Source organism: Achroia grisella, unplaced genomic scaffold (genome assembly GCF_030625045.1).
Source record: "Achroia grisella isolate CSIRO2021 unplaced genomic scaffold, CSIRO_AGI_Agris_v1 utg1455, whole genome shotgun sequence".
Taxonomy (NCBI): domain Eukaryota; kingdom Metazoa; phylum Arthropoda; class Insecta; order Lepidoptera; family Pyralidae; genus Achroia; species Achroia grisella.
Window position 1 is genome coordinate 111276 of NW_026712634.1, and position 144179 is coordinate 255454.

At 37.0% G+C, this 144179-nt stretch overlaps 4 protein-coding genes and 2 long non-coding RNA genes across 6 annotated transcripts; 3 read left to right on the top strand and 3 right to left on the bottom strand.

The window, feature by feature from the left end:
* The first annotated feature begins 41735 nt into the window (after positions 1 to 41735).
* On the top strand, positions 41736 to 43313 carry LOC131855504 (uncharacterized). Its single transcript, XR_009358114.1, has 3 exons — positions 41736 to 41816; positions 41911 to 42131; positions 43192 to 43313. It is a non-coding gene; the product is annotated as an uncharacterized LOC131855504 (long non-coding RNA).
* Positions 42835 to 44488, bottom strand: LOC131855503 (uncharacterized). The gene is made up of 4 exons (XR_009358113.1): positions 44088 to 44488; positions 43503 to 43629; positions 43040 to 43174; positions 42835 to 42856 (listed from the first exon to the last, which is right to left on the bottom strand). It is a non-coding gene; the product is annotated as an uncharacterized LOC131855503 (long non-coding RNA).
* A 4240-nt stretch (positions 44489 to 48728) lies between these two features.
* Positions 48729 to 50866, bottom strand: LOC131855509 (uncharacterized). The gene is made up of 3 exons (XM_059206785.1): positions 50827 to 50866; positions 49995 to 50578; positions 48729 to 48764 (listed from the first exon to the last, which is right to left on the bottom strand). The coding sequence occupies exons 2-3, from the start codon at positions 50550 to 50552 to the stop codon at positions 48729 to 48731; spliced, it is 594 nt and encodes a 197-aa protein (XP_059062768.1). The 5' UTR covers positions 50553 to 50578; positions 50827 to 50866.
* Positions 50867 to 51085: 219 nt separating this feature from the next.
* On the top strand, positions 51086 to 57612 carry LOC131855510 (uncharacterized). The gene is made up of 3 exons (XM_059206786.1): positions 51086 to 51090; positions 51172 to 51425; positions 54983 to 57612. The coding sequence occupies exons 1-3, from the start codon at positions 51086 to 51088 to the stop codon at positions 57610 to 57612; spliced, it is 2889 nt and encodes a 962-aa protein (XP_059062769.1).
* Positions 57613 to 64079: 6467 nt separating this feature from the next.
* On the top strand, positions 64080 to 69275 carry LOC131855511 (uncharacterized). Its single transcript, XM_059206788.1, has 3 exons — positions 64080 to 67488; positions 67564 to 67695; positions 68488 to 69275. The coding sequence occupies exons 1-3, from the start codon at positions 64080 to 64082 to the stop codon at positions 69273 to 69275; spliced, it is 4329 nt and encodes a 1442-aa protein (XP_059062771.1).
* Positions 69276 to 112523: 43248 nt separating this feature from the next.
* LOC131855512 (uncharacterized) lies at positions 112524 to 119411 on the bottom strand. Its single transcript, XM_059206789.1, has 3 exons — positions 114491 to 119411; positions 113927 to 114039; positions 112524 to 112994 (listed from the first exon to the last, which is right to left on the bottom strand). Exons 1-3 carry the CDS (start codon positions 119409 to 119411, stop codon positions 112524 to 112526), a joined length of 5505 nt encoding a protein of 1834 aa, XP_059062772.1.
* Between the last annotated feature and the right edge of the window lie 24768 nt (positions 119412 to 144179).

Below are 144179 nucleotides of genomic sequence, written 5' to 3' on the forward strand. Positions count from 1 at the left end.
GACTATAAATGATCATGGCATTAGGGTTATTTTTAATGACTTGTATAATTTAGTTAACGCTTTGCAAGAAAATTCTGACAATTCATATGGCTACAATTGTGTTATCAATAGTATTGACGATAGTAATAAACTTATTTCTGAGACAAATTTTTTTCGATAATAATTATATATACATACTACATCAGAATATAGCAGGATTAATCAATAAATCTGATAATTTAACTGTTTGCTTAGATGAATTATTGCAGAAAAATATTAATATTGACATTGTATGTATCACTGAACATTTTATTATGGCTGGTTATGAGAAGTTCCTTTATATACCTAATTTCAAAATGGCTGCAAGTTATTGCAGAAAGGACATTAAAAGAGGCGGAACATGTATTTTGATAAAAAATGGACTTCAATGGAAGTCACTGTCTGAAATAACTGAACTTTCCATACCAGAAATATTTGAATGTTGTGCAGTTGACCTGATAAAACACAATACTGTTATTGTGTGCATCTATAGAGTTCCAAAACAAAAGTATTTATCAGTATTTTTTCAGAAATTTGAACATATACTGGAATTAATTAGTAAAAAATTACGCAAAAATATAATTATAGCGGGAGATTTCAATATTGACATATTAAAGGGGAGTGATATCGTTTTACAATTTGAATGTTTGCTTTCAACTTATAATTTCAAATTAGCAATACGGCAGCCCACGAGATTTATTATTGACAAAATTACACCTAATCCGAACTCAGGGAATCAAGTAACGAATACCATAAAAACAAGTAAAAATTCAATGTTTATGGCCCCCAGTCTACCCCAGGATATATTAAAAATTATAGCATCCTTAAAAAATACTAATAATGTAGGCATTGACGATGTATCTACAAAGGTTGTAAAAACTGTTGCAGAATATATATGGATATATACATGGATAAGAATATACCGGTATGCTCCATTTACTGTGATATGACACAAGCTTTTGATTATGTCGATCATACAATTTTATTAAAAAAAAACTAGAGGGTGCGTGTGTGCGCGGGCCTCAAGAGGCCCGCGAGGCGTTGTCGTTGATTTTTTTTGTGAAGACGGTTTTCTTTTCGTATAGACTTGGTTGGCAAGTAGAGTTGTCTGTTTTGATATGATTAGGTGACTTCCTATTGTAACAGTGAATTTTTGTTTCACGTGTACCATCCTGTGGCGAAACTTTGTATTGTAATGGTCACAATACAAAACCTAACCTAACCTACCTTTCTGTATACTATATTAGTCTGGGGTCAAAGTTTTTAATGTAGAGATCATAATACGAAACCTAACCTAACCTACCTTTTTGTTTACTATATTATTCTGAGGCCATAATTTCTACTGTAAGAGTCGCAATACAAAACCTAACCTAACCTACCTTTCTGTATACCATTTCGACCTGTGGCTTTAATTTTTATTGCATTGGTCACATTACAAAACCTCACATTACCTACCTTTCTGTATTAGTATACAGAAATGTATGCTTGGTGTTGCCATCTAATTTTACAAAAAAATCGCATGAAACTATTAAGATGAGATTTATTATAGATCCCCGTCACTATTATGTTATAATGTCGAAAAAAAAATTCCCACATTTTGGGTTTGCAAAGTTACCCAAAAATCGGGGAAAATTTGTAGCCTAGATAATATTTCGAACCGAAATCTACCATGGTTCAATAAAGGTCGACTCGCTGCAGGGAAGCCAGGTACCCCAAAATATATTCCTAAATTTATCATCCGAGATAAAATAGTTAAACTCGGCCACCATCTTGGATTTTTCATTTTTGAATATTTTTAACTTATCCACTTTGGTGACAGAAACATTTTGTCCATACATTGTACCTTCTAGTAGTTCCTTAGTACTGTTTACTATGAAAATTAGTTAATACTTCGCACCAAGAGTTTCCATTCCTCAATACAAGTCAATTCGTTGCAGGGATGATAGGTGCCAAAAACTGAATTTTAAAAAGTTCTTAAAATTGTCATCATAGATAAAGTATCCTAATTCGGCCGCCATCTTGGATTTTTCCTTTTTAAATACTTTTGACATATACACTGGTGATAGAAACATTTCATCCATAAACTGTACAGAGCCCAGGTTACATACACCTAGGAGTTCCTTAGTACGGTTTACTATGAAAATCGATGTATGGTGTTGCCAGGAGATTTTGACAAAAACCACCTAGGACCCTTTGAGGGATAATTTTGAACCAATGCTCATCAATGTTTTGTTCAAATTGACGAAAAAAAATTCCACGTTTTTTTACTTTTCTTCGAAATTACCCCAAAATCGGGAAAATTTTTTAGACCAGGTAATATTTCCCACCGAGAGTTTCCATTGCTCTATAGAAGTCAACTCGCTACAAGGTTTAGTGGTACCTCAAAATTGAATTTTTAAAAGTCCCTAAAAATGTCAACATAAATTAAGTACCCCAACTCGGCCGCCATCTTAGATTTTTACTTTTTAATACTTTTGACATATTCACCCTAGTGACAGAAACATTTCGTTCATACATTGTATAGAGCCTCGGTGACTCCTTCTAGTACTATTCTCTAAGAAAACTGATGTAAGGTGTTGCCAGATAATTCTGACAAAAACCACCTAAAATCAATAGGGGGATTGTTTTTGACAGATTTTCATCATTCTTTTGTTTGAAATATCCAAAAATTATTGTCCCACTTTTTAGGACTTATCTCAAAAATTACCCTAAAATTGGGGAAAATTTTTATACCAGGTAATACTTTGTGTTGAGACACATCATCTCTCCATAGAAGTCGACTGGCTGTGGGGTTGCCAAGTGTCCTAAAACTACATTTAAAAATATCTCAAATTTTCTCCGAAAAGCAAAACTCCCCTATCTCTGCCGCCATTTTGGATTTTTACTTCTTAATACTTTTGACGTATTCACCCTAGTAGCAGAAACATTTCGTCTATACATTATGTAGAGCTTCGGTGACTTCTTCTTGTACTATTCCCTAAGAAAACTGATCTGAGGTGTTGCCAGATAATTCTGACAAAAACCACCAAAAACCCTTAAGGGGATGACTTTTGACAGATTTTCATCATTCTTTTGTTTGAAATGTCGAAAAAAATTTTTCCCACTTTTTAGGACCTATCTCAAAAATTACCCTAAAATCGGGGAAAATTTTTATACCAGGTAATACTTTGTGTGGAGACACATCATCTCTCCATAGAAGTCGACTCGCTGCGGGGTTGCCAAGTGTCCTAAAACTACATTTAAAAATATCCCAAATTTTCTCCGAAAAGCAAAACTCCCCTAATCTGCCGCCATCTTGGATTTTTAAAATTTTATAATTTTCCCTAGAGGCCAGGTCCTTCGGCTATTCGACGCCGCACAGTGCGTTGAGCTAGCACACTCGTAGGTACCCTATCAATTTCAGTTTTTGAAGCTAGACCTCAATTTCAAAATTTGTCCCATGATGTATGGGTGTTGCCAGCAAATTCAGACAAAAAACACCTAAAACCCTTCAGGGGACGATTTGTGGTAGACCAAAAAGAGTTCTTATTTAAAATGTCAAAAAAAAAAATTTCCCACTTTATGGGACTTTTCTCCAAAATTAACCCAAACACGGGGAAAATTTTTAGCCCTGGCAAATCTTCCTACTGAGACTTACCCATGTCAGTAGGTGGCGTTTAGCTACGGTGTTGCCATGTGCAGCAAAAACGCGATTGAAAATATCCCAAATTTTTTCCAAAAACTAAATCTCCCATAGCTTGGTCGCCATCTTGGATTTCTGAAATTTCATAATTTTCCCTAGAGGCCGGGTCTTTCAGCCTCCCAATGCCCTACAATAGGGATCGGTAGCATCCCCGCAAGTACCCTAGGAATTTCAGTTTTTGGAGAGACACCCCAATTTCTATTTTGGTCAAACCATGTATGGGTGTTGCCAGCAAATTCCAACAAAACCCACCTAAAACCCTTTAGGGGATGTTTCTCGATAGGCCTTGGTGCCTCTTTTGTCAAAAATGTCGAAAAAAAATTTTCCCACTTTTTGGACCATTTCTCCCAAATTACCCCAAATTCGGGAATTCTTTTTAGCGCTGGCAATACTTCTTACCGAGACCCATCATCGCCCCATAGAAGCCGACTCGCTGCGGGGTTGCCCTGTACCTAAACAATGACTTTGAAAATAATCCGGATTTTTAGGACCAAATTCACACGCCCCCAACTCGGCGGCCATCTTGGATTTTCGAAATTTCATAATTTTCCCTAGAGGCCGGGTCCTTCGACTTTCCTATGCCCCACAACCGGAGTCGCCAGCACCCCCGCAACTACCCTGGGAATTTCGGTTTTTGAAAGCCTCGAAAAATTACAATTTTCATTTCCATTTTTCACGCCGCCATCTTGGATTTTATTTTTTTATTTTAACCTGACATGCAACCGTTTGCGGCCCGCTACGAACTACCGCTTGAACGAAATCGATCCGACGGAAATTGACAAAGTTCAGCCGCCATCTTGGTCCGCCATCTTGGATTTTCCCAACTTTCGGAATTTTCTCGTGGTCACCCTAGCGAGAGGTACACTTCCCCCATACATCGTCACGACCCCCCGGCACTCCTTCTGGGAGAACAACTATGTCAATCAGTGAGTCACCGTAATGCAGCTTTATATATTATAGACTAGAGGGTGCGTGTGTGCGCGGGCCTCAAGAGGCCCGCGAGGCGTTGTCCTTGATTTTTTTTGTGAAGACAGTTTTCTTTTCGAGTAGACTTGGTTGGCAAGTAGAGTTGTCTGTTTTGATACAATTATGTAGGTGACTTCCTATTGTAACAGTGAATTTTTTTTCACATGTACCAACCTGTGGTGAAACTTTGTATTTGGTCACAATACAAAACCTAACCTAACCTAGCTTTCTGTATACTATATTGGTCTGGGGTCAAAGTTTTTAATGTAGAGATCATAATACAAAACCTTTTTTTTTTTTTTTTTTTTTTTAACTTGGAGAAAATCCCTCATGGAGACCCGCCGGCCCCGGGGGAGGCCCGCGGGTACTGTGAGACTCCTACTCACTAAAAACTCCAAGATGTCCCTCACCCAACGCCATATGCCGGAGTCGCGGGATCAAATTATACTCTACCGCAACTCCGACGGCGGTGGCCCACTCTACAGCGGGCCCCATCTCTGCGGGTTCCCTTTGGAACCCACCACTTCCCCCGTCTTCCCTGGGGAAGGCGCGCGGGGACATGCGCGCGACTTCTTCGGGCCTAGTGTGATGGGGTGGGACCGCCCCCGCGGTCGTCACCCCGGCCCGGTAGCGATCTAGGGGCGGCTTGGGCCGCCCCTGCCTGCTTGATCGCTGGGAGGGGAGGTGTCCATCCCCTCCTCTGCCCCACTCCTACGGCCTGGGACCTGTGAGGCGGGCCGTTTCCCTCCCTTCCTTTTGGGCGGGGTGCACTTGTTGCTCCCCACCCAGTGGTCTGCCGGCCGGCCCTGTGATGCGCAGACAACACATCTAGGGGCGGCGGTGCACACTGCGGCTTTGTGCCCGTTTTCACCGCACCGGTAACAAAGACCGCTGCGGTCCTCCTTTTGGGTGCACTGACCTCTCACATGCCCGCTCTGCAGGCACCGGAAACACCGCAACGGCCTTTGCCGCAGCAGCTCCGCCTTCGCTGTCACCCACCCGAGGCGGATGTGCCCTTTGGTGGTGACTTTCTTGACCCCCATCACTGGGCCGCGGACCCAACATGACCCTAGGCTAGAGGGACTGCTTCGGCGGATTTCCCCTACACGTACATCCTCCGCGTTGCATTCCCCGTCGCGCGCTATAGCAGCGGCGATTTCCTCCGGCGTCACAGAGTCATCCAGACCCATAATCCGCATTTCTGCAGTTTTTGAGGGCCTGGAGACCTTGGCCACGTCCTCCGGGATTAGTGCCCGGAGTTTCGACGCCAGAGCGTCAGCCTTCTCTGCACAAGCGGTGCCGGAAATTTCGAGGATCCGCCCCCAGTGATTGCGGGCCTAAGCCGCATGTCCTCTATTCCGAGGGGGCGGAGGTCGATCTTTCCTTTTGCCTCGCGGAGGATGTTGGCGTAACTGACGCCCTCCTTTTCCGCCGCCTCTCCGATGGTAATTACCACCGCCGCAGAGCGGGGCGGCTTTAGCCTCGAAGGAAGCGGCGGGCCAGTCTTCTTTGGGGGCGTCGAGTTCACCTTCTTCTTCGCCGGTTGGGGATCGGCGACCGCCTCTTGGCCGGGTACTGTGGCCATCTTTCCCCGGCTACCCCTCACCACCGTTGCCCACGAGGAACATCCGGCAGCTGGCTGTGTCGCTGGGATAGTCGGGGGCTCCACCGCGGGGGCTGCCCCTGCGGCGCAGATTTTCGCGCCTTCTTTCCCTTTGCGGCCTTTTGGCTTTGGGGAGCAGGACCCCGGTCTTCTTCGCTTGGAGCGACAGGCTGTGACACCGCTGCTCCTTGCTCCGCCTGCGCAAGTTGGTCGGCGCTTGATGGGGAGGGCTTAGGAAGCCTGGTGTTCACTTCCTCCATGAACTGCCCCATCAAGTTCCCCATCATGGAGCGTACTGTGCCCCCGACGTCCCTCATAATTTGGGCCCTGAAAGACTTTAAGTCGTCCAACGAGGGCCCGCCTCCTGGAGTGGCCTTAGCCGGTGCCGCTTTTGCAGCTCGGAGTTCAGCCACTTCTTTGCGGAGTTCCTCCACCTCCCTTTCCAGCCGGAGATTTCGGGCCAGGATGGGCGCGACAGAGCGCGGGACCACATCAGCCGATAGGGCGCCTATTATCCGGTTTATTCCGGCAAGTCCCTCTTTCATGTCCCTGATCGACGTACCCTTTAGGTTACCGGATTTCCGGATTAACTCTGCGATGGCCTCTGTGTGCTCATACACTGCGAGACGAACTCTATCTATCGCCTCATTCGCCGCAGTGTTGCCATCTTCTTGAGGTGTTTTAGGTGGTACATCCTCTACCGTCACGTCCGGGTTCATCGCCGATTTTCCTCCTTCGAAGAATTCATACCGGAACGAGTCCAGTTCTTTCCTCTTTGCAGCCGATATTCTGCTTTTGGCACCAGCGCTTCTTTTCTTCCCCTCCTTCTTTGAAGAGCGACTGGTGTTTGCCGCCGACGAGTCTGAGTCATATTCAGACAGACGCCTTTTGCGCCCGGATGGCGCGGCATCCTCAAACTCCATCTCATCCATAGTTGTTGCCCGCGAGCTCGACCGCGAAGAACCGCAGTCGATCCCGCGCGCAACCTTAGACCTAGTCCTTCGCGCCACTCTTTGGTCCGTCACCTCCGCTCCCGACATTGACCACAACTCCACGTCCGTGTTTCCAAGGCCTCTAGGGCCAGTCTCCTCTGACACCTTCCTATCCAGCACCACGATGCACTCCCTTGCCATCACTTCCTTCACCACCTTTTCCGCCATTTCCACGTCCTTCTCGGACACTCTCTTCACTACGTCCTTCTCAGACACCTCATCATTTTTTTGTTTTTTGTCCATTTCCATTTTAGTCCCACGAGTAGTGGAGAAAGTTGCACAGTAGGCAGAGCTCCTATACCTATCTGCGGCCTCATACGACTGAGTGCGGCTAGTTCTCAGAAGTTGGTGCCCTCGCGGCCGAAGTTACTCCTCCGACCCGGACGCCCTGGGAAACACGCTAGCTGAAATAAAATTCCAGCAGCGTGCTCCGCAGGACGACCTGTCCCTCGCCGGGCACCGAGCTTAAACAAGAGGTTTTTTATAGAGGTTGACTCCTCGCGGCCCCGGGCAATTAAGCCAAGAGCCCCCGCTCCCACACTGGGCCGATAGACGTGATCACCGACACCCAGTGCAAGTTTACGGTTTGAAGTCAGTTGCACCGAAGTGCTGTCCGGCTGCGCAGTTAAGCACCCACCGGACCTGACTTGCCAGTAGGCAAAGAAGAAAAAGAGGAAACGAAAACAGAACGACAGAAAAGATTGTAAGAGAAAGAAAAGAAAAAGACGAAAACAGAAAAAGACAAAAGGAAGTGCCTACTCCTACTCGCCGGACTATCGGCCGACATAGTAGCAGTATCCCGAAGGAACGTCTACTATCCCGCCCAGGGCGTACCAGAACCAAACCATTGCTCGGCCACCGTTCCCCGCGGACGTATCCACGAGGATGGGGAAGCCTCCCAATGGATGGCCCATACTTGGAGGTTGCCCGACACACGCCCCCATAATACAAAACCTAACCTAACCTATCTTTCTGTATGCCATTTCGACCTGTGGCTTTAATTTTTATTGCACTGGACACAATACAAAACCTCACATTACCTACCTTTCTGTATCCTATATTAATTTGGGTTCACAGTTTCTAATGTAGAGATTTATTTATTTATTTATTTATTTTAGGTAATCAACAGCTTATACAATTTACAGATAATATATAGTATTACTTAGTTAGTAAAGCCAATAACAGATACCTCATGAATTTATCTTTAATATTAAAGTTATATTTAAATTGGTTATATAAAACAATACAGTTACACACTTAAACATTTAAACAGATCATAATATTTAGTACGATATATCATAATACGAAACCTAACCTAACCCCCGTTTCTGTGTACCTTATTGATCTGTGACCACAATTTCCATATTCTCCTGTCTATAGACCTAACTTCATCTTTCTTTTCAGTATACTAATAGTCTGAAGCAATAATTACTACTGAGTAGCAATACAAAATATAACCTCTGTATACCTATATATCTTTGACCATAATTTCTATTGTAAAGGAAATAAAGAAAAACAAAACCGTCGAGGTCGCGTGTTGGTCGTTTTAGCTGATTTTTTTATGGTGAAGGTTTTCTTTTCGATCTTGGTTGGCAGAAACATGTTTTGATATGAAACTATACCACAAAGGTTAATTCCTATTGTAAGAGTGAAAAAACGAAACCTAACTCACTGTTTGTATACCGTATTGACTTATGGCGCCACTTTTTATTGTAACAACAATATATAAGTCTGTGATCATAGTTTATAATGTAGAGAACAGAATATGAAATCTAACCTAATTCACTTCTGCATACCGTATTGATCTGTGGCTATAATTTCTATTATAATTGGTCATTATATTACTGCCTAACCGAATACTAAATACAAAATCCTACCGAACCCTACTTTCTATATACTATAGTAGTATGGGGTCGCTATTTCTAATGTAGAGGTCATAAAACTGAACCTAACCTAACCAACCTTTATACCTTATAGAATAGATCTGTGACCAAAATTTCTAGTGTAAAGGACATATAAAACATAACTGTATTTTTTACACGAACGATTAACATTTAGAATAGTCACCAAAGCAGGAATGAATTCCAAGATAGTCTCCTTAGCTGGTAATAAACCGTGGATATCATACAATGAAAGAAATGTATGATATCCACGGTGGAGTTTTCCAAATAATTTTGATAAAAGCCTTAGGGTTATTATTTATCGTAGGTAAAGGACCTATGATAAATAATAACCACTCATCACTCTTTTAATTAAAATATCATAAATATTAAAATCGGGGAAAGTTTTTAGCGCTGGCAATACTGAGATTCAATACCATCCCATAAAAGCGGACTCGCTGCATGGTTACCATGTACCAAAATAAAAAAATCTTCCAAATTTTGTTCAAAGTCAACCTCGGCGGCCATCTTGGATTTTTCCATTTTGATACTTCTGACATATATATTACATGACGACAGATATATTTATCCTTAGTAAATATTACTTTCTACGAAAACCTATGCATGGTATTGCCACCTAATTTTACAAAAAAATGCATAAAACTATTTAGATAAGATTTATTATAGATACCCGTCACTTTTATGTTTAAAAGTCGAAAAAAAAATTCCCACATTGGGTTTGCAAAATTACCCAAAAATCGGGGAAAATTTGTAGCCTATATAATACTTCACGTCTTTGCTCCATAGAAGTCAACTTGCTGTAAGGAATAAAATAATACCCCAAAAATGAGTTTTAAAACGTCCCTAAACTTGTCATCGGGAATAAAGTACCCTAACTCGGCCGCCATCTTGAATGATTCCTTTTTAAATAGTTTTAACATATACATCTTCAGGTGAGAAACATTTCGTCCATACATTGTACAGAGCCAAGGTAACTCCTTCTAGTAGTTCCTAAGTACTGTTTACAATGGAAATCGATGTATGGTGTTGCCAGCTCATTTTGACAAAAGCCACCTAAGACCCCTTGGGGATTATTTTTGACAGATCGGCATCATTGTTTGGTCTAAAATGATGAAACAAAAAATCCCACGGTTTTTTACTTCTCTCCGATATTACCCTAAAATCGGGGAAATTTTTTAGACCAGGTAGTGCTTCGTACCGAGTTACCACTACTCCATAAAAGTCAACTCGCTGCAGTGACAATGGGTACCTGAAAACTGAATTTAAAAAAGTACCCTAACTCGGCCGTCATCTTGGATTTTTACTTCTTAATACTTTTGACGTATTCACCCTAGTAACAGAAACATTTCGTCCATACATTATGTAGAGCCTCGGTGACTTCTTGTACTATTCCCTAAGAACTAATTCTTTTGCCAACTAATTCTGACAAAAACCACGAAAAACCCATAAGGGGATGATTTTTGACAGATATCCATCATTATTTTGTTTGATATATAGAAAAACAAAATTCCCACTTTTTGGACTTGTCTTCTAAATTACCCCAGAATCGGGGTAAATCTACGAACGGGGTACTCTTTACGAAAATCGATGCATGGTGTTGCCAACTAATTTTACAAAAAATCGCATAAAACTATTAAGGTGAGATTTATTATAGATCCCCGTCACTCTTATGTTAGAATGTCGAAAAAAAAATTCCCACATTTTGGGTTTGCAAAATTACCCAAAAATCGGGGAAAATTTGTAGCCTAGATAATATTTCGAACCGAAATCTACCATGGCTCAATAAAGGTCGACTCGCTGCAGGAAAGCCAGGTACCCCAAAATATATTCCTAAATTTATCATCACAGATAAAATACTTAAACTCGGCCGCCATCTTGGATTTTTCGTTTTTGAATATTTTTAACTTATCCACTTTGGTGACAGAAACATTTTGTCCATACATTGTACAGAGCTAAGGTGACTCCTTCTAGTAGTTCCTTAGTACTGTTTACTATAAAAATTAGTTAATACTTCGCACCGAGAGTTTCCATTCCTCAATACAAGTCAGTTCGTTGCAGGGATGATAGGTGCCACAAAACTGAATTTTAAAAAGTTCTTAAAATTGTCATCATAGATAAAGTATCCTAATTCGGCCGCCATCTTGGATTTTTCCTATTTAAATACTTTTGACATATACACAGAGACCAGGTTACATACACCTAGGAGTTCCTTAGTACGGTTTAGTATGAAAATCGATGTATGGTGTTGCCAGGAGATTTTGACAAAAACCACCTAGGACCCTTTGGGGGATGATTTTGGACCAACGCTCATAACTGTTTTGTTCAACTTAACGAATAAATAAATTCCCACGTATTTTAATTTTTCTCCGAAACTACCCCAAAATCGGGGATTTTTTTAGACCAGGTAGTATAATAATATCGAGAGTTCCCACTGCTCCATAAAAGTCAACTCGTTGCAAGGTTTAGTGGTACCCCAAAATTGAATTTTTAAAAGTCCCTAAAAATGTCAACATAAATTAAGTACCCTAACTCGGCCGCCATCTTAGATTTTTACTTTTTAATACTTTTGACATATTCACCCTAGTGACAGAAACATTTCGTTCATACATTGTATAGAGCCTCGGTGACTCCTTCTTCTCTAAGAAAACTGATGTAAGGTGTTGCCAGATAATTCTGACAAAAACCACCTAAAATCAATAGAGGGATTGTTTTTGACAGATTTTCATCGTTCTTTTGTTTGAAATGTCCAAAAAATATTTTCCCACTTTTTAGGACATATCTCAAAAATTACCCTAAAATCGAGGAAAATTTTTATACCAGGTAATACTTTGTGTTGAGACACATCATATCTCCATAGAAGTCGACTGGCTGTGGGGTTGCCAAGTGTCCTAAAACTACATTTAAAAATATACCAAATTTTCTCCGAAAAGCAAAACTCCCCTATCTCTGCCGCCATTTTGGATTTTTACTTCTTAATACTTTTGACGTATTCACCCTAGTAACAGAAATATTTCGTCCATACATTATGTAGAGCCTCGGTGACTTCTTCCTGTACTATTCCCTAAGAAAACTGATCTGAGGTGTTGCCAGATAATTTTGATAAAAACCACCAAAAATCCTTAAGGGGATGACTTTTGACAAATTTTCATCATTCTCTTGTTTGAAAAGTCGAAAAAAAATTTTTACACTTTTTAGGACCTGTCTCAAAAAATACCCCAAAATCAGGGAAAATTTTCATACCAGGTAATACTTTGTGTCAAGAGACATCATCTCTCCATACAAGTCGACTCGCTGCGGGGTTGCCATGTGTCCTAAAACAACATTTAAAAATGTCCCAAATTTTATCCGAAAAGCAAAATTCCCCTAACTGTGCCGCCATCTTGGATTTCTAAAATTTCATAATTTTCCCTAGAGGCCGGGTCCTTCGGCTATCCGACGCCGCACAGTGCGTTGAGCTAGCACACTCGTAGGTACCCTATCAATTTCAGTTTTTAAAGCTAGACCTCAATTTCAAAATTTGTCCCATGATGTATGGGTGTTGCCAGCAAATTCTGACAAAATCCACCTAAACCCCTTCAGGGGACGATTTTTGGTAGACCAACAAGACTTTTTCATTTAAAATGTCGAAAAAATTTTTTCCCACTTTATGGGACTTTTCTCCAAATTTAACCCAAAATCGGCGAAAATTTTTAGCCCTGGCAAATCTTCTTACTGAGACTTACCCATGTCAGTAGGTGGCGTATAGCTACGGGGTTGCCATGTGCAGCAAAAACGCGATTGAAAATATCCCAAAATTTTTCCAAAACTAAATCTCCCACAGCTTGGCCGCCATCTTGGATTTCTGAAATTTCATAATTTTCCCTAGAGGCCGGGTCTTTCAGCCTCCCAATGCCCTACAATAGGGATCGGTAGCATCCCCGCAAGTACCCTAGGAATTTCAGTTTTTGGTGAGACACCCCAATTTCTATTTTGGTCAAATCATGTATGGGTGTTGCCAGCAAATTCCAACAAAACCCACCTAAAACCCTTTAGGGGATGTTTCTCGATAGGCCTTGATGCTTCTTTTGTCAAAAATGCCGAAAAAATTTTTTCCCACTTTTTGGGACATTTCTCCCAAATTACCCCAAATTCGGAAATTCTTTTTAGCTCTGGCAATACATCTTACCGAGACCCATCATCGCTCCATAGAAGCCGACTCGCTGCGGGGTTGCCTTGTATCTAAAAAATGACTTTGAAAATAATCCGGATTTTTAGGACCAAATTCACACGCCCCCAACTCGGCGGCCATCTTGGATTTTCCAAATTTCATAATTTTCCCTAGAGGCCGGGTCCTTCGAGTTTCCTAAGCCATACAATCGGAGTCGCCAGCACCCCCGCAACTACCCTGGGAATTTCGGTTTTTGAAACCCAAGAAAATTTTCAACCAGTTTTTGGCAATTTTCTCGCCGCCATCTTGGATTTTTATTTTTTATTTTTACGCCATATTCTGGGTCCCGCCGAGACGTGCCAAATCACTATTTGAACGGAACCGATCCGAGCAAAACTGTAAAAGTTAGCCGCCATCTTTGTCCGCCATCTTGGATTTTCCCAAATTTCGGAATTTTCTCGTGGTCACCCTAGCCAAAGGAACATTTCCCCCATACATCGTCTCGACCCCCGGACGCTCCTTCTGGGAGAACAACTATGTCAATCAGTCAGTGAGTCACCGTAATGCAGCTTTATATATTATAGACTAGAGGGTGCGTGTGTGCGCGGGCCTCAAGAGGCCCGCGAGGCGTTGTCGTTGATTTTTTTTGTGAAGACGGTTTTCTTTTCGTATAGACTTGGTTGGCAAGTAGAGTTGTCTGTTTTGATATGATTAGGTGACTTCCTATTGTAACAGTGAATTTTTGTTTCACGTGTACCATCCTGTGGCGAAACTTTGTATTGTAATAGTCACAATACAAAACCTTTTTTTTTTTTTTTTTTTTTTTTTAACGAGGGGAAAGGTTTCAATACCGAAACGTCCGCCTTTATGAAGGGGAGCGGACGAATACTGTGGGACTGGACGAATCCGACCCACCAAAACCCCTCGGTGTTCCTCCAAAAACCACGAAAGACGCCTTCGTGCGGGTTCGCATTTGCATTCAACCGCACTCCGGCCGCGGGTCTCCAGTGAAGGAGCCGCCGAAGTTGGGCGCGGGGACCACTCCACGCCCACACTCCACGGATCACTCGCCTCCTGGGAACTTCGGATGCCCCTACATCCTCCGCTCCGAGTGTCCAAGTTGAGGCTTCGGGTGAAAATACACCTTCCGCCCCCCACGCAAAGGCCGCGATCGCCGCTGCGTTGCGCTAGAAGCGCACCGCAGCCGCGACCGCGTATAGCCTTCCCGCCGGACGGAAGCGGTCCTGAAGGCACCGCTCCGCCCGGTGCCCCGACGGGTCGGGGCGACACACGCATACTTACCTTCGGCGACGTACTCCCTGCGCCGTCAGCAGTCTGCCCACCAAGCCGCACCAAGGCGCAGCCCGGGGATGTCCTCCGCAGATAGGACTCCCGATCTTAACATGTTAAAATCGGGAGCTGCCTACTCGTGAATACTTACCCAGATTCGCGATGCGCCTCCGGGACCGTATCCTCCATAAGCACTACCGCGCCACACGATTAAACCGTAGGCGCCGGTAGTGTTGCCTCCTCGAGTGTTGCCCAGCGTCCGAAGACGCCTAGCAACGATCCTCCCGCTGTCTTCTCACGCCGCGTCGACTCCGTCGTCTGCGGGCGCTCCTCGCCCGGACGACGTCCTCCTCGTCGACAGCCGCGCCGACCGCCAGAGGTTTTTTATAGAGGTTGTCTCCTCGCAGCCCCGAGCGAACCCAGGGCCCCCGTTCTCACACTGGGCGGACGACCACTGTCATCACACCCAGTGCAAGTTTACGGTATGAAGATACACTCGCAGTCTTCGCCAGAGACAACTCCGTCGTCTACGGGCACTCCTGCCCGCAACTCCGTCCCCCTCATGACTCTGACTCCGACCGCGAGAGGTTTTTTATAGAGGTTGTCTCCTCGCAGCCCCGAGCGAACCCAGGGCCCCCGCTCCCACACTGGGCGGACGACCTCCTGTCATCACACCCAGTGCAAGTTTACGGTATGAAGCTACACTCGCAGTCTTCGCCAGAGATAACTCCGTCGTCTACGGGCACTCCTGCCCGCAACTCCGTCCTCCTCATCAACTCTGACGCCGACCGCGAGCGGTTTTTTATAGAGGTTGGCTCCTCGCAGCCCCGGGCGAACCCAGGGCCCCCGCTCTCACACTAGGTGGACGACCTCCTGTCATCAACACCCAGTGCAAGTTTGCGGTGTGAGTCAGTCCGGCTATGCGCAAAGCACCACCGGACCCGACCCGAATGCTTCGCTCACGGCCTGGACGGGTCCCGGTTGGGGTCAGGACCCATTGTCCTAGCCGCTCGCGTCGCCCTCTCGCCGAAATCGGCCTAGGTGGCACGCCACCATAATTGGACGGGCGCCGTTAAACAGCGCCCACCCCCTACTCGCCGGGATACTGGCCGACATAGTAGCAGTATCCCGAAGGAACGTCTACTATCCCGCCCGGGGCGTACCAGAACCAAACCATTGCTCGGCCACCGTTCCCCGCGGACGTATCCACGAGGATGGGGAAGCTTCCCAATGGCAGGCCCATACTAGGAGGTTGCCCGACCACACGCCCCTCACAATACAAAACCTAACCTAACCTACCTTTCTATATACCATTTCGACCTGTGGCTTTAATTTTTATTGCAATGGGCACAATACAAAACCTCACATTACCTACCTTTCTGTATACTATATTAATTTGGGTTCACAGTTTCTAATGTAGAGATCATAATACAAAACCTAACCTAACCTACCTTTCTATATACCATTTCTACTTTTTATTTTTTTTTTTTTATTTTGGCTTAGCTACCCGGGTGACAAAAACATTTCGTCCATACATTGTCAACTCCTTCTAATAGTTTACTATGAAAACCGTTGTAACAACTTACATCGGTTTTCATAGTAAAGTTTTCCAAATAATTTTGGTAAAAGCCTTAGGGTTATTATTGGCAATTGGCTGGCAATACTGAGATTCAATGCCATCCCATAAAAGCGGACTCGCTGCATGGTTACCATGTACCAAAATAAAAAAATCTTCCAAATTTTGTTCAAAGTTAACCTTGGCGGCCATCTTGGTTTTTCCATTTTGATACTTCTGACATATATATTACATGACGACAGATATATTTCGTCCATATATTGTACAGAGACACGGTCCTTTTAGTGGGTCCTTAGTAAATATTACTTTCTACGAAAATCTATGCATGGTGTTGCCACCTAATTTAACAAAAAATTGCATAAAACCATTTAGATGAGATTTATTATAGATAGATATAGTCACTTTTATGTTTAAAAATGTCGAATAAAAATTTCCCACATTTTGGGTTTGCAAAATTACCCAAAAATCGGGGAAAATTTGTAGCCTAGATAATATTTCGAACCGAAATCTACCATGGCTCAATAAAGGTCGACTCGCTGCAGGGAAGCCAGGTACCCCAAAATGTATTCCTAAATTTATCATCAGAGATAAAATACTAGAACTCGGCCGCCATCTTGGATTTTTCCTTTTTGAATACTTTTAACTTATCCACTTTGGCGATTGAAACATTTTGTCCATACATTGTACAGAGCTAAGGTGACTCCTAGTAGTTCCTTAGTACTGTTTACTATGAAAATTAGTTAATACTTCGCACCGAGAGTTTCCATTCCTCAATACAAGTCAATTCGTTGCAGGGATGATGCCACAAAAATGAATTTTAAAAAGTTCTTAAAATTGTCATCATAGATAAAGTATCCTAATTCGGCCGCCATCTTGGATTTTTTCTTTTTAAATACTTTTAACATATACACTGGTGATAGAAACATTTCATCCATATATTGTACAGAGCCCAGGTTACATACACCTAGGAGTTCCTTAGTACGATTTACTATGAAAATCGATATATGGTGTTGCCAGGAGATTTTGACAAAAATCACCTAGGGCCCTTTGAGGGATAATTTGGGACCAATGCTCATCACTCATCACTGTTTTGTTCAAATTGCCGAAAAAAAAATTCCACGTTTTTTACTTTTCTTCGAAATTACCCCAAAATCGGGAAAATTTTTTGGACCAGGTAATATTTCCCACCGAGAATATCCATTGCTCTATAGAAGTCAACTCGCTGCAAGGTTTAGTGGTACCCCAAAATTGAATTTTTAAAAGTCCCTAAAAATGTCAACATGAATTAAGTACCCTAACTCGGCCGCCATCTTAGAATTTTACTTTTTAATACTTTTAACATATTCACCCTAGTGACAGAAACATTTCGTTCATACATTGTACAGAGCCTCGGTGACTCCAAGTACTATTCTCTAAGAAAACTGATGTAAGGTGTTGCCAGATAATTCTGACAAAAACCACCTAAAATCAATAGGGGGATTGTTTTTGACAGATTTTCATCATTCTTTTGTTTGAAATGTCCGAAAATTATTGTCCCACTTTTTAGGACTTATCTCAAAAATTACCCTAAAATCGGGGAAAATTTTTATACCAGGTAATACTTTGTGTTGAGACACATCATCTCTCCATAGAAGTCGACTGGCTGTGGGGTTGGCAAGTATCCTAAAACTACATTTAAAAATATCCCAAATTTTCTCCGAAAAGCAAAACTCCCCTATCTCTGCCGCCATTTTGGATTTTTACTTCTTAATACTTTTGACGTATTCACCCTAGTAACAGAAACATTTCGTCCATACATTATGTAGAGCCTCGGTGACTTCTTCTTGTACTATTCCCTAAGAAAACTGATCTGAGGTGTTGCCAGATAATTTTGACAAAAACCACCAAAAATCCTTAAGGGGATGACTTTTGACAGATTTTCATTATTCTTTTGTATGAAATGTCGAAAAAAAAATTTCCCACTTTTTAGGACCTGTCTCAAAAAATACCCCAAAATCGGGGAAAATTTTCATACCAGGTAATACTTTGTGTCAAGAGACATCATCTCTCCATAGAAGTCAACTCGCTGCGGGGTTGCCATGTGTCCTAAAACAACATTTAAAAATATCCCAAATTTTCTCCGAAAAGCAAAACTACCCTATCTGTGCCGCCATCTTGGATTTCTAAAATTTCATAATTTTCCCTAGAGGCCGGGTCCTTCGGCTATCCGACGCCGTACAGTGCGTTGAGCTAGCATACTCGTAGGTACCCTATCAATTTCAGTTTTTGAAGCTAGACCTCAATTTCAAAATTTGTATCATGATGTATGGGTGTTGCTAGCAAATTCTGACAAAATTCCCCTAAAACCCTTCAGGGGACAAATTTTGGTAGACCAACAAGACTTTTTTCATTTAAAATGTCGAAAAAAATATTTCCCACTTTATGGGACTTTTCTCCAAATTTAACCCAAAATCGGGGAAAATTTTTAGCCCTGGCAAATCTTCTTACTGAGACTTACCCATGTCAGTAGGTGGCGTTTAGCTACGGGGTTGCCATGTGCAGCAAAAACGCGATTGAAAATATCCCAAAATTTTTCCAAAAACTAAATCTCCCATAGCTTGGCCGCCATCTTGGATTTCTGAAATTTCATAATTTTCCCTAGAGGCCGGGTCTTTCAGCCTCCCAATGCCCTACAATAGGGATCGGTAGTATCCCCGCAAGTACCCTAGGAATTTCAGTTTTTGGAGAGACACCCCAATTTCTATTTTGGTCAAACCATGTATGGGTGTTGCCAGCAAATTCCAACAAAACCCACCTAAAACCCTTTAGGGGATGTTTCTCGATAGGCCTTGATGCCTCTTTTGTCAAAAATGTCGAAAAAAATTTGTCCCACTTTTTGGACCATTTCTCCCAAATTACCCCAAATTCGGGAATTCTTTTTAGCGCTGGCAATACTTTATACCGAGACCCATCATCGCCCCATAGAAGCCGACTCGCTGCGGGGTTGCCCTGTACTTAAAAAATTACTTTAAAAATAATCCGGATTTTTAGGACCAATTTCACACGCCCCCAACTCGGCGGCCATCTTGGATTTTCGAAATTTCATAATTTTCCCTAGAGGCCGGGTCCTTCGACTTTCCTATGCCCGACAATCGGTGTCGCCAGCACCCCCGCAACTACCCTGGGAATTTCGGTTTTTGAAACCCTCGAAAAATTACAATTTTCATTTCCATTTTTCACGCCGCCATCTTGGATTTTATTTTTTTCTTTTAACCTGAAATGCAACCGTTTGCGGCCCGCTACGAACTACCGCTTGAACGAAATCGATCCGACGGAAATTGACAAAGTTCAGTTGCCATCTTGGTCCGCCATCTTGGATTTTCCCAACTTTCGGAATTTTCTCGTGGTCACCCTAGCGTGAGGTACACTTCCCCCATACATCGTCACGACCCCCCGGCACTCCTTCTGGGAGAACAACTATGTCAATCAGTCAGTGACCGTAATGCAGCTTTATATATTATAGATTATATACGTATGGAATTCGGGGCAATGTTTTAAACTTATTAAAATCGTATCTTACAAATAGAAAACAATGTACTCAAATAACTAAAATAAACAACAAATTTAAACTAGAAGAAAACTATATTTCAGATCAACGAACTATCTTATATGGTGTTCCACAGGGTAGTGTCATGGGTCCATTGTTGTTTATTATATATATAAATGACCTTCCCAAAATAACTAATAGACATATGTCACTATTTGCAGATGATAGTACAGTAACAATAGAGTGTCAAAATAAAGATGAATATGAAAATGACGTTAACCAAGCTTTGAAGAATATTGTAAAATGGTTAGATAACAATATTCTAAAAATAAATTTAAATAAAACTAGTACTATGCATTTCAGCCAGAGATCACCATTAAATAATAATATTAATGTTTGTTACCTTGACAATAAAATTAAAACGGTGGAGGATACAAGATTTTTAGGAGTCATAATTGACAAAAGACTGAACTGGAAAGCGCATATAGATGATGTGTGCAAAAGACTGAGTTCTTCTGCTTACGCTTTGCATAAGTTAGTTCCAACCGTAAACAAATCGAGTATACTTACTGCATATCATGGTATTGCTGGTTCGATTTTACGGTATGGTATTATATTTTGGGGAAATTCGACAAAGAAAGAATTTGCATTTAAAGCTCAAAAAAGGTGCATAAGATCCATGTTTAGACTTAAAACTACTGACAGCTGTATGCCTTATTTTAAGCAACATAACATATTAACAGTACCATCATTATATATTTATGAAATATGCGTATTTGTTAAAATAAACAAACACTTATTTCCACGACTTTCTGAAATTGTAAATCGCAATCGACGTGACATTGATAAATTATGTATTAAAAAATCTACGACAAAGCTTATGCATGACAGTATATTATGTATGGGACCTAAAATATATTATAAGTTACCTAAATACTTGAAGAGCCTTCCCAATAATGTATTTAAAAATAAATTAAAGAGGTTGAGAGATCAAACTTTTTAGATGATAAATTTGACGAAATGTTTTATTAATTTTATATTATTGTGCATATACTTAAGTTGTAGTTTTTGTATTATTATGACATCATTCTTTTTTATTATTGTTTAACATTTAAATTTAATATTTGTTGTAGCATTTAAATATATTGTATGCCATCTAGGCTAAACATGTCGGACAAATTCCTTGTATGTATATCATCTACTTATGTAATCACGCATGTTTTACAAATAAAGAATCTTGAATCTTGAATCTTGAATTATTCACTCATGAACACTTTAAATCAGTAATCGTCATCTTGTATATATTTATGTATTGTATAATTGTAAATTTATTGTAATTCGATAATATTTTCCTTCCTTATTTTTTTTTAATTATTTTTGCACACCTAATTGCAGAAGACAGTGAAACATGTTATTTCTTCAAAGATTTTTGTTACCTGTACTTCACAAGTAAATAATTGAATTTGAACATTTTGTTAAAATAAGGTAGATGTAATAATAGTGTTATACTTTTTGTATTAAGATCGAATGTTGTTGGCTAATAAATTCTAATTTAATAAGTACTGTCGACAAAATATAAAACAACAACCTTTACCTGTAATAAACTACTGGCAATTTTCTTTTTATTACATTATATTACAATGTTAAAAATTGGATTGATTACTGTTTAATAACTGACAGCTGTTTTAAATGCATTTAAAGAGTTAACTGTAGGAAATCAGACGTTCAGAATTTATAAACGTGTTTAGTGAAATTTGTAGTGGTGAAATGCAAAAAGAAGCTTTGAACTAGTTTAAGCGTTTTAATGGCGTTCAGTTCGAACTAAACGTGATCAGTTTCTTTGGTGAAATCCGACCTTAATTACTACACAATTATAACGAGGTAAATAGTGCGTTACTGCATCTCTTGCACTAGTTTACGACTAACAAACATGGATCAAACTTTGAGAAAACAAAACGTGTTCTCCTTGGTTCTCATTTATATATAATATAATACCAAAACAAATTTACCAACGAATCTCTAGACTTTATAGAGTCTACTGTTATTCCAGAAACGATATGGGACAAAGTTACCTAGATACATCAAAATAATAATTGGATTAAATAATGTCTAGTAAGACAAATTCAATATTGTCTACTAAGCACTGCTGTGTCTAAACTGTGTCACCCCACCTTACATTTTCCTATTGTCATTTAGTATATAAAATCAATATTTCCATGTACATATTGTCAGTCTATTATCATCTGTAATATACATCGTCTCAATAGACAATATCGTATTATTACCCCGCAACACAAGTCATTAGCTTATACAGTACACAAGGTTAGATAATATATCAATTCTAAGATATAGTCTATATTCGTTACTACCACAATCTATTGTCTTACGGAATATTATTATTGGAGAAAAGCAGCCGATTTCACTGTTACTTCTCAATATAATATATACCCACACATTCTGTGTATACGTAAAAGTATTAACTTATTTTGAAAAACTTTCATAAAGCGACTCAATAATTCTCTACATAATCTTATATATGTATTACGATCGAAAAGGTCTGCAGTCAATGGATCTGTCAACATTAGACTACTGCCTCACTTCAACAATGGATCTGTCAACATTAGACTACTGCCTCACTTTTCTTCAGTATTACACTGATTAAGGTTAATTTTTCATAATAATATAAATCGATGGGGTTAAAACTGCTTTTCCTTTTAAACATATCTTCCACTTTTTTTTTTTTACTGATTGATAGAAGGTACTAAATTTATGTAACTTTTGTGTATTTTGAGAATACGTTTGTGATGTAAAACCACATTCGAAGGACTTCTAATAACTACCGTTTTAATCTTATTGTGTATATAATATTTTGACTAACAATTTAGTGCTGGCCGGTAATTTGCATTCACACATTTAAACTTAAAAATGCAAAGTCACAACGATTATTTAAAAGAGCAAGCCTCTTGCTCGCTCTATCCGCGATAAGGCAACCGAAAGAGCGGTAAAAAAATAGCCATAACTATTCAAAAGTACATACCAAACCAAGCCCATTTAAACAAAGGGTTTTCTATTCTATTCTACACAATTTCTAATAGTATTTATATAGATAAAGAAAGACTACGTGACCTTAAGTATGCTCCCGCGTTGTCCCGTCGCTCAGCATGTAGTTCTGACACCGATTTGCACCACTTCTGCATCTACAGCTTCAATTACGGCATCTTCGGTGACACGTGATCTGGACGTGCGATGACTCATTCGATGTTTCGAAATTATAAGTTTTAGGTTCTTCACACTTCTGATATGTTAGATATATCAACTCTATGTACTAGTAAAAGTATGTATTATAATAAAATAACAACTATATAACATTAATTTAACTATGTCTCTAACACAATTCACTTTAGCAATTAAAATACAACCAGCACATCCTGTACTCAAAGACCGAATGCCGCGGCCTACAAAACCTTTTATACAGACCTTTTATACAGAGAAGATATCAGTGGGGGTTATCTGCAACTAGTTTAACGATACCGAGTAATAGTTTTAATATAAAATATCAGATTTTTCGACAATATCGATGTGAACCCTAACATTATGTTATGTGCATATTGCGATTTCTGTAAATTGCATCCATCATTTATTCCATTACACACCTTTCTACAAAGCGCTGTATTTTTATTTCGTATTGACATCAACTTTAACACTGCAAAGTTTCATCAAAATCCGTCTAATAGTTTTGCGTGAAAGAGTCAACAAACTTCTATCCATACTTACAAAAAATTCGCGTTTATAATAAGATATCCCCTGCAGTTCTTGGAAGCTCCCTGAAGCTGAGGGTTCCACGGTGGAACCACTGCAGAAGTACCGCAGTAGACTACCAGATCAGATATCAGGGGATGAAGCACCACCCCTCCAGCCACCTCTACCAAGACGCGCCTCTAAGGATAAGGACAATCAGGTATAAGTTTTAAGTATAATAATATTGTGAATGAGATGGATGCGTGGTGTAACCACGAATAAAAGAATAACAAAATACGAGGAAGTTTGAAAATTGCGCCAGTTATAGGCAAGTTGCGAGGTAACAGATTGAGTTGGTACGGGCATGTTATGCGGAGGAGCGGGGATCATGTCTTAAATAAAGTACTTAACGTGAACGTGGATGGATGGAAAGGGAGAGGACGACCAAAAAGATGGATGGATTGTGTGAAAAGAGATAGGTAAAATAGGGATCAGTGGATGAAGAGGATATACCAACCACAAATAATGAGATAAATACAAAGCAATGTTGAATAATATTGTACGTTCGTACAAGCGATAATCTGTTTTACTGTAATGCTTCTGTCGCGGATACGAAATCTCGCATGGTGAAAATACCATCTAGTCCTAAACTAAGCAGAACTTTTTCTATGGCTATTAGATACCTGACAGAAATGGTTGTATATATTTCCACGTCAGACCCACGTATTAGGTGTTTCATATCAATATTTATATTTTGTACCCTACCCTTGTATCCTGTAATGTAAAAATTAAAAACATCTCAACGTTATATAGCGAAATAATTCCCTGAATTTCGTTTTCCTGAAAAAACTTCTCCCTTGATTCCCAGCAGAGGCCGTACTTTCATTGCTAACTTCTGATAAAAAGTTTTCCATTGATATTTTCCTTCGCAACTTGGTTACGGGATAGGAAAAATGTGTTTTTATTGAATTTTTCTTGACGATAAGTGGTAGCTGATATCCGCCGTCATATTGTTTGTTGTTGTTTTTCAACCGACTTAAAACAGGAAGTTCCGTTGTATTTTTTTCTGTTGTATTCGGATGTATTTATGTGTGTTATCTTAAAACATTTTTCAAGAAGAACCGACTTAAATGATTCTCATCCATAAAAAAACCTATACATATGTTGAGACTAAATGAAGATATGTGAATTATCCCGTAGTTATTATTCTATACGATGTAACGCATTAATTGCCTTAATTTTTATTTATAAGTATACCCTTCTTTAGTCTTATTTTTTCGTTCAACTTTTAAAATTCATTAGTAGCTGGTATCTGAGGTACAGGCTTGGTCTAGTTTAGACACTACTGCCCTGGACTTGGTGTTAAATAGTTTTTAAGAACTATTCCTTTATATATGGAAATACATATAAAAACTTACTATTATTATTATTCTACGCTTATAGAAATAAACATTTTCATTATCCAGGTAAACAAATACACAGACTACCTACCTCCCAAACGCCATCAAGATTTGGAGCAACAAACATATTTAGATTCCACCAACATGAAATTAAATCAAATAAAATTAAACGACACATATACGGGAATTATAAACCCTATATACGACATAAAGATGCCCAGAGACAAATTCAGTGTGAAGAGGTCGAAATCCTTAGGCAGAAGTTTTAGTTCTAGACATCTAGGGTTGGAGGTGACTAGGTATAATATAACGTTGGGTCGCAAAAGTGGTAAGAAGACCAATGATGTGGTAACAGCCATAACTGGAGTGACAGTTTCTATCAGAGGAATAATGGACAAGCGGAGGTCGTCGGCGATTCTTACAAGATCAGTAGTTACAATTGAATAAAAAATAACTAAATTTCATGTTAAAACATAATAAAATGTTTTGTAATAAATTGACAAGGTATTTAATTCATTTCCTATAATATAAGAAAGTATATTGAGAAAGAAAAGACTTTACTCCTTCTTAAAAGGCTGGTAATGCACTTACAATTCCCCTGGTGTTACTGGTACTCATTGGCGGCGGTAATCATTCACCATCAGGTAAGTTCACTATGAAGTAGGTGATAACGACTGTCCATAAGCAGAGCCAAATACGGTATAAGATACAATAAAGACAATTTTCACTAATGGATTCAATTTTTGTAATAAAGGGCTCGTCCAAATTGAATGCATCATATTTGTCCATTAAATTTAGCATAGATTCGATGCTAAAAGCTGGTCAGAGAAAAGTTCAGTATTTATAAATACAATACTTGTAGTAGATATTTTAGTACCAGACATTCAAATTCATTAGGCAGAAGTTTTAGAAAGAAAGAAAAATATTTATTGTCAACCATTATCACATATATACATTTGACAATTGTACACTTTACACATATATATATATAAATATCCCCTTGGGCACTTTGTGGCTCAGACGTGCCGTATAGGTAGTTTTTTGTTGATCCATTTTCACTTGTTGATCCGGAGGCCTTTTGTTGGTCTAATGCCAGCTGACCATATGTAAATGTTGCTCCGTTTGGAGCCACAACTGTCACGACGAGTAATAATAATAATTAAGCGATTTATACACGATTTTATACAAATCCACCTTTTTGGCATACGACCAGTTCTTGATCCAATTCAAACAGGCCAATCAGGGCGCAGCATTTGCCAAGGGCTTCCTCATTGGCACGTTTGGGCTACTACATTATGGCTACAGTAATTTAATAATGTCTAGCTAGTATTTCAAGAATAATAGTCTATCTAATCTAAATATTTATAGAAATCAGTCTGGAGTAACGTGACTCCAGATCAAAACCTCAATACTTGTTATTTTTTGGATGGGAATTTTTCCTTTTGTAACAACGTTACTGAGCGAATGAAGAGAAGACGCAACGGCGGATCCAGGGGGAGCGTCATGGAGGTCTTGGGAGTCATGGGGGGTCATGACTCCCCCCCCCCCCCTTAGCCCAGGACTTAGGTAGACCACTAATTGAACTAAAAAATAAATAAAAAGCAAAATTTTTTGCACGATCGGAGTGTTGGTGCAGTAGTATTAATTATAATTAAACATTGTTACTTAAAATATAACACTTAAAGTACTATAACACTAAAAGCAAAATAAGTATTTTCAAAATACTTTTACAAAATAAATTACCTTTTGAGTTTTTGTCCAAACCTCAGATATTTTATTTATTTTAGGTATATCAATCATTACATAGTATAGTATAGTATAAAATAAAGTCGCTGTCGCATCTAACAAGTACATAAATAAAGAAAGAAGACTTTTTGGCTCTGAATATATTTCAAAAATCAATTACTTGTGTTGATCAATTTATATACTCGTTCTTATTTCATAGTACTTGTTTTGATCCGAATATATACAGATACCGTAACGGTCTATTAATTATGAATTTATTATACCTAACCTAGATATTTTATTTTGACGAAACTCCGTGTAGTAGTAGTATCCGATAAGGGTATGCGAACCTTGAGCGTCCGTTTGGTAAGTTGATTTGAAATTCAAAGGCTTATTTCTTCGAAATTACTGGTCATTTTGAAATAATACTTAGGGTTCGATTCCCGCCACCGATTTTTTTTTGTTATTTTTTTTTTTGTCTTTATTCTAATTTTAAATTAACTATTTTAATAATTAAATGAATTTAATCGATAAAAATAAGTTGTTAAGTATTAAATTAATTTTAATTTACATTAACTATTATACTTTCTAAATTGTAAAGCAGCTAACAATTATAGTAAGATCTTATAAATAATTAACACAACAAGTAAAACATTTTAAATGTATTTTCTTTATTATTACAAAATATTTTTTATGCATAATATAATAGTTATTAAAATTAGTCACTTAAAATTAATTTAATACTTAACAACGTTTTTATCGATTAAATTCATTTAATTATTAAAATAGTTAATTTTAAATATTACTTTAAATAAAACAAAAAAAAAGCCAATGGTAGGAATCGAACCCGGGATGGCTGTGTGGTAAGTTGGTACACAAGTACATTCCTAACTAGTAAAATTAATTTAATACTTAACTACGTTTTTATTATAAATTAATAATCCTATAAATTAAATTAATTATTAAAATATTAAATTAAAAAAAAAAAATAAATAAATAATAAAAGTAAACGGACGGAAAGAAATTCGAACTCGGAGTGCCTGTGTGGTAAATTGGTACACAGGTACACTACTAACTAGGCCATATTGGTGTTGCTTGTTATTGTGAAAAAACTAGTATATATATAAGTTACACGTACAATTGCAAAGACTTATTTCTTCAAAACTATTGGCCATTCTGAAATAAAACTTTAGAGTTTGCATATGTAATGTTTGCATATAAAATATGATTAAAGGTTACCAGTGTATTTACACTTTTACTGAACAAACAGAGTTGTTTAATACTGAAAATATTGTATGGAAGGCATCAATTACTTTCAGTGCATTTATAGCTTCGCTCTTTTCCTAATTATTATTATTAAGTTTTAAAGTGGTTGAATTTTACGTAAGGGGTATTTATACATTATTTCTAATTTACCATTTATTTTAAGTTTTTTAAACTCTATTCATCGAGACCTATCTAATGAGTCCAAACACGATATTTCTGCTGTAAGTTTTCGAAGAGTATCTTCATCATCTAATAATACTGGTGCCAGCATGAAGTCAAGGTTAACAGATAACTAATTACTTTTATTTCGTCAAAATCTTTAGATTACGTATAATAAATTCATAATATCGCTACCTATTCAAATCAAAACAAGTATTAGGTACTTCATGTACTAGTATATAAATTCATCAACACACAAGTAAATGATTTTTAAATATATTCAGAGCCAAAAAATCTTTGTGCATTTAAAAAATTTTGCCGATACGGATTCACTATTGCAGGAAATTGTTGAAAAAATATATATCGAGTATAGGTATCTACTACTATCGACGAATACATTTGGCAACAACGCATGGTCTCGGCCGGAACGGCAACATCGCATATTAGAATACAAAGATAGTGGTAGAAAGAGAGAGACAGTGGAATCAGCAATATCTACGGATTGTGGCTGGATCAACTAAGTGTGCAAGTGTATATATATATATATATATATATATACATTTGTCTTTAATTCAAAGGAAATATAAATAATGAACGCATAACATTTAAAACAGTAATAAGTACGTACGTAATATTATCACATGGTAACAGCACGTATTATGGCAAAAATAAACATCGGCTGATTTGAAAAGATTTATTATAGTAATAATAGTAATCTCAGGACAATTCACACAGCTTCATCTAGACCCAAGTTAAGCTAGCTGAACATTGTGCTATGGGTACTAGACAACTGATATAAATACAAAGATTTTTTTTCGTAAATACATATATATTATCTATACATAGAAAACACCCAGACCGTTACAAACAATCATACTCATGAATACAAATGTTTGTGCCGTGCGAGGAATCGAACCCGCGACCATCGGAAGTAAAGCGGTGTGCTAGCTAAATCGCTAGACTACCGACAACTAGCTGTACACGCGACTTCGTCCGCGTGGAATTTAACTTCTTATATTTTAGAAAAATAAAGTGAAATTCCACACGGACGAAATCCCGTGTACAGCTAGTCATCAATAAAAAAACACGTAGGTATCTCTAATATATTATACACTAGCTGTTCCCGCGACTTCGTCCACGTGGTTTTTAACTTTATTTTTCTAAAATAAAAGTAGCCTAAGTTACTCCTTATTACATCAGCTACCTGCCAAAAAAAGTCCCGTCAAAATCGGTCCAGCCATTTCAGAGATTAGCCGGAACAAACAGACAGACAAACAAAAATTGTAAAAAATATTATTTTGGTGTATGTACCGTATTTATATTCATATGCAAGTAGTAAAAAACGGTTATTTCAATATTACAAACAACAGGCTTCAACATTCTCAAGTGCCACAAAAAAGATGTTTTTTCTATCAAATAAACCGTTTTTATTAAAAACAAGCTGTTCCTGCGACTTCGTCCGCGTGGAATTTAACTTTACTATTTAACTACTAACCTAAGTTACTCCTTATAAATCAGCTACCTGCCAAAAAAAGTACCGTCAAAATCGGTCCAGCCATTTCAGAGATTAGCCGGAACAAACAGACCGACAGACAGACACAAAAATTATAAAAATTGTTATTTTGGTATATGTACCTTATATATATTCATATGCATGTAGTAAAAAACGGTTATTTCAATATTACAAACAGACACTCCAATTTTATTTATATGTATAGATGTATAGATTATTATTTATTTATTTATTTATTCATCCAAAATAATACAAATTGTGTAGGATAACGTAATAGTAACATTACAGTAAAATTTTGTCAACAACATAATAGCAACTTAAATATTAAATCTCGGTATATGTATAGACTAGCTGGCCACAGCGACTTCGTCCGCGTGAAATTTTATTTTATTTTTCTAAAATAACAGTAGCGTAAGTTACTCCTTATTACATCAGCTACTTGCCAAAAAAAGTCCCGTCAAAGTCGGTCCAGCTATTTCAGAGATTAGCCGGAACAAACAGACAGACAGACAGACAAAACTTGTAAAATATGTTATATTGGTGTATGTACCGTATTTATATTCATATGCAAGTAGTAAAAAACGGTTATTTCAATATTACAAACAGACACTCCAATTTTATTTACATGTATAGATTAAAAAAAAAGTAACAGAAATAAGGATAGTAATATGCAAAAAAAAAATAATATTGAAATAAATTCATTTAAACAGAAATTGCGGCAACATTATTTAAATTTGTAACTTTTTTACTGTCCTTCTCCATATTTCACATCTTTCTGTTATATCCCTATAGTTCTCTCTATATTTTCTGTTTTTCTTACTTTCAATTTGAGACTGTACTTATAATTTGATTATCGGATCATTATGTATTTATTTATATAGAATATTTATACATTTATGGGTTATATTTACATATATATTTATGTATGTATATTGTTATTTTTTTATAAAAATTTATATTTTGCTTTGTATTTATATATCTTTTTTTGACATTTCTTATTTATATTAGCGCACCGCCAATAATCTTTCTCTGCACCACATAGTTGCCTGGTAATTAACGAGGCAAGATATTAAGTCCGCCACATCTACAAATTTTTTTGTGTATTAAAGTTAAATAAATAAATAAAAATACACTACTGTTTAAGAGGCCTTTCACATTTTTTGGCCTAAAAGCAGGGTTTTTGGGGTTCTGGTTCTAAGAAATTAAGAGTCGGATATACATTTTGATTCCTGAATTATATAGATAGATATCTAATCTTAAAAACAACATCTTTGAAATGTTAATTTTCTCTTTGTTAGTCTTCCTAATTTCTAAAATAGTTTATTCAAAAACGCTAAGAGACAGAAGTTTGGGGTCGTCGTTCATTAATAAACAAACATAAATTGATATGATATCTTTACTAAAACTTGATAATTACTTTATAAATTGAGACAGCATCGTCCTTTTTTTCATTTTCAACTTAAATATCTAAAAAATTGATCATAATTAAACCCGAAATTTCAACAAAACTTTGCCATAATCATTTCTAATTTTCTCATAAATACAACGAAATTTTTGCAAAAAAAAAACATAATAATAAAGTTAATATACTTGTAAATTAGAAATATGAAATAAAAATATAAGTTTCTAAGAAAAAAATAAACAATAATAATAATTTAAAGTTGTATAAATTCCGTTGCGCCAAAAGTAAATTCTCAGTGCTGCGCTAGCGCTCGTCGAGGTAGGACCTATGCTATTTTTTACGACACCGCTACGATAAGACATTCGTAAACATTTGTCAGTGAACATTAGTATAGTGCGACTAAACCATTTTGATAATTTAAGTAATATTTAATTAATTTTGCTAATATATACTTATTTCTACGAATATTAATTTAATGTTGTTGTTAAATATATATATATATATAATATTTATTTTATCATGCCAAGACAAAAGTACAGTTATGCTACAAATAAAACCTATCTACCCTGCTGCACTATGAAAAGCACAAGAGCATGGTATTTCGTCACACTAATGGCAATTAATTGTTAAACTTAAAAAAGAGAACATTTTAGTATTTTTAAAAATAACGCTTATCTGAGACAAAAATGTAGGAAAATGTAAACCAATTTTACTTTATGTTTATTTTGTAGTTTTTTTCTAAATTAAAATAGGGTTATTGTTTATAAAAATATCATTATTATTTTTACGTACATTTGTCTTGTGTTATATCATCTAGTATGCAATGTGGATTGTAAATAAATTACCAAATTATATATAAATTATATTCCTTAATGTTTAGAGATATTTTATCCAATTTACTTTATTTTATTTTACACAATACAGATATTTCTAAATTGCAGCCATTCTGTTATTATACTCGTTGGACTTTCATTACTGTACAGTTATGTCAAATAATTATGCGTGTTTGGGTGAAAAGTCAACAACATTATAAATGTTTTTATTTAGAGACTAGCTTTTAGCTCGCGGCTTCGCCCGCGTGAATATGGGATATATAGGTTATCGCGCGTTTAAAGATCCGTGTACAGTATTGGGACGTTATATATAAACCTTCCTCTTGAGTCTATCTATTCTGTCTATTAAATAACAACGAATAAAAATCTACGTAGTTTTTTAAGGAAATTGAAGCCGTTAAAATGGTATTGGCAGATCAGTTGGAATCATCGGTATTCTTGGGATATACGCTGGTTGCCCAGCTAACGTACCGGTTTTTTTTTTTGAGGGATGTTTTATGGTGCACCCGCCTGCGCTAACGGTTTACGCTGGCGGGGCACCAGTGGAGGATGATAAGATGAGCATGAGGTTGGTCAGTTAGCCCATCGTGCAAATTCAACAGGAACTTAACACGATGGTATTCTTGCGTGGATGACATATTGCTAGCAATGGGGTTATCAATCCACATTACTGGCAATCCCCTTCCCCCTAACGTACCGGTTATAATGGTCTACAATTAAATTGTCTTTCAATTCTTTAGTAAGCAACATATCCAATGGGACGCCATTGCACATGTTCGGCGGGCTTAAATTTCATGACTGGATCATGCTTTTGAGAAATTCCTTCCTCAAGTTTGAGCAGTTAGTGTGGGAAATCACTATCTGTGCTTCCATAAAAATGAGCTCTCAAATTTGTCAGTAGTTTAAACTTTCAATTAAAGTCCATAAGGGAGACGATGTTAATGACACAGAGAGTCTTTCAGAAATCTCCAGCAAAAGTATAAAAGTAATCCCGCCAATGAGAGCAGAGGTGTTTCTAAGGTCTTTTAAGGTTCTGTCCAAAATCTCTATAGCTCATGGTGATTTCAATACATATAATCAATGAGGCGTCTTGTAATAATTTATAAAAAGGTTTGATATTAACAAGTAATTATTTATCAAGAATCAAGAATCGGCCAACCAAGAACGAGAAGCTGCAATATCAGCCAATATCACGCGGCGACGTCAATGAATCAGGAACAGCAATGATAGCAGTTGAAGCTTTTTTTTTACAACTTAGAATGGCAAACAAGCTGACGGCTCTCCTGATGGAAAGGGGTAACCGTCGCCTATATACATGAGCAGTACCTGACATGTTCATATCAGCATATTGTTTCCCTCATGCGTTGCCATTCCTGAAAACTCGGGTGTTATTCCCCTGTACCCTGTAAATTCACTACCATATATATACACAGGTAGTCTATATAGATAGATGTACATATACACAGAGAAAGGTCATAGACTACTTTATAGTGCGAAAAAAGTATTGTAAGGGATTAAAAGCGGAGATGAAAGGTTGTATAAAAGTATCGTCATTGTTTAAGTGAAACAATGAAACTTTTTTAGGTTATAATCTAAATATATTTCCTTTATTTGGTCAATTTCATTATACCACGCTGACGAAGTCGCGGACACACCTAATATACATATAAGAATGGGACCTTTAAATCAAAACAAAGCCTTGAAAACACAACTATTATATATAAATAAAATAATTATTTGCTAAGTATAATATTTAGAACAAATGAATATGGCAATAATGTATCCGACTCTTATAATAAATTATATTATATCTATTAATAAATAAACTGAATTAATATGTAAGAAGAATTAATTAGTTGTTTAGTGTTAATGTTATAGTAATTTCATCTTCCTGTCCTTATCCCAATTATTTGTTACTCATATTACTTAAGGTTTTGGCTTTTAGTTGTACAATCGGCCAGCATCCTGACATCAACCCTCTAGGAATAATATAATAAAAAAATATGGTCATTATTAGCACTTTGATAATTAAGATAAATCACGTTATTTAAAAAAATCCAATAAGTAGTTTATGTTACTCCGTTAAGTAGAAACATATCACATTATTAATTAAAATATTACAAGGATCAAAATGGTTCATACTAAATCCACACCGATTGCGCTACACGGTTATTTGCGTCTGTGTGCGTGTATTACTGTGTGTGTGCGTAAATCCATGCGATTAAACCTCAAGTTGAGCGGCATCATTTTGTAATAGGCCTCTTAATGAAAATGCGTATTGTCTAGTGCTTTGAGATGTATCAATGTAAGTGGCATATATGTGGGTACATTGTTATTAATATTTTATGTTCACCGTCAATATAATAAAGAATCAGTCTCGTAAAGTGTCTTGTCATTATAACATCCTAGTTAACAGTTGTGCACTACAATATAATACATACCATTTGGCGACGAGAGAACCCAAATTATTATATAAATTGTTCATTGATATTATTAGTTGTGACATAATGAGTGAAAAAAAATCGAAGGATATTGGCTACTTGAAAGAATTCCAAATACATGTGGATCGGTGGCCCACCTATATGAGTCGACTTAGGGCGTGGTTCGTAATTAATGATGTGAAAATTGCAGACCAATCTAAATATTTGATGGCCGTGGTTGGCACCGAAGCTTTGGACCTTATAATCGACTTATGTTATCCGGAAAAACCTGAAAACGTGTCAATTGAAAAAATCGAATCGCTCGTTGACGAACATTTATCTCCAAAGAGATCAATTATCGCTGAACGAATTATATTTAGATCATGCAAACAAACAGAGGGACAGTCAATAAGCGATTATCTGGTAAAATTGAAGAAATTAAGTAAGGCGTGTAAATTTTCATCTACCGACAAATTAAAAGAGAATCTGCGTGATCAATTCGTTTATGGACTTCTCAGCGATCGTACACGGCAACGCCTGTTAACAGAGAAGGACGAGGACCTCACATTTACTCGTGCCTCTGAATTGGCACTATCGTTGGAGACGATGGAACGAGACTCGGGACCGGCTACGGAAGCTGGGCGTGGTCGCGGCGGCAGCGGTGTCACCGACCAGGAACCTGTGTATGCAGTCAGCGGCCGCAGTACCGGCGCCGGGTAGCGGCCGTGACTGGCAAAGGGGAGCACGGCGACAAGCGCGCGGTAGTAATCGAGTACCGCAGCGCACCCAGCACAGGTGTCATCGTTGCGATGGAAATCATGCGTCAGACAAGTGTTCGTTTTTATATAGTGAGTGTTATGTGTGCGGAAAAAAAGGGCATATAGCAAAATGTGTAACCAACGTAAACAAAAATCTATTCACGGGGTTAGTGGAGCGGTAGTGACAGCCACCTCGTCAGATTGTTCTGACTCCGAGGACGGGGCCCCCGTGACAGTATATCAGTTAAGTGATGACGACTCAGACGAGAAGTGGAACGTTTCTGTTCACATAAATGATGTGCCATTAAAAATGGAGGGCGATACTAGTTCTGCAGTCAGTATAATTTCTTATGGCACGTATAAGACGTTATTCAGTGATTGTAAGTTACAAACATATACGACAAATTTAAGAATGTACAGTGGGCAAAACGTGAAACCGAAAGGTAAGATTCAATATACAGTTCGAATAAAAAATAATATAATATCAAATTTAAACTTAGTCGTTATAGATAATGAATTCAGTCCATCTTTATTCGGTCGAAATTGGATGCGATCTTTTGGTATTATTTTTCCTAAAATATTGCCAGTAAGTACTATGCATAATACACAATTTACTGTACCCATAGACACAAAGAGTGCTGTATATAATTTAAAAAAAATGTATCCGGACGTGTTCAAATCGGGTGTAGGTACGTTTAATAAGTGCAAGATAAAGCTAGAACTAGTAGAAGGGGCGCAGGCGGTGTGGCGCCGAGCGCGGCCCGTGCCGCACGCGCTACGCCCGGCTGTTGATGCTGAGCTACAGCGGCTTCAGCATGAAGGCATTATATCACCAGTAGAATGGAGCGAATGGGGTACGCCCGTCGTTCCCGTACTAAAAAAAATGGACGTGCGATTATGCGGAGATTTTAAAACTACCTTGAACCCGGTTCTCATGGACGATAAATATCCTATCCCCAGGATCGAGGATATATTTTCTGCATTACAGGGGAGAAATATTCGCAAAAATTGACCTTTCTAATGCGTATCTACAAATCTTGTTAGATGAATCCTCAAAAAGGTTGTGCACGATAGTGACACAACAGGGAATATTTTGTTTTAATAGACTACCGTTCGGTATTAAGTGCGCTCCAAATAAATTTCAAAGATTGATAAAAAAATTGTTTAGGATGCCCTACGTAACTTGTTATATTGATGACCTAACTGTCTGTGGTATAAATAGACAGGATTTATGGATGCGGTTATTGAAAGTTTTTAAAATATTATCAGAGTGTGGATTAAGAGTAGCTCCAGAGAAATGTAGTTTTTTTCAGAAGTCCATATCGTATTTATGACACGTAATCGATGCGGACGGAAACGTCAAAAGTTGATGCGATCAACAACACAGCAACCCCCACCAATGTAAAAGAGTTAAAAGCGTTTCTCGGATTGATAAATTATTATGGGAAATTCGTGAGAAATCTGAGTGATATACTTTCCCCTTTATATCAATTATTAAAAAAAGGTAAAAGATTCGAATGGAGTAATTCTTGTAATGTTGCATTCGAGCGCGTGAAGAATGCATTAAAAAACTCGACATTGCTGGCGCACTTTAACCCTTCGCGGCCGATTTCGGTCACGTGTGACGCATCTCCGTTCGCGGTGGCGGCGGTGCTGTCGCAGCCGGCGCAGTCGCCGGTGCGGCGCGGCGGTGGCGCGGCGTGTGAGCGGCCCGTCGCGCACGCTTCACGCATGCTCACCGCGCCAGAAAAGAACTATGCACAGATATGTAGGGAGGGGTTGGCTGTTATTTTTGCAGAGAATTCACTTCAGTCACAGACTGTAAACCGCTCGCGTCTATTTTCAATGAAAATAAGGGAGTCCCATTGATGGCCGCGAGCCGTCTTCAGCGCTGGGCCGTAATACTAGGCGCGTACAACTATAAAGTTAAGTGTATCAGTTCAAAACATAATTGTGTAGCCGATTGCCTATCGAGAATTCCGACCGTTGTGACAGAAGAGAGTACGCGGATCGATTCATTTTATACAAAATACGTCTCTCATTAGTTACAAGGATATTGCAAAATATACAGCATCCGATAAAGTATTGCAAGAGTTACATAAAAGTATTAAATCTAATTGGATATACTGTAAATGTAAAAATTTAAAGCCATATTTTGAAATAAAGGAATATCTCAGTATCGAGCAAAGCTGTATTTTATATGGTCATCGGGTTGTTATTCCCGGCGCATTGAGAGAGGCTAGAGGAAATGTAAAAATTTGGCTCGAAACTATGTATACTGGCCAGGTATCAATGGCGACATAGAACGTGTGTGTGGCGCGTGCGGGACGTGCGCCCGCGAGCGGCCCGCGCCGCCGGCCGCGCCGCTGCACCCGTGGGTGTGGCCACAGGAACCCTGGTACCGAATACACGTTGATTTTTTCTCGTTACCCGGCGATTCTAAGTATTATTTTGTTATCATAGATGCACACTCTAAATGGATTGAGTCATTTAGAGTTCACAACACTTCAGCTACTTCGACCATAGACAAATTGCGCAAAGTATTTGCACGATTTGGTCATCCACATGAATTGGTGTCCGATAATGGACCACCATTTTCTAGTCATGAGTTTACAATTTTTTTGAACAGTCTAGGTGTACATCCAATAACAACGACTCCTTATAAACCTAGTAGTAACGGGGCGGGAGAAAATGCTGTAAAAATAATTAAAAAAGCTTAAAAAAAAAGCGGTTCATGACAAAATAGATTCGGAATTGGCGTTGGACAATTTTTTATTAATATACCGGTCTACACCACATAGTATAACTGGGAAAACTCCAACAAGCCTGTTGCTAGGCAGAGAGGTGCGTCCACCTTTTAGTTTGTTACAACCCAGCGAGCGAGCGAGTTAGTGAAAAATAAACAAAGACAACAGATTGAATATAAAAATAATAATACCTATAGACAATTCAGCGTCGGGGATCACGTGTATTTTAAGTTGTTTCGGCGTAATACATTTACATGGGAAAGGGGTGTTGTCACTGACCGTGTGGGTCCATTGACGTACTATGTCAAGTATAATAATAAATATTTGAAAAAACATGTCGATCAGTTTTATATTAATATATATTTAATAGTATTGATTCAAATTTATTATATGATTATGAACGTCGATCGAGTGAGGACGCTGCATCAATCAGTAGCGGTCAAATCGTGTCCAACAACGACCAAAGTCTACCTGGGGGCGTATTATGAACTCTTTAAAATCCAGTCAGTTTTCTGGCAGTTCAGTTTACGGCCTTAAAATGAAATGTTCTTTTTCGTATTATGAGGGTCCAAATTCAAACCGTATTTTGCCTGGATAGTTTGTCTCTGGCTGGTTAGTGGATTTCCTCGCGCTGCGTTCGGATACGCATACATTCGTTGCAACGTTAAGTCGAGTTTCTGTATGTCACTTTTTGGACAAAATATTAATTAAATAAATGTAAATTAAATATAGAAAACAGTAATTAAGATACAACGGTAGAATTTGTGTAATATACAAAAATATTCCAGACAGTTTTATGGTCTTTTTTAATAATTCGGATTTATTTGTAAAAAATATTTTCATTGTAATATCCAAACGAACTTTGTGCATCTACTTAAAATTCCGCGCAAAGTACTTAAGAGGCCTATTACAAAATGATGCCGCTCAACTTTAGGTTTAATCGCAAACGCAAATAACCGTGTAGCTCAATCGGTGTGGATTTAGTATGAACCATTTTGATCCTTGTAATATTTTAATTAATAATGTGATATGTTTCTACTTAACTGAGACTACTTATTGGATTTTTTTAAATAACGTTATTTATCTTAATTATCAAAGTGCTAATAATGACCATATTTTTTTATTATATTATTCCTAGAGGGTTGATGTCAGGATGCTGGCCGATTGTACAACTAAAAGCCAAAACCTTAAGTAATATGAGTAACAAATAATTGGGATAAGGACAGGAAGATGAAATTACTATAACATAAATTTACTAATTAATTCTTCTTACATATTAATTCAGTTTATTTATTAATAGATACAATATAATTTATTATAAGAGTCGGATACATTATTGCCATATTCACTTGTTCTAAATATTATACTTAGCAAATAATTATTTTATTTATATATAATAGTTGTGTTTTCAAGGCTTTGTTTTGATTTAAAGGTCCCATCCTTATATGTATATTAGGTGTGTCCGCGACTTCGTCAGCGTGGTATAATGAAATTGACCAAATAAAGGAAATATATTTAGATTATAACCAAAAAAAAAGTTTCTTTGTTTCAATTAAACAATGACGATACTTTTATACAACCTTTCATCTCCGCTTTTAATCCCTTACAATACTTTTTTCGCACTATAAAGTAGTCTATGACCTTTCTCAGGGTATACTATCTGTGTATATGTATATATATCTATATAGACTACCTGTGTATATATATGGTAGTGAATTTACAAGGTACAGGGGAATAACACCCGAGTTTTCAGGAATGGCAACGCATGAGGGAAACAATGTGCTGATATGAACATGGCAGGTACTGCTCATGTATATAGGCGACGGTTACCCCTTTCCATCAGGAGAGCCGTCAGCTTGTTTGCCATTCTAAGTTGTAAAAAAAAGCTTCAACTGCTATCATTGCTGTTCCTGCATCATTGACGTCGCCGCATGATATTGGCTGATATTGCAGCTTCTCGTTCTTGGTTGGCCGATTCTTGATTCTTGATAAATAATTAATTGTTAATGTCAAACCTTTTTATAAATTATTATAAGACGCCTCATTGATTATATGTAATGAAATCACCATGAGCTATAGAGATTTTGGACAGAACCTTAAAAGACCTTAGAAACACCTCTGCTCTCATTGGCGGGATTACTTTTATACTTTTGCTGGAGATTTCTGAAAGACTCTCTGTGTCATTAACATCGTCTCCCTTATGGACTTTAATTGAAAGTTTAAAACTACTGACAAATTTGAGAGCTCATTTTTATGGAAGCACAGATAGTGATTTCCCACACTAAATGCTCAAACTTGAGGAAGGAATTTCTCAAAAGCATGATCCAGTCATGAAATTTAAGCCCGCCGAACATGTGCAATGGCGTCCCATTGGATATATTGCTTACTAAAGAATTGAAAGACAATTTAATTGTAGACCATTATAACCGGTACGTTAGCTGGGCAACCAGCTTATATACCAAGAATACCGATGATTCCAACTGATCTGCCAATACCATTTTAACGGCTTCAATTTCCGGTTAAAATATCATCTACACATGTAATAGATCTATGTATGTTTTGATCTTAAAAAACTACGCAGATTTTGATTCGTTGTTATTTAATAGACAGAATAGATAGACTCAAGAGGAAGGTTTATATATAACGTCCCAATACTGTACACGGATCTTTAAACGCGCGATAACCTATATATCCCATATTCACGCGGGCGAAGCCGCGAGCTAAAAGCTAGTCTCTAAATAAAAACATTTATAATGTTGTTGACTTTTCACCCAAACACGCATAATTATTTGACATAACTGTACAGTAATGAAAGTCCAACGAGTATAATAACAGAATAGCTGCAATTTAGAAATATCTGTATTGTGTAAAATAAAATAAAATTGGATAAAATATCTCTAAACATTAAGGAATATAATTTATATATAATTTGGTAATTTATTTACAATCCACATTGCATACTAGATGATATACACTATATAACACAAGACAAATGTACGTAAAAATAATAATGGTATTTTTATAAACAATAACCCTATTTTAATTTAGAAAAAAACTACAAAATAAACATAGAGTAAAATTGGTTTACATTTTCTTACATTTTTCTCTCAGATAAGCGTTATTTTTAAAAATACTAAAATGTTCTCTTTTTTAATTTTAACAATTAATTGCCATTAGTGTGACGAAATACCATGCTCTTGTGCTTTTCATAGTCCAGCAGGGTAGGTAGGTTTTATTTGTAGCATAACTGTACTTTTGTCTTGGCATGCTAAAATAAATATTATTATTATATATATATATATATATATATATTTAACAACAACTTTAAATTAATATTCGTAGAAATAAGTATATATTAGCAAAATTAATTAAATATTACTTAAATTATCAAAATGGTTTAGTCGCTCTATACTAATGTTCACTGACGAATGTCTTATCTTAGCGGTGTTGTAAAAAATGGCATAGGTCCTACCTCGACGAGCGCTAGCGCAGCACTGAGAATTTACTTTTGGCGCAACGGAATTTATACAACTTTAAATTATTATTATTGTTTATTTTTTTCTTAGAAACTTATATTTTTTTTTCATATTTCTAATTTACAAGTATATTAACTTTATTATTATGTTTTTTTTATGCAATAATTTCGTTGTATTTATGAGAAAATTAGAAATGATTATGGCAAAGTTTTGTTGAAATTTCGGGTTTAATTATGATCAATTTTTTAGATATTTAAGTTGAAAATGAAGAAAAGGACGATGCTGTCTCAATTTATAAAGTAATTATCAAGTTTTAGTAAAGATATCATATCAATTTATGTTTGTTTATTAATGAACGACGACCCCAAACTTCTGTCATTTAGCGTTTTTGAATAAACTATTTTAGAAATTAGGAAGACTAACAAAGAGAAAATTAACATTTCAAAGATGTTGTTTTTAAGATTAGATATCTATCTATATAATTCAGGAATCAAAATGTATATCCGACTCTTAATTTCTTAGAACCAGAACCCCAAAGACACTGCTTTTAGGCCAAAAAATGTGAAAGGCCTCTTAATTCCGATTTTAATGTACAACTTGAAACTTAGCCTTTCCATAACTTTATACGCAAGTTAAATTTAATAATTCAATTATTGTGAAAAATATACCTAATGTAACGTAAGTATTCCTAACATTTTCTTAGTAATGTTTTTTTAAAATGATGCAAATATTTAAATGTTTATATTTGTATATTTATCTAACTAAATTGTAGATCACGGACTGAAACCTCTCGCCAACGTCGTGTATCGTACCGGTAATTTGAAATTATATGGGATTTTTAAAATCCCATAGGGAAATGGCAAGTGGCTTTAATAAGTCCGCCCAAGAATACCATACCAATCGCTTGTGTGAGGACGTCGCTCAACAATTAAACTCCTTAGGAAAAGGGGGTTTTAAAGACTGGAAAGGATTGTCAAGTTTAAGTGTTATAAGGTAACCATCTGAATTTTAATTTATTTCATTTAATAGGAATCTCAGTAAAATCTGAAATACATATATCTATGCAAATATATTGAAGTATCTGTTTGTAATTTTGAAGTTCACCATACAACAGCTTTTCAGTAAATGCATACATATAGAAGGTAAGATAAATGACATTAAAAAAAAATAGTTGTCTGTCCGTTTGTTTGTTCTTGCTAATCTTTGAAACAGCTGGACCAAATTTGAGGGATACTTTCACTGTCATATGTAATGAGTCGCGTAAAGGAGTAACTTAAGTTGCTTTTATTTGAGATATTTTATTTATTTTAACAAAAATTAGGTATGCCATATGGACAAAGTCATAGGTAATAACTAGTATATAATACAATTATCATATCCCTTTAATTATAACTACCAATAAAAGACATAAATAATGTACCTATATCATTTTTTATAAAAACAAATAATTAAAACATTGACCTATTAACAGTATTATTATTTATAAATGTTTCAATTTCTTAGTTCCACAACTAAACAACATGGGTTTGTCTAGCAGCTAGACCTTCATTTAGTTCTCTATAAGAGCTCAAAGTACATGTAGGCATCTAAATCTAGAAGCCCAATTGTGCTCTCAATGATATTCCATGTTCTTACAGTGTAATATGCTTCTTGTGGTCCTGATATAACATTTGAGATGGGAGTATACTTCTCATCATCCAAAGCATATCCTGGATCTCCTAAAAAAAAAAACAACATATTATATACTATAATATTAATATTTATTTACAAAAAGTATTATTTCATTAAAAATACAGCACAATAACTGTTAGTGCTGATAAATAACTATGTTCCTAAATTACTCAAGTTTAGAGCTTAGATGTAATGATGTTTGTAGTTTCATAATAAAATTTTGTGCTTACCAAGTAATCATAAGGATTTATTCCAGCTTAAGTCCTCTAGATGTTGCTTAATGCCTCTGGTTTGCCCAAATGTCATGAGTAGCTCCAGTTCCAGTTGGCATCCACACTCATAATGTCCATGTCAGCATTACTAACCTAATTTTTTTTTCCAGATTAATTACATAGATGAAGATTATTTGAAACATAAGAGAATAATTAATGGATAAATATTATTTGAAACATATGAGATTAATTACATGGATACAGATTATTTGAAACATATGTCTAAGTGTTATGGTCATTTTATATTTAAGTAAACAATTTATTGTTAGTAGGTATATAAGTAGCTTTAGAAATGTATAATTATTAACATATTTTGTATGTCTAAAATCTTGTTTATTGTTAATTTATATAATTATATTAAAAAAAGATATTAAAAGTGCTTATATTATTAAACATGTCTTTTAATTTATATTTCACTTACCAATTATATATTTAATGAATGGTATTGTTTTCTACAGTAATATCTCTTCTTAATTTACAATGGGGTGGCATGTGTACAGTCAAATACAGCCCAATACACCCAGCATTCCAAATTCCAATTATAAAACCTAAAATATAATTAATTTAATTTAATTAATTGTCCTCGGAGGAAAGTGCCGGAGAGACTACACATCATCAGACTGTTGCATACTTGTATACTTGCTTTCTAGGCTTTACTTGTGTGCATACATTTTACCATATATATTATCACTATATCATATGGTATGGTACATGGTACTCATAGATGTATTTGCAACAATCACAGTTGCTAATTGTATAGAAATAGATACCTTTGAATATTTATTATCTATCCTTTACTCAGATGTCCTTGGAATTTTATATATGTATTTACTGTTGGATGTTGGGTAAATGCAATAAATCGGTTATTTGCCATTGGCTGTGCTAGCGAATGAAGAGCAATATCACTAGTAGGCCGTTGATACGAGCCTGCAGCATAAATAATAATGCTACTAAAACCTGACATAGTCAGCTAGTGATTTAGTGAAATAATTACAATACAATATACCTTAGTTTCCACTGGTAGGTCTGTAAATTTCGATGATACCGGCATATGAGTTCGCACGCATATTACGCACCAAATCTTTATTTAGATTATAACGTTTTCTAAATTGTTCATTGTCTATATCAATTGGATTGGATTGGTCGCGTAATCGCCGTCTTTTCACTTTCCTTACTTCTTTTTCGTAGGGTGCACACATTTCCAAAAACTCCAATACTTCGAGTTCATCACACATAATTAAAATTAAAACGAAACAAAAACAATCGAAATAACTGCACAAACATGTTATAAACATAATAAAAACTGACATAGAAATAGAAATAATAACCAAATTACAATAATGAAGCTATAAATTAGAAAACAATTCTATAAAAGCTAATATGAAGCCACCGTAAACTGAATTGTTTTTAAACGGGCTTTTTGACAGTTGCGTCCGCTCAGATCTGTCAAATGAAACGCTCATAATACGAAATAGCCGGTCAGTTTTCGGACAGAAGACGTTCAATTGTCATGTGACCGCTGACTGGCTGGCTAATAGCGTTCGTAATACGAAATCGCCAGGCAGTTCAGTTTAAGCCGTAAACTGAATGGGAATAAGAGTTCATAATACGCCCCCTGAACCCGATATTGAACCCGTGACGGAGACACAGCCGGTAGGCCTGCGGTCACTATACCCACAGGTGCTTTCGCCAGGGACTCATGAGTCACCCGATGGCGATGCCCCTAGATCGCGTTCAATTCGAATACGCAAACCGGTGTCAAGATATAGAATGGATGAATAATTTTTACAAATATTTTAGGTTTCACACAAGCTGTACATTTTTCCATTTGTGTATGCGTACACCAGTAAGCGTAGTATATTACTGTTATACTTACATAAGACAACTGGTGTAATATGTAATTGTATTTTTTTTTTTTATTTTAGTTATTTTTTATACTAATTGAACTTTAAAGTTTAAACGCTTTTTTTTTTGTTTCAGTGTTTTTAGTTTTAGATTTAGTTTTTTTTAATATACTAATTGAACGTAAAATTTTATATATAAGATTAAGTATTATGATATGTACAGGTGTAGTAAAGATAATTGTTTTAGGTTATTTCTTTTCGTTACAGTGTTATATATCTACAAGTAAAGAATTATTATGTATATATTACTTTGTAGCTAGGGGGGGTACATTGTTATTAATATTTTATGTTCACCGTCAATATAATAAAGAATCAGTCTCGTAAAGTGTCTTGTCATTATAACATCCTAGTTAACAGTTGTGCACCATAATATAATACATACCAATAAGGTCAACAAAAAAGTCCGTGATGGTATATGTCTATCTCTTAAGGATAACCAACAATAACCATTTTTTATCTTCTACATTTTACGGGATTTTTTTTTATCGTATGTTTCCCTTAAAATCATGTAAACTATGTTATTATGTCATAATCTAAAGAAATAATAATATTTTATAGTGAAATATTATGGTCGGAGATCTTATAGTCAAGTACTTTACTATGTATAATGTTGTCACAAAAATTTGTAATAAAATTGTCAATGCAGGTTGAACTGCCTTTGGCTATACGTGTGGGACTATCAATTAAAATATTCTTCATGTCAAAGTTTTTTAAAATTAATTTAAAATCCGTTAAGTATTTACTTTTGTTGAGGAAATTTATATTAAAGTCACCAGTTAAAATTATTTGCTTATTTTCTTTATTAACTTTAAATAGAATTTTGTCCGAGATTTGCACTCTTTTCGCCGTTAATAAAACTTTTTTAAAACATTTCTTAAATTTCTTTAATTTTAATTTACGTCTTTCAGTAGGATATATAGATTGTAATAGTTCCAGTTTATTCAACGTGTCTCTAGATTTCATTATGCCTTTAGTTTCCCAGTAGTTTTTCTTATTTATAATATATTTTTTCTTCTTTGGGAATGCAATGTCATAAAAATATTTTAAACCTAATAAAAAAGTTTCAGCTTTTACGTTAGCATCGTCACAATTATAGATATCATAATAATATGTTTGGTCTTTATTAAGTAAATAGTGAAAGTAATTGCAGTTATTTTTTGCGAATTGACGTGCAATGTAATTTTTTTTTACATCCTTTTTATAACTATACTGTATTTTAACGTTATAAACTAATTCGATAATATTATGGTCGGAGATCTTATAGTCAAGTACTTTACTATGTATAATGTTGTCACAAAAATTTGTAATAAAATTGTCAATGCAGGTTGAACTGCCTTTGGCTATACGTGTGGGACTATCAATTAAAATATTCTTCATGTCAAAGTTTTTTAAAATTAATTTAAAATCCGTTAAGTATTTACTTTTGTTGAGGAAATTTATATTAAAGTCACCAGTTAAAATTATTTGCTTATTTTCTTTATTAACTTTAAATAGAATTTTTGAAAGTGTATCATAAAATATATTAATATCATAATTAGCGCGATATATACAGATTATTACAGTTTTTTGTGATTTTAATTCAATTGCCGCAGCTTCACAGTGTAATTCCTGTGACAAACAGGTAATATCACCGCGAGTACGAAATTTGACTCCGTCCCTAATAAATATAGCTACACCTCCATGTTTGTGATTTTGTCTACAAAAATATGATGCTAAGCTGAAGTTATTTATATGTAAAATATTTATTTGTACTTCTGATAACCAGGTTTCACTTACACAAAATATATCACAATTTAGGCATTCCATTAATAATTTAATTTCCTCTACTTTATTACTAATACATTGTGCAATTGTATGCAGAATTTTTATTTTATTACAATTGCGTTGTTCTTGAGTCGAAAATCCTCTTGAATAAGAGCTTCGCGTTCGGGAAATACAAGTGTAGTTGTATGTTGGAATTGTTTCTGGATAATCTCTGACAGAATATCTAACAAATCATTACAAGTGCATACTCCATGTTGTGTATTATTAATTTCTAGGTATTTGATTTTATTATTGTACTTAGCTAAATTATAAAGCTTTTTGTTTATATTAAATATATTATAGTTATTTCGTCCGTCGTATTCCAGACTTAATAATACTGTATTATACATTCTATTGTCGTTAGAATTCAGAAGTGTATTTAGTAATTTTATATAATTATCTAATTTTGGATGAAATTTACTAATCATAATTATAACAATGTCATTTGTATTAAGATCAGATGTGTAGCTTTTAAAATTTTCTAGTATTTTATCCGCACTTGAATGTGGTTTACAAATATTAGTGATATTCAGATTTCTTGAACATTTCTGATTTATATATTTAGCAGCATTTCTCCCTGATATGTCCGAAAAAATCAAGACCTTTCTCTCACTTTCTGTGTTCGAATTATTATGGGACGGCACTACTATGGTATTAATTTCGATATTGCAGTTGTCTGTTTGATCAGATATAATTTGCGTGTGTTTTACTGGAGTGTCGATACACACACTAATATGTTTCTTTTGTGTTTTATTAAGTCTATGCAATTTATTTTGAAGTGATTTGATTTTTTTCATCTGGTTTTTTATTTTTTTAAATAATTTGCGGTTTTTATAAATCCTTGACCCTTTTACGTTTATTAATGATTGTGTTTTTAACTCTGTTGTCATTCTTAAATTATTATATTCATCCATAACTTTGTTTAATTTTAATTGTAGAAGTCTATTTTCAGTATTTATATCATTTAGTTGTTTTTTTAATGGTGTAATCAATGTATTATTTATTGAAACTACTTCTTCGCATTCAATGTTAGATTTTCTATTTGCTTCTTCTATGGCAACAATATCATTTTGTAAGTCAAAAATTTCTGACTCTTTAATTGTAATACATTTCTTTAAGTTTTGATTTTCTTTACATAATCTCTCGAATTCTATACTATTTTGTTCGTGTTCTTCTTCCATAATTTTTATTAATCGCATTTTTTCTTTAAGTTTTATATCTAAGTTGCATATTAATTGTTCGTATGTCTTTAGACTTTCGTCTTTAGTTTGAATTTGTTTATTTAAATTAGTTATGATTTCATCTTTTGCTTGTATTGACTGTTGCAATCGAGTTTCGACACCTAGTCTCGGATGTTTATTCATTTTGAATAAATGCTGTCCAACCACATACGCAGTTTCGATGATTATACTATTAGATTTAATTAAACTTCACAAAAATTAATTTCGCCGTTCAGATTTGAAGGCACAACCTCTTGGATAAGAAGCAGGCGCCTATCAAACTAGGCCAATGCTTGTGATAACCTCGAGTGCGAAATTATGTTTCAACATCTAGTCAAATATGTTGTCATTAGACCGTTTCTTTTGAATGTTTGAAATGTCACAAATGTTTGAATGTCACTGGGTTTGGTATACCCTGCACTTTTATAATAAAAATAGAAAATATATAAATTACTAATTTAACACTTTTACTTCACAAATTATATGTTTTTGTAGTATTGGAACTGTTTAATAGCACTTATTTGTAAATTATTTAATTTAATATGTGACTTTAGTTATGTATTCATAGTCGCTAGTTAGTTCGATTATTATCACTTTTTTATTCACTGTTCATAAATAGATTGATGTACAAATAATAACACAAGTCTTTTAGAACTTAAATAATTAAATAAATTAATAGTTTCTGTAAAAATCGTTCGTTTTATATTTTTAAAGATTAATTTAACTGGGAGCTGTATTTACACTTAGAAGCGCCACCTGGCGCGATAATAATTCTAAAGTATTTATATGTAATAATAGCTGAGAACTATTCCAGAGTCCGTGGGCTGTTTCGTTATTGCACGCTACGCCCCAACCCGTATTTGAAGAGTCGCTAAATATTACAACAGAATAGTCGCAACTTTGAAATAAAGAAAATGAGGAGTCTATGTGATCTCTCCACCATACAAAATCCTCTTTTAGATGTTTTGATAGAGTGATATATTTATTGTAATTATTAGAGTAATTAAGTGCTAGGAATTTATCCCGTTCAAATAATTTTGTATAAACCCATCCATAAGTCACTGCTGGACATGCGGAGGTCAATAAACCTACGTAACGAGCGAATTCTCTTATTTTACATTTTTTTGTTTGTATTAATTTATTTGTAAATATTTTTATGCGTTTTTTCTTTTCATCGGGTAATGTTAGACTCATATTAATTGAATCAAAAATGAAGCCTAAAAATAAACATTTTTGCTTGAGTACAGTTTTACTTTTATCTTCATTAATTAAAAATCCCAATTTAGAAAGTATATATTTAGTAGTTTTTAAATTATCAAGACAGTTATTAAATGAGCCTCCAATGCATAAAAAATCATCAAGAAAATTTACGGATATAAAACCTAATGAACGTAAATAATGTAACACGGGTTTTAAAAGTTTAGTAAATACATAAGGTGCAGTACATAGTCCAAATGGCAGTACATTGAATTCAAACAGTTGATTTTTATATATTTCAGAATTCCAAGTAAAACGAAGGTAGATTTTATCGCTTTTGGCAATGGGGACTAAAAAATAGGCATCTTTCAAATCAAGCGTGACCATAAAACAGTCTTGGTCTATTAATTTTAATGCGGTGCGATAATCCTCCATTTTGAAGTGCTTAATAGATATAAATTTATTTAATTCCTTTAAATTTAAAATAAATCTGTGTTTGCCATTAGGTTTCGGGACTGTAAAAATAGGTGAAATAAAATGATTTTTACATGGGGAACAAGTCGAGATATGATCTGACTGTAATAATTCCGTAATACACTCATCAATTATGTTGATTTCAGTTACCGTATATGATTTAGTTTTAATTATCTGATGTGGGTCACAAAAGAATGGTATTTTATAACCTTTAACCCAGGACAAAATATTTTTATCACGTGTTATTTTAAGCCATTCATCAAAAAAGTACTGAAGTCTGCCAGCAGTCGGTACAATTGTTTTTGTAATATGTACCTGAGATAATGTATTCAACGTCGTCGAGTCTGTTGTGGGTAAGATCTCGAACGCTGCGTCGGTTTTTGTATTTTTTATTATTTCACGTTTTTGTTTACTTATGGAATTAACAATAGTAAACCTTCTCGAAAGGGATTCTCTGTAGTGAGTGTCACACAGTAAGCGCCCTGCATCGCTCAGAGTTTTAATAATTTCTTGTGGGGTATTTTCCACTTGTGTCAAAGCTAAGTTTAATGCTTTGCCAATAGCCGAGATGCAGCTAGACATTTGATTTTGTTTGTGCTCACTGTACGAGTCCTTTTTTAAGCTGTTATCGGACAATGCCGACTTCAACTCCGGGTTTAGTACCGGTGCTTTCATGGGGATACAATTTTCTGCGGGTAAATATTCTTTTAAAAGATTCGCTTTTTCTTCTTTAGGTATCCCGTTGGTTAAAATATGTTTCCATCTCATAGCTAGATCTTTATGTAAATTTTCACCAAAGGTTTTATCGTGTGTTGGATCTGACCCTAGTAACTGTAATATGTCTGGGTCTAATTCATCATTTTCCTCTATCATTTGATCATTTTCAATTAGGATCTCGTCTGTAATGACGTAAAAATAACATAATAGGTAAAAACGAAATTTGAGATGCAACGGTTTTTGTCTATACACGCTTTGCGTCAAGACTCGATTATGTTATTGTTATAATAAAAATATTATAACAAAATAATATATAAATATTATAAAATCCACACACGATTACGTCGGGTAGATTTATATAAATGTACCGTCAAATAAAACAGATAATAATATTCTTTGTTTGATATTCATTTTAGAGAATTGTTCTTACCTTGAATTATTGGATCACTGGCTTCGTTTTCGATATTTGAATTTATTTGCACAGGAGTTGACGAACTATTTTCTATAGTGATATTTTCCGAATCCGATGATGACAAAATTCTTCTTCTTGTTCTCACTAACTTTTTAACTTTTTTTTAACAACCGTTCTACTTCATGACTGTCACCTCTATCTGACCGCTTCCTTTTTTCCCATTTTAACTTATTTTTGTTGGAAGTGACGTGTGACTCGGACAACACAAAATCGCGTAATGAGGTTCGGGCGCTTGTAGACCAATAAGGTAGGGAGGCCAAGAGTGAAGAAGGACATGTGAGCACTCAGTGTTCACAAACCCAGGATCGTAGCGGCCTTTGCTACCGTTGTGGGGAAGCAGGCCATCGTGCAGCAACATGCACAGCCGATCCGCGGTGCGTCATCTGCGCCGCGCTCAGGTCGCCCGGCGAACCATTGGGTGGGTGCTAAATCTTGCACCCCACCCAAAAACAAAAAGGGGAAACGGCCAGCCACTCAGGCCCCAGGCCGAAGGAGCGTTCAGGAGGAGGGGATGGAGACGGGCCACGAGCCCAGTCCCCCTCCTGGCGATCAGGGAGGTAGGGGCGGTAACTAGCCGCTCCTCGATCGCTACCGGGCCGGGGTGACGACCGCGGGGGCGGTCCCACCCCACCACACCAGGCCCGAAGAAGTCGCGCGCATGTCCCCGCGCGCCTTCCCCAGGGAAGAGGAGGGGAAGTAGTGGGTTCCGCTATGGAACCCGCAGAGATGGGGCCCGCTGCTAGAGTGGGCCACCGCCGCCGGAGTTGCGGTAGAATGTCATCGATCCCGCGACTCCGGCTTAGGCGTTGGGTGAGGGACATCTTGGAGTTTTTAGTGAGTAGGAGTCTCACAGTACCCGCGGGCTTCCCCCGGGGCCGGCGGGTCTCCATGAGGGATTTTCTCCAAGTCAAAAAATTTAATTTTTATCGATCAATGCATTTAAAATGATCTAAAAATAGTGTGATAAGGACAGCATCATCTGGCGTGCTGCATGTAATCAGTAATCATCTTCGGGAGAGATACGAAGTATAATTTTTGTTTTTAGAGTGACATTTCTATGAATTCACTGTCGATAGCGAGCGGTGCGATGGAAAAAGATAACCGTTTATAAAAATATAATAAATAGCCCTGGACAATTAACACAGACTGATACTGAACTGATATAAATAGATATTTTTATTTTGTAAATACATATATAATATACATATAAAACATCCAGACCGATGAAAACAATCGATGATTGAGGTTATGGCGTGATCAATCAAATTATATATATATATATATATATATATATATATATATAAATATCCCCTTGGGCACTTTTGTTGATCTAATGCCAGCTGACCATATATAAATGTTGATCCGTTTTGAGCCACAACTGTCACGACGAGTAATAATAATACTTAAGCGATTTATACACGATTTTATACAAATCCACCTTTTTGGCATACGAGCAGTTCTTGATCCAATTCAAACGGGCCAATCAGGGTGCAGCATTTGCCAAGGGCTTCCTCATTGGCACGTTTGGGCTACTACATTATGGCTACAGTAACTTAATATTGTCTAGCTAGTATTTCAAGAATAATAGTCTATCTAATCTAAATATTTGTAAAAATCAGTCTGGAGTAACGTGACTCCAGATCAAACCTCAATACTTGTTATTTTTTGGACGGGAATCTTTTCTTTTGTAACAACGTTACTGAGCGAATAAAGAGAAGACGCAACGGCGGATCCAGGGGGGAGCGTCATGGAGGTCATGGGAGTCATGGGGGCGTCATGACTCTCCCCCCCCCCCCCCCCCTTAGCCCAGGACTTAGGTAGACCACTAATTGAACTAAAAAATAATGAAACAGCAAAATTTTTTGCACGATCGGAGTGTTGGTGCAGTAGTATTAATTATAATTAAACATTGTTACTTAAAATATAACAGTTAAAGTACTATAACACTAAAAGCAAAATAGGTATTTTCAAAATACTTTTTCAAAATAAATTACCCTTTGAGTTTTTGTCCAAACCTCAGATATTTTATTTATTTTAGGTATATCAATCATTACATAGTATAGTATAGTATAAAACAAAGTCGCTGTCGCATCTAACAAGTACATAAATAAAGAAAGAAGACTTCTGTTAATCAATTTATATACTCGTTCTTATTTCATAGTACTTGTTTTGATCCGAATATATACAGATACCGTAACGGTCTATTAATTATGAATTTATTATACCTAACCTAGATATTTTATTTTGACGAAACTCCGTGTAGTAGTAGTATCCGATAAGGGTATGCGAACCCTAAGTATTATTTCAAAATGGCCAGTAATTTCGAAGAAATAAGCCTTTGAATTTCAAATCAACTTACCAAACGGACGCTCAAGGTTCGATTCCCGCCATAGATTTTTTTTTACTATTTATTTTGTTTTGTCTTTATTTTATATTTTAAATTAACTATTTTAATAATTAAATGAATTTAATCGAACATAACTTCGTTAAGTATTAAATTAATTTTAATTTACATTACCTATTATTCTTTCTAAATTGTAAAGTAACTAACAATTATAGTAAGATCTTATAAATAATTAACACAACAACATTTAAAATGTATTTTCTTTATTATTACAAAATATTTTTCGTGCATGCTATAATAGTTAATGTCAAAATTTATTTAATATTTAACAACGTTTTTATCGATTAAATTAATTTAATTATTAAAATAGTTAATTTTAAATATTACTTTAAAAAAAAAAACAAAAAAGAAAGTCAATGGTGGGAATCGAACCTGGGGTGTCTGTGTGGTAAGTTGGTACACAGGTACACTCCTAACTAGTAAAATTAATTTAATACTTAACTACGTTTTTCTCGTATAAATTAATTTAATTATTCAAATAATAAATTAAAAAAAAAACAAAAAGAACTAAATAACAATAGTCAATGGTGGGAATCGAACCCGGGATGTCTGTGTGGTAAGTTGGTACACAGGTACACTCCTAACTAGTAAAATTAATTTAATACTTAACTACGTTTTTCTCGTATAAATTAATTTAATTATTAAAATATTAAATTTAAAAAAATCAAAAAGAAATAAATAACAATAGTCAATGGTGGAAATCGAACTCGGGGTGTGTGAGTTGGTACATAGGTACACTACCAACTAGGCCATTCTGCTTTTGTTCATTCTTGTGAAAAAACTAGTATTGACGACAGGCGACACATATAAGCGGCGTCGCGACGCACCTATAATATTTGTGTAGATTAGGTAGACAATAAGTTGTGTGTTGAAATTGGACAATAACTTAGAAATAATATTAGTTTTTAAAAGTGCTGTTTTAGAATAAGACATCGATTCACTGTTTAAAACTACGATAAAGGTTGAACATCTGTTTGGGTACCAGCGTTCATTTGGCATTCATTGTTTATAAACACAATGAATATTTGTTGGCCTTTTGTGATAAGATAACACCGTTACTATTTTCTAGCCATCGGGTTTATGATGACCGTAGGGTTTCTTATTGTAGACTAACGGACGGAACACGGTAATTCATGTCTTTATGAATATTGTCCAATTCGTGTTTACAGTGCATTGTAATTAGGCAAGGAAATTGTTTATTGCACCAATGTTAAATATTCTTGGGTAGAGTTGTAAAATGCAATGCATTCTTTATGAGTAACTGTTAGTTTGTGAGAATAAATAAGTAAGGGAATTTTGGCAATGTGAAAGGATATTGTTATGAAGTTGTATAACGTTGTGCATTGTCTGATAGAAATAAGGTTTGGTTTATTGCCAGTAAGAATTTTGTAAGGACTGTAGTCCCCACTACAGTCTATACCTCCCATATATAAGGCGAGGAATTTTTGTATCGAGTTAGTCGTAATATAGTTATAATGCAGTCATAATACTGTTATAATAGAGGGACTCAGACAGTCATAGTCGGATTGTTATATGCCGACGGCTGTCATAATCGAACATATGTAGTACGGACGGCAGTTATAGTCCGTTATTATTGTAAAGTCAGTCGCGGTAGTTTCCTATAGACGCCATACAGTCTGAGCTACAGCGGCTGAAACTTGAATGTAACATCGAATACGGTTATAACTCAATTGTGAAACTTCTGTGGAGAGAATAAACAGGCTTCAAGAGACAACCGTTTCTTTCAAACCCCACCATCGATACAGTCCACTGCTCTCCCTGAGGAGCTGTCGCCAACAGTGTTGGACCTTCGAGCGCCGGATCTGCTGACAGCGACCTACGGATATAAAATGGTAGTCACAAGAGGCCAAGCGGAACGTGATGAACAAGCGGCAGCGCTAGATGAAAAATCACCACAGTCACCGTCAATGAATAGGGTGGGCCCCCAGGAACATCGGAGCCCCGGTGACACCGTACCCTCCACACGCCGCGGATATCAGGTTGAAAATTGGACGGCCGGCGCCGAACAATTCGCCGGGCCGTCAACCGCCACCGCAATGAGGCAAGAAGTCACACAATATAGAAGAGGAACACCGACACCGTCCGTACAATCTATAAGAAGCGTGCAGGACGAGGCGATGCAACTAGCTGACATGGATCCTAAAATGGACAATCGTACACGTCAGAAGCTAGCAATGAACACTGCCGCCTCGAACAGATATTCAGCAGACCCAGGGGAACCAGAACAGAACGAACATCGTGTCCAGGAGTGGTTGAAACAAAATGGACCACCCACGGACAACATACGAGGGGAGTCGGTATTTATAAGTACCAAACCGACTCGCCACGAGAACGGGGAACAATTAAAAACCCCGATCAAGACACAGAACAATGAAGACCAGCATCGACGATCATCAACACCGACGGACATAATGGAACGAGCCATAGACAAGCTAACGAGCGCGGTAGAATTTCTTATGAAGTCCAGGCCACCACCACGACAAGCTACTGATTTACCCATATTTACTGGGTCGCCGTGGGAATGGCTTCAATTCCGCGCAGCTATGACGGAGACGACAGCACTGTATCGCTTTACAGCAGTCGAAAACATAGCGAGATTGCGAAACAGTCTGCGGGGTGAAGCTAGAGAAATGGTAGCACCGTTGCTGAATGCCTCGACCCATCCAGATCGTATTATGGAAACGCTGGAACAATGCTTCGGTCATCCCGAAATAATAGCCGATCGTGCTATTGAAGACTTGAAGCGACTGCCACGACCAGGACTGTCCACTAGCGAATTTAATGCATTCGCAGTTAAAGTACAAAACATCGTAACAGTTCTGAGTCAAGTAAAAAAAGGTTATCTGTTCAACCCGATGCTGACCAGGGAAGTACTGGAGAAAATGAGTCCCCATCAACGATCGAACTGGTATATATTTGCAGAGAAAAATGAGAAGCAGGATATACCAGACATAATTCAACTTTCAAACCATCTTACGCAAGAGGCGAGAAGGGCTATGAAATATGGATATTCGGCGCCTACATACGTAAAAAAAGAAATACCGCGACCACCCACGATGCATAGGCAGACAGCGATAACGCCTAGGAATAAGAGACATGTTTTTACAGTTGAAACTGTAGAAAATGAGACTAAGGTACACATGATTGTGTGCCCAGACTGCAGACGACAACACAAGTTAACAGTTTGTCTTGAATTCACAACAAAAACAATCAATCAACGATGGGACGTTGTTAAAAATGGCAGTCTGTGTTTTAAATGTCTCGTAAGTAAAAATAAACGTCACAATTGCGAAGCAATATCGTGCGGAGTCAGCACGTGTAAGCTTCGCTACCACCCGCTGCTGCACCAACACACAGGGCTCAGCGCAAACACCGGTGACAACGCTGAAGACATCGACAACGAAGCGGTTACGACAACGACAGTTGACAAGAGTACCGACATCAAATTAAAAGTATGTCCAGTCACTGTAATTGGCCCGAAAGGAAAACAAAGAATATATGCACTATTCGATGAGGGATCTACAGTTACGCTATTGGATGAAAAAATAGCAAAAGCAGTGGGGGCGAACGGACCGATTCACCCACTAAACATGCATGGAATAAACGCTGACCGATGCGAAATAAATAGTCGATCGGTACGGATTAAGATACAAGGACAGAGCCGACGCAAATATAAAATAAATGCAAGAACCGTCACAGAAATGAAGCTCACTAGTCAGTCTATACCTAAACGACTGTTAGATTTAAATCATTTAAAGGATTTAAATCCGAATAACCTATGCTACGATAATGAGCGCCCACAGTTGTTAATCGGATCGGATAACTGGCAGCTTATCGTTACAAGAAAATTAAAAATGGGAAGGAGAAACGAGCCAGCCGCGTCATTAACGCAGTTAGGCTGGGTACTGCACGGTACCACTCCCCGCGTAACGATCAAAAGGGACTCGGCACGGGTGCTGCATGTTACAACAGTAGCAGAAAATAAACGGTTGCACGAGCACGTCGAGCAACACTTCGACACCGACACGTTGGCTATAGAGAAAAAATTGAAGATAAAGTCGACGGATCAACGAGCAATTAATTGTTTTGAGACAACCGCGCACCGTAAAGACGACGGTGCAGACGGAGTCAGCTTGCCGAGGTGTAAAGATGACGTCACACTGCCATCAAGTAATAACATGGCACTGAAACGACCGAAAACAGCTGACTATCTCGCTCACAGCGAGGAAACGGTACCGGTGTATTCAACAAACTGTAGTGAACGTAGCCTACCAGATGTAAGGCGTTTTTCAAATTACAACCGAGTGCTACGCGATTAGAAATAGAGATATTGAGAAAGGGAGGAAAACTATCAAGATCCAGCCCTCTATTTAAGCTAGATCCTACGCTAGATGACGGCGTATTACGATTGCGGGGAAGGATAAACGCCGCGAACATATCATTGGAAACGAAACGACCTGTTGTATTGGACGGTCGGCACTCGTACATTAGAATTCTCATAGAAAAACAGCACCGATCCGCTGGACACGCTAACAACGAGAGAGTCGTAAATGATATACGACAGAAATATTATATAATAAAACTCCGACCAACCGTACGAGTAATAGCAAGAAGCTATCTTTGGTGTAGAGTACGAAAGAAGATGCCCACACCACCGAGTATGAAAGACCTGCCAAGGGAAAGATTACAGCCATTTCATAGGCCGTTTTCAAATTATGGCACTGATTACTTCAACCCTATTACAATTACAATAGGGAGGCGGCAAGAAAAGCGATGGATAGCGCTCTTTACCTACTTAACAACGAAGCGGCACATCCAGGATGCGAAAAAGCACAAAGAAAACATTGATATAGGTGACATTATGATCGTAGTAGATCATACACTGCCACGCAACGTGTGGCCAAGAGGCGTCGTCGAAACAGTACATCCGGGAACCGATGGTGTAGTCCGCAGTATCAACGTGCGTACGCGAGGAGGTGTATTTCGTCAGCCCACAAATAAACGGGCCGTGCTGACACCGAGGTTACAAGAAGTCGCCGTCTACCAGTGAAAGGAGGCTGCGACGAGTCTACGCCGAGGGGAGGATATTGACGACAGGCGACACATATAAGCGGCGTCGCGACGCACCTATAATATTTGTGTAGATTAGGTAGACAATAAGTTGTGTGTTGAAATTGGACAATAACTTAGAAATAATATTAGTTTTTAAAAGTGCTGTTTTAGAATAAGACATCGATTCACTGTTTAAAACTACGATAACGGTTGAACATCTGTTTGGGTACCAGCGTTCATTTGGCATTCATTGTTTATAAACACAATGAATATTTGTTGGCCTTTTGTGATAAGATAACACCGTTACTATTTTCTAGCCATCGGGTTTATGATGACCGTAGGGTTTCTTATTGTAAACATATTCTTATTGTAGACTAACGGACGGAACACGGTAATTCATGTCTTTATGAATATTGTCCAATCCGTGTTTACAGTGCATTGTAATTAGACAAGGAAATTGGTTATTGCACCAATGTTAAATATTCTTGGGTAGAGTTGTAAAATGCAATGCATTCTTTATGAGTAACTGTTAGTTTGTGAGAATAAAGAAGAAGAGAAAGAAGAAAGAGAAGAAAGTTATAAATTCAAATAATATTCCCGTAGTTTACGTTTAAAAGAAAATTTATTCATAGCAGTTTTGATATCAAGAGGTAAGTCATTCCAAAGTTTGATTGCCTGAATGGCGAAAGAATAGTGGACGAAATCGGACAAATGAGCCGGGATATGAAGTACAAATTTTCTAATTTACCATTTATTTTAAGTTTTTTAAACTCTATTCATCGAGACCAATCTAATGAGTCCAAACACGATATTTCTGCTGTAAGTTTTCGAAGAGTATGTTCATCATCTGATAATACTGGTGCCAGTATGAAGTCAAGGTTAACAGATAACTAATTACTCTTATTTCGTCAAAATCTTTAGATTACGTATAATAAATTCATAATATCGCTACCTATTCGGATCAAAACAAGTATTTTAGGTACTTCATGTACTAGTATATAAATTTATTTATTTATTTATTTAACTTTAATGCACACAATATAATATATAGTATAGTACATTTGGCGGACTTAACACCATGCGGCATTTTCTACCAGTCAACCATTGGTGGTGCAGAGAATAATTGTTGGCGGTGCAAAATTATAAACATAAACAAAATGCAACAAAATATAAATATATATACAATATATATATATACTTAAGAGATACAATAATATATAACATAAATATATACAAATATGATACCTATATACACATAAATACACACATATATATGCAATAAACTTAAATATATACCAAATAGTCTGACAGTCACAGAACTAAAGAGAGTTAAATGGAAAAAAATAGAATTCAGAGAAGAGAGAAAGTTATAAATTCAAATAATATTCCCGTAGTTTACGTTTAAAAGAAAATTTATTCGTAGCAGTTTTGATATCAAGAGGTAAGTCATTCCAAAGTTTGATTGCCTGAATGGCGAAAGAATAGTGGACGAAACCGGACAAATGAGCCGGGATATGAAGTAAAAATTTTCTGGATGTACGAATACAGTGATTGGTGTTGTCCCCATGGAAATGAAATTTATACTTAATATAATCAGGAGAATTTGGATCGTATAGAATGAAATAGAGAGTACAAAGCATACGGACATTCCTACGATAGCGGATAGGTAGCCATTTAAGCTGAGAACGATAAGAAGAGATATGATCGAATTTGCGGAGATTAAAAATAAACCGGATAGAGTTGTTGATAAGACGATCCAATTTGTTTAAAAGATCTACATTCATGTCAGAGCAACACACATCGGCGTAATCAATGGTGGGAAGGACTAAGGATTGGATAAGCAGGATTTTGGTACTTGTGGGGAGGAAATTTTTAAGCCTGTATAAGTTACGTAGTGTCACTGTAGTTTTACGACTGATCTCGTTAACATGTTTGTTCCAGCTAAGAGTACTGTCCATCAACAAGCCGAGATTTTTAACATGCGCACTGTAGGTAATAGTTTGATTGCCGAAGAGAACTGGAGGCAAAGTGCCAAACTCAATTTTGCTAAGTTGTTGTTTGCTTCCAAGGATTATAGCCTGACACTTGGAAGGATTAATAGAAACACCAAACTTTTTGGACCATTTGAGAATATGATCGAGATCAATATTCAGATGATCGATGGCCTCACCAAGCTCAGAAGCTACAGCTTGAGAGTATACCTGAAGATCATCCGCATATAGATGGTAAGAGCATTTGAGATTTGTAGTGATAAAATCAATAAAGATAGAAAAAAGTAAAGGAGACAAAATTCCGCCTTGCGGAACGCCAGCGACAAGCTCACACCAGTCAGAAAAAGACTGGTTTACACGGACTGCTTGCTGACGACCACGAAGATAAGAGGCAAACCATTTCACGACTGATGATGAAATCCCAAGATGTGCAAGGATGGCGAGTAGGATGTCGTGATCAACCGTGTTAAATGCGTTGGAAAAATCAACCAAGACCAGAACAGTTAATTTGGATTGTTCCATGCCCTCCCTCACATCCTCGGTGATTTTCAGTAGAGCAGTAGTAGTGCTGTGTCCAGGACGAAAACCTGATTGGTAAGGACTCAACAGTTTGTTAGTCAATACAAAAGCAGATAATTGTTTGTGGACAACAGCTTCTAAAATTTTTGAGAGGAAGGGCAGGATTGAAATAGGTCTAAAGTCCTTAGGGAGTTGTGGGGAGGAAACTTTAGGAAGGGGAAGCACAAATGCTTTAAGCCAGGATGTAGGAAATTCGGAGGAATGTAGAGAAGAATTGATGATGTGAGTAATGATGGGTAACAAATGTTCGAGTAAGAGAATAATCATAATCCTCACATCATCAAAACCAATACAATTGGATTTAATTGAGGAGATTATCTTGTGGACTTCATCATCAGTAACTGGCGAAAATAAAAATTCATCAATAGGACGTTTAGGCCATGAAGTTATTTCAGCTAAAGAGATAGATTTCTGAAAATCATTCAATGTGGGAACTGAGGAAAAGTGCCTATTTAGGTCATTTAATGAGATAGATGAGGAAAAATCATCAGACTGTTTGCACAGCCCAAGTGACTTTAGAAACTTCCAGGTATTGGCCGAAGAGGTATTTAGAATGTTCGAGTGGATATGACGGCGTTTAGCAGCTCTTACCATATAGTTGCAACGATTGCGCGCAATTTTGAAAGCCTTCCAGTTCTCTTCACAACGATCCCTTTTGTAAACACTAAATGCACGATTACGCTTTCTCAAAGCCATGCGCACTCCCGTAGTTATCCAGGGAGCTGGCTGTTTTTTAGCTCTGACAAGGTGAACCGGAGCATGCTTGTCAAAGATTTGGAGTATATATTGGTTAAAAACGAACACCTTATCGTTTGTTGAAGAGGCGGACAGCACGCATGACCAATCTAAATCAGTCACTTCCTTCCCTAAACCAGACGTGTCAACTTTAGCAAAACTACGCAGACGAACGACGGTAGGCTTGGGCTTGAAGGTTTTTATGTTGTAGGAGATATAAATGAGATCGTGTCTGGAGAATCCAGGAGCAGGAAATTGACCATGTTTTAATATGAACTCAGGTGAGGACACATAAATATGATCAAGCCAGGTGTCATGGGAGTCATTGTTAGTGTGGGTAGCACTAAGGGGTAACACTGAAAGGCCCACCGACTGCACAATATCGCGTAGCTTACGAGATCTGTGAGTGTCTTTGAGCAAATCAGTGTTAAAGTCACCCATGATAACATGATGTGCGTGCTCCGCCATAATGTTCTCGAAAATAGACTCAACGTCATGGAAGTAATCAGTGGAAGGAGGACAATATATAACACCGAGAACAATCTTACTTCCCCTAACATCAACTACCACGAATAAATATTCAGCACCACCGGGCGCGGCAGAGGTAGCTAAAGTTTTATAAGGGAAGCCACTGCGTAAGTAAATAGCAACCCCTCCACCTCGCCTGTCAATACGATCGTTCCGTATAAGGAAATACCCCGGTAAACTAATAGAAGTGGACATCACAGAGGGTTTTAACCACGTTTCAGAAACCAAGATCGCGTCGACAGCATTCATATTAAAGGTATTCATCAATTCACTATGATGTTGGGGTAAACTGAGCATTAATATGACAAATGTTTAGATTACGGTGTGTGTTTACTAATTAATTGCAAATATTTGTAGAAAGAGATGCATCTAACAGGGACATATCAAGAGACTCAAAAGATTCATTAGAACTGTGGGCCGAGTAAAAGGATTCATTGTCAGACATTAAAATATGTAAATGTAAATAAATTAGAAATATATGTATATATATATATATATATATATATATATATAAATACTTAATAAAATAAAAATAATATTATTACACTATATAAAACAAAAATAAATAAAGGTAAAAAGAACGCGATGCACCAACACTCATACTTTGCACTAACCGCCGGCCAACTGCAATATAAAAAACAATTTACAATAACTGAGAAACGTCTTAAAAATTACATACAGAAAGCCCACATGAATTAAATATTCATAGAAAACTTTAAGCTACTTTACACTAAAATTTAAATAACTATAAATTAATAAAATACAGTCAGTGAGTCTCAAAAGTGTGGGTGTTAACGCCTGCATGTTTGTTAAAGGCAATACTCATATTCGTAACGGATAGTAGCGTACTTTTGTTTTATTACCACCGTCATAAAATTTTTATCATATTGTCTGTGACTTAAGTGAAGTAACATTCTTTTACATCTCGCTAAGAAATATTATTGTAAAAAGAGAAATATACGTTCCATTCAAGATAATTCATTTTATTTATATCAAGAAATACAAAACCTAACATCTGGCGACCGTACTACGAACCAATATCTGAGGAAAAGAAGAAATCACAAAACAAATCAGACGACAACCAACAATCAAATTGTATCAAATTTCTTCAAATCAACGGGTTGCAATATTATTGTAATTATAAGAATAACTAGAACAGCAAGTCATCGCAGCCAACGCCGGTATTTGCCCAAGACAGCACACCGCAGCCAAGCCGATGCAGCTAAGTGTTCATACCATTATCAATTCCTAATAATTCCCGTCTTTCAGTACAATTCCTATTCCATAGATTCCCAAGAGAAACGTTTTCTTTTGCTCCAATTTATATATAGACTTCACTTGTGCTTCAATATATTTTTAAATAGCGTAATAGTATAACAATATTCGAATACAAGGTACGAGTGTTTTAATAATTATAATATTTAAGGTTGTTTTAATTTTCGTAGGTACATGTATGGTAATGAATAAACGTTAAGTTTATTCATTTATATATATCTATTTACAAACTTTAATAATAGCTGTCTGTCGTTAATTTGTGCATCTAAACGTGGATTATACTGTATTTCATATTAAATTAATGCAGAAAATATTGTACGTATAGTAACTACTTATAATAAATGTCACATTTTGTAAATTCCAGATAATCTGTGATTGAGTCACTGTTTTGGTTGGGACTAATTCGGACCGCACACTCGTTTCTTAAGAGTAAGTGCAGAACCGGGTTCCTGTTCATTCGTCAAGTCACAGGAGGAGCGTGAGCAATATTTAAACATTTTATTTACTACTAATCTATTAGATTGATATTGAGTAAAGCAATATTAAATTATCAAACATCGAAATCAATAGTGTGTTGTTATCGAGTCATAATATAACTTTGTTCTATCAAAAACTATATCAACAACATGGATTCTGGCTCTTCAGACTTGCAAGACCTAATGGTAAAACGCAGTTCTATTAAGGGTCAAATTACAAAATTTAAAAATTATATAGTCAGTATTTCGTGTAAGGAGATATTAACTCCATTAGAGTTTAGTGAATTAACAATTAAGCTCAGTAGATTTGAATCGCTTTCTAGCCGGTTTGATACATTGCAAAATCGAATAGAGGTTTTAAATTCTAGTAATTTAGATAGTGAGATAGATGAGAGGGATGATATGGAACAGTTATTTGTGACTAATACGGCCGTTGCTCAGAGTATTATTCAGAAACATCAACAAAATAACCATAGAGATGATAGTAATTATAAAGACCTGAATTCTACTCAAATGTCGTCTCCTGCTGGTCAGCATGAATTGGGATTTAAAATACCACACGTACAAATTGCCAAGTATGATGGGACCTACTTCCGGTGGCTTGAATTTAAGGACACATTCTTGTCTATTATTCATAATAATGAGCGTATTGCACCAATTCACAAATTTTATTATTTAACTTCTTATTTAGAAGGAGATGCAGCTCGTGTAATATCTAATTTGGAAGTATCTAGTAATAATTACGAAACGGCTTGGAATTTATTGTGTGAGCGGTATGACAATAAACGCCAGTTAATCAAACATCATTTAGATTCGTTATTGAACCTTCAAAACATAGTCCGTGAATCTGATAAGGCACTTAGATTTTTAGTTGATCATGTGACAAAGAATTTACGAGCATTGGGCAACTTGGGTCAACCCACGGACAAGTGGGATATTTTAATCATACACATCATGAGTTCAAAATTAGATAATAATACTCTTCGAAAATGGGAGGAATGGCGTGGTACATTGGATGACATTCCTAATTTAAAACAATTTAGTAAGTTTTTAATCGATCGTGCTGACGTTCTAGAATCATTAAGTCGTAGCTCTACCAGTAATAAATTTATTTCTTTGCCAAAGGGATCTAACTCCAAATTTGAAAGACCACATATTAAATCGTTTGCTTGCACCAACGAAGTAAGTGCTCCTTCTATATCTTGCGTTATATGTAATGGAAAGCACCGCATTTATGACTGCACTTCCTTTAAAGCTAAGGACATAGAAGAACGTATAAATGAAGTACATAAGTTAAAATTATGTAGCAATTGCTTAAGGTCGGGTCACGCAACACGAAACTGTCGCTTGGGACCTTGTCGCATTTGCAAAAGGAGGCACAATAGTTTATTACATCGCTCAGTCACTGACGTAAGTACATCTTCCTCACCACCGCAATCCTCTCATAACGCTACTGATACAATTGTTAATTTGGCAAATGAAAATGTCTCTCAAGTCTTATTGTCCACTGCTTTAATAGAAGTAGTTAATCCGATTACACTCCAAAAGGAAAGAGTCCGTGCATTGTTAGATTGCGGCAGCCAATCATCCTTCATGACGAATAATCTAAAAAATAGATTGTCATTAAAATCAAATAGTAATCAGTTGGTTAATGTTATTAGCGTAGGTAATAATGTTTTTAATAAGGTTACAGAAACTTGTGTGGCGCAGTTGAAATCTTTAACAAAGCCATTTAACGTCACATTGGGTTTCCTAATATTACCAGAAATAACAGGCGATTTACCTAAGGCAAAAATAGACATAAATAATATTAATTTGCCTAACAATGTTATCCTTGCTGACCCTAACTTCAACCATCCAGCACCCATTGAAATCCTAATTGGTGCCGATATTTTTTGGGATATCCTAGGTTGTGAGCAGCATTCCTTAGGTCCGAAGCACCCTAAATTAAGGAATTCCCAATTTGGTTGGTTAATCTCTGGTCCCATTTATACCAACTTCTGTTACAAACAAGCTAGTACTCAATGCCATCATACCGTAACTACAAAACCAGATGATAACATTCATCAAGAGCTCACTAAGTTTTGGGAAATCGAAGAGGTTTCACTAAAATCACTACTTAGCGAAGAGGAGAAGGCATGCGAAAGGCATTTTTTATCACATACTACTAGATTAAATACAGGTCGTTTTTGCGTTCATCTTCCTGTAAAGGATTCTCCTGATTGTTTAGGCGAATCATATACCTTGGCTAAAAGGCGTTTAGTAAGTTTAGAAAGAAAATTCAGAAAGCAATCAAGTTTGAAGACACAATATATTGAATTTATGCGAGAATACTCAGAATTGGGACATCTCTCCGAATGTACATTAACTGAATATGATGAAGCTTATTTTTTATGTCATCATGCTGTGTTTAAAGACACAAGTGAATCGACGAAAATAAGGGTTGTGTTTGATGGTTCTGCTCCATCGTCTTCAGGCCAGTCTATCAATGACCTTCTTATGGTGGGGCCCAATATGCAGGATACACTTTTTTCTATTTTAATTAGAGCTCGTCAACATAAGTATCTCCTTACTGGAGATGTAGAAAAAATGTATCGACAAATTCAAGTAGCTAAGAGAGATCGCAAGTTTCAATTGGTTTTATGGAGGGAAGACGAGTCTGAGCCTATTAAGGCCTATGAACTTAATACCGTAACATACGGAATGGCTAGCTCAAGTTATTTAAGTACACGCTGTTTATGGCAATTAGGAGAAGAAAGTCCAGATAAAAAAGTAAAAACCATTATACAACGAGATTTTTACATCGATGATCTAATTACTGGAGCTGAAAATGAACATGATTTGCGTTACATTCACAAAGCTGTTTCCGAGGTCCTTCAAAAAGGTTGTTTTAATCTTAGGAAGTTTAAAACCAATTTACCGTCTATTGTGCAAAACAACTCAAATAATGATGATTTAACATTCAGTGAGTCAACAAGTACCTTGGGAATTGGTTGGAATCCGCCCACTGACACACTTCATTTTCCTATTAAATTTCCATGCTCTGTGAAAACCGCTAATTTAAGTAAGCGTGCAGTACTTTCCTCTATATTTAGAATATTCGATCCATTAGGTTTATTAAGTCCATGTGTAGTAAGAGCTAAAATTATCTTGCAGCAAATTTGGTTATTAAAGGTCGGTTGGGATGAACCAGTACCTGACAATATACAAATGGAATGGAATAATTTTGCTAGTCACTTACCCTCTATTTCATCAATTCAAGTTCCAAGACGTGTTCTGTGTGATGAGCCAGTAACTGTAGAGATACATTCTTTTAGCGATGCCTCTCAAAGGGCGTATGGTGCTTCTATTTATATGCGATCTGTTGATTCTCAAAACAGAATTTATGTTACCCTTTTATGTTCAAAATCTAAAGTAGCTCCCGTAAAGGTAACTACTATTCCACGCCTGGAATTATGCGCTGCATTGCTAGCCGCTAAGCTGTGCAAAACAGTAAAGGAGTCACTCAGACACGATGTACAGCAGCTTACTCACTGGTGTGATTCTAGTGTAGTCCTAGGTTAGCTTCGTAGCAGCCCTCGTAATTTGAAAAGTTTCGTTGCTAATCGTGTTTCCGAAATTTGTGAATTGACAGATGCATCAGCATGGCGTTATGTTCCAACATCTGTCAATCCCGCTGACCTTATATCTAGAGGTGTCAGTCCGAATTTTCTACAAACCTCAAATTTGTGGTGGTCTGGTCCATCGTTTTTTCAAGAGCCTGAAGGTAATTGGCCAATTTTAAATAAAAATATTGAATATGATACGTTACCTGAAGTTAAACTTACCTCTGCATTAGTCAGCAGTACCAGCAACGTGGACACTGTAATAAACATTAATAGATTTTCTAATTTATCTAGATTGAAACGCTCATTTGCGTATTGTTTGCGATTTATAAATAATTTGAAATCCGCGCATAAATTAGTTGGTACATTAACAGTCAATGAAATAGAGAACTCATTTCTTAAATTATGTCAGTTAGTTCAAATGCAGTCATTTTGTGATGAATATCATCTCCTATCTAATCAAAGAAACTTATCCACTAAATCCAAAATATTATCGCTATCTCCATTTTTTGGCGACGATAATCTTATTCGAGTAGGTGGGCGAATAGATGCATCGGAATACTCTTATGATAAAAGACATCCTATTCTGCTAGACGCATCCCATCATTTAACAAAATTGATTTTAGAATATGAACATAAACACCACTTACATGCTGGTCCGCAATTGTTACTATCTATAGTTAGGGAATATATCTGGCCAATAAATGGCAGGAAATTAGCTCGTAAAACGGTGAGCAATTGTTGTAAATGTAGGAGATTGCAAGGGAAAACATTGGTTCCGTTTATGGGTAATCTGCCAGCCCAACGTATCACGCCAGGATTTCCATTTAAAGCCGTAGGTGTGGACTATGCGGGTCCATTTTTAATAACGAATAAAAGGGGGCGTGGTGCTCGGTTATTAAAGTGCTATCTTTGCCTATTCATTTGCTTAAAATATAAATGTGTGCATTTAGAAGCAGTAAGTGACCTTACCAAGGATGCATTTGTGCTAACATTTCGCAGATTTGTGTCTCGTAGGGGCAAGCCAGCGGAAGTGTTTTGCGATAACGGCCGTAATTTTGTATCAGGTGCCAAAGAATTACATAATTTTTTCAAGATTTCTAAAAATTCTTTATTGGATTTTGCAAGTAGCGAAGGAATAAAATTTAACTTCACGCCTTCTTACGCTCCTCACTTTGGCGGCTTATGGGAAGCGGGGGTGCGCTCCGCTAAGTATCATATTAGGCGTGTCATGGGAAATTCATATTTAACTTTCGAGGAACTGTCAACACTATTCTCACAGGTGGAAGCTATATTAAATAGCCGTCCTCTTTGTCCTCTATCTTCTTCCCCGAATGATTTCCAATGCCTTACACCAGGACACTTTCTGATCGGTCGGGCCATAACGTCTCTTCCTGCACCATCGCTAGAACAGGAGTCATCAAATAACCTTCAACGTTACTTTAGACTGGAACAAATTCATCAACATTTTTGGCAGCGCTGGCAGCGGGAATACATAGCTGAGTTACAACAGCGCAATAAGTGGAAGACAGGATCCTCAAACTTGAACATGGGTGATTTAGTTCTTCTTCAAGAAGATAACATGCCACCACTTTGCTGGAGACTGGGTCGTGTGTCTAAATTATTTCCTGGACCTGATGGAGTCTGCCGCGTAGCAGATATAAATACTACAAGAGGCATTGTACGCCGCCCAGTAGTGCGCCTTTGTCCCTTGCCAACGGAAGAAGATCTACAGGGTTGAAAACGATTTTTTCAACGGGGGGAGTATGTTAACGCCTGCATGTTTGTTAAAGGCAATACTCATATTCGTAACGGATAGTAGCGTACTTTTGTTTTATTACCACCGTCATAAAATTTTTATCATATTGTCTGTGACTTAAGTGAAGTAACATTCTTTTACATCTCGCTAAGAAATATTATTGTAAAAAAAGAAATATACGTTCCATTCAAGATAATTCAATTTATTTATATCAAGAAATACAAAACCTAACAGTGGGTATCCAAACACCAAAAGAATTACGACATTATTGGGTATCAATCACAAGTGACAGCGTGCTGCTGACATAAAATGACAAGTTGTAACTAAGCGTCACTGTCACTGATCTGTGGTCATTGTCTTCATGACATAAAATATTTAGATTAACTACTTTTATGTGAATACAAAACAAAAATAAAGTGGGTGAGACAAAAACAAAATAAAAGATTAATAATCACCGTAGTAACAGAGTAAAACTACTGTTTTGACCTCACGGTGCGCTTAGAGCGCGCATTAGCTGCGTGTGCTGGCTTGACAGTATCAGCAACTACCGATGCAGGCAAACTTGACACTGTTGAAATGGCTGCGAGATTCTCAAAACTTGAGATACGCTGACGTCCTCCAGAAGCAGTCTTGGCATAAATGCTACCGTTGAATGTCCAAACCTTTGTAATACCAAGCCGTCTTCGAGCTTCAATAAATAAGAGTTGTCTGCGTCTGGTCAAAAACTCGGCAAGAACAAACTGGGTACCCTTCAACTGAGATTTTTTCGACCATATGTCTTGCTTAAGAGTGGGATTGCAGGGTCTAAAAACAATTGGCCTATATCGCCCCTCCGTGATGGCTCCCATCCGATAACAGTCAACTATATCAGCTTCACTGACTGTAACACCAATATGATCCTGTAGTATTTTAGTTACAGCAGTGGTTAGCTTGACATCATTGCTCTCAGGAACACCACTCAGAATAAGGTGTTTGCGACGGTGACGCATCTCAATGTCATCATTGGAAATAATGAGTTCAGTGATTTGTTGTCTTAGTAGAGTGAAAATAGTGAGCATGTGCTCCTTAAACTCACAGAACTGTTGCTGCATCTGAGTGATGGTTGGACTCGGAGATGATGCAATCTTCAGCTGACTCTCGAGCTCTGACATCTTCTTGAGTAAGACAGCCTCCATGGACTTCTGAATGGATGCTACATCAGCAACACTGGCCATTGTATCCGGTGGTATGGTGAATAACTTGTGAATTGTTCCAAAGTAGTGAATTTGAGAAATAAGTTGCAGTGGCAGGCGGGTTAGTGCAAAATAATTTAACTATAAATGCATGTAGGTGGCTACAAACGCTGGTAGGTGAAATTCAGTGTATAATATACAGGAATTATTGATATAAAAGTAATAATATGTAAATTTTGATAATAATATAAATTAATAATGAGGATGGAATATTTTATTGAATGCACAGTGCAACTACCCGCCAAAAAAAAAAAAATTCATCAACACACAAGTAAATGATTTTTTAAATATATTCAGAGCCAAAAAGTTTTTATCTAGGGAACACGCGGGAACGCGTAACGGCAACATGTTGCCGTTCCGCCACGATACCGTTATAGTGGTAGAAAGAGAGAGACAGTGGAGTCAGCAAATGTATCTACGGGTCGTGGCTGGATCAACATCAGTGTGCAACTAAGTGCGCGTATATATATATATATATATATATATATATATATATATACACTTGTCTTTAATTCAAAGGAAATATAAATAATGAACGCATCATTTAAAACAGTAATAAGTACGTAATATTATCACATGGTAACAGCACGTATTATGGCAAAAATAAACATCGGCTGATTTGAAAATATTTATTATAGTAATAATAGTAATCTCAGGACAATTGACACAGCTTCATCTAGACCCAAGTTGAGCTAGCTGAACATTGTGTTATTAATTTACGAAAAAAATCTTTGTATTTGTATCAGTTGTCTGGTACAACTGATACAAATACAAAGATTTTTTTCGTAAATTAATATATATTATCTATACATAGAAAACACCCAGACCGTTACAAACAATCATACTCATGAATACAAATGTTTGCAGCGTGCGAGGAATCGAACCCTCGACCACCAAGCAGGAATCAAAGCGGTGTGCTAGCTAAATCGCTAGACTACCGACAACTAGCTGTACACGCGACTTCGTTCGCGTGGAATGTAACTTCTTATATTTTAGAAAAATAAAGTTACATTCCACGCGAACGAAATCCCGTGTACAGCTAGTCATCAATAAAAAAAAACACGTAGGTATCTCTAATATATTATACACTAGCTATTCCCGCGACTTCGTCCGCGTGGTTTTTAACTTTATTTTTCTAAAATAAAAGTAGCCTAAGTTACTCCTTATTACATCAGCTACCTGTCAAAAAAGGTCCCCTCAAAATCGGTCCAGCCACTTCAGAGATTAGCCGGAACAAACAGACAGACAGACAGACAAAAATTGTATAAAAATAAATTTTAGTATATGTACCGTATTTATATTCATATGCTCGTAGTCAAAAACTATTATTTCAATATTATAAACAACAGGCTTCAACATCCTCAAGTACCACAAAAAAGATGTTTTTTCTATCGAATAAACCGTTTTTATTAAAAACAAGCTGTTCCCGCGACTTCGTCCGCGTGGAATTTAACTTTATTTTTCTAAAATAAAAGTAGCCTAAGTTACTCCTTATAAATCGGTCCAGCCATTTCAGATATTAGCCGGAACAAACAGACCGACAGACAGACAGACAAAAATTATAAAAATTGTTAATTTGGTATATGTACCTTATATATATTCATATGCATGTAGTAAAAAACGGTTATTTTAGTATTACAAACAGACACTCCAATTTTATTTATGTGTATAGTGTATAGATTATTATTTATTTATTTATTTATTCATCCAAAATAATACAAATTGTGTAGGATAACGTAATAGTAACATTACAGTAAAATTTTGTCAACAACATAATAGTAACTTAAACATTAAATCTCGGTATATCTATAGACTAGCTGGCCCCAGCGACTTCGTCCGCGTGAAATTTTATTTTATTTATCTAAAATAACAGTAGCGTAAGTTACTCCTTATTACATCGGCTACTTGCCAAAAAAAGTCCCGTCAAAATCGGTCCAGCTATTTCAGAGATTAGCCGGAACAAACAAACAGACAGACAGACAAAACTTGTAAAATATGTTATTTTGGTGTATGTACCGTATTTATATTCATATGCAAGTAGTAGAAAACGGTTATTTCAATATTACAAACAGACACTCCAATTTTATTTACATGTATAGATGTATAGATTAAAAAAAAAGTAACAGTCATAAGGATAGTCGTATGCCTAATATATATAATAATGTAATAAATTCATTTAAACAGAAATTGCGGCAACATTATTTAAATTTGTAACTTTTTTACTGTCCTTCTCCTTTTTTCACATCTTTCTGTTATATCCCTATAGTTCTCTCTATATTTTCTGTTTTTCTTACTTTCAATTTGAGACTGTACTTATAATTTGATTATCGGATCATTATGTATTTACTTATATATAATATTTATACATTTATGGGTTATATTTACATATATATTTATGTATGCATATTGTTATTTTTTTATAGAAATGTATATTTTGCTTATCTTTATTATCTTTATAAATCTTTTTTTGACATTTCTTATTTATATTAGTGCACCGCCAATAATCTTTCGCTGCACCACTCATGGTTGCCTGGTAAATAACGCGGCAAAATATTAAGTCCGCCACATGTACAAATTTTTTTGTGCATTAAAGTTAAAGAAATAAAAAAAATACAATACTGTTTAATGAAAATGCGTATTGTCTAGTGCTTTGAGATGTATCAAAATAAGGTCAACAAAAAAGTCCGTGATGGTATATGTCTATCTCTTAAGGATAACCAAAAATAACCATTTTTTATCTTTTACATTTTACGGGAATTTTTTTTATCGTATGTTTCCCTTAAAATTATGTAAACTATGTTATTATGTCATAATCTAAAGAAATAATAATATTTTATAGTGATATATCCACTATAAAATACCAAAAAGTAGCAATGTAATTCGTTACGCGCGAATCAGCTGTTATAAGGTCAAAGGTCGGTGCACCCCGCGTATTTGATAAATAGTGCTTCTCTGGATGTCTTTAAGAGAAAATGGCAGTATGTACGTGTATATGTACAAGTCCTTAAGTGTTAAGTTTTTCAAATGTACAATAAAGAATAAATATTTTTAAGTACAGTACTTACGTACATTAATATAATACCTACTTTTTACTTGTATCTATTGTTATCAAAATTAAATTATAAGTTCTTATCTTGACCACGACTATGTGACCCTCTCTTGGCGCCAAAACGAGTGAAAAAATGAACAGCATACGACGACGACGCAGTACCTATAGAGTGGAGCAACTGCTTATTCAGTTTTATTCAACTATTTAGTCCCTCCACCGTTACAATGAATGGAGGCGGATATTACAATGTATGTAGCATTGCGAATATAAAATATCTAGGTTAGTAAATTAATAAATTCATAATTGATAGACCGTTACGGTATCAGAGCCAAAAAGTCTTCTTTCTTTATTTATGTACTGTTAGATGCGACAGCGACTTTGTTTTTATACTACACTATGTAATGATTGATATACCTAAAATAAATAAAATATCTGAGGTTTGGACAAGAAGGTTAATCAAAAGGTACTTTATTTTAAAAAGTATTTTGAAAATACCTATTTTGCATTTAGTATTTGAAATACAAAACACAAAACTATTTTTGTTTTTAGAGTGACATTTCTATGAATTCACTGTCGATAGCGAGCGGTGCGATGGAAAAAGATAACCGTTTATAAAAATATAATAAATAGCCCTGGATAATTAACACAGACTGATACTGAACTGATATAAATAGAGATTTTTATTTTGTAAATACATATATAATATACATATAAAACACCCAGACCTATGAGTACAAATGTTTGCACCGTGCGAGAAATCGAACCCGCGACCATCGGATGTAAAGCGGTGTGACCACCGAGGCAGTCGAAATATATAATAATCTTATGAATTTAATTTATTCTAATTTGTTTGTGTGCGCGGGGTGAGGTGTACGGTGCTCCACCCTGCCTCCACCGTTGCTGGAGCTTGCATGTATGGAGCATTGCGAATATAAAATATCTAGATTAGTAAATTAATAAATTCATAATTGATAGACCGTTACGGTATCTATATATATTCGGATGAAAATAAGTATCGCAGTAAGGACGAGTATATAAAGTGATCAACATAATTAATTGATTTTTGAAATATATTCAGAGCCAAAAAGTCTTTGTGTATACCAAAAATTTAGCCGTTCGTCGATAGTACGATATACTCGACACATTTTTTACTAATAATTCGTCCAATTCCAAAATAAATTTTTGGTATCCACAAAGACTTTTTGGCTCTGAATATATTTCAAAAATCAATTAATTGTATTGATCACTTTATATATTTCGACTGCCTCGGTGGTCACACCGCTTTACATCCGATGGTCGCGGGTTCGATTTCTCGCACGGTGCAAACATTTGTACTCATCGGTCATCGATTGTTTTCATCGGTCTGGGTGTTTTATATGTATATTATATATGTATTTACAAAATAAAAATATCTATTTATATCAGTTCAGTATCAGTCTGTGTTAATTGTCCAGGGCTACTTATTATATTTTTATAAACGGTTATCTTTTTCCATCGCACCGCTCGCTATCGACAGTGAATTCATAGAAATGTCACTCTAAAAACAAAAATAGTTTTGTGTTTTGTATTTCAAATACTAAATGCAAAATAGGTATTTTCAAAATACTTTTTTAAAATAAAGTACCTTTTGATTGACCTTTTTGTCCAAACCTCAGATATTTTATTCATTTTAGGTATATCAATCATTACATAGTGTAGTATAAAACAAAGTCGCTGTCGCATCTAACAGTACATAAACAAAGAAAGAAGACTTTTTGGCTCTGATACCGTAACGGTCTATCAATTATGAATTTATTATACCTAATCTAGATATTTTATATTCGCAATGCTACATACATTGTAATATCCGCCTCCATTCATTGTAACGGTGGAGGGACTAAACAGTTGAATAAAACGGAATAAGCAGTTGCTCCACTCTATAGGTACTGCGTCGTCGTCGTATGCTGTTCATTTTTTCACTCGTTTTGGCGCCAAGAGAGGGTCACATAGTCGTGGTCAAGTTAAGAACTTATAATTTAATTTTGATAACAATAGATACAAGTAAAAAGTAGGTATTATATTAATGTACGTAAGTACTGTACTTAAAAATATTTATTCTTTATTGTACATTTGAAAAACTTAACACTTAAGGACTTGTACATATACACGTACATACTGCCATTTTCTCTTAAAGACATCCAGAGAAGTACTATTTATCAAATACGCGGGGTGCACCGACCTTTGACCTTATAACAGCTAATTCGCGCGTAACGAATTACATTGCTACTTTTTGGTATTTTATAGTGGATATATCACTATAAAATATTATTATTTCTTTAGATTATGACATAATAACATTGTTTACATAATTTTAAGGGAAACATACGATAAAAAAAATTCCCGTAAAATGTAAAAGATAAAAAATGGTTATTTTTGGTTATCCTTAAAAGATAGACATATACCATCACGGACTTTTCTGTTGACCTTACTTTGATACATCTCAAAGCACTAGACAATACGCATTTTTATTAAACAGTATTGTATTTTTTTTATTTCTTTAACTTTAATGCACAAAAAAATTTGTACATGTGGCGGACTTAATATTTTGCCGCGTTATTTACCAGGCAACCATGAGTGGTGCAGCGAAAGATTATTGGCGGTGCACTAATATAAATAAGAAATGTCAAAAAAAGATTTATAAAGATAATAAAGATAAGCAAAATATACATTTCTATAAAAAAATAACAATATACATCATAAATATATATGTAAATATAAATTTATTACATTATTATATATATTAGGCATACGACTAGCCTTATGACTGTTACTTTTTTTTTAATCTATACATCTATACATGTAAATAAAATTGGAGTGTCTGTTTGTAATATTGAAATAACAGTTTTTTACTACTTGCATATGAATATAAATACGGTACATACACCAAAATAACATATTTTACAAGTTTTGTCTGTCTGTCTGTCTGTTTGTTCCGGCTAATCTCTGAAATAGCTGGACCGATTTTGACGGGACTTTTTTGGCAAGTAGCTGATGTAATAAGGAGTAACTTACGCTACTGTTATTTTAGAAAAATAAAATAAAATTTCACGCGGACGAAGTCGCTGGGGCCAGCTAGTCTATAGATATACCGAGATTTAATGTTTAAGTTACTATTATGTTGTTGACAAAATTTTACTGTAATGTTACTATTACGTTATCCTACACAATTTGTATTATTTTGGATGAATAAATAAATAAATAAATAATAATCTATACATCTATACATATAAATAAAATTGGAGTGTCTGTTTGTAATATTGAAATAACCGTTTTTTACTACATGCATATGAATATATATAAGGTATATATACCAAATTAACAATTTTTATAGTTTTTGTCTGTCTGTCTGTCGGTCTGTTTGTTCCGGCTAATATCTGAAATGGCTGGACCGATTTATAAGGAGTAACTTAGGCTACTTTTATTTTAGAAAAATAAAGTTAAATTCCACGCGGACGAAGTCGCGGGAACAGCTTGTTTTTAATAAAAACGGTTTATTCGATAGAAAAAACATCTTTTTTGTGGTACTTGAGGATGTTGAAGCCTGTTGTTTATAATATTGAAATAATAGTTTTTGACTACGAGCATATGAATATAAATACGGTACATATACTAAAATTTATTTTTATACAATTTTTGTCTGTCTGTCTGTCTGTTTGTTCCGGCTAATCTCTGAAATGGCTGGACCGATTTTGATGGGACCTTTTTTGACAGGTAGCTGATGTAATAAGGAGTAACTTAGGCTACTTTTATTTTAGAAAAATAAAGTTAAAAACCACGCGGACGAAGTCGCGGGAATAGCTAGTGTATAATATATTAGAGATACCTACGTGTTTTTTTATTGATGACTAGCTGTACACGGGATTTCGTCCGTGTGGAATTTAACTTTATTTTTCTAAAATATAAGAAGTTACATTCCACGCGAACGAAGTCGCGTGTACAGCTAGTTGTCGGTAGTCTAGCGATTTAGCTAGCACACCGCTTTGATTCCTGCTTGGTGGTCGAGGGTTCGATTCCTCGCACGCTGCAAACATTTGTATTCATGAGTATGATTGTTTGTAACGGTCTGGGTGTTTTCTATGTATAGATAATATATATTAATTTACGAAAAAAATCTTTGTATTTGTATCAGTTGTCTGGTACCCATAACACAATGTTCAGCTAGCTTAACTTGGGTCTAGATGAAGCTGTGTGAATTGTCCTGAGATTACTATTATTACTATAATAAATCTTTTCAAATCAGCCGATGTTTATTTTTGCCATAATACGTGCTGTTACCATGTGATAATATTACGTACGTACTGTTTGATAATGTGATAATATTACGTACTTATTGCTGTGTTAAATGTGATGCGTTCATTATTTATATTTCCTTTGAATTAAAGACAAGTGCATATATATATATATATACGCGCACTTAGTTGAACAATTATTTTGATCAAGACACGACCCGTAGATACATTTGCTGATTCCACTGTCTCTCTCTTTCTACCACTATAACGGTATCGTGGCGGAACGGCAACATGTTGCCGTTCCGCGTTCCCGCGTGTTCCCTAGATAAAGTATTCGTCGATAGTACCTGTACTCGATATATATTTTTTCAACAATTTCCTGCATTAGTGACTCCGTATCAGCAAAATTTTTTAAATGCACAAAAACTTTTTGGCTCTGAATATATTTAAAAAATCATTTACTTGTGTGTTGATGAATTTATATACTCGTACATGAAGTACCTAAAATACTTGTTTTGATCCGAATAGGTAGCGATATTATGAATTTATTATAAGTAATCTAAAGATTTTGACGAAATAAGAGTAATTAGTTATCTGTTAACCTTGACTTCATACTGGCACCAGTATTATCAGATGATGAACATACTCTTCGAAAACTTACAGCAGAAATATCGTGTTTGGACTCATTAGATTGGCCTCGATGAATAGAGTTTAAAAAACTTAAAATAAATGGTAAATTAGAAATAACGTATAAAAACACCCTACGCAAAATTCAACCACTAACTTAATAATAATAATTAGAAAAAGATCAAAGCTATAAGTGCACTGAAAGTAATTGATGGATGGATTGATTGATTGATATCCACAGAATATTTTCAGTACTAAACAACTCTGTTTGTTCAGTAAAAGTGTAAATACACTGGTAACCTTTAATCATATTTTATATGCAAACATTACATATGCAAACCCTAAAGTTTTATTTCAGACTGGCCAGTAGTTTTGAAGAAATAAGCCTTTGAAATTGTACGTGTAACTTATATGTATACTAGTTTTTTCACAAGAATGAACAAAAGCAGAATGACCTAGTTGGTAGTGTACCTATATACCAACTTACACACCCCGAGTTCGATTCCCACCATTGACTATTGTTGTTTACTTCTTTTTGTTTTTTTTTTAATTTAATATTTTAATAATTAAATTAATTTATACGAGAAAAACGTAGTTAATTATTAAATTAATTTTACTAGTTAGGAGTGTACCTGTGTACCAACTTACCACACAGACACCCCGGGTTCGATTCCCACCATTGACTATTGTTATTTAATCATGTATGTGTTTTGTGAATTAAAAAATTTAATAATTAAATTAATTTATACGAGAACAACGTAGTTAAGTATTAAATTAATTTTACTAGTTAGGAGTGTACCTGTGTACCAACTTACCACACAAATACAACACAAATCGAACCCGGGGTGTTCGATTCCTACCATTGACTTTTTTTTGTTTTTTTTTTAAAGTAATATTTAAAATTAACTATTTTAATAATTAAATGAATTTAATCGATAAAAACGTTGTTAAATATTAATTAAATTTTAAGTGACATTAAGTATTATAGCATGCACAAAAAATATTTTGTAATAATAAAGAAAATACATTTGAAATGTTGTTGTGTTAATTATTTATAAGATCTTACTATAATTGTTAGCTGCTTTACAACTTAGAAAGTATAATAGTTAATGTAAATTAAAATTAATTTAATACTTGACAACTTTTTGTTCGATTAAATTCATATTATTTATTTATTTATTTATAAATAAATAAATAATAAATTCAATAATTATTAAAATAGTTAATTTAAAATATAAAATAAAGTCAAAACAAAAAAAAAATAATAAAAAACATTCTATGGCGGGAATGAAACCTTGAGCGTCCGTTTGGTAAGTTTATTTGAAATTCAAAGGCTTATTTCTTCGAAATTACTGGCCATTTTGAAATAATACTTAGGGTTCGCATACCCTTATCGGATACTACTACTACACGGAGTTTCGTCAAAATAAAATATCTAGGTTAGGTATAATAAATTCATAATTAATAGACCGTTACGGTATCTGTATATATTCGGATCAAAACAAGTACTATGAAATAAGAACGAGTATATAAATTGATTAACACAAGTAATTGATTTTTGAAATATATTCAGAGCCAAAAAGTCTTCTTTCTTTATTTATGGACTTGTTAGATGCGACAGCGACTTTGTTTTATACTATACTATACTATGTAATGATTGATATACCTAAAATAAATAAAATATCTGAGGTTTGGACAAAAACTCAAAGGGTAATTTATTTTGAAAAAGTATTTTGAAAATACTTATTTTGCTTTTAGTGTTATAGTACTTTAAGTATTATATTTTAAGTAACAATGTTTATTTATAATTAATACTACTGCACCAACACTCCGATCGTGCAGCAAAAAAATTTGCTGTTTCATTATTTTTTAGTTCAATTAGTGGTCTACCTAAGTCCTGGGGTAAGGGGGGGGAGAGTCATGACCCCCCCATGACTCCCAAGACCTCCATGACGCTCCCCCCTGGATCCGCCGTTGCGTCTTCTCTTCATTCGCTCAGTAACGTTGTTACAAAAGGAAAAATTCCCGTCCAAAAAATAACAAGTATTGAGGTTTGATCTGGAATCACGTTACTCCAGACTGATTTCTATAAATATTTAGATTAGATAGACTATTATTCTTGAAATACTAGCTAGACATTATTAAGTCACTGTAGCCATAATGTAGTAGCCCAAACGTGCCAATGAGGAAGCCCTTGGCAAATGCTGCACCCTGATTGGCCCGTTTGAATTGGATCAAGAAGTGGTCGTATGCCAAAAAGGTGGATTTGTATAAAATCGTGTATAAATCGCTTAATTATTATTATTACTCGTCGTGACAGTTGTGGCTCAAAACGGATCAACATTTACATATGGTCAGCCGGCATTAGATCAACAAAAGGCCTCCGGATCAACAAGTGAAAATGGATCAACAAAAAACTACCTATACGGCACGTCTGAGCCACAAAGTGCCCAAGGGGATATTTATTTATATATATATATATATATATATGTATATATGTATGTATATTTTATATATAATGATTATTATGTAGTCATATGTATGTGTATATGATATGTAAATTGTACATCCAACAACTAATTGTTATACCTCAACCAGACACAGTCTAATCACTCCTCTCCATCCTAAGGTTGCCTGGAAGAAATCGCTATTTAGCGATAAGGCCGCCCATTGTTACCTCTATATTATAATTATTTTGTTATTATTTTCATATTTAATTTACATATTAATTTATGTAATTATTCTTTCTGTGAGAGGAACAATAAAGTGTTTCTCATTCATTCATTCATTCAATACTCCGCTCAATTTGGCCAACAGGAAACCGAGCAAATCTCCATCGGCGTTTCCCTTGCTCAGAGTCAGTTTTTGCAACATCAGGGGAATTCATTCCAATCTCAACGCCGGTCAACCCCACCTATCCCAGGCGAATGCGGCCTTGGTATTCCTTACGGAGACGCAAATATCCTGTCCCAACGAAATTTCGTACCTGACCTACCGTGGATATAGATTGGAACACCATTTTATTCCACGGGCCGGTGTGTGCGCTTATATCAGAGAGGATATTTGCTGTCGCCGTCTTGGTACACTTGAAGGTACTGACCTGTCCATTTTATGGTTGCGTGTAGATTGCGATGACCATCCTCACATCTACGCATGCTTATACAGGTCCCATAGCGGTAACACCGAAACTGACCGACTCATTAAACACGTCCAAATAGCTACAGATTTTTTGCTCCAACAGATTCTCTCCGCTGAGGTCGTGATTCTAGGTGACTTTAACGCCCATCATGCCGAATGGCTCGGTTGACGTACCACCGACTATGCGGGGAGATCTGTTCATGGCTTTGCTTTGGCGTATGGTTTGACGCAACTGGTATCCTCGCCTACGCGAATTCCTGATGTTGTTGACCATATACCTTCACTGTTGGACCTTCTGCTGACTTCTCATCCGGACGGATATCAGATCTCTGTTGAAGCCCCACTGGTATCCTCTGATCATTGTCTGATACGGAGCGAAATGCCTCTCACGCGTCCTTCTTTGCCGCGATCTACTGGTCGACGTCGTGTTTGGCATTTTAAGTCGGCAGATTGGGATGAGATGCGAAGTTTTTTTGCATCTTACCCATGGGGGCGAGTTTGCTTCGCACTGGACGATCCTGATGTAATAGCTGAATCTGTCACCGATGTAGTACTTCAGGGAATGGAGATGTTTATTCCAAATTCCGAGGTACCTGTCGGTGGTAGATCTCAGTCCTGGTATGGCGGATCCGGTAGATCGGCGTCTCGCCATAAGCAGGAATGCCTCCGTGCCTGGATTGCAGCTGCGAAGTCGAGTGATCCAGATACCAGTGCCCTTAAGAGGAAGTATAGCTCCGCTTCCAGGTCCTTCAAAACAGTTATAGCCACAGCAAAGTCGGAGCACATCAGCAGAATTGGTAGGAAACTGAACAGTCTTCCATCAGGATCCCGCGCTTTTTGGTTTCTTGCCAAAGCTGCTCAGGGAAATTTCTATCAGTCATTTTTTCCACCACTGCGCAGAGAGGATAACTCGTTGGCCCAACATGCTAAAGAGAAGGCCGATCTCCTTGGGTCTCTTTTTGCATCCAACTCGACACTAGACGATAGGGAACAATCACCGCCGGTCATCTCGCGGTGTGAGACTTCTATGCCAGAGGTAAAATTTACCCAAAAGCTGGTACGTAAGTCTCTTTTCTCCCTAGATATCCACAAGTCGAGTGGGCCTGACGGTATTCCTGCTATTGTGCTCAGGACGTGTGCATCTGAGTTGACTCCGGTACTAACGCGTCTTTTCCGGTACTGCTACTCTACAGGTGTAATCCCGAAACTTTGGAAGACGGCTTTGGTTCATCCGATCCCTAAGAAGGGAGATCGCTCAGATCCAGCTGACTATAGGCCCATAACTATCACCTTCTTATCCTAAATCCCTATCTCAAAGACAATGGAGTCGATTGTCAACCGTCAACTCCTACGATACCTAGAAGTGAACCAGTTGATTTCTGATCGTCAGTATGGCTTTCGCCAGGGTTGCTCAGCTGGTGATCTTCTAGTTTATTTGACACATCGATGGGCAGAGGCTATTGAGAGTAAGGGGGAGGCCCTATCTGTTAGTCTGGATATTGCGAAGGCCTTTGATCGGGTTTGGCACAAAGCTCTTCTTTCAAAGCTACCATCCTTTGGGTTGCCTGCGAAATTATGCAAATGGGTCACCAGCTTTTTCGCTGATCGGAGCATCAAGATTGTTGTCGATGGTTCTTGCTCCGACCCACACACACACACCCACACTGTGAATGCTGGTGTTCCACAAGGTTGTGTGCTATCTCCGACTCTGTTCCTTCTGCATATCAATGACATGTTACAAATCAATAACATTCATTGCTATGCGGATGACAGTACCGGAGATGCATTGTACAGCGGCCATGCTAATATGTCGCAGGCAAAAGTTATAGTGTCCGAAATCGAAACTTCACTCCACCAAGTTTCGGTTTGGGGTCAGGAAAATTGTGTTCAATTCAACCCCAAGAAGACACAAGTTTGCGCGTTTACCGCTAAAAAGAATCCATTTATCGTATCTCCTCAGTTTCAAGACACTCTCCTTGATGTGAAGCCAAATCTCGAGGTCCTTGGCGTTGATATATCCAGTGATGTTCAGTTTTGCGGTCATTTGGAGGACAAGGCTAAAATAGCCTCAAAAAAGCTTGGTGTGCTCAGTAGAGTGAGACGGTATTTCACGGCGGCCCATCGCTTGCAATTATATAAGGCGCAGATCCGGCCGCATATGGAATACTATTCTCATCTCTGGGCGGGAGCTCCACAATACCAGCTACTTCCATTTGACCGCATTCAGAACCGAGCAGCCAGAATCATTGGTAATCAACGTCTATGTGACAGACTCGACCCATTGGCTTTGCGGCGAGATATTGCATCTCTGTGCATTTTCTGCCGCATATATCACGGGGAGTGTTCTGAGGAATTGTTCGGATTAATACCAGCTGCTGAGTTTCACCACCGTACCACCCGCCAGAAACTGAAATACCATCCTGATCATCTGGATGAATGGCGTCTTCCACAGTGCGGTTTTCTAGAAACTTTTTGCCTCGCACAACCACATTGTGGAATCACCTTCCAGCAATGGTATTTCCGAACCGATACGATATTGAAACCTTCAAGAAAAGAGCTTATTCCTTTTTAAAAGGCCGACAACGTACTTGCAATTCCCCTGGGGAATTTTCCAGAAAATTCCCCTTCATTCAATTGCGTGTGCTCATGGGCGGCGGTAATCACTTACCATCAGGTGAGCCGCGTGCTCGTTTGTCCCCTGTGTTATAAAAAAAAAAAAATATACGAGTGGTCCCAAATGTACCCGACCTGACTTATGAATACAAGTAGTTTTAAAAAAACAATTACTGCAATTGACAATACAACCTTTCAAAGACTTAATGTGTTAAATTTCTAAAAGTGCTGTGCATCGCATTTGGATCGAAAATCTGAACATGAGAAAGCTGTGCGCAATATGGGTACCGCGTTTATTCACAATGGAGAATAAAAAGCGTCGTGAGAATGTTTCCATTGTGTCTTTGGCAATGTTTCGCATCAATAAAGCCGAGTTTTTGCGTCGTTTAATAACAATGGACGAAACATGGGTTCATCATTTTAGACCTGAGTCCAATGAGCAATCAAAGCAATGGACTGAAAAGGGAGAATCGGCTCCAAAGAATACAAAGACAGTTCAGTCAGCGGGCAATTATCTCGAAAAAGGAAAAACAATCATTAGCGCATATTATGCAGTCTTATTGTAACGTTTAAGTGATGAAATCAAGAAAAAATGGCCCCATCTGATGAAAAAGAAAGTGTTGTTTCAAAACGACAACGCACCAGTCCATACGTGCGTCATTGCGTTGGCTAAATTCCATGAGTTGAAGTTCGACTTGCTTCCTCACGCACCCTATTCGCCAGATCTGGTTCCCTCGGATTATATACTTTTTCTAAATTTGAAAAAATGGCTTGGTGGCGGCTAAAGATTTGCCAACAATGAAAAGGTAGAGTCTGCGGTTATTAGCTATTTTGAGGACCTCGATGGTTCCTACTATAAAGCAGGTAATGAAGCTAGTGTATCGACTTAAAAAGAGAATATGTTGGATGAATGAAAACATTTTTGGAATTTTTTTACTGTTGAATTTGATACAACGGTTCCGCATAAAACCGACGCTAGAGAGTATGGTGGAGTTGTATATTTACAAGTGTATACAAGTAATAATATATAGTAAATCTCGTTTGTGTACTTTTGACAAATCTATGTAATACATTGTTTAAATATAAAAATAACAATATTATATTGTTTAACATTTGTAACAACCGTTATCTGCACAATAACAAATTGAACAATGAATTGAAATTGTTTGTCAAAAATTATTCTAATTGTACATTGATTGATTTATGTAATTATTGTGATTATTATTATTCCAAGAAATTTATTGATATTATATGCTTTGTGAAATATAAAATGGACTTTATAGATAATGGAATCAAATTGAAAAGTAGCCATAAATTAAAAACTTTGAATAATATTAATAATGACAACATGAATCTTTTTCGTGTGTCATTCAAATAATTCTTCCTGTATAAATACTACGTGTGTTCTATCTTTAAATATCCATAATAATTTTTCATGTGCTACTGATTCAGATAACTTGACAATTTTTAACCAAAATATTAGGGGATTATGTAACAAAATAGACCTATTAGAAATAACTTTCGAAGAACTAAAACGGGTAGGCAAGGAGGTTGATATAATATGCTTTAGCGAGACATTCGTCAAACAGAGTTTGGAGGATAACATTAAGTTAAAAAACTTTAAATTAGCGTCATCATTCTGCCGTGATAGAGGTAGGGGTGGCACATGTATATTAATTAAGACTATGTTTCAAACCAAACCTGTACCTTTTATTTCGGATTTAGCCACAAATTACTATTTTGAATGTTGTGGCATTGAGGTTGTAGGTATGAGTATTATAATAAATATTATCGGATTCCTAAACAAACAAAGGCTCACGTTGGAATTCTTTTACGAAAATTGGATCAATTACTGTGCTTTTTATGTTTGAAATATAAAAATAAGAAAATAGTTTTGTGGTGACTGGAACATTAATTTACTGAGGGAGGATGCATCTGCTAAAGATTTACTTTCTATCTTACACAACTACAATGTAAATCCTCACATCTTGGCACCCACAAGATTAAATTCATGTATTGATCAGATTGCCAGCAACATTAAAATAGTGAAACCAGAAATACATAAACTCGGGCTATCAGACCACGAAACAGCACAAATCATAACTCTGAAAATTAGAAAACAAAAAGCTTATTATAACTGGTTTGAATATAAGCGTGATTATAGTTTAGAAAATATTAATAAATTCTGCGATTATTTGTCAGTACTTACTTTTTCAGATATATTGAATAACCATAAAGCTGAGGAGTCTTTCGAGCAATTTTATGAATTATTATGCCTACTTTATAATTTATGTTTTCCATTAATTAAAATTAAAAATAAGTACGGATCTTAATAAAAAAGACTCTCGAAAGGCATAAAAAAATCTTGTAAAACAAAGCGGCTATTATATTTTAACTACAAAACTTGTAAATCAGATAGGCAAGGTCACAAACAAATATCCAATTCAAACGGGGATCGAAACTACGACGGCTTGAGCCGAGGTTCGAACCCCTAGTGGTGCCCTCAGACTAAAGTCAGGCAGGAGTTGACCTTCAGCCGCTCCATAAGTCCTTCCGCGGGTTTGGAGTGCCATCTGCACTCGCCCCATAACGTCCGGTGAAGCTGTAAAGGCCAGCTACGGCCAACAGCATTAGAGTAGTCCGAAAAAAAAAAAAAAAGATCGCGCTCTCTTACGCATACGCCACCGACGAAGAACCACCGCCGGCGCAACGACCAAGAAAACCCCACTCCGGCCGGCCGACCCATAGAATAAGAAACAAATTGAAATACAGTCCACATATTTTGAAAATCGAAGATCTTTTAATTGTGTACCCCACAATTTTGTGGTCCATCGCAGCCGCATATCAAGACCGAAGATCACCCAACGGTGCGACGAATCGCCGCGGAAGATCACCCAACGGTGCGACGTACCTCGCCGAGGAAGATCACCCAACGGTGCGACGCTAGCAGCTTACCGAATTTAGCTGCCGTCGTAAGGTGAAAACTTGAGGGTGCAGCGAGGATAGGATAAATAACGTCTACGCCATATAGGATAGATAACGTCTAAGCGGTGTGTCCGCGGCTCACATCTCTTACCACCTAACGGTGTCAAACGGTCGGAGTGTGGGTTAACGCCATTGAGCGGTGCAGTGAGTGGTGTGTCACTGCCGGTTGTTGCTTGTTACCGTGGCGCAACCGAATAGCACTATTACGCCTGTACGTGTGTATCGTATAGCGGGGGCCGGACTGTAGGCACTGCCAAAGGGGTCGGAAAGTCCGAACCGGCCCTGAGCGCCCCGTCTGTACATACGCACCACTGCGGGGTAATTCCTACCCTCCTATCCCCTCTGGTGTTATTCTAAGGGATTGTTAAGGACGGTTAGGTAGGTAGGGACCAGTAGGTTAGGGGCTTGCAAGTGCCAGAACACGATGCCGACTACAAGATGCCAAGCCCCGGAAGCAGAGAAAAAGACCACGCGGGTATATGAACAGCCCCTCGCGTTGCCTTCAGAAATCACGCAGATGTCCGCGTCCTCCGCGCCGTCGATCGCGCCACAGGCACAAGCCTCCCGCGCCGCGTTTACCTCGGACTCCGCACTGACGCCACCATCGCAGCCGCCTACGACAGATGTACGTCCGGCCCACACTACGTCTGTGCGATCGCGCCGGTCTACCGCTAGCGGTATAGCTAAATTAAAGAGGTTGGAGTATGAGGCAGCGCTACAGATGGCGGAATTAAAGGCTGATTTAATTAAAAAGAAGTTGGCAGCCGATGTCGCCGCGGTACATGAAGAGACCGATAGAGATAGCGTGTGCTCCGAGGAAGGTGCCGGCCTGCAACGTATAACGGATTGGTTTCAACGTACCGAAGTACGGGGGGAGCAGAGAATTAATTCCCCACCGCCTACGCAGAAAGAGCCAACAGAAAGGCAAGCTTCACCGCCGAGGAAGCCGAAGCAAAGACGGAGGTCCCCCGCTCCTGAAGCCGGGATGCAAGAAGGATTCACCCGGCTGGCCAAAGCTATTGAACGAGCTGTGGACGAACGAGCGGATAGGGTAGCGCCGAGGCAAGCCCAAGATCTCCCGACCTTCAGCGGCGAAGCAAGTGAATGGCTAGCGTTTAAGGCAGCCGTAGACCAGTCCACAAAGACGTACAGGATCACACCAGCGGAGAACCTGGCCAGGCTGAGGGCCTGCTTACGTGGAAAAGCGAGAGAGACAGTCGCAGCGTTACTCGTATCCGCTACAGAACCGTCGCAGATCATGAGGACGTTGGAGCAGCGGTACGGCCGGATAGAGGCCATCATCGACCGCGCCCTCAAAGATCTGAGAAGGATGCCGGTAATAGGAACATCGACAACAGAGGTGATTGACTTCGCCATTAAACTACAGAACATCGTCACCATCGTCGCGGATATCGACAGGGGGCGAGATTCCTACATAATCCCGCGCTTGAGAGTGAAGTGTCAGAGAAGCTGACCCCTCACTTACAGGTCCACTGGTGTCACTACGCTGAAAAAAACAAGGAGGACACTAGACCTACGATCATCAAGATGGCAGAGTTTTTAATGAGCGAAGCCGACCTCATGACCCGGCATCTGCGAATAGCATCACCAACGAGACGAACGAGCGCGCTACCCACGACGCAGCCCCCGAAGCAACCCACTAGGCAACCCACACCGAAAGCAACAATGTCGGCACCTCGGCGACAGATGACGGATCGTGGCGCGGCCGTATACGCCGCCGTAGAAAAGAGCGAACAGAGTACCGAATGTCTCTGTTGCGGCGCCGCACACGTAATGCCGAAGTGTAAGAAGCTGAACGACATGTCGTTATCGGACAGATGGGAGTGGGCGAAAACAAATAAGATATGTTTCCAGTGCATGAACAGCACGCACAGAAGGTTCAAGTGTAAGGCACGCAAATGTGGTGTGAGAGAGTGTCGTAAGCCACTCTCCAGAAGAGCCGCCGAAGCGACAGGAGGACACCGCGATTACAGCCGCAGCACGCTTGCCAGAGAACAGCCAAGTGTTGTTAAAGGTGTGTCCCATCATCGTGAAAGGCAAGACGGGACGCGAAGTAGAGACGTACGCGATGCTAGATGAAGGCTCGACGGTTACACTCATCGATGCGGAGATCGCAGAACAGATCGGAGCCGAAGGTCCGACGCGATCTCTGAGAATTCAGGGAGCGGCCTCGAGCTGGCATGAAGCCTCAAGCCGAGTGGCTGATGTCGTCATCAGAGGGCGACACCATACGGACGAAGAACACTCGGTGAGGGCGCGTACGATCCGGGATCTCACCCTAGGAACGCAGCGAGTGAACCCGGAAATACTCGCGTACGGACACCTGCGACAACTCACTTGCGAGCAAGTGTGCTACGAAGATGCCAGACCCAAGGTCTTGATCGGGTCAGACAACTGGCATCTGATTGTTACGCGGAAGCTGCTCACAGGAAGGCACAATCAACCCGCAGCGTCGCTGACACGACTGGGATGGGTCATCCACGGAACGGTACCCAGAAGTGTCGTGGAAGACGAGGAACATGTCCTCCACGTGCGGTTGACACAGCGCAACGCCGAGCCAGACATGCGGCATATAGAGGGCATAATAAAAGCGCATTACGACATCGACGCGTTGGGTATATCGTCGAAGAGATTACCCATCGCTAAGGAGGAGCGCGCCGTCGCCACATTCAACCGCACAGCGACGAGAGTGGATGGGCGATACGTCGTAGGATTGCCGTGGGAGAGAGATAACGTCGCTCTACCTCCCAGCTACGACATGGCAGCGAGCCGACTGAGGGGAATAGAGCGATGGATGGATCGCTCTACGGAATTCCGGCTGGCGTATACCGCGGAGATAAACAAGTTGTTGGACAAGGGTTACGCCGAGAAAGTAACCGACGACCGGTTCAACAACGACCGCGCGTGGTACCTTCCCCATTTCGGAGTGACGAATCCGAATAAACCCGGAAAGCTGCGACTCGTATTCGACACCGCGGCCCGTTCGAAGGGAATGTGCTTGAACGACGCACTGCTGGATGGGCCAGATATGCTACGGTCGCTTAACGGTGTGTTATACCATTTCCGCGAGAAGCCCGTAGCTATTACGGACATACGAGAGATGTTCCTGCAGATTAAGATACGGGAAGAAGATAGAGCAGCACAACAGTTTCTGTGGCGAGGAGATGACAGGATTAACCCGCCGCAGAAATACGTAATGACCTCAATGATTTTCGGGGCGAGGAGCTCGCCGTTCATCGCACACAGCGTTCGAGACAGGAACGCGGCAGAGCACCGAGAGTCGCACCCGTCAGCGTACACCGCCATAACAAGGAATCACTACATGGACGACTGGGTCGATAGCTTTGACTCCGAAGAGGAAGCAGCCCGCGCCATACGAGAGGTAGTAGAGATTCATGGCGGGATAGGATTCACGCTGGCGGGTTGGAATACAAACCGACCGAGCCTGCTAGAGAATGTGAGTGAGGACCAGCGAGCGAGGACGCCGAAGGAACTGGGAGCCAACGCACATCCATACGGAAAGACATAGGGGTTATTGTGGAAGTCAGCCGAAGACCAGCTGGCGTTCAACACCGGCATGCCACGCGTCCCACGAGAAGTGAAGCACGGCACGCGGATACCGACGAAAAGGGAAGCCCTAGGAGCGGTGATGTCATTGTTCGACCCGCTCTGGCTGCTGAGCCCTGACACCATCACGGCAAAAATAATCTTGCAGGCGCTGTGGGTGCAGAAGGTCGAATGGGATGACCCTCTGCCCGCCAAGGAAGCGCCGACGTTCCAGGAATGGAGAGACGACCTCGCCTATACAGAGGAACTGAGATTGCCGCGATGGTATGGCACGAACGACAGCCAACGGTCGCAACTGCACGTATTCACGGACGCAAGCGAACAGGCATATGCCACAGCCGCGTATTGGAGGACGGAACGCGAGGATCGTAGCGTTGACGTCGTCCTAGTAGCAGCCAAAGCGAGGGTAGCGCCCATGAAAGCGCAGAGTATACCCCGGATGGAGCTTCAGGCGAGCCTGGTAGGACCCCGACTGGCCGCTGACGTACTGAAAGGACGTCGTCGCGCGGCCGAAGTCTTCCTATGGACGGTCTCGAAGAAGACGCTACATTGAACTAGGAACGACACCGCTCGATACAATCCACATGCGGCCCGCCGGATGGCAGAAAGCGCCGAACATACAGAACCAACACAGTGGCGCTGGGTACCGACCGCCCACGACGTAACTAACGACGCGACCCGCGCGAGATATACAATACGGACCGCCGCCGACAGATCCGTCGGGCCGGCGCTTGTGTACGCTCCAGAGAAAGAACGACCCAAGGAAAGCAAGCCCGTCCCTGCAGAGACGGTAGCCCGTGCCCGGGCGAAGGCAAAGCCCGTAATGGACAGAACGCGGTTCTCCTCATATGACCGAGTGAGGAGGACCCCGGCACAGGTGCTGCTGCTCGCAGACGAATGCAGGCGACGGGCATGGAAGCTGGGGCGGGAGCGCCCCGACGAAGCGAGGAAATGGGTCAAGTGGCGTTGAGCGGAACGCGGACGGACGGACAGACGCGAGGGAATTTTTCGAAGGCCGACCCGAAGGCTGGTGGTCCTCCCTAGGGATAAGGACTGCGAATTTGATATTTGATATTTATTTGATATTTATTTATTCAGTAACAATTTATATTGTGTTTGAAATTATACAATTTTTGCTGCTAAGAAATTCATCAACACTGTAAAATGATTGCTCCAACAGAAAACAACGCAACCTTAACCTAAAAGCTTCCAATTATGTATTTTCTTTAAACTATTGGGCAAAGAGTTGTAAAGCCTTACTGCTTGGAAACCCTCACCATGCTTCACAATATTAAGGGTAGGTTTTATAATGTTAGGGTAATCCATTCTGCGAGTATTTTCCCTTATGTCTCGATTCTCCCTGGTCTCACTAGCAACAATACTGTTTACAAAATCTGTTAATAGCACCAATATGTATAAGCATGGTACAGTCAAAATTCTGTATGCTTTAATAGGATTGCACTTGTGGTATACGGACAATAGTCCTAATAGCTCTTTTTTGTAATATAAACGCCTTATTTATATTGTATTTATAACTATTGCCCCAGAACTTTATACTATATCTAAGTTTTGACACTAGAGCATAATAAACAGTCTTCAACTGATCAACAGTAAGGTCATCTCTGAGACTTCTAAGTGCATAGCATGCAGAACTGATACTATTTTCCATTGAGTTAAGTTCACGTTTCCAGTTCAAATATTCATCCAATTCAACTCCCAAAAATCTGACCGATTCAGCCAGATCAATTCTTCTACCATTTACAACAATATCTATGGTGTCCTTAACTTTCGCTGTACTTTTGAATAACAATGCATGTGTTTTGTCTATGTTAAGTATTAAATTATTCGCAGAAAACCAAGTATCGAAAATGGAAAGTAAGTGATTCGTCTTCTCAGTCAGTTCATGTAAACTTTCAGCAGAAACGATAGCATTTGTGTCATCTGCATAACTACACTAGCATCATTAGTAGAATGTGTGATGAAATCTGCTAAGTCATTAATAAATAAAACAAATAAAATAGGTCCCAGAATTGAACCTTGTGGCACGCCCCGTTTTACTGTTGTCATTTTAGATGAATAAGTAACTTCGCAATTATTTTCAACATTCTTAATTTCTACGTATTGTCGTCGATTTTGCAGATAAGACTTAAATAATTTTAACTCTTGTCCTCTTATGCCATAAAATTCTAATTTTCTTAACAGGAGATCATGATCGACAGTACCAAAGGCCGAAGTTAGATCCAGAAAGAGGCCTACAACTTTTTTCTTTACATTTAATTTACTTAATATGTCGTCTATCATTATACTAATTGCATTAGTCGTTCCTATATTTCTTTGGTATCCAAATTGTCTCTTATTTATAATATTGTTGTTCATCAAATGTTGCAATAGTCGCTCTTTAATTAATTTTTCAAAAATTTTAGATAACAATGGTGGCAAAGAAATAGGTCGATAGTTATTCGGATCTAATTTTGAATTCTTTTTATGTACTGGTATTACTTTGGATATTTTCAACTGATCAGGAAAAACACCTTCCTCTAGACACATATTAAAAAAGTATGCTAAAGGCAGTGCTATTTCTTTATTATGTATATTGAAGTATTAATGTAGGCATTTCATCATATCCGCACGATTTTTTAGGATTCAAACTCCTTATTACTTTCAAAACCTCATCCGGCATAATAATTTCCCATTTAACGTTATTTTCTACTCTAATAACATTTTCATGAAGATATTTTAAGGCGTTCTCGTTATCACTAATTGGTATGTCATTACTTTGGTCAAATTTTATTGAAAACTGTTTCACAATATCAGTTGGATTAATTAGAATTTTATTATTTACTTTAAGTTTAAAATTGTTACATACACTTAAATTTTTAGTTTTATTTCTCTTGTCATTTACTACTTTCCAAATGCCCTTAGTATTATTTTTAGCTTTTTTTATATCTTTCTGTATTGATGTTTTCTTGGCGTACCTTATAACCTTTCTATATAGTCTCATATAGTTATTACGATAGAGCAAATAACTTGTATCATTATTTGATATGTTAACGTCAATTAGAAATCGCTTCATCATACTAGATACTTTTATTCCCTTTGTGATCCATTTAGATGCTGTGTCATTTGATGGTTTAATTCTTATATGATTTTTTTTAAAACAATTTTTAAATATATCTACAAATGTAGCTATAAAATTATTTATTCCCATTTCTAACCAATTTATCCCATTAACGGTTTCAGTAAATTTTTGTTTATTTTTTTTTTTTAATTTCTTTGATGTCTTATCAAAACTTGTTCCCTATTTTTATTGTTAGGTCCTGTTTTTTCTAGTTGGAGGAAGCAGAATAAACCAGCATGCCCATCAGAAAGGCCGTTATGATCTACATCGGTTTTTTTAATCATATTTTCATTTACATTTGTCAATATGTTATCAATACAGGAATGTGAATCACTACGTATGAAAGTTTCTTCAGCAATAAGACTTCTGTAACCATAACAGTGTAGCAAATTTATAAATTGTGATTTATTTCTATTATTTTCCAGCATATTTACATTGAAATCGCCACACAGAACACAGTTTTTATTAAAAAAATATTCTAATAACTTTTCTAAAAAACATTCATAATTTTTTTCATTTGGGCTACGATACATGCATAAAATACACAAGTTTGTTTCTATATCTCTTACACCACAAACTTCAAAATATTCCTCCTTGTACATAGTCTTACAAATTGTTAATTCTTCTACATTCCTATCTTTTAGGGATAATAATAGGGATCCACCTCTTTTTTTATTTATACGAAAATTAGAAGATGCTGTTTTATAATTATAAAAGTTAAATACGGGCAACGAAGTGCCAGTTAGAAAATGTTCAGTGATACACACATAATGAATGCTTCTATTCAACGACTCTAGATATATCTGTAAATCAAGTATTTTATTGCTTATTCCACATACATTTTGATGAAATACATTTAATTCAGTTCTATCGTATTTACTTTCACATTCAACTTTAGTTTTACATATAACATTATCCAAAATTTTATTTGCGAAATAAACGACTATCATTGTCTTGGTGATCCACTATTTGTGTACAATTTTTCACTGTACTCTTAGCTACATCAGAGTTATCTGTTACAATATCACTTATGTTAGTTTGAGTGCCAACATCTACAGAAGTTGATGTACATTTTAAAAAAAATTGAGATTTAATATAGTCATTATAATTCTTTTTATAACTGATGCTCAATATCTGTCTTAGTAATGATCTACATATATATAAATTGTTACAAAAATAGTTTGTATCTTCATTTGCACATACATTCATGAAAATAGCATTGTCAAAATGTGAACATGTCAGATTTATAAGGGCGTTTAGTTTAAGGACATTCAAAGATCTGTTATACGGAACATTGCACAATAATACATTTGTTCTCCTTAATTGATCAAGATAATAATACAAATATGAATGGGTTTTCGTCGGATTAGAGTCATTTGAACCACCTAATACGATCACAAAATCTGATTTAGTAAAATCTGTGCAGTTTTGCAAGAATTTAGGATTTGATCCATTGGAGCACAAGGCTTTATGATTGATGTTACTATATATCTATCACCCAACAGCTTTTGTAAGGTCGTCCTTATTTTCTTCCTTTTTCATCCGCAAACAATAGTACTTTATGCTTCGAAAATGTTGATTCCTGAGTATCAATAGTAGCTATAGTTGTATGTTTCTTTGAACTGCTTTTGTTTATTGAAGACATGTTGTATTCCTTGCCCTCGACGTCATGCATTTTGGTATTATCAGGCGAGCTAGTAATTACAGGTAGACTTATATTTGTTGCATTCATGTCAATTTGTCTAACAGCATTTAACGTTAACTGTTTTGGTGATGTCCTAGGGAATCCAAATTTTATATTATTTACATTTATATGCTGTTTCATGTTTCTGTAACGCGGTGAGTAAAATTTTGCAGGTGAAGAAAGACAACTAGAACTAAATTTTTCTATACCAAGGGATTTATATAATTTAATTTTTTTCTCATATTCTATTTTTTTTTAAAGATGAATTTTCTATACTTAAGGATTCAATTTCGCTATGTGCAGTCTGTAACTCTGAATTAAGTTTTATAGTTTCTTCTTTTAGCTCCAAAAGATCTGAACTATCCGCCAAATTAGGTAAGCTCTCATATGTTGCATCTAGAATACCACTATTATTAAATTGTGATTTACTGTTTGCTATTTTCCTGAAAGTTACATTTTCAAATTGGTCTAATGATGTATTTTGATAAGATCCCAAATTTTTATTGTTGTCCATTTTTTATTTTATGTATGAGTAATCCCACAATTTACTCCAACGTGAAATAATGTTGTATTAACATATACAAAACATATATAATTAAATCTTGCGATAAGAACGCCACCTGTCATAAACTTTATCTATATCAATTCTCAAATATATCCGAATATTCTTGTCTATGATTCACAGTTGACATTTGAGTGAAGTTGTTTCAGTAATCTGTGCAGTACTTTGATACTTATGTGTTTAGACACTTATTTTAGTTTACCGTAAGGTCAAATAAAAACAAAGATCAATTTAACTTCATGTTTTTGAATTGTTAACGGTTAATAAGTGTAATATTGTGTGGTTAATGCTCACCATATTTTACAAATCTATGATTGTAGGCAGTGGTATTGTTCGTCTTCTTTACTTTTATATGTTGAATAACCTCACTTTATATGCACTGATACAGAATAATTTTATAAATCACAGTGATAACTTAATTTTTTGGTTTGTTTTGAAGAGAGTGTCTTGAGTACGTGTTTACTGATTAAACACCGGAAACGGAGATATGAATGAAGGAAATGGTGTAGCCTGAACATGTGGCATTTAGTCGCACGTGGTTTTTTGTAGTTTTTTATATTGTTACTATTGTATTTAATTTTAAATGTGTGCGTATTAGATGTTAAGGCCCGTCGGTAAACGAAATGTGAAGGAATTGTCGGGAGGGTGGGACGGCCGACGCGCACAGCTCGGCGGGAGTGGGGAAGGACGCGCTCGGGCGCCCGTAAAAGGCGGGTTGGTTCTCGATCGCGCTCTCTTACGCATACGCCACCGACGAAGAACCACCGCCGGCGTAACGACCAAGAAAACCCCACTCCGGCCGGCCGACCCGCAGAATAAAAAACAAATTGAAATACAGTCCACATATTTTGAAAATCGATGATCTTTTAATTGTGTATCCCACATATTAGTAGCGACATCTTGTGACATCTTGATAGAAGCTACTGATTTTTAGCAATATAGTAATACGATCCATTACCGAAAGATGTTGTTCGTGTTTTTGTTATAGTGAACTCAGGGTGAAATTTGAATGAAAGTGTTGCGTTAGTAAGTTGTTTTTTATATTACAATAGTAAACGTATCAGTAAATTATATTTTTATATATGTTCCAGATACAGTACGGTGAGCTTTAGTATTCCTTTTTACTTACACGTATTTACGATAACTGTCATTGTGAATACTTTGATTTTATTATAGATAATGTCGCGAAGAAGATTGTGTGATGCAGATATTGAGGGTTTCTTGAATATTCCTCCTGGAAGCGAAGCTGTACAAGATTTCTATGACGCTGAAAGTGATGATGACATCGAAAAAGTTCAATCAATCCGAAACATTTTATCCGAGGCGCTTAGCGACGTGGAAACTTCTTCATCTCCGCAGAAACGTCAGTGTTCGTCTCCTGTTAACGAGGTTGTTACGAATATTGAAAATTATCAACCAGAAATATTAGAGCCTCAGCCTAGTACATCAGGAATGACTTCCGGGACAACTACAGGTACCATTACACAATGTCGGGCATCTAGACGATCATGGAGTATGAGTAACACAATCGGTCATAGATCTAGAATCCCTGGCTCTGTCACCCAAAGAAAAAGAGGAGATTTATTTGGAAGAAAACTTCTTTCCAATCACTTCCTTCATCATGTACTGGAAACACAAATTTACAGTCACCGATTATAGACTTCGAAACTCCCCTGCAATATTTTTCATGGTTTTTTGATAATGAATTATTTCAATATATCGTAGAAGAAATGCACAAATTTAGTATACAAAAAATCCATCAAAGCCGTATATAATAACAACTAATGAATTGAAAAAGTTTACAGGTATCTGTGTGATTATGAGTTTGGCGCCACTGCCAAATATTCGAATGTATTGGGCATCTGAATTAGGTATTCCTTTGATTATAAAGACGATGTCGCTAAATCAATTCAAAAAAATCTGTCAATTCCTACATTTTAACGATAATTCTACGCAACCGCCATCAGATAGTCCAGGGTATGATCGTTTGCATAAAATTAGGCCCATATTGGAAACATTAAAAAAAATGTCAAAGCGTGCCGAAAAGAGAAGCACTACCAGTCGACGAGCAAATGTGCGCGACAAAAGCCTGTAATCTTCTTCGACAATACCTACCTAATAAGCCACACAAACGGGGCTATAAACTGCTTATTCTCTGCGACGATCGTGGCTTTGCTTACGATTTTGAAATTTATTCTGGAATGGAGAACGATCCCGAGCTAAGACATCCAAGTGAGCCAGACTTAGGAGCTAGTTCAAATATCGTAGTAGGTACGCTTAGTTAGGTCCATACCAAAGAATAAAAATTACAAATTATTCTTTGATAATTATTATACTTCACCAGAATTGATTGCTCATTTGGCCAAACAGGGAATAGAGTCGCTGGGAACTGTCAACAAAGGTCGTTTAGGTAAAGACCTAAAAATACCTTCCATAATAGACCTAAAAAAGGAAAAGGTTCAGAGAAGTTATTCAGAGCAATGGGTAGCAGATGTTTTGTTTAACAAGTGTAAAAATTATCGTCAGAAGCAGAAAATGCCTGTTTCTCAGATAAACATACCGTCCCGTAAAATATCAACAACAATTCAAAGCATTCTACAATATAATTAAACTTACAAATAATTCCACCGAACGCAAAATAATAAAAATTATACAAACAAAAAGAGAAAAACAATATTTGATCATAAGAAGTGTTTAAGAAAAGTACGCATTGTGTTATTTAATTTAGGAACAGCTTCATGTACTTCCAGATAATCTAAAAAAACACGGATTCGATTTAAAATCCCTTCATTATTATGCCGGTTGGCTAATGTAACGCAGCAGTCTACGCACGTTTGTCGATTTGCTCCATTCAATTCATGATCCACCTTTCAAGCTTTTTTCACCTTCCCAATTTGCTTCAAGTGGATTAAAACAGTTTTGTTACTAACACTGCAGCCTGCAGTTAACTCGGACGTGGTTAGCGATGGATCCGCATCTCACATTAGCCTTTAATTCTTCATTATCAACCTTGGACTCTGGCTGCTCACGGGGCTTGTTTTGCAGATCGAAATTTCCAGAACGAAAACATTGAAACCGAAAAAGCACTGTGTTTTCTTTTGCGACACCATCGCCATACACATTATTAATTCTTCGAGTCGTTTCTGCACACTGGTGCCACGACGGAATTCGTACTCTTAAAAAACGCGATATTTTTTGTTTTCCATTTTGTAAACTGAGTGACGTAAAGAAAAAACCAAAGATGGAAAAACATATGGATTACGATTTTCGAAAAACAAATGCATGAGTAAATAACTGTACAAATTTGAAATTTGAATTCCTGGCGAAAGAGGAGATATTTGAGATCAAAGTGGCCAGTACGACAAAACACCAATTTCATATGTAAGGACCTAATATTATAGTACCATCTCTCAGAGGTTGGAGTAACATTTTCATAATCTGGGTTTTTCTTAATGCACTATAAGTATAAACGATGCATTTTAGCGCAATTATGCTTTTCATCTAGAATTTATCTTTGTTAGATTGCGGAGATAATGCGATTCTTTATGTGGAAACATATTAATTTGATCAATGACATTTTTGGTTTACTACTGTAATACACTACGTAAGTAGATATATATTTCGCCGCAGTTGGTCGTTGAATACCGCACGCAGCGCAATAGTCTTACAACTTATTTTAATTATTTTTATGACGATCCAACACTACTTATTTTGATTGGTCTATTAGTATGTTGACCTTGCTGATCAACACAAGTTGAAATTATGATGATTAGTACTTTAATAGTTTTCAGAAATCTTAATCTTAATATAATATTCTAAACGCGAAAGTTTGTAAGTATGGATCTTTGTAGCTCTTTCACGCAAAAACTATTGAATGGATTTTTACGAAACTTTACACTAATATAGCTTATGCATCTGTATAACACAGGATATATTTTTTAATGGAATTTAACGCGGGTAAAACCGCGGGCACAGCTAGTAATTTATAACAAAGTAACGTTTGCGGGATCAGCTAGTATCTATTATGAGCAGTGGGAATTAATATTGAATATTATTGCTAGCAGTATAAGGTACATTCAGTTCTATGGGGACCATCCTGGAAACCATCGTAGTTAATTCCTATTAGACCTACGATAAGATTCACTGCCAATTGTATATTCGTTTATCCATATTTAAAATAGAAGTATACTTTTTATCTATTGTTTTTATATACACTTCTATCAATTCGCTCTGCTATGGTAAATGTCTAAAAGCAGATCGATTTTTCTATCATTTATTATTACTATGCCTGGCAAATTCACCTGATCTCCTGCTCCTCCTATCATCCATCATTGGTGCGCCGTCAGCTTATACAATTAGCTAAAAATAGTTTATTTTTTACTTAATTTTAATTACATGAACGTATTCATAATTTTTTTTTCTTGTAAATAGCATGTATTCAAAATTACCCAACATCAGGTATGAAATGTTACGTGTAATAAAGAAGTAACTACAACTACACTTTACGCATTGTGAAGTTTTGCTGGGCGGAAAGTATGTAACAATAATCACACATAAACTATCAGCTAAAAGTTTCGTAGAAGAAGTAAGTAATTAGAATTACACAATAGTCCTAGATTGTAAGATATAGGATTGATACAAGTATTTAAGTATATTTACGTTATACATTTTCTTGTAAATCTTCTTTTAAAATTTACGTAAATACAATTATGACTTTATGAGCGGGATAATTGTAAAGCGAATAAATGCAAATATGCATACCTCTATTTTATGCTGGAATTTTATGTTTTCTAAAGTCGCAAAATTTTAGTATTTTTGCATTTATTCCTTCATTTTTGTCGATACCTTCATGAGATTTTGACAGAAGGTGTAAACCGTGAAGCTCGATTTATTTATGTAATAAAACATTTTTGACGCAAGTGTAGTTGCGGCCTTTTTACACGGGATGTGCGACATGTAGTTGAAGGCAACTGTGACCTACGATTTTCTCTTTGAAACTTATTTCTAGAACTCATACAAAAAATATAGGACAGTTTTTTTAAGCTCCTGAAAAGTTGGTGAAAATCACTTACTTCCTTTTTCCAGGAATAGTGCGCAATGATCCCATCTTGCAGTACCCAGATTTTAATAGAGATTTTATCCTAACCACAGATGCTTCTAATTTTGCTATTGGCGCTATTCGTTCACAAGGACCAATTGGTTCATATAAACCTATCTCATATGCATCTCATACACTTAATGAAAGTGAAATAAATTATAGTACTATAGAAACAGAGCTTTTAGCCATAGTTTGGGCAACAAAATATTTCAGACCTTATTTGTTCGGACGAAAGTTTAAAATCCTTACGGACCATAAGCCATTACAATGGATTATGAGCCTAAAGTAGCCAAATTCCCGCCTTACACGCTGGCGCTTAAAATTAAGCGAATATGATTATACAGTAATTTATAAAAAAGGCAAAAATAATACTAACGCAGATGCTTTGTCTAGAGTCGAGATATATAATGAGATAAGTTCATAAAGTAATAACCATACAGACAGACCACCATCACCTATCAGCTCTATAATTGTGAACCCTACAGACAGACCGCCATCACCGATAAACTCATCAACTGCTACCGCACATACATCTCAAGAAAACCCCATCTTAGAAATACCTATTGTTAACGATTCCTTAAATAAATATCAGAGACAACTGCATATAATGTTAGTTAAAGATATAAAGAAACGACCAGTAGTCTCAAAACCTTTCGAAACACATACTCGTACGTCTGTTTAAGTGTCAGAGAATAATTTAGAGGAAGATATTGTAAACATAGTTAAAGAATTTGTACATCCCAAGATTAAAACTGCTATTCTTATTTCACCACCCTTAGGTATGTATTCTATAATACCTATATTACAAGATAAATTTAGAAGCTCCGCCATGAAACTTGTATTAGTAAAATTTGAATTAGAAAATGTTAAACCATACCTGCGTCAGCAAGAAATCGTTAAACACTAAAAATGAATGTTACTTAGCCTTATCTCGAAAGTATTATTGGCCAAAAATGAGGGACCATGTGACAAAATTTATCAACGATTGTACAATATGTGGTCAAGCTAAGTACGACAGAAACCCCATTTGTCAACAATTTAACATTTTACCGCCACCCAGACCGTTTGAGATAGTGTATATGGATCTATTCACTGCAGAGTGTGAAAAATATATAACTTTCATTGACGTATTTTCTAAATACGGACAGGCTTATCTCTTACGTGACGGAACAGCCATTAGTATAATACAAGCACTATTCACATTTAGCACCCACCATGGACTTCCACTAACAATAGTTACTGACCAGGGTACGGAATTTACTAACCAAATGTTCACGGAATTTATTAAGATGCACAAAATTACACATCATAAGACACTATTTTTTTTTATTGGGTTGTTTGGGCTATTATCAGATGTGTAGCACTTGTAGCACTGCGACGTACATAGATATATTGCGCTCGCCCTTTTCAGAGTTCGCTACCTAGACCCGTCAGGGACAAGAATTGAAGGATATTCTTAGGAGCGATCGTTTTTATCTCCTCGGGAAAGAGTGTAAACTTTCCAAAGGAGATATTTCGTTTATGCATGAGTGGGCTACAACCACATAGGATGTGAAGCGGCGTTTCCTCTTCAGTTTGGCAGAATCAGCAGATACTTGTCGTGCATAGGCCTAGTTTAGCCATATGCTTGTTTAATTTGCAGTGTCCTGTGAGGGCCCTAGTCATCATGCATATGTTGTTTTTACTCAATAGCAGTAGTCTATTGGAGTATTTGGTCGAGAAGCCCGATATTAGGTCTTTTGAATGCATTAATCCTGGCATTTCTTGCCAGTGATTCAGTGTTACTCATTTGGTTATTAATTTGAGATGTCCCAGTTTTAGGCAACGAGGCACACCACAGAAGGGTTCGGGGCCCAGTTGGACGGTTTTTGCCCCTAACTTTGCCAGATGGTCGGCATTCTCATTGCCTTCAATATTTGAATGCCCGGGGACCCATCTTAGTATAATATTATTTCTGCTTCCTACTTCATTTAGTAGCAGAATACAGTTTCTAATAAGTTTAGAACGGATTTCGTACGAGTTAAGTGCTAGTAGAGCAGCTTGACTGTCCGAATAAATGTATATGTAGTTGAGGCTTAGGATTACTTCCAGACATCTAATTAAGGCGTAAGTCTCAGCCTGAAAGATTGAGGCGTATTTTCCTAAGCCTATATAGTTGCAAATTTTGGGTTTTACATCGCATATTCCACATCCTACATCATCTCCTATTTTGGACCCGTCTGTAAACCAAACTAGGTCCTGCTCTGAGTGAGTCGGTGTATGATTATTTTGCCATTCGTCTCTTCCAGATATTTCGATTTTGTAAAATTGTACAAAGTTACACTCTGGTGCCATGTTGTCTTCAGGCATTCCCAGAATCGGGTCACTCATTATCGAGTCTTGTATAGTTTTTATGGCCAGGGAATGCCAAGATATCCTCCTTTGGGAACTTATTCTGAGCATATTGGCTTTCGCCTTTTCCTGTATAAATAAAGGAAGGGGCGTCAAGTCCAATAATGCGTCTAGAGCTGTTCCCGGCGTGGTGGTCATGGCTCCTGTAATAATCAGACAAGCAATTCCCACTATTTAAATCAGGAAATAAATTTGAGCCAGGGAACTATAGACCTATATCTATTTTGCCAGTTCTAAGTAAGGTGTTTGAAAAGATAATGTTAAATCAAATGTTACAACACTTCAGGGTTAACGGACTGCTTCACAGTCAGCAATATGGTTTCACCGCCGGCAAGTCTACCACTGACGCAGGTGTTGCGCTAATGACACATATTTTCGAATCTTGGGAGAAGTCACAGGATGCACTCGGAGTTTTTTTGTGACCTATCAAAGGCATTTGATTGTGTGGATCATAAAACGCTTTTGTACAAGCTCGAACATTATGGTATAAGAGATAATGATCTAAAATTAATGAGAACTTATTTAGAGGATAGGGTCCAAACTGTAGATATTGACGGTGTAAAATCTAAGGGAGCTAATATTAAGATGGGCGTTCCACAAGGGTCAATCTTAGGCCCCTTTCTCTTTTTAATCTACATAAATGACCTTCCCTTTATGGTAGAGAAAATTGCAGATATAGTGCTGTTTGCGGATGATACTTCGTTAGTGTTTAAAATTCAACGTCAAAGTAATCAATTAGACGATGTAAATTGTGCTATGTCTGCAATATTAAATTGGTTTACATGTAATAACCTATTATTAAATTCCAGCAAAACAAAGTGTATAAAATTTACACTTCCTAATGTAAGACTAATAAATACACAGTTATTGCTTAATGACGAAATAGTAAATTTTGTTAATGATACAGTTTTTTTAGGTATAACAGTGGACTCGAAATTACAATGGGGGCCCCATATTTCAAAATTGGCCAGTAGACTCAGTTCTGCTGCATATGCAATTAGAAGAATTAGGCAATTAACAGACGTGGCGACGGCTTAACTTGTATATTTTAGTTATTTCCATAGCATAATGTCTTATGGCATACTGCTGTGGGGTAAAGCAGCCGATATAAATACTATATTTGTTTTATTGTTTTACAAAAGAGAGCCATACGTTCTATTTATGGTATGGGTTCAAGAGAGTCATTACGTCAGTGCTTTAAAGACTCAAATATCCTCACAGTTACTTCACAATACATTTATGAAAATATTATGTATACACGGAAGAACTTAGAGAGTTTTAAAAAACTCAAAGACTGTACAAGTAGAAACTTACGCAATATAAATAAGCTAATTTTATCTAAATGCCGTCTGCACAAAATCAGTAATTCATTCTATGGTAATTGCATAAGATTTTATTTTATAATAAACTGCCAGAATCTGCATTAAATCTGACAGAGGGGCAATTCAAATCTTATATTAAACAATTTTTATTTAAGAAGGCTATTACAGGATAGACGAATTCATATATGACAACATATCAAGTAAATAATTAGTTTATTAGCATACAATGTTATAATTTAATTTTCTCATTACTTTCTTGATTTAATTGATTGATTTTAGAAATATGAAAGCGTAGCGGTTTTTGTATTGATTGCCGCATGCATTCTTATGTAAAATGTGAATACTATAACTATCAGATGGCAATTGTGAGTAGCTATGACTTGGTCTGGTGTTTTGAGTAGTCATGCTCACTAAAATGTCCAGACTTGCGGCGGCGTGGTGGGCCGGGTCATTGGGCTCCCTAAAATATGGTCGAGCGCAGTGATGGCTGGCTCATACGTCATACTCGTGAACGGGTGCTGCTTGTAGGGACTGGTCTGCTCTAATCACTATTACTGATTTCCTCTTATTAATAGTTTAACCAGTTGGTTATGTATTCAATATTTTTTCTTTTTGAGTATTTAATTGAATTAGTGCTAATTGGTGGTTTGTATTCACACACTTAAACTTAAAAATGTAAAGTAATAATAAAATTATTTAAAAGAGCAACACGCAAGTTTCTTGCTCGTTCTTCTTGTGATGAGACAGTATTCCGAATGAGCGGTAGATTGAAAAAAAAATGTAATGACTATTCAAAAGTGCTTCAATGTAAGTTTTTTTTTGAATAAATGATTTTCTATTCTATTCTATTCTGTAGGCTGTTTAGCTTGGTGGCAGCTGTGGATTGGAGGGTTTTCCGCCACCAGATTGCGCAGGCATAGATGGTAAGCGGTCTCACCACTGCTGTGTAAAGCCATAGGGCAATTTTGGGGTTAATTCCCCATCTGGGCCCCGCTACCCGTCGGCTTATTCCTAGGGATGTTTTCGCCTTTTGAGTTATGTTGTCTATGTGTGTGTTCCATGTCAGTTTTTGGTCGAAGGTTACGCCCAGGTACTTGACTTCTTTGGAGCACTCTAATATTCTTCCATTTACTTTAGGCATGACAAGTTTGTCAAGTTTCTTCCTTTTTGTAAACGGAACAATTACTGTTTTATCAGGATTTACTGATAATTCATTTTCCTTACACCATTTAACTATGATGTTTAGTGCTCTTTGGATGCGGTCTGATGGTCTTAATGGTTGTTGCACAGAACCCTCTGACCATGACTACTAAATCGTCTGCGTAGCCTTGTACCTCAAATTGGTTTTTGGTCATAACATCTAAGAGCTGGTCTACCGTTAGTAGCCACAGCAGTGGCGATAAAACGCCTCCTTGAGGGCATCCTTTGGTAGGTCGGATTTCTAAAAGAATAGAATAGAATAGAATAGAAAATCATTTATTCAAATAAACTTAATTTAAGCACTTTTGAATAGTCATAACAATTTGTTTTTTATCTACCACTCGTTCGGAAAGCTGTCTCATCACAAGAAGAACGAGCAAGAAACTTGTGTGTTGCTCTTTTAAATAATCCTTGTAAGTTTACATTTACAAGTCGAAACGTGTGAATACAAACTACCAACAAGCACTAATTTTTTGGGTCAAATATAATCATGCAATAAGATTAAATCAGTCGTAGTGATAAGAGCAGACCAGTCCCTACAAGCAGCACTCGTTCACGAGTATGACGGATGAGCCAGCCATCACTGCGCTCGACCATATTTTAGGGAGCCCATTGACCCGGCCCACCACGCCGCCACATGTCTGGACATTTTAGTGAGCATGACTACTCATTCCACACGATCACGTCACAGCTACAAAAATTACTATATGGTAGTTACAGTATTCGCACTTTACATAAGGATGCATGCGGCAATCAATACAAAAGCCGCTACGCTATCATATAACAAGAAAGCAGTATGAAAATTAAAATTATAACGTTGTCCGCAAATAAACTTATTCTTGCTAAATATTGCTATCATCTATAAATTCATCTATCTTATAATAGGCTTTTTTACATAACATTTGTTTAATATAAGATTTGAATTGCCTCTCTGTAAGATTTAGCGTAGACTCTGGCAGTTTATTATAGAATCTTACGCAATTACCATAAAATGAATTACTAACTTTGTGTAGACGGCATTTAGGTAAAATTAGCTTATTTTTATTGCGTAAGTTTCTACTTGTACAGTCTTTAAGTTTCTTGAAACTATCTAAGTTTTTCCTTGTATACATAATATTTTCATAAATGTACTGTGAGGCAATGGTGAGGATATTTGATTGTTTAAAGCATTGACGTAATGACTCTCTAGAACCCATACCATAAATAGAACGTATGGCTCTCTTTGTAAAATAAATATAGTATTTATATCGGCAGCTTTACCCCATAGCAGTATGCCATATGACATAATGCTATGGAAATAACTAAAATATACAAGTTTTGCCGTCGCCACGTCTGTTAATTGCCTTATCCTTCTAATTGCATAAGCAGCAGAACTAAGTCTACTGGCTAATTTTGAAATATGGGGCCCCCATTGTAACTTCGAGTCCACTGTTATTCCTAAAAAAACAGTATCATTAACAAAATTTACTATTTCATCATTAAGCAATAGCTGCGTATTTACTTGTTTTACATTAGGCAGCGTGAATTTAATGCACTTAGTTTTGTTGGAGTTCAATAATAGATTATTACATGTGAACCAATTTAGTATAGCAGAGATAGCATAATTTACATCGTCTAATTGATTACATTGGCGACCAATTTTAAACACTAACGAAGTATCATCCGCAAATAACACTATATCTGCAACTTTCTCTACCATGTAGGGAAGGTCATTTATATAAATTAAAAAGAGAAATGGGCCTAATATTGAACCTTGAGGAACGCCCATTTTTATATTAGTTCCCTTAGACTTTACACCATCAATATCTACAGTTTGCACCCTATCCTCTAGATAAGTTTTCATTAGACTTAGGTCATTATCTCTAATACCATAATATTTGAGCTTGTACAAAAGTGTTTCATGATCTACGCAATCAAACGCCTTCGACAAGTCACAAAAAACGCCGAGAGCATCCTGTGAGTTTTCCCATGATTCGAATATATGTGTAATAAGCGCTACACCTGCATCAGTAGTAGACTTGCCGGCAGTGAAACCATATTGCTGACTGTGAAGCAGTCCGTTATCCCTGAAGTATTTTAACATTTGGTTAAACATAATCTTTTCAAATACTTTACTTAGAACTGGCAAAATAGAAATTGGTCTATAGTTGCCTAGCTCAAATCTATCTCCAGATTTAAAGAGTGGAATTAATTTGCTAAATTTCATTAATTGTGGAAACACGCCATTATCAACACATTTATTGAAAATAGTAGCTAGATAAGGAGCAACAATATCTATGAATGAACTAACTACTTTAACTGACATGTCCCAGAGATCTTCCGTATTTTTTAAATTTAACTGTTTGAATATTTTTATGACATGAAAAGGGCTGACATGTGAAAATTTAAATGTTAAAGAGCAAGGGCTGACATTAGCCTCCAGTAATGTTTTTGCTCGAATTGGAGATGAGTCTAGAGAAGATGTAATATCAATCGGAATATTAGCAAAAAAATTTTGAAAAATATGAACTATATCTTTTGTTGCTGTTATTAACTTATTGTCATAATTTAATGAGAATTGATTGCAGGCTTTTTCAGACCGTCCAGTTTCTTTGTTTATAATTCCCCAGATGGTCTTAATTTTGTCAGAGGACTGATTAATTTGTTTATTTATAAAATTAGATTTAGCTGCAATACAAACTTGTTTGAAAATTTTAGAGTAATTTCTCACATAAGTCGTAAATTTGTCATCAAATCTATATTTTTTTTGATCATATAAATCAAATAAAATGTTTCTACTTTTAAGTATTCCTACTGTTGCCCATTCTGTAAATTTAGATTTAACACAATATTCTCTTTTCTTGAAAATATTCTGGTATTCTTTTGACAAAAGACTAATTAACTTGGTGTAAAGAATATCAGGATTATTAAGACTGACAGATTGTAACTCTAAGTCTAATTTATATTTAACCGTGCTTTTGTATTTATTAATATTGTAAGCATTTATTTGTCTTTTTGATCTTTTATTATTGGTATTTTTTTTAGTCTGATTACTAAACTTAACAACTTGACCACAGTGATCCGAAGGAAGTTTATTTATTATTAATTTTTCAATATACTCACAGTTACAAAAAACATTGTCAAGACAAGTAGCAGTCGTAGCGGTTACACGAGTGGGTTCCTGAAAGACATTACTCAAATTAAAAGACTGAAATAAACTAATAATTTTTGTACATGTGGGTGTATCACAAAGAATATCACCACACACAATGATTTTTTTACTGCTATTAAATACTTTTTTTAATATATCCTCCATCACCTCTTCAAATACATTATAATCACTATTAGGAGGCCTATAAACACATATAAGTATATAATTATCTAGTTCTATACATGAGATTTCTGTACAACACTCAATAGAAAGTCTAACAATGTCAGCACGTTCCTTTACTTTAATATTATTTCTTGCAATTATCATAGACCCACCTCTGTTAACTGACTTTCTATTGAAGCAGCTGACAACATTATAATTATTTAAACTGAACATCATATTGCTTTCTTTAAGCCAATGTTCAGTGAAACAGATAATGTCAATATTGTATTTTTCCAAAAATAATTGTATAATTAATTCACTGCCGGGAAAACTTTGTATGTTCTGATGAACAATTACCAATTCTAATTGCTTTCCCTTTGTCTTTGTTAGCAGTTTAAATCTGCAGTCAAATTACTTATATCACTATTTAAACAAAAATTAATAGGATCATTTGTTATGTCACAATTTTTATATTGAAGTTTACCATGTAAACTGTTCATGAAGTCAATATTATAAGCCACTAAAGTGGCTATTTTATTCTTAGAAGATTTAGAAAGATACATTGTATCTTTTGTCAAATAAAAATCACTAATAAAACTATTAGTGTCAAAAAATGTAAAAACGTCACTATGACGACATGTCAATGTATGTAATAAATTATTAAGGTAATGTACCTTATTGTTAATTTTTTTATGATAATGGCTACTTGTATAAGGAAGAGCGCACAATACAATCTTATATACATTCAATTGTAACAAATATTGAATACCTTTAATTATATCCTGTCTATTTAATTTAATACTATTACCAAAAAATAACACAACTGTGGTCATTTTATTCATTTTAGTAGATTTAATTTTGTTAATAATTTGTGCATATGATGCCCCTGGCATACAGTAATTTAATACATCACCCTTAAGATGATACTTCAATATAGACCCAAAATTACAGCCTATTCTGTCAGAAAACACCATTGTGCTACTTTTAGGATTATAGTCACTGACACAAATCCCCTGAACTTCATTTATCTGCACAGTTGAAACTGAATTATTATTTGGCAAAGTTGAATGATCACATGTACAATGTTTAGTTAACAACTCAAAACGGTCAGCATTGTATTTACTGACATCAATCAAATCATCCATTGCTAAAATATGCTCCTGGATTTGTTTTTGTGAGATAGTATACTTGTTATTTAAATCATGAAGCGATGATTCTAAACTCTTTATTTTTGAAGTTAGGTAACTTGTATCCATGTCATATAACTTTTGGCTTTCCACTAGTTTATTATTATACTTATTAATATAATCATGCAATTTTAAATTGTTTAAACTAGTTTTTTTCAGCAACTGACCATTTTTGGAACGTTTATATAATATACTCCGAGTCTTAGTTATAAACTTTTTTAATTTTAAATATTTTTTTAATTTATTATGACTCAACATACATATGTTATTATTATAGTTGCCCTGTGATGTGTCACTAGTAAGGTCAATCACAACTGGATGGCTGCATGGAACTGAAGTAGAAGGAGGCATACAGTCGACACTAATAAGCTCATCATATAAATTACTAATCTCATTACTTTGTTGAGATTCAAATTTTGTGTCAAGATCATTAATTTTAAGATATGCCTGCTTTAACTCAAGCTCCAACTCAGTGATGGCGTATCAAGGCTTGCTCATGTGTATCACTACATTGGTGAAAGCTACTTAATAGTTCTTGAAGCTGATCCCGCTGCTCAATAACTTCCTGATGACTATTATAAAGTTCTGACAATTCAGATTTTAATTGTGTATTTTTATTTATAATTTTTAAAATTTCATCTTCACTCTCTTCTCTCTCCTGATCAACTTGTCACTGAGATCTTTGGATGCCTGAAGTTCTTGTAGGGCCACTTTAAGCTTCATCTCTGTCTGCCGCGCAGTTGTGGAACGGGTAGATAGTGACATTATTAAGAATATAAATAGTTACTAGGGAGAGTGAAGTGAGCTATTTCTAAAAGAAGCTAAGTATTACAACGAGAACAGCAGCTGAACCTTACTATACAGTTTAAGTGTTAAAATTGTGAATAAATTCTCCTAGGTATATTATATACAAGTTATATTTGATAAATTGATAATCTAAATAAACGTTTTAACTGAATAACGAAATAAATGTAGATAAATTGTGCTCTTTCCCTTTAAATTATAATAATACAAAATATAAAAAGACTTACAATTAAATTAGTGGGTATTTTTTTCCTTCGACGTATGCAACAACCGAACTTCACTATAATTATTATTAATTTAACTTAATATGAATATTTTATGTAAAACTTGCAATGATTATGAGTTTCTTGGGATAAATCCAAGAAACAATAGCAAAATAATTTTGAATAAAACTTAGTTGTTCACGAACAGTTTGACAGATGGCCGGTACACTATTTGTAATGTCGATTTTTGCAAGTAATACACCACTAAACTGTACACAAACAACAATCGACACTAATTACACTATTAGATCACTAATAACAATATTGAAATTATAATATTTGTATGATAAACAATTAAAATGTATTTATTATTACGGCCGGCTGAAAATGACAATTGTCGTCGGTGTTGCCAGTCGAAGAAAAAAATGCTACTCGAACACTGATTTTTATTACTTAAAATAAATATAATGAGGTGAAATGTATAGAAGTGAAATTGCATGTGTAGGCAATTGTGTATTGCACAGTAAGCAGGCATGTGCGGTTGCCCGTACATCCTGCCGCCACACGAAATGAGAGCATGCATGTGAGATAAAAGGCTTGATTGATATTAATGATAAACAATGCTCTGATGGGGTATGTAATACAAGGTGATTAACAATTTCTTACAATCTACTTAATACTTAAATGATACAAGTTAAGGATGATAACAAGATGATAAACAAAGTCCTGTATATTAAATGCTAACTTATAATCTAAATTGTTTGTGTCCCTGAATCTACACTGGGAAATATAAATTTAACGTTTCGCGAAGAAACGGATTTTGTGTTGTCCTTAATGTCTCTACACTGCACTTCACTATCACATAAGCACTAATCACTACGCGCACTAATGTCCTTCCACTGCACTTCACTAACACCTAAACACTGATCACTTAACACACTTTCGCGGGACTCGCCTAGCCTTGTAGGCGGGTGCTCCCGCGCCTGTAGAGGTGGTTCAACCTGCTCCTTCCGATGTCTCTGTTTAATTTTATTGACTGCACAGATTCCTCCCACGACACATAGCACGAATATAATTATGTACAATAATGTGTAATGATGGATGTCGTGATGTGATAAGCTGCTCAAGTTCGCCTGCTCCTTGATATTAGCTATTTGGGAACCCAATTGATCCCATTGGGTTTGATGACTTTCGATGGTAAGATTTAGTGGCAGTGTGGTATTAATTATTGAATTTAGGATAGACCTATGTGGGGCTTCAATTTCGGGATTTATATTAATTTCATTAATAAAATTGTTAAACGTCTCCAATATTTTCTTCCTTTCGGTACCAAAATTATGCTCGAACAATCTATTTTACTTCTCATTTTAGACTATGCCGACGTCTGCTTCTTAGACGTGACTGAGGAGCTCCTTAATAAACTAGAGCGCTTACAAAATTTAGCAATAAGATTCATTTTCAATTTGCGCAAATATGATCATGTTTCCGATTTCCGCGCTCAGTTAAAGTGGCTCCCAATCCGTCAACGACTTAATATGCATATCCTGACCATGTTATTTAATATTCTTAATGATCCCAATTCCCCTTGCTACCTTCGTTCCCGATTCCACTTGTTACCACCTCCCTCGAGACCCAAACGCCTTTGTCGTCACTCAAGGGCACTTAAGCTTCCAAGTTGTAAGTCGCAATTCATGGGTAACTCCTTTTCCTTTCGTGCTGCTCAATTGTGGAATGGACTTCCGTTACGTATTCAGCAGAGCCCGTCTGTTAGTTCCTTCAAGAAAAGATTAAAATCATACTACCTATCTGCCATTGAATGATTACTTTTATCATTATTTATTTGTTTATTATGATGAATATATTTATGTATTATATGATATGTATGTTTATTCTTATATTTTTGTATTACTATTTATATTTATGTATTTTACTTTTGTTTTAGATTATACAATTTGTTATTTGAAATTTATTTAGTATCTATCCTTTGACATTTTTTTTTTGTTTGCACCAATTATTACCCACTCAGTACCACATATCCCACTGTTTTAGGTTGACTGGAAGAGATCTCTTCTAGGGATAAGTCCACCTTTGCTCACATTGTCTCTAAATTATAATATCTTTTTATTATCTGTGCAATAAAGAATATAATTATTGTGTGCGTAGATGGTAAATAAATTTCCCTTTATGATCCAACCTTCATGTATGCTGATAATTCCACTTCCGTGCAGAGTGTCAGTGACAATATCAGATATACATAACAAACGTATCTGACACTGCCCACAACAATGAAATAGCCAGACATTCTGTCGTCGTAATTTGAGCCATGAATCTTCACACGGCGCTTGCTTTGTTTTGCAGACTGATGAGTTGGCACTGTCTGTGAACCTGATATCGCATAGGGAATGTTTTATTTTTAAATCATATACGGGCTTATTTAGTGTGCATAGTTTTTTGTCGGATGATATGTGGATTGTAGATCAATATCTGTGAAGAAGATTGCCATGTCCTTTCTCAGATTAAATGCTATGTAAGTGGTAGGTGGAATAATAATGTAAGTTTTATTCGACCTTCTTTGTGGTATACTTAAAATTTGATCCAGTTCATATATTTCGTTACTCAATAATGGAATTTTTACTTGAACGATCAATAATTTATTAATTATTCTAGCTGATATTTTTAGCAATTTATATAGTTCTTTTATTTCAGTCCTTCCCACCGGTAATGTGAGATCACCACGCAATTGACTGAGTATAATGCTAATTTGATTTGCTAATTGTTCAGGAGATAATAAATGAGGGTCAATGTGACCTTGAGATATATTGATCAAAATATAGACCTTGATCATTGTTTAGTTGAGTGATATTGTACGGCTGGACCTCAAGTTGCATTGTTGGGGTAAACAACATGAACATCAAGAGGAGCGCTGTATAGACATAAGTTAAAAATGATTTAGGCTTGCGTGTACATTTTGATTTCGTGATATTCTCCCTTTCTGCTTGATTTTTGCTCAATGAAGAAGGTTCATCGGTTACAGGTAAAAGTACTAATTTTGTAATTGGTCGTTTCACCATATTGCTATGTGTTTTTAAAGTTACAACCCTTACATGACCGTCTTTTCCAGGGTGCAACTCTTGTATGCGACCTAATGCCCACCTTCCAGGAGGTAAACTTTCCTCTTTTATTAGGACAACGTCATTGATAGCAAGGTTTCTGCTGACTGCTCTCCATTTAGATCTTGTTTGTAATTGCTGTAGATATTCATCGGACCATCTTTTCCAGAAATGTTTATTCATTGACTGTACCAACTGCCATCGCGTTGTACTCTGCATAGTATGTGGTTCCGATTGTGGTCGTGATAATAATGCTCCTCCCACCAGGAAGTGACCTGGTGTTAAATATTCATCATCTGCATTTTCTGATAATACGCAAAGTGGCCTCGAGTTCAAACATGCTTCGATCTGACATAGTAAAGTGGTGAACTCTTCATAGGTCAGCTTCTGTTCACCTATAACACGTTTGAGGTGATATTTCAGGCAACCCACTGCTCTTTCCCATAGGCCCCCTGCACTGGGCCATGCTGGAGCATTGAAATGCCACTGAACTTCCATTTCAGTAACTTTATTGATAAATTCGTGATTGATATAAGATAAGATTTCCTTATATTCTCTTTTTAAACAGCGGTCGGCACCTACAAAGTTGGTCCCATTGTCACTATACATATGCTGTGGGGTTCCACGTCTACTGCAAAACCGACGAAAAGCTGCTAGAAATGCTGGTGTACTGAGATCTGATACGAGCTCCAAATGTATAGCTTTTGTTGAAAGGCAGACAAAAACTGATATATAACCTTTACTAGTCCTTATACCCCTTCCCTTGTTGACCTTCAGTTCTACAAATCCAGTGTAATCTACTCCTGTATGTGTAAAGGGTCTAGAGGGTGTAACTCTAGGCTGAGGTAAGTCTGCCATAATTTGATTCTGTTCATGATGATTATAGCGCCTGCATTTGACACATTTTCTCAGCTGTCGCTTCACTATTCGTATACCTGATATAATCCAATATTTATTTCTGATATATGATAGGGTAAGTTTTGGACCTCCATGCAAAGTTGCTAGGTGTGCTTGGTGAATAATCAACTCTGTAAGACGACTATTACTACCTAAAATAATTGGGTGCTTTGCTGTGTAACTGAGTATTGAATTATTCAGTCTCCCTCCTACTCTCAAAATTCCATCGGTATCCATAAAGGGGTTTAAATTTCCTAAACTACTTTTAGTTGAAACTAATTGCTTTTTATTTAAATTACTAATATCTTCTAAAAATTGATAAGCTTGATATGACTTAATTATTAAATTCATTGACCGCTTCATTTCTTCGAAAGACAATGTGTCTACACGTGTCGTATTCTGCTGACACCGTGCGCGCTCAATAAAACGCAATACCCATGCTAATATACGAGTAATTTGTGTTAAAGAGCTATAATCATTTAATAAATTCATTACAAATGATTGCTCATTTTGATATAAGGCTACATTCACACAAGCCTTTTTTATTTCAATATTTGGTGATTGATATTTTTCTTTTACCATACTGTTAGGGTTAAATGTTAATAACCACCTTGGACCTTCCCGCCACAGACGATAATTTTCCAGATAAGATGATGTCATTCCCCTGGTTGCACAATCCGCAGGATTTTCATCTGTTTTAACGTGATGCCATTGTGATGGAGGTATAATATCAGTAGCTTGCTGAACTCTATTTGCAACAAACTCCTTCCATCTTGATTTGTCACCCTGTAGCCAACCCAAAACAATCATAGAGTCAGTCCAAGCATAAATTTGAATATTTTTATACGTTAATGATTTGACTACTTTATGTATAAGTTGCGATAATAAAACTGTACCACACAATTCTAGTCTCGGTAATGATACTTTTTTGTTCAGTGGTGATAATTTTGTTTTTGCCGCTACTAGCGTTGATGTGAAATTGCCCTTACAGTCTGTGCTGACAATATACACAGCACAAGCGTATGCTTTTTCTGATGCATCGCTAAATCCGTGTAATTGTATATTGTTATTATTTTGACCCAGATACCTTTTAATAGTGNATTTATTTATCGTTTTAAAGTCGTTTTCTAATTGATTCCAATCTTGTATGATATCATATGGTAACTGAGTATCCCATGACAACCCTGTGGCCCACACTCTCTGAAAGATTAATTTTGCTCTAATAGATACTGGTGATAGCCAGCCTAGGGGGTCAAATAATTTTGCTATTGATGATAATAAATGCCTTTTTGTGCATGATTTGCTATTTGATTCATATGATATGTTTTGATATGAGAATGAGTCACCTGATGGACTCCACTGTAATCCAAGTGTTTTTCTACTCTTTTTACATTTGAATTCGTATGGTGAGTCGAGCATTTCTGGCGACAAGTCTTCTACGAGTCTTGCGTCGTTACTGGACCACTTGCGAATGTTCATGCCTGCGCCCCTCAGTATTGATATGATCTGTCTTTGTAGTTCTTTTGTTTGTTCAAGAGAGTCTGCACCGCCCAATAAATCGTCCATATAAAATGATTGTTCTAATGCTGATGCTGCTAAGGGATATATATCGCCGTCATCTTGTGCTAACTGCCTGAGTGTTCTCATGGCTAAATATGGCGCGGCCTTGGTGCCGTAAGTGACTGTCGTTAAATGATATGTTTGTAGTGGTTCAATCTCTGAACTCCTCCATATAATTGATTGTAGTATCTGATCTGATTTTCGAACCATGATTTGGCGAAACATTTTCTCAATATCAGCCGTGATAACATATTTATATTGCCTCCATTTTATGATCAGCCCTTGAATGTCATGTTGTAAATTAGGACCACACTCCATTAAGTCGTTTAAGCTATAACCAGATGATGTTTTAGAAGAGGCATTAAACACAACTCGAAGTTTTGTGGTAGTGGAATCTAATTTAGTTACACCATGATGCGGCATGTAGAATAAGGGTTGTTCAGTGCTATTGGTTTTACGCATATGGCCTAGATCTTTATACTCGTCCATGAATCCTTTATATCCGACGAAAAATGATGTATTCTTTGTTAATTTATGCTCTAATTGCTTAAACTGTGCTATAGCTCGTTCCTTTGATTTACCAATATGTTGCTCGAATCCTGGTTTCATTGGTAGCGCAACTTCATATTTCCCATCTTCTAAACGTTTTGTTGTGTCCATGTAGATGTTTTCACAACGTTGCTCTCCCTCTGATAGTGGTGATAAACTGCTTGTGATATCTTCTATTTCCCAGTACTGAGATATCTCACTTAGGTCGTTGATCACAACGTGACAATTAAATGTTTTTATTCCCACGCGACCTGAGACTATCCAGCCCAGTTCTGTTCGCTGTGCTATAGGTTCATCCCTATGTCCTTTTATCAAACCGTCTAAAATTATCTCCGAATATATATTGGTATTTAATAAAATGTCTATGTTGCTTGAAGTATTATAATCAGGGTCTGCTAAAGGTAAATTTTTCAAGTGATGAAAATTACTTATATCGAATGATGTAGTAGGCAGATTGCGAACTATTTTTCTCGGCATAATTAGTGCTTCGGCAACAAACTCATAGTCGTTACGTAACGATTTGTAGTCCAGTAGAACTTTTCCCTTGCTTTGATTTGGTGATTCTCCTATACCAGCAACGGAAGCGTTCAGATGTTCACGAGGCAATCCTAACAGTTGTACGGCGCTTTCCGTTATCATAGTAACCTGCGAACCTTGGTCTAATAAGGCCCGTAGAGTTACATACGACCCATCGCTTGATAATATCTGCATTTGTATAGTTGTTAATAACATTTCATCATTATTTGCTACATAATTAGCGCTATATCGTTTGTCAGCTGATTTTGCAAAATTTTTATTATTCATTTGTGGTGACCTCTTTATTGGAAACGCGTCATGGAGCATCGTATTATGCTCGCCGTTGCATTCCTTACATCGCTTCGTTGAAAAACAATTAGTGTCATGTTTGTATAGACAATTTGGACATATATTAAGTTTAGTCACTGTCGCCAATTTTGATTTTGGTAACAGGTCAATGAACTGATTACATTTAAATAAATCATGATCTTGATTGCATTGTGGACATTTATATGTCTTCGTAGTTACTGCTTGAAAGAATGGTTTTTTATATGGTTTATCTATTTTATTATGGCCTGTATTATTATGAGAATAATTATTTATGCTAGGTCTCCCAGTGCTCATAAATCTAAATGAATTTGATGATGATGGTTTGCTTATATGATGCTGTGACACCTTTTCAGTTGTCACTACCCTTTCCTTTCTGCTTATGGGTTCGAGAGCTGTAAATTTACTCTCTAGGAATCCCATAAATTCGTCTAAAGCTGGCAGACTCCTGGGATCCTTACGAGCTTCCATATAGGCAGCATACGTTAAATGATCTAATTTTTTTGATAATATATGGACTAATAATGGGTCCCAGGTTGTTGTATCAATGCCAAGATTGTGAATGGCATGGATACATTCCATGCTAACGTCGTGCAGCTTTTTAATATCGAATGACGTTTGTTTGCTTATATTGGCTTGATTTAATAATATCTCAATATGCTTTGTGAATAGAATTTGTGGGTTATTATAGCGGTGCGTTAAGATTTTCCACGCGGTGTCATAATTATCTGAGGAGATGGTGAGATGGTGAATGAGACGGTCAGCTTCTCCTTTTATTTTACCCTTGAGGTGCTGCATTTTTTGTGATTTTGATAATGTGTTATTATTATGAATGGCCTCATAAAATAGGTCATGAAACGTAGGCCAATGGGTGACCTGTGAAGGTTGGTATCTCCAGCTGTGGTGTTGAATTGTTTAAGTGAGCTGCTGAACTTAGTTTTTTATTTAATCTCCGCTTTATAGTTCTGTATGATGTTTCATAGCTCGCGAACTCTGTATCATAGTCTACATCTTCTCCTTGCAAAATGTTGTCTATTTGAAGATGTAAATTTTCGATAGTACTCCACCGTGATTGTATACTACGAAGCTCATCCTCCAACTCCCCTTTTTCATCTATGCGATCCACATTTACGCTCAATAAAAGACGAATAAAAGCCCTAAAATTTGTTCTTTGTAAAGTTAGTAATTCGTCTGCCTTTTGGTTACGCTGAGTGCCCTTATCTTCTTTATTAAAAGAAATTAATTTTGATATTATGTCTTGGAAAACATCTTTCGTTTTTTGATAAATGTTATCCCGAAAATACTGCGCAGATTTATCCTCGTATGAAGATAACTCTACGTGATTCTGTTCGAACTCTCCCCACAAGTTATTTAAGCTTTCTATCCTATTTTTTAGATAGTCCGATGTTTTTCTAGAGGATGAGTCCTTATTAAAATTTATTCTTATTTTATTTATTGATTCAAATATGTCAGCCTGACGCTTGATTAGCTCCATCTTATATTTTAATAGCTAATAATTAAAGGAACAGTCTTACTTGATCTGCTTCTCACTCTGCTGTTACACTGATGTTGATGATGATATTCTGCTATGCTGCTGATGATGCTCTGCTCTGATGCTGATGATGCTCTGCTCTGATGCTGATGATGCGATGTCTGTGAACCGTGCTCTCGGCCCACGTGACACCACTTACAGGATTCCGCGATTGTCACTTTTTAAAGTTCTTCAACGCGTGATCCCGCCTTCGACCGAACAGGAGTAAGGTCAAAGACTCGAAGGACCAAAGAATGTGGGGGTTTAAGCCCACAGTTCCGTGATAATGCTATTGATTGATTGATGAGGGGTTTTTGTTAAATAAAACCGCCTTGGTTGAATGCTACTCGAACACTGATTTTTATTACTAAAATAATTATTATGTGGTGAAATGTTTGGAAGTGAAGTTGCATGTGTAGGCAATTGTGTATTGCACAGTAAGCAGGCATGTGCGGTTGCCCGTACACCACCAATTAGCACTAATTCTATTAAATACTCAAATAGAAAAAAAAATATTGAATATATAACCCACTGGTTAAACAATTAATAAGAGGAAATCAGTCATAGTGATTAGAGCAGACCAGTCCCTACAAGCAGCACCCGTTCACGAGTATGACGGATGAGCCAGCCATCACTGCGCTCGACCATATTTTAGGGAGCCCAATGACCCGGCCCACCACGCCGCCACAAGTCTGGACATTTTAGTGAGCATGACTACTCAAAACACTAGACTACGTCAAAGCTACTTACAATTGCCATCTGATAGTTATAGTATTCACATTTTACATAAGAATGCATGCGGCAATCAATACAAAAACCGCTACGCTTTCATATTTCTAAAATCAATCAATTAAATCAAGAAAGCAATGAGAAAATTAAATTATAACGTTGTATGCTAATAAACTAATTATTTACTTGATATGTTGTCATCTATGAATTCGTCTATCCTGTAATAGGCTTTTTTACATAAAATTCAAATTCAAATTCAAAATTCAAAATTCTTTATTTAGATAACACCATTTTACAATTACATTCTACAGTTGTTGAAGACTCCTTTTAAGCATAAAGATGCCTGTGCCAGGAGGCTCCGCTCTTCCATACCTTATATCACCACTGTTGTAAAATGTTTCTTGTTTATTATACTATAAATAATTAGTTATATAATCAATTTTAAAGTACATACATTATAGGAAACATTGTATTCAATCTATTTTAAAAATTCTCTCTAATAAATAGGAATATATATATATGTGTGTGTGTGTGTGTGTGTGTGTGTGTGTGTGTGTGTGTGTGTGTGTGTGTGTGTGTGTGTGTGTGTGTGTGTGTGTGTGTGTGTGTGTGTGTTTGTGTGTGTATGTAATCTTGCACAACAGTTTTAGCATTGATAACAATGATGCAGCAGTAATTCAGTTTCATTATAATTTAATGTTTTTATCCAATCTATTAGTATATTTTTACATTCACGATAATTTTTAGGGTATATAGCTATCTTTTCATTTATTGTATTATACAAGAGTGCAGTTTGCTTTTCACATTGTATACTCGCGAATTTGGTTTTCGTTTTTGGCACTGATAGAACTTTAAGTTTCCTTCTTTTATTTTCTAAAGCTGGGTCATATGTAATTTGTTTATGCTTTTTTAAAACTGTGTTTAATATGTACAGTTTTCTCACAGACAAAAGATCCGTGATCCGGTATAAGTCATCAGTAGGAAATCGTCGGTTTTTCAAGTACATTACCTTGAGCAGAGCTCTTTGAGCTCTTTCTATTTCTAGGAAACGTGACTTGAATGCACCGCCCCATACAGGAATACAATATATAATTATGGATTGTACCAATGCCATATATATTTTATTTAAAAGATTGGGTGAGCTGTGTGGGGATGTCTGATTACTTGGTACAATATGCCTCAATGCTTTGAACATCCAAATAAACTTCCTAATCCTTGTGGAGACTTGTTCTATTTGGGGATACCAAGATAAACGCTGGTCAACTATAACACCTAAGTATTTTATATTACTCACTTTGTTTATAGTAGGGCAACTACACTTTATTCGCGGCGACTTAGATGCAGTGTTGGAAATAGCAGAACCATCTAATATCATAGAGTATGAATTACAATTATGGATTTTAATATTGAAATCTTGTTCTGGCTGCGAGTTATTATAGATACCAAAACAAACGTAATTTGTTTTGCTAGTATTTAGGGTAAGAAGATTGTACTTTAACCACTTAGCAACTTTAGCCATACCAAGCTCGGTGTTCCTTTTTACAATACTCCAGGTAGGACCAGTGAAGACAATGACAGTATCATCGGCATAAGATAAAATTTTGGCATTATTTAGATTCATGTTGCAGAGATCATTAATATAAATAAGAAATAAAGTAGGTCCTAAGACACTTCCTTGCGGGACTCCACATGACACGTTTACATCTCCGCTGTTATATTGCTCCAGTTTTACCCTTTGTTTTCTGTTATATAGGTAATCTTTGAATATAGAGAGTTGTAAACCTCTAACACCAATCTTTTCCAGTTTCTTCACAAGGACTGGTAGAGAGACAGTGTCAAAGGCTTTTTTCAAGTCCATGAAAACAGAGAGACATTTTCTCCCTTTATCAAGGTTATCTGTTACTAATGAACATAAAGACCCCACAGCATCCTCAGTCGATATTCCCTGCCTAAAACCAAACTGGAAAGTGGATATTATATTGTACTTTTCTAAATAATTTTGAAGTCTAGAGTTTAAAAGTTTTTCTAATATTTTTGCTAACACTGATATAACCGAAATAGGCCTATAGTTACTAATTTCGTCTCTCCGCCCACCCTTATATATAGGAGTAACTATAGATTGTTTTAATGCAGATGGGAAGATACCTGTTCTAAAACAGAGGTTTGCTAAATGAGATATGATTGGAGTGATTTCCTTATTAATAAATTTTAAATAACTAGTTGAGATATTGTCCCAGCCCGGAGAACTGTCTGACTTAAGATTAACAATGATACGGTTTACTTCTTCAGGATCTGTGTCAATAATAACAAAGGATTGAGATTGGGTTGGTAGCTCGTTGAGAAATTTATCTAAATCGTTTTTTGTTATATCAGCCAGAACGTTCTCAGCCAGTTCTTTACCAATGTTAGCAAAATAGTTGTTTATGTAATTAGCAGATTCGTTTTCTGTTGACTTTATCTGGATTAGTTCATGATTAATTCTGTTTGTTTTAGATGTGTAGGTTAATGATTTTATGTTTTTCCATAGCAGTTTATTATTTTTAACAGACTCCGATATTAAATTTCTTTCATATTTTCTTTTCAGTTTTTTAATGAGGTTATTACAATAATTTCTGTAACGCGTATATGTAATTTTTTTAATTAAATTATATGGGTCTTCTTTGGATTGTTTTTGTAGCCTATTACGGTTTCTAATGCATCTTAGTATGCCTGTGGTGATCCACGGCTTTATATTTCTTTTACTTTTAGGAATTTTTATAATGTTAGAATTTTCTTTAATTGATTCCATTAGTATTTTAATTAAATGGTTTGTTATATCATTAGGGTTATCTTTAAAAAGCAAGTCAGATAGATTTTTCTCTTGAATATATTTAAGAGCATTTTCAAAATTAACTTTGGTTCGGGTTTTGGATGTACATTGATGTGTTTTTACTTTGGATAGTGATAGAAAAGTTGTAAAGTGGTCAGTGGTGGTGGTTTTAAGAATAGCAATAAAAGCAGAAAACTTTTTATTTTGAATTTTTAACATAGTGTGATCTAGACAGTTCTGTCCACGTGTGGGTAAGGTATGTCCAGGTAAAATACCATAAGCAGATAACATACTTAAATAGTACGTCCTATTTTTGTATTCGTATGTGTTTTCTGTGTCTTTATATTTGATATTAATATTTATGTCACCAGTAATTATAATATTGTTCTGTGATTTCAGGGTGTCTAGGTGAGTACATAGCGAGTTAATAAAGTTTTCCGCATTATTCGTAGATGGGGACCGATACATGCATATAAGGGTATTATTTAGTACGTCCACCTGAATGCCCGTTGCCTCCATTAATTTAACCTCCACTACATTACATTTTAAATTTTCTTTTATATAAACAACGACACCGTCACTCTTATTTAATTGACATGAGGTGGTGTAAGAGTTGTAGTTGTTTAGTTTCGGGATAGGTTTGTTATTATTAAGGTGACATTCGGTTAAAACTATAACATCAGGTTCAAAATAAAGGGTTGATAAGTTTATCAAAAAATCATTGAAATTACAGTATATGCTTCTAATATTTTGAGAAATTATTGTAAAGTCTGTTTTGTTCGTTTCATAAAGTTTGGAGAGGTCTGTACAGTCACATGTAATGGCTTTGGCAATATCCAAACTATCTATATGGTTTTGAGATTCTAATAAATTAGACATTAATTTGTAATACTAGTATAGAATACACAGTATGTCATATGATAGGTGGGGTTGTATTTATTATAATATGTATATATTTGGCCTAGTATAGCATTAATATGGCTTGTATACACTACAATATGTATATTTATGTAAAAATTCATTATAGTGAAACGTTGTAAAAATTTGTTATTTAATTGAGATTTTGTCTTGTATACAATTATTGTTGTATAATTATTTATTTTTAATACATATGTGTAAATAAGTTTATAGTTATTTTGTACAATATGAGTATTTTCGTGATTATCAATTGTTGTGATCAATTGTAGAAACTTATGAAATAGTTGTGATATTAATTTTTGGTTTTGTGTACAAATTGTTTTGTATGTTATTGTATATGTATAATGTATAATTGTAAGTGTGTATGTGTAAATAAGTTTAAATTTATTTTGTGTGCGTGTGGGACGCATAAGCGATATAAAATTATATAACAGAAGACATTCACCTACAATAATTGAATAAAAGAAATTATAAAAATGTTCTTGGTTACAAACATATTTGATATATAGTCATATGTTAGAAATTAGCTGTTCTATTTGCGATTCAGTCCTAATCGATGTAACTGGCGAATTATCTTCCTTTCTTACATACACCTTTCCATAAGCCGTCCAGCAGAATTTATACGATTTCGACTTGACCAAATCACGAGCAAGGAAATATAGGCGTGCTGCCTTAGCGGTCAGATGTTCTGTTACGAAGACAGGAGTGTCCTCGGATGTTCGGAAGCCAAGGTTCTTGGCACACAGCTTCGTTTTGTGTTTGATATTATGTGCCTTACAGGACTTTAGAATTTCATTCTTCAGTAATGTAGATGAGGTTTCGACTACGATTGGAGTATTTTTGACGGTTTCCTTCTTTGGCCGAACTCTGTATACATCTCTGATTGCGGATTTTTCTATTTGACAGCCAACCGTGTTAGACAAATAAGTAACCATACTTATCAAGTCTTCTTTTGTTTCATTTTGTTTTTTAGGTACATTTTTAATTTCAAAATTTGCTTTCCTACTATCCTGATGCATATTTTCTAACTTATCCTCCAGAATCGTTATATATTTTCTATCCTCTTTCATCTTATTTTCTAATAACTCGATTTTTTTCCTGTATTCTTCATTCTGTGCAGATAAGAAGGTGACTGATTGTTCGATATTTGCACTTGAGAACTGTATCTCTTTTAAAGTAGCGGCATTTTTCTTAAATTCCTTCTCTTGTGAAGTCATTATTTTTGTGAACATTGATTGCATCTCTTCCCTAAGTTTCTTTAAGAAATTTCACTTCCATAGTCATCATCTCTCTTTCTTTTAGAACGACTTGTGACAAAGTTTGGTGGCGTAAAATTAGCCTGCCCAACTCTGTGCATTTCTGTATCTGATAGTGATTTATCCAAATTACTATCCATTTGTAAAGCTACGTTAATATACGTTACAAACTTTCAACAAAGGTATAAGTCTGTTTATAATATTGTGATCTATGTAATAAATACTGTGATGGTACTTAGTATGTATGACTCATGGACACCCGTTTACGCTCTGTACTCCTGGTATTCACTTGTAGTCAAACCGAACAGCGAAGTTTATGAATCACTCAATAGTAATAATAGTAAACAGCATTAGTCCCACTTCTATTTCAAAGGGGTGGAGCTTCACAATTATAACACTTGAATTCCAACATGCATTCAATACTCGCCTAGGATGACACACTGGGTGCAAAGTTCAGTGGGCGGAGCATTTAAGTTGAAAAGAGAGTAATTATTGTTGCAATTTATGCATGCGCGTGAAGGTGATACACAAAGTTGACATACCAGTAGGAGGAGCCAACTGATTATTCGCACCAGAACTGGATGAGTGCCACGACAATCTTTGCTGTACTTGTCCGACACCTCTTGCTTCTTATGCGATCCTATTTTTATGTTTGATTATTTTCACTGAATTTTGTTGATATTTATTTAATTTTAACGTAATATGGTAAGTGAGCGCGTGTACACCGTTTGGTGGTCCGGGGGAAGAGGATAAAAATTGTTTAATATAAGATTTGAATTGCCTCTCTGTCAGATTTAATGCTGATTCTGTCATTTGATTTAAGTCATGTCTTTCATGAACCCACTCGTGTAACTGCCACATCTGCTACTTGTCTTGACAATGTTTTTTGTAACTGTGAGTATACAGAAAAATTCATAATAAATAAACTTCCTTCAGATCACTGTGGTCAAGTTATTAAGTTTAGCAGTCAAATCAATAAAGTCAACAATAATAAAAAATCAAAAAGACAAATAAATGTTTACAATATTAATAAATACAAAAGCGCGATTAAAAATAATAGTAAGGTCAAAATTTATGACTGCTCATTCCACATGACAACAGTCGCAACTATAGTCAGAATATTCTTAATTAGTTAGTTATGATAGCACGGCTCACTCCATGTGAAAGCAGTTATAAATGATAAGTTAGTTATGTAATTAGGTTTATATTAGTACTGTTCACTCCACGTGACCACATTATAGTTTTTTTTTTTGTTATTATTATTATTTTCTTTCTGTTTTGTTTTTTTTTTTTGTTTATTATATTTTTTTTTTTTGTAGTTTTTTTTTTTTATTTTTGGGAAGGATGTGACGGTGAAAGGTCGATGCTGTTTTCACAGAGGTCCTAAGGGATTGGGTAGGTCGATGCTGTGCTCTAGGCGGTCCTGAACGCCGCGGTACACAGAGGCATTTTATTCTTTTCGGATAGGATTTCTTACTATTGGACGGCTCCACACGCCAATAGTAATCCTTACTAATATTATAAATGCGAAAGTAACTCTGTCTGTCTGTCTGTCTGTCTGTCTCGCTTTCACGCCAAAACTACTGAACCGATTTAAATGAAATTTAGTACGCAGATAGTCTAGACGCCGAGGAAGGACATAGGCTACTTTTTAATGCGTAAAAAGGGTTGTAAGGGGTTCAAAATGGAAATACAAGGTTATCTTTATGCGGTTGAATACTTATTCGTCATCTTTACATTTCACTAGCTAACAACCAATCAACATATCGCGTGCGTTTGCACCATTCGCCATCTTTTCATTTCACTAGCTAACAACCAATCAACACAACGCGTGCATTTGCGCCAATAAGGTATCCATCACAGAGAACAAAACCACAGATAACATAATGTAAAACGAAAGATCTTGCCGAAAACGTGACGTTGACGTTTAGCGAAAATATTGTTATTTGACATTTTTTTATGATAAAATCGTATATCGTGTGTATGTGTTTTTTCTTTAAACCTGAAATTGGCCGATTGCGAGACAAATTTGGAGATTTTTTTTATTAATTTGTTTTACGGCTCTGGGATACAAGTCCTGTTTAGCCCAATTAAAGTTTTACAATATAAATTACAAAAATTAAAGTCAATGTCAAATGTCAATTAATAATAAATGTCAAATGTTGTTTCTCTGTTCTGACGAACTTATTAAAAAATACTTAATAACAATCACAATTTCTTCACATTTTATTATTTACATTTTTTAAAGAGTGTTGTGGTGTGGCACTATCCGAAATTAAATTATTTACCCATTTTTGTAGGTTATACAGTAATAATGTGTGGGTGTTTATTTAAAAAGCATTAACACAAAAATAATAAAGTATAGGTATTAATAAATATATGGTTGTTGTATCAAAATAGAATTTTCTTATTTTTCACTAAAATAAAAACTAACTGCCTTTTTTATAAAATAAATGACTATTTCATTGTGTCATATATTATGAAACTATTTAAATTATTTAGCTGATTGTAAGAAACAAAATGTTGGTTTGTAGTGTTAGATATATCAACTTTATGTACTAGTAAAAGTATGTGTTATAATAAAATAACAACTATATAACATTAATTTAACTATGTCTCTAACACAATTCACTTTAGCAATTAAAATACAACCAGCACATCCTGTGCTCAAGGACCGAATGCCGCGGCTTACAAAAACCCTCCCTTTTATACAGAGAAGATATGAGTGGGGGTTATATGCAACTAGTTTAACGATACCGAGTAATAATGAAACTACCTTCTTTTAATATAAAATATCAGATTTTTCGAAAATATCCATGCGAACCCTAACAGTAGATTAATACTGTAAAATTACTATTTGTACGGAAACGATAAAAATATATTTTTGTGCTGCGACAAAAACTAATATTATAAATGCGAAAGTAATTCTGTCTGTCTGTCTCGCTTTCACGCCAAAACTACTGAACCGATTTGAATGAAATTTGGTATACAGATAGTCTAGACCCTGAGAACGGACATAAGCTACTTTTTAATGCGAAAAAGGGTTGTAAGGGGTTAAAAGGGGGGATGAAAGAAGCTAGAAGCTTGAAACTTATTTTTAAGGCTGTTGATTAAATATAAATAAAAATGACATTCAATGTTTGTAAAAAATTACCCTTAAGGGGGTAAAATAAAATAAGGGATGCAAGTTTTTATGTAAATTCGTCATATTTGAAGCTAGAAGCTTAAAGTTATTGTTGAGACTGTTGATTAAATATAAATACATATGACATTCATTGTTTGTAAAAAAATTACCCTTAAGGGGGTAAAGTAAAATAGGGGATGCAAGTTTTTATGTAAATTCGTCATTTTTGAAGCTAGAAGCTTGAAACTTATTGTTGAGACTGTTGATAAAATATAAATACATATCACATTCATAGATAGTAAAAAAATTACCCTTAAGGGGGAAAAATAAAATAGGGGATGCAAGTTGTTATGTAAAATCGTCATTTTTTAAGCTAGAGACTTGAAACTTATTGTTGAGACTGTTGATTAAGTATAAATACATATGACATTCATTATTTGTAAAAAAATTACCCTTAAGGGGGTAAAATAAAATAGGGGATGCAAGATATTATGTAAAATCGTCATTTTTCAAGCTAGAAGCTTATTTTTGCGGCTGTATATTAAATATAAATACATATGACTTTCATTGTTTGTAAAAAAATACCCTTAAAGGGGCAAAATAAAATAGGGGATGCAAGTTTTTATGTAAAATCGTCATTTTTGAAGCTAGAAGCTTGAAACTTATTGTTGAGACTGTTGATTAAATATAAATACATATGAATATGACATTCATTGTTTGTAAAAAAATTACCCTTAAGGGGGTAAAATAAAATAGGGGATGCAAGTTTTTATGTAAAATCGTCATTTTTTAAGCTAGAGGCTTGAAACTTATTTTTGAGGCTGTTGATTAAATATAAAAAAATATGACATTCATTGTTTTTAAAAAAATTACCCTTAAAGGGGCAAAATAAAATAGGGGATGCAAGTTTTTATGTAAAATCGTCATTTTTGAAGCTAGAAGCTTGAAAATTATTTTTCAGGCTGTTGATTAAATATAAATAAATATGAAATTCATTGTTTTTAAAAAAATTAACCTAAAAGGGGCAAAATAAAATAGGGATGCAAGTTTTTATGTAAAATCGTCATTTTTGAAGCTAAAAGCTTGAAACTTATTTTTGAGGCTGTTGATTAAATATAAATAAATATGACATTCATTGTTTGTAAAAAAATAAGGTCATCTATGAAAGATTCCACTCCTTCTAAATCCTCAAATAACTGTTTAATTTTTGCATGGAATACTTCGGCGGCACAATTTAAACCAAACGGTAATCTTAAAAATTGGAACCTTCCAAACGGAGTATTAAATGTGCAAAGGTCAGAACTGGAAGAGTCCAGTTGTATGGCCCAGAACCCAGAATTAGCATCTAACACAGAAAAATATTTGGCACCTTTGAGTTTAGTAGCCAGTTCAGTTACTGTAGGTAGTTGAAAATGCGCTCGTTGTATAGCCGTATTTAAAGGTCGTGGGTCTAGACATAAACGGATACCACCATTTTTTTTTGCAACTATTACTAACGAATTAACCCATGGAGTGGGGTGGGATACCTTTCGTATGACACCCATATCCATCATTTTATTTAACTCACTTTTTAATTTATCACGTATACCTAATGGAACTTTACGAGATGCACTAATTACGGGCATCACAGACGGATTTACAACTATATGATATTTACCTGGAAGGCAACCCAAACCCTAAAATATATCGTTATAGGTGGATATGTCTATACCATGAACACGCCTTATTAAATCTAATTCGGTACATGTTTGACGTCCTAAAATACTTTCACAGATAAGATGAGAAATAGCAAAAGGTAAACAGTATAACTGGTTTTTATAATAGAAACTTAAATTACACATACCTTTTATTGGAATTATATTACCGCTACAGGACTGCAACTTAATATTTCCTTTTTTTTTTATCATGCTTTCATTAAAACCTAAAATAGAAAACTTCCGATAAGATAACACATTAATGTCCGCACCGGTGTCTAATTTAAACTTTTCAACCCCACCATCACATCTCAAGTATTCGTACCAATCCTCAGCCACTGATGGATAGCATTTGGATTTAGTTGAATTCGAAATTACAGAAACAAAAAATGACTCATCATCGTCCGATTGATTTTCAAATGTTTCAATATCATACATTTTTTTAACATTTTTCACTTGACACATTCTAGCAAAATGACCATAATTATGACAAACGTAACACTGAATATTCAACGCAGGACATGTAGTCGGCTCACATCTTTGAGCCCCACATCTTGGACAATTGGCAACCGTATGCATATTGTGACTATTCCCTCTGCGGTTGGTAACGCTATACCTCGGTGCGCGAGCGCGAGAGCTGCTACGGCCGCGTGAACCGCGCGCTCTTACGGCGCTCACGAGCGCAGGCCCTGGGCCTGACAATGACTAAGTGCCGCTACTCGATTCCAGTTGTTGTCTCCCGTCAGCAGATACTTCATCTGCTTGACATATATTTATGGCTTTTTCTAAAGTTAAATCTTCTGATCGTAACAAGCGGTCCCTCACTGCGATATTTGTTATTCCACAGACAATACGATCGCGTATAAGGTCAGATTCCAATGTCAGAAATTCGCAATTTTTACTCAATAATTTTAATGCGGTCACATATTGTATAATAGATTCACCTTCACTTTGATTACGCGTAAAAAAATTATATCTTGCTAATGTGACATTTGTCTTCACGCCGAAATGTTCATCAAATTTTTTTATCAATATATTGACGTCATCACGTTGTGTATCACTTTCAAATGCAAAAGTCTGATAAACATCAAATCCATCTGCTCCAATTAAATTTATCAACAAACTCGCTTGTACTCCAGTTTCTTCTTTGTGGACTCCAGAAGCTTTAATAAATAATAGAAATTGGGTTTTCCACCTTTTCCATGCGTCGGCCCGGCCGACAGGGCTACCGTCCATACTTAACTCCGGAGGTGGCCTTGCGTGTTCCATTTTTATTAATTTAATAACGGCACTATTTTATTATTGTTACTCGTATAAGTTAACGAAAGTTATATCGACAAAAACTATTTAATTTCTAAATAATAAGACCGCTGTCACCAACCTACCTACAACAATAGTTATTATGTAAATTCGTAATTTTTGAAACTAGAACGATGAAACTATTTTCATTGGTTCTTTTGGGGTAGATTTTTAAATACCCCACTAATGTTATAACTGTGAAAGTAACTCTGTCTTTCTGTCAGTCTTACGCTCCAAAACAAAATAAAAATTTAAATGAAATTTGGTACACAGTTAGTTTACACCCGGATAAAGAATATAGGGTACTTTTGAATGTGAAAAAAGGATTGTAAGGGGGTTGCAATGGTACGCTGTATGGAAGAATCGTCATTTTTTAAAACTAGAAGTTTGAGACTCATTTTTAGGCTGTTGTTTAAATATCAATAAATATGACATTCAACGTTTGTAAAATTTTTACTCTTAGGGGGGTTAGTAAAATAAAATAGGGAATGAAAGTTATTGTGGAAATTTGCTGTTTGTGTGGAAGCTAGAACGATTAAACTTTTTTCTTTGTCTTTTTAGAGTTAGTTTATTAAATACCTTACTGATATTATAAATGTGAAAGTAACTTTGTCTGTTTGTCTCGCTTACACGCCAAAAATACTGAACCGATTTAAATTGAAATTTGAAACAGACATAGATAGACTAGATCCTGAGAAAGGACATAGGTAACTTTTTAATGTGAAAAAGGGTTACAAGAGGATTGAAAGGGTAGATCCAAGGTCATATCGATGTATCGTCATGTTTAAAGCTAGAAGATTGAAATTTATTTTTTAGCCTATTGATTAAATATTTATTTTTATTTTTTATCATTTTTTAAGCTAAAATGATGAAACTTATTTATTTGACTTATATTGTGTTAATTGAGTTAAATATTTTTTCATTATTTACGCGGACGAAGTCGCGGGTACAGCTAGTCTTTAATATAAGGACGATAGATGGAGCCACCATGCGGCTTAATATCAACACATAATCGCTTCAATTAATGCCGCTAGATGGCGTCATTATCAGTCCTTTTTAATAACTTATGTTTGTTATTTAAAATTACTAAATATAGTAAAAACTAAATTAAATATAAAAATTTATTATGAATTAAGCAATTGTTATGTGAATTGTAAATAAATTTATCTATGTCGAGTGAATGTCGGATGTTGCGTAACGTCCGCCATTTGCGTGCGGATTTCCTTCACAATAATTAAAACTTTGATAAAATCTTGTAACCATTTTAAAAGAAAATAATGCAATCATCTTGATTTAAATTTAAATACCAAAAAGTTATTTTTAACAATAATGTAACGTTCAATTATTTTGCATTTAAGTTGTTAACTAAAATCAACATGAAAAACATCCGGATGATTCGGTTAATAGTGTAAGTCAAATTTATTAATATTACAAGTTTATGGCTTTATTTAATTGCTAATATTATTAGAATAACTAGACGGTAATTTAAGTAATTATGCCGCTTTGTTATTGTTTAATTATAAGCCTTAGGCAAAAATGGTATTTTACTTCCGGCACTGTGGCGATCGACACCTTCCGACTTGAGCGCGCGTTCAAGTTGGAGGGAACACGATTTGACCACATGGCTGGTCTTGTGAATAAGATTCATTCTGTGTTCGGTGCTCGAGCGGCGTGGAAGTAAGTTGAAAACTCTTGTTACTTTAGTAGAATCGATTTGTAATTATAATCACATTAGAAAAGTATTGTGTTATAAAATAAAATGAAAGATAGACTATAATCATATTTAGAGATTATTATTATAATAATAAACTAATCTAATTTCGCTTGTTCTTTTATTATTTTAATGTAATGTTAAACTACTACCGCTAGTAGAACCGATGATCCTATTATAGGTCAACGGTTCTGCAGCTTTTTAAAAAGTATTCCTGCTTTCCTACTCCGACATCAGAAGTGGGATCGCTCCAGCGATCCCCTTTCTGCCCCGGTCATAACATTTTTTCAGATCCTGTCGTTAAACCAAACCCTACGGCTACGTTATGAGTGACACCGAGCGAAATACTTCTGCAGCGAGTGCAACGATACAAGCGGACGTGACCGGTGTTTCCAGGTCGCCACCTTCAGCACCGATAGAAAGCTGTCCAGGCCCGTCTCAACAAGGCGCACCTACAGCTACGGTACTCCAACAGCAGCCCGGTGATGTACCACCTAATTTTTTCTTACAAATGATGAATGTTATGCATAATATGAGTGATAGGCTACTAAATCAACAGCAATCTGACAGAGTTAAAATTACTGACGTTTTCCTACCTTCCTATGATCCCGATGGAAACGTTGGGGTCCGTGAATGGTGTAACCACATTTCAACGGCTAAAAACACCTATCTGCTAACTGATTACGATATACGAATGAAAGTGACAAGCTTATTGAGGGGTCGTGCTAAAGTATGGGCTGATAACTGGCTTGTGACCACCAGTACCTGGGACGAGCTGCGGCAAATAATTATTACTACTTTTGAACCTGAATCTCGCTATTCGAGAGACGTACTTAAATTCAGAGAGCATACCTATGATTCTTCTAAAGATTTTGCCGAATTCTTAACTCAATCGTGGATTTTATGGAGACGCGTAACTAAGGATAAGTTAGATAACAGTGATGCTGTTGAAGCTGTTCTTGGTACTATCGGTGACGAACGTCTTAGAATAGAGTTAATGAACGCAAGAGCTACCTCAGTGCCAGAATTAATTTCGGTTGCTTCATCTATCCGTAGTAAACGTTCAAGTCAACTTAGGGTCGATCAACCTCTCCAAAAACGTGCGCGATATACAATTGACCATAGGCATACTGCGCAATATTGTAATTTTTGTAAAAGAACTGGTCACACGTTGAATAATTGTCGTAATAAGAAATCTGCTGACTTAAATTTAATCAATGATAAAAACGCAGCCAATCCTCAAAATGGTAGACCTCACAATATTAAACACTGCTCGTTTTGCGGTAAACCAGGTCACGTGTTTGATACTTGCTTTCGGAGAGAAAAGGAGATTTCTTCTAATGTAAACTCACTCGCAAATAAAGGAAATACTTTAAATGTAATGCGTATGAGTGTCTGTGGAAAACTTATTAACACGGTATTTGATAGCGGTGCGGAATGCTCGGTCATGCGAGAATCCGTTGCGAATAAGTTACCCGGGCGTAGATGTCAAATAGTCACATACCTACGAGGCATAGGTCCATTTCCCATTATTTCCACGTCCACGCTGAAAGCAGTGTGCATAATCGACGACGTTAACGTAGAGATATTGTTTTATATTCTACCTGACCACGACATGACAACAGATGTTTTAATTGGAGCAGACATACTACATAGTTCTGGTCTTAGTGTAATCGTAACTAGAGGAAGAGCAAGACTTTGTTAAAATCCTTGTATTCAATACATACAGTCAAAGAGCCCCTTATTTGAGAAAATTGACCACGACTTGACTGACGAACATCAAATCAACCAACTCCTTACTTTATTGTACAAATATTCTGAACTTTTCACACGTGGGTGTTCAAAAACGCGCGTTAAAACCGGCGAATTAGAAATCCGTTTGAAAAATAAAGATAAATATGTTGAGCGAAGGCCTTACAGACTCAGTCCAGTCGAACGCATAAAGGTCAAAGACATTGTGGAGGAACTCATCAAAGCCAATATAGTGCGTGAGAGCAGATCTCCTTATTCCAGCCCAATAATTCTAGTAAGAAAGAAAAATGGAGACGACCGTATGTGTGTTGACTATCGGGAGCTAAACGCTAATACAATACGCGACCATTTCCCTCTTCCACTTATTGCTGACCAGATTGATCAACTAGCAGGTGGACAGTATTACACCACACTTGATATGGCATCTGGTTTCCACCAGATACCTATCTCGCCAGACTCAATCGAAAAGACCGCATTTGTAACACCAGACGGACTTTATGAATATCTAACGATGCCCTTTGGTCTTTGTAATGTACCTTCCGTGTATCAACGATGTATAAACCGAGCCCTAGGACAGCTCCTAAACCCTGGTAGTGCTAATACCTTACATAACGATAGCGTGGCCCAGGTTTATATCGATGACGTCATCTCCAAATGTCGTGATTTCACATCGGGCATCTCTTACTTGGAGAGAATCTTTATAGCGTTACGTGAATCGGGATTTTCTATAAATATTGATAAATGCCTATTCTTCAAACGATCAATAGAGTATCTTGGAAACGTAATAGAAAATGGTCAGGTTCGCCCGAGTCAAAAAAAAGTAGAGGCTCTAATAAAGGCCCCTGTACCATCTACTGTAAAACAGATACGACAATTTAATGGCTTGGCTGGATATTTTCGTCGTTTTATACCTGATTTTGCGCGAACTATGTCACCACTGTACGACCTGACTAGAAAAGGGACTAAGTGGGAATGGAGTCATAGACATGAAGAGGCACGTCAAAAAATCATTCATCATCTCACTTTTACTCCTGTCCTCACTATATTCCAAGAAGACAAGCCTATAGAGCTATTTACTGATGCTAGCAGTCTAGGCTTTGGTGCGATACTCATTCAGTTAATAAATGAACGACAACATGTCATTGCATATTTTAGCATGCGTACAACAGAAATAGAGAGTAGATATCACTCGTATGAGCTCGAGACACTAGCAGTGGTCAGAGCTATAAAACACTTTCGCCACTTCTTGTATGGACGTAAGTTCAAAGTAATTACCGACTGCAATGCTTTGAAAGCCTCTAAACACAAGCAAGACTTATTACCTAGAATACATAGATGGTGGGCTTACCTTCAAAATTTTGACTTTGATATAGAATACAGGAAGGGCGAGCGGATGCAGCATGCAGATTTTTTGAGCAGGAATCCTGATCCTCTGACTGTCAACCTCATGTCAAGTAATCTAGACTAGCTAAAAATAGAACAACGTCGCGACGCGCAGTTAAGGCCCATTATCGGTTCCATCCATGCTGGCAATGAAGTCACTGGATACTTCCTTGAAGATGGCCTACTCAAGTCTAAGAGAACAGACCCAGTGGCAGGTGATCAAACCCTTACAATAGTTCCCAAGGCGTTTCAATGGAGCCTTACAAATACTTACCACACAGCCCTAAAACATCCAGGGTGGGACAAGACTTTACACAAAATAAGAGAGAGTTATCACTTCGATAAAATGAATAGTTTTATTAGAGACTTCGTCGATAACTGTGTTGTTTGTAGAACCTCTAAACAAACCTCCGGAGCATCACAAATACAACTACATCCGATCCCTAAGCCAACAAGCCCATTTGAAGTAATACACATGGATATTACTGGTAAACTCGGAACTTCTGCTAACCAAGAATACGTAGTAGTAACAGTAGACGCCTTTACTAAATATGTTATGTTTCATTATACTAATGATAAAAGTCAACATAGCTCCCTCGTAGCGCTCAAACGTGTCATTCATCTATTTGGAGCACCACGACAAATCATAGTTGATAGAGGGCGTGAATTTCTCGGCGAATACAAAAACTACTGTGACAGGTTTGGCATTGAGTTACATACAATATCTCCAGGCGCTAGCAGAGCCAATGGACAAGTCGAGCGCGTAATGGCAACATTAAAAAACGGACTCGTAATTACATATAAAAAATTATGAAAGTCCAGAGTGGCACACGGCGTTAGAAAGTCTGCAACTTGCTTTAAATTGCACAGTCCATCGTATAACCGGAGTAGCCCCACTCACACTCCTGACTAGACGCCAAAACTGCGTACCTCCTGAACTTCTCAATCTAGTTAATTTTGATAACAATTCAATCGATGTAGTAGCATTAGAACAACATATTAAACAAAGAATGACTGACTTGGCTGTAAAAGACAAGCAAAGATTCGATAGAGGTCGCGCACAAATTCACAAATTCCAGCGCGGCGACTTTGTACTAATAAAAAATAATCCTAGAAACCAAACATCCCTTGACCTCAAATTTAGTGTCCCTTATGAAGTATACAGAGTTTTAGAAAATGATCGCTACCTCGTGAAAAAGGTAGTAGGTCATTACGGTCGACCACGCAATGTCGCTCACGATCAGCTGAGGCGAGCGCCGCAGCCAGCAGCCGGCGCCCAGGCGGCCGTGTCGCCTGTCGGGAGCCGTGCGCTACCTGACCACTCTGCACCACTCAGTCTTCAACATTGTAGCGAGTAACAATCGTCTGCTGGCATGTTGGAAAACGACGAATAGCTCGTTGTTCAAATCTGGTAATTTCTATTTTTGTTGCAAAACTATTAACCAATCTAAAAAAGAAAAAATAAAAATAAAAAAAAAAAAATAAATAAAAATAAAAAAAAAAATAAAATATATAATTATTAATACAAAAGATGCTATTGACGTGTAGAGCCGTACAATAGCCAAATATTATGATTGGCAACACAGTTGGCCAAATATTATTAACTAGCTGTACCCGCGACTTCGTCCGCGTAAATAATGAAAAAATATTTAACTCAATTAACACAATATAAGTCAAATAAATAAGTTTCATCATTTTAGCTTAAAAAATGATAAAAAATAAAAATAAATATTTAATCAATAGGCTAAAAAATAAATTTCAATCTTCTAGCTTTAAACATGACGATACATCTATATGACCTTGGATCTACCCTTTCAATCCTCTTGTAACCCTTTTTCACATTAAAAAGTAACATATGTCCTTTCTCAGGATCTAGTCTATCTATGTCTGTTTCAAATTTCAATTTAAATCGGTTCAGTATTTTTGGCGTGTAAGCGAGACAAACAGACAAAGTTACTTTCACATTTATAATATCAGTAAGGTATTTAATAAACTAACTCTAAAAAGACAAAGAAAAAAGTTTAATCGTTCTAGCTTCCACACAAACAGCAAATTTCCACAATAACTTTCATTCCCTATTTTATTTTACTAACCCCTAAGAGTAAAAATTTTACGAACATTGAATGTCATATTTATTGATATTTAAACAACAGCCTAAAAATGAGTCTCAAACTTCTAGTTTTAAAAAATGACGATTCTTCCATACAGCGTACCATTGCAACCCCCTTACAATCCTTTTTTCACATTCAAAAGTACCCTATATTTTTTGTCCGGGTGTAAACTAACTGTGTACCAAATTTCATTTAAATTTTTATTTTGTTTTGGAGCGTAAGACTGACAGAAAGACAGAGTTACTTTCACAGTTATAACATTAGTGGGGTATTTAAAAATCTACCCCAAAAGAACCAATGAAAATAGTTTCATCGTTCTAGTTTCAAAAATTACGAATTTACATAATAACTATTGTTGTAGGTAGGTTGGTGACAGCGGTCTTATTATTTAGAAATTAAATAGTTTTTGTCGATATAACTTTCGTTAACTTATACGAGTAACAATAATAAAATAGTGCCGTTATTAAATTAATAAAAATGGAACACGCAAGGCCACCTCCGGAGTTAAGTATGGACGGTAGCCCTGTCGGCCGGGCCGACGCATGGAAAAGGTGGAAAACCCAATTTCTATTATTTATTAAAGCTTCTGGAGTCCACAAAGAAGAAACTGGAGTACAAGCGAGTTTGTTGATAAATTTAATTGGAGCAGATGGATTTGATGTTTATCAGACTTTTGCATTTGAAAGTGATACACAACGTGATGACGTCAATATATTGATAAAAAAATTTGATGAACATTTCGGCGTGAAGACAAATGTCACATTAGCAAGATATAATTTTTTTACGCGTAATCAAAGTGAAGGTGAATCTATTATACAATATGTGACCGCATTAAAATTATTGAGTAAAAATTGCGAATTTCTGACATTGGAATCTGACCTTATTCGCGATCGTATTGTCTGTGGAATAACAAATATCGCAGTGAGGGACCGCTTGTTACGATCAGAAGATTTAACTTTAGAAAAAGCCATAAATATATGTCAAGCAGATGAAGTATCTGCTGACGGGAGACGACAACTGGAATCGAGTGGCGGCACTTCGTCATCGTCAGGCCCAGGGCCTGCGCTCGTGAGCTCCGTAAGAGCGCGCGGTTCACGCGGCCGTAGCAGCTCTCGCGCTCGCGCACCGAGGTATAGCGTTACCAACCGCAGAGGGAATAGTCACAATATGCATACGGTTGCCAATTGTCCAAGATGTGGGCTTCTTCGGTGCCGGCCGTCGTAGCGCGCGTACGTGTTTCACTCATTGCTCCGTACGGTACCGTAGTACTCAACGCGAATTTTCGCATCCTTGCAGTGTTCGGGAGTTTCGTTAAGTTTCGGGAACTTGTTCCCCCTTTTTCCGTGTTTTTATTACTACTTAGTACACGAACACCTCTCTCCCTCATTGGGAAAGCGGGAAACGTGTATCGGGACACGTGGTGTTAGTGACAGTGCAATAGTGCAAAACTTGGATTGCAGTGTAATTTGGCGAAAGGACGCATAAACAGTGAGTCTTAGTTATAAGCAACATTGGTTTGGTGACATAGACGCCCTAATTTTAAGTTTTTAGATTTAAATTAGGTTATTCGTAGCATAAGTTAGGTTAGGACAGTACATTTTTAGGTTAAGTCAGTTGCGCCATGTGGTGCCCATGCGGTAGGCATGCGTCGTTGTGAAGACTGACAGATAGCCTTGACAGACGTCGCCCGTCGCCTGTCAGTGTGTTTGACAGATACGGTCTCAGACCGACTGTCGCGCACACTTGGCGCAGCGCTTTGACGTCTGTCAGCGGTGCATGCGCGGTTGCCAGTGGACAAAAATTTTTCAGTGTAGTTTGTGTGACTCTATTAGTGGCAACTTTAAGAACACGGTGTGGACAGGTGTATAATTTTGGAAACTCCCAGATTTTGGGGAAAATTTGTGTTCCCATAAACTGGGGAAAAATTTTGTGAACAATGGAGGAGGAGGACGACGGGTCCCCGTTCCTCCCACGGAAGTCGATTTGCCGCACCCCTCCCCCGCGCTCGCCTAGCAGAGACCCCCCGGGTCTGGCTGAGGTCGATTTGCTGGGCTTGGCGGGTTCGGGAGCGCCTTTGACGAGCAAGGCTGACTCGCGGCCCCGCACGGCGGCGGCGAAGAGGCCGCTCACCTCTCCCGATGACGCGGGCCCGCGCCGTAGCAAGCCGGCGGTGGAGCGACGGCGTCCAGCAGCTCGCACGCGGCAGTCTGACGCCCCCCCGGTCGCTGGCCTGCAGGCAGGGGCGCTGGGCCCCCCTCCGAAGAAGAATGTAGCGGCCTCGGCGCCCCGCCAGCCTGAGCCGCGACCCCGGCAGGGGTCTACTGTGGAGCCGCCAAGAAGACCTGCAGAGCAGCCGCTGCAGCAGGAGCCCACTGCCGGTGGGCTAAATGTTGCAACGGCGTCGAAGCTGGCGCTGCTGGAAACCGTGAGGAAAAACATGGCCGCCATCATGGCGGTCGTGACGGCGCCGGGCAGTAAACTTAACAAAACGGATACGGCTGCCATCAGCGCCCTTGGGCAAGAAGTGATAGCCGTCGTGGGCGCGCTGGACATCAGGGTAGCAGAAGCAGAACTGAGACTCGCCGAAGAAAAACTGCGGAATGCGGAGAACACCTCAGTAGCCCACCTAGATGGTGTAACCGCGAAGCCGGCCCCGGCGGAGGAGACATATGCCTCAAAACTCAGACTACACAGAGCGATGGCGGCCGTAGACCAGGGACCGACCTCGTCGATAGTTGCGCCAGGACCCGTTCTGGCGTTCTACCCGACAGAAGAAGGAGCGGGCAGCATTAAAACAGCAGAGGACACGAAGCGACTGCTGAAGAAGGTGGTCAGCCCGGCAACACTGCAAGTGCAGGTGGCGAACGTCCGTAAGGTCGGCAATGCAGGGGTGGTCGTACAAACCACCAACAAAGAAGCTGCTGCCCGCCTTAAGGAGGCCGTCCCGTCGACCCTAAGGGTCACCGAGCCGAAGGCGAGACGCCCGCTCGTGGCCCTGCGGGGCTTCTCGGATGACGTCAGCGCTGAGGAGTTGATGGACAACCTCGCAGTGCAGAATATATACACAGAAGGGTGGACCGCAGACAAAATTAAGAGGCACTGTGAGGTTGCCTTCAAGAAATCATGGAGGGGCAGCAGGAACACAACTGTGGTGCTGTGCGGTGCAGCCCGTCACTGCGAGGAGCGCTCATGAGAAGAGACAAACTTTACTGCGGGTGGGACGTCATCACCCCGACTGACTATGTGGACGTGACGTGCTGCGCCAAGTGCCAGCAGTACGGCCACCCGGCCAAGTATTGCCGGGCCAAGGCAGAGACCTGCGGACGGTGCGGAGGTACGGGGCACGACCGATCGGGCTGCAAGTCTGAGGAGAGCCGCTGCGCGACTTGTCACCGCTTCGGACGAGGAGACGCCGCGACACACGTAACGATGGCGAAGACCTGCCCGGCGCGCCTATACGCCGAGCAACAGGCCGTCCACACCACCGAGTATGGCCAATAAGCGCCCTGCTGTCACCTTTGGGCAGATTAATGCGGGCGGCTCGGAGTTGGCCACCAGGGAGCTGCCGGCCCTCGCGCGGGGCCTGGGCCTCGGTATTGTTCTTACTCAAGAACAATATTCGAGGGCTTGGGTTGACCCGGAGGCACCGCTCATGGCGGTGCAATCGGGTAACCAACCGAGGGCTGGCATCCTCCTTGGTGCCAACTCCTTGAGCGCTGCATCACAGTTGGACCTCTGCTCGGAGCACTGTGCAGTGGCGCATGTAGCAGCCTTAGATCTATTTGTCGTGTCGGCGTACTTCCAGTACGCCGATCCCATTGACCGCCACCTGCACCACCTTGAACGCGTGCTGCAGGAACTCCGCGGAAGGAGAGTCCTCATTGGGCTAGACAGCAACGCACACTCGCCGATGTGGCACTCTGAGCCCCGGCACTACACAGGGCGCGGACACGAGGCAGAGCACCGGAGAAGGGCAATGGAGGGCTTCATTCTGAGCCACGACCTCGTCGTATGGAACTCACCGGTCCACCCAGCAACCTTCTGTGGCCCTAACGGTGAGTCAAACATCGACATCACCATCACGACGAGGGGGGTGAAGCTTTCCGAGTGGCGGGTCCTCGAAGGAGTGAGCTGCAGCGACCACAGGCTCATTGTGTACCGCATTGACGAGTGTAGCGATCGGCTCGCGTCGTGCGCTGAGCCGGTTAAAAATCCCCCTAGGTATCGGGACCGGCACGTGGATTGGGAACTCTTCCGTGGGCGGGTTCACTTTCGTATGGGTGACCTCTGCACCGCTCTCCCCCCGGCGGAACTGGCCTCTTCTTTCACCAACGTGATTAGTAGGTGTGCCAGAGAATGCCTGGGGGAGAAGCGGGGCCGGGGATATGCCGGTTACGAATGGTGGACCCCTGAGCTTGATGATCTACGGCGGATCGCAGCCAGAGCTAGGAGACGTTGGCAGGCGTCTAGGCATAGGTGTGGACAAGTGGAGGCTGACACCGGAATGGCTCATCGGGAAGCGCGCCTGCGCTACCGACGTAGAATGGAGGAGGTGCAGAGGTCACATTTTAGGCACCTGGCAGGCTCTGGCAACCAGGACCCCTGGGGCCAGGCCTACAGGGTTGCGAGCGGGAGGATTAGACCTCCCAGTAATATAATAAACGGCACAGTGTTTGCTGAAGGCCATGCGAGGGACGTGGGCGAATCCATGCGGGCCCTTGTTGGGGCTCTGTGTCCTGATGACGATCAGTCTAGGGACACGGAGCACCACCGTCAGGTGCGCGTACTGGCTGCGCTCACGCCCTCGGGCGACTCTGCGCCCCCTCTATCTAGACAGGATCTGGGAAGCATCATTAAGTTGCTCCCCAATACCGCCCCGGGGCTCAACGGGCTCTCTTCCCGAATCATCAGACAGGCGTGGAAGGCGGCGGAAGCCGAATTCCACTTCGTCTATGCGCGGTGCGTAGAAGCCGGTATTTTCCCCGGCATATGGAAGGAAGGTCGGCTGCTTGTCCTGCCTAAGGGTAACGACAAGCCGCTGACCGACCCGAAGGCGTATCGTCCGATCACGCTCCTCTCGGTCTTTGGAAAGATTTTAGAACGCGTAATGCTAAAAAGCGCTCCGATGATCAGTTCTCGGATCTCCGACTGCCAGCACGGATTCTCTCCCGGTAGGTCCACCACCTCCGCGCTTAGGGCTATCTTAGACTCGCGGCATGAACCACGGAAGTATGTACAGGCCATCTTCC

Bases quoted from the DNA above. Each gene is read 5' to 3' on its own strand.
- LOC131855509 (XM_059206785.1), bottom strand. From the start codon at position 50,552: ATGATAGAGGAAAATGATGAATTAGACCCAGACATATTACAGTTACTA. The intron at 48,765-49,994 runs GTACATATTACA...TTATCGCGCCAG, and splicing joins CGTTGAATACATTATCTCAG to GTGGCGCTTCTAAGTGTAAA.
- LOC131855510 (XM_059206786.1), top strand. The intron at 51,426-54,982 runs GTAGGGGCGGTA...ACTTCTGTGGAG, and splicing joins CCCTCCTGGCGATCAGGGAG to AGAATAAACAGGCTTCAAGA.
- LOC131855511 (XM_059206788.1), top strand. From the start codon at position 64,080: ATGGATTCTGGCTCTTCAGACTTGCAAGACCTAATGGTAAAACGCAGT. The intron at 67,489-67,563 runs GTTAGCTTCGTA...GTGAATTGACAG, and splicing joins TGATTCTAGTGTAGTCCTAG to ATGCATCAGCATGGCGTTAT. The intron at 67,696-68,487 runs GTAATTGGCCAA...GTGTGCATTTAG, and splicing joins GTTTTTTCAAGAGCCTGAAG to AAGCAGTAAGTGACCTTACC.